This window comes from Tenrec ecaudatus, chromosome 1, assembly GCF_050624435.1.
Source record: "Tenrec ecaudatus isolate mTenEca1 chromosome 1, mTenEca1.hap1, whole genome shotgun sequence".
Classification (NCBI taxonomy): domain Eukaryota; kingdom Metazoa; phylum Chordata; class Mammalia; order Afrosoricida; family Tenrecidae; genus Tenrec; species Tenrec ecaudatus.
The window spans coordinates 89,145,809-89,267,704 of record NC_134530.1 but is presented as its reverse complement, the minus strand read 5'-3'; the positions used below and the strand labels follow the sequence as shown (position 1 = coordinate 89,267,704).

Sequence of the window (121,896 nt, the reverse complement as noted above, 5' to 3'; positions counted from 1 at the left end):
ACAAAGCCAGAGGCCACAGATTCCTAGATGGAGAGCTGGACCTGATCCATGAGCCTATTCCATTTGATTTGACTGCTGTAAGCCCAGGTAAGAAGTGTCCAACTGAAAAATCTGTTGCCGACATATTCACTTAAATATCTGGATTTACGGCTTCTGTTAAAAAGGGTGGGGAGGGAGGTGGAGATTGGAAATATTAACTCCTTGCCCTCGAGGACATAAAAAGGAATTGAGCCAATGCTGTTTCTTTGAGCAGTTTCCCACAGTCCCCAACACTCCCTGCTATTTCCTGATCCTGGGGCCAAGCTCTGTTGCCATTTATTAATGCCCTGGGAACGCTGCTCTGCTTCTAGGAAAGCCCTATTGTTCTTAGCTGCGATCGTGTTGACTCCGGCTCACAGTGACCTTGTTTCTCAGAGAACATTCCCCATGGTTGCAGCTTTCGTGCAGTGCCTTCCATTCTAGGGGGTGCATCTTCCAATATAATTTTAAACAATATTCTGTTGCGAGCCATAGGTTTCTATTGGCTGATTCAATGCATTTGAATTATGGTGCCAGAGAAGAATATTGAAAGTGCCATGGATTGCCAAAAGAACAAAGCAACCCGTCTTGGAAGACCTCCAGAGTGTTCCACAGAGGCAAGGGTAGTGAGACTTAGTCTTATAAACTTTGAACATGTTGGCAGGAGAGACCAGTCCTCGAGGTGGACATCATGCTTGATAGAATGGAGGGGCGGTCAAAAAGAGAAAGGCCCTTGGGAGGATAGATCGACCCTACAACCACGGGCTCAAATCTACGTCAGAACAATTGTAAGGATGGTGAGGCCCTAGGTCGTGTTTCTGTTGTACACAGGGTCACCAGACGGTGGGTCTGGCCCCAGGGGACCTAGCAACAATTTTCAAAAGTAGCTTGCCACGTCTTTCTCCCTGGTCTGTATTAGTCTCAAAGATCTGCTGACATCTGTCAACCACGGCGACTCTGCTGCATTGCTCTCCTCGTCATTGTAATAGGGAGGCCATCACTGTAGGACAAACCTGACAGGTGAACGATGGTGCAGAGGACCCTGGTGGAAATGAAAGCATTCTAACAACCATGATTTTGTCAAGCCTGGGGAAACAGAACCCTGGCATTGTCCTGTGCCTCACCTTTTCTTCCCCCTCAGGGCTACAATGACAAACCTCTTCGCCAACGGGTGGCTGGTCCCAATGGGCATTTGGAGATGCGGTCTTAGCTCCACTCTAGGCCTCCCATGCCTGTTTGTCCTCATCTCTAAAACGGGCAGGGCCAGTTCCTTTCTCATGGGGCTTCTGTGCCCCGCGCCTGGCACCGAGTGAGCTGGCCATTCATGGGTAGTGATTAAAATGCAAATATTTTGAAGCCATAAACAGCCTCTGTGGGTGGTAGAAGTATGGAATGAAAGACTTAGGATTCTTGCGTGTGGGGGGGGGCACAGGAATGAAGGGAAGAATGACAAAGAAAGGAAAAACCAGTAGATTTAGGAGGGATAAATAAATATTCTTACTCCATTTGCCTGACCCCCACCCCCCTTTCTCCTTCCCGGCACTGCAGGAGCCCTGGTGGCCTAGTGGTGAGGAGTTGGGCGGCTAACCACAGGGAAAGAAGTTTGAATCCACCAGAAGCCCTGCGGGAGAAACACGAGGTTCTCTACTCCTGTAAAGAGTGGGTTGAAAAGGGGGAACTGATTACAAGGATCTGCATGTGACCTCCTCCCTGGGGGACGGACAACAGAAAAGGGGGTGAAGGGAGACATCGGACAGGGCAAGATATGACAAAAAAAACGATCTATAAATTATCAAGGGCTCCTGAGGGAGGGGGAGCGGGGAGGGAGGGGAAAAAAGAGGACCTGATGCAAAGAGCTTAAGTGGAGAGCAAATGCTTTGAAAATGATGAGGGCAAAGAAAGTACAGATGTGCTTTATACAATTGATGTATATATGGATTGTGATACGAGTTGTATGAGCCCCTAATAAAATCTTTGAAGGAAAAAAAAAAGAGTTACAGTGTCAGAAACCCACAGGGACAGTTCTACCCTGTCCTGTCAGGTCGCTATGAGTCTGAATCCACTCGATGGCAGTGAGCGTTAGACTCCCCCACAGCCACCCCACCGGCGATTAGGAAACCCCACTGCCAGTGCCCTTCAGAACCCGTGGACAGGCCTTGCTTTGTCTGCCGAGTCTCCCCACCCATAAAACGAAGTGCCCCGTAGATAGAGATGAACTGAGATGCATGGTCGTGAACGCACTTGGGATATCAGACCAGTAACGACATCCTAGAGTTTCTTGGTCTCTGGTTAAAAGTTTTTCTTCCAAACTCAGTCCAAGGGCTTTTTGCGTTGATCAAGGCTAAGACCCTCCCCTCGGTTTCGAAATTCTGCCCCTTCCTACACGCCGCGTCAGGAATCTCGCCGCCCCCCTCCGGCCCCCCCAGGCGAAGGCGGGGACTCGGCGGCCCGGCTGGCAGCGGGAGAGGCCCGGCCCAGCAGCGCCCGTCGCGCCCCGCCAGTCCCGCATCCGCGCGCGCCGCCGAGGGTGTGCCCCGCGCAGCGTGCGCCCCGCGCGCAAACCCAGCCCGCCGGCCCCGGGTGCCGCGAAGGCGCGCGCGCCGGACTGGGACTGGCTCCCGGCCGCTCCTCGCCCCGACCGCGCGCGACCCCCGCAGCTCCCCAAGGTAAGCGGCTGTGCGCCCCTCGCGCGGGCCAGTGCGGTGGCTGAGGCGTCCCAGCACCGTGCTCTGGGCGGCCCGAGTCTCGGAACCGGTGCGCGGCCACTATGCTCTCGCCTGCGCCGCCCGCCTAGCCCCCCTCCCTGGCTGCGCGTCCCCAGTTCCCCTGAAGGCAGAGCTGCCGTGGCGACCGCCCGGGCTGACCTGGCGCCCCTGCTCGGGACCCCCGGGGAGAGCGGCGGCCGATCCTGGATCCTGCGCGGGCTGCCCAAAGGTGGGAGTCGCGCCCCTTTCTGCCCGACTCGGTTCCCTGCGCCTCAATTCTGGGGCGGGCGGAGACCCGCCGGAGCGGGAGGCGCGTTGTCCTTGCGGCTCTGGCGCTGCAGCCCCCGTCCAGCTTTTGCTAGCCGCGCGCTGCGGTCCGGCAAGCAGCTCGCGGTATTGGGGGCATCCAGCCGCTAGACCCAGAAGTGTCTGCCATCACCCTCGCAGTCTCCCTCGCTTCATCACACCCGGCCCTCCATCCCGACCCTGACACCTTTTGGCCTCTGGCTGAACTTTCCCAGGTTCTCCGAGGGCCGCGACCTTGGGTGGAGGCAGTGGAGTCTCGCAGGCTGGGTGCACAGGAAGCGAGGGTGCACAGGAAGCGAGTCCAGCTTGCATGCCACCGGGCAGAACCTTCTCATTCTTCTCCCCTAAGGTCAAACCTTTGACCCCACGTACTTTCTTTCTGCAGAGTGGCCAGTTAATTAGTATGGGAGGTGGAAAGTGGGGTAGCATGTCCCTAGACCTGGTTTGAATCAGCTTTTGCCAGGTTGCCAGGGGCACGTTAAATTCCACAGTGCTCTGGGGTGCAGGGAGCCCTGGCAGAGGAGTGGTTATGTGTTGGGCTGCAGGCTGCAAGGTCAGCAGTTTGAAAGCGCCAGCCAGCTCCACGGAGAAAGACAGGCTTTCTCCTCCCATCAAGGGTTACAGTCTTGGAAACTCACAGGGGCAGTTCTTCCCTGACCTGTCGACTCGGCTGGGAGTCAGAATTGACTGATGACAGTGAGTTTGTTTTTGTTTTGGGAAAGGGTGCAGGCCTGGAGATGGAGGAGGAGGCATTTTCCTGAAGAGAAGAGGTTCAGTCTCTCCTGTGGTAACTTTCTGAGGCCTAGCCAAAGCCTTATTGACGAGTTGTGGGTAGGGGATGGTCACAGGGAGAGCAGTGACCAAGTTGAAGGGAGTCAACATCTTTAATTAAACACAATTCCTAGAGATTTGCCTGAGTAAATGAGGGCATCAACATGGAGACGTAGATCTGCTCCTGAAACGGAGACAGAGGCTGCCCCTCACGTCCAGCCAGCCCTCTGGCCCACGTCTAAAACTCCACTCCTCTGGACCAGAATGTGGGCGAGGGGCAGTGATTTGGGGGGTGGGAGAGGGGACTGGCTCAAGTCAGACCGGCCTTTTCATTCAACCCACAGATACCCAGATGGACAGAAATGAACAAAATTGGCGCTCTCTGGCCTCGTGGAGCTTGTAGTCCAGTAGGACTCAAGACCAACCTGACTCATTCGCTCAGATTAACACAGCATTATGCATAGCGCTAGGTTGTTAGCAAGAAAAGCACAAGGGATCTGAGGCTGTGATAGATCCAATAGGTACTCAGTCTGACGGCTGAATGGAATTAACTAAGAGGATCTCTCTGGTGGCATAGTGGTTACTCGTGGGTCTGCTAACCACAAGGTCATCGGTTTGAAACCAGCAGCTGCTCCATGGGAGAAAGATGGGATTTGCTAATCCTGAAAAGAGTTAGAGCCTTTGAGACTCACAAGGGATCACGGCATCAGAATTGACTAGACGGCAGTGAAGACGGTTTGGTTTTTGGAGGTCAGGGGGGCAGCCTGTGAGAGGACTCTGAGGTAACAGCAGAGCCCATCAGAAGAAGGGAAAATGTTTGTTTGCGGACTGCTGACTAGAGCCCCAACTGGTCAGGGCCCTGGTATACAGGGCCCCTTAGTCCTGGGTCATTAGCGCTCTCTCTGTCACAAGAATGGGCAGCTGGAGTCTCCACGTGATGGTGCAGGGACAGGGAAATACTAATAGACAGCATGCCCTTCTTCTCTGGAGGAGCCCTGGTAGTGGAGTGGGTTATGCATTAGCTTGCTAACCCCAAGGCCAACAGTTTGAACCCACCAGCTGCTCCATGGGAGAAAAATGAGGCTTTCTACTGTAAAGCATTACAGTTGCAGAAACTAGGATCACTATGAGTTGGAAATGGCTGCATGGCAATGAGGTTTTTAATAAAAAACACCTTAGGCCCTGCATCTTGTGCCCACAGCTTGTGCCCATTCACAGTGCCAAGAGGCAGCTGCGCTTGTCCCTCCTGCTGTCCACTGAGCTCACATACTGGGCATGGTGACTCACTGAGACCATTTAACTAAGAAAAAACTCCTTGCCTACTTTGTAATGATATTCCTGCACTCACTCAAACACACAGTCTTCACTTGGCTCCCGACTCAGCAGCCAGCCCTCTAGGACAGGGTAGAACTCTGGGTTTCCAAGGCAGCAATGCTTCCAGGAGTAGAAAGCTCCCCTTTCTCCCTTGGATCGGCTGGTGGTATTAAACTGCTGACCTTGTGATATTCTTTAGGGTGGCATAGAAGGAGTTTTCTTCTTTTTAGTCATTTTATTAGGGGCTCTTATAGCTCTTATTCACAATCCATCCATACAAGCACATTTGTACATATATTACCATCATCATTTTCAAAACATTTTCTTTCTACTTCAACCCTTGGTTTCAGCTCACTTTTATCCCCTCCTTCACCTTCCCTCCCTCATGAAGCCTTAATAATTTATAATTCACCCACTTTTATGTTGTTTGTCCCCCTGAGGGGGGGTTGGTTATATGTCACTCATTGGCTCATTGTAATCAGTTCCTCCTTTCTCCCCTCACTTTCCTCTTACCCTCCTGGTATTGCTACTCTCATTCTTGGTCCTGAGGGATTTATCTGTCCTGGATTTCCTGTGTTTCCAGCTCTTTTCTGTACCAGTGTACATGTTATGGCTTAGCTGGATTTGTAAGGTAGAACTGGGGTCATGATAGTGGGGTGGGGTGAAGCATTAAAGAACTAGAGGAAAGTTGTATGTTTCATCGGTGGTATACTGCACTGACTGGCTCATCTCTTCCTTGTGACCCTTCTGTAAGGGGGTGTCCCATTGTCTGCAGATGGTCTTTGGGTCTCCACGCCACCCTCCCCCTCATTCACTTCGGTATAATTTTTTTATTCTGGGTCTTTGATGCCTTATACCTGATCCCATTGACACCTCCCAATCACTCAGGCTGCTGTGCTTCTATGTGGGCTTTGTTGTTTCTCAGCTAGATGATCGCTTGTTTATATTCATGCCTTTAAGACCCCAGATACTGTATCTTTTGATAGCCCGGGACCATCAGTTTTCTTCACCACATTTACTTATGCGCCCGCTTTGTCTTCAGCGATTGTGTCGGGAAGGTGAGCGTTGTGTTATTAGAACAAAGTGTTGTGTTATTAGAACAAAGTGTTCTTGCGTTGAGGGAATACCTGAGTGGAGGCCCAATATCCATCTGCTCCCTTAATACTTAATATATAAGTTTATGCACCTAGATCTATTTCCCTATCATTATATATAAGTATATTTACATATGTACATGTCTGCATTTAGGCCTCTATAAAGGTCCTTTGCCTCCTAGTTCTTTCCTCTATTTCCTTTCTTGTTTCACTGTCATATTTGACCTTCATTCAGGTTTCAGTAATTCCTCTTGGCTACTTTGCCATTGATCAAGCCCCATCAGACATCCTATGCCCTCAGAAGGGACTTCACTTTTTAAATCATTTTTATTGGGGGCTGGTACTACTCTTATCACATTCCATCCATCCATCCATCCATCCATCCATCCATCCATTGTATCAAGCACATTTGTCCATTTGTTGCCATCATCATTTTCAAAACATTTTCTTTCTACTTGAACCCTTGGTATCAGCTCCTCATTTTTCCTTTCCCCTCCACCCTCCCTCCTCATGAACCCTTGATAATTTATAAATTATTATTTTTTAATGTCTTACACTGATCAGTGTCTCCCTGCACCCACTTTTCTGTTGCCCATCCCCCAGGGAGAGGCTTATATGTAGATCATTTTGATCGGTTCCTCCCTTCCTGGTATTGCTATTATTAATATCGGTCCTGAGGGATTTATCTGTCCTGGAGTCCCTGTGTTTCCAGCTCTTATCTGTACCCATGTACATGCTCTGGTCTAGCCAGATTTATAAGGTAGAGTTGGGGTCATGATAGTGGGGGGGGGATATGGAGAAACATGAAAGAAATAGAGGAAAGTTGTATGTTTCAACAGAAGGTATTTTCTAACCTGAGCCCCGACTTCCTTTGCAGCCTCACATGTGCTACACCTCTGCTACCCTTCCAGCCCCGCCCCCATCCATCCTCTGCAATCCACACATCTTCTTCACACACTCCACTTGCAGCAGTTCTGAGCGTGCACTCCACCAGTGCACATGCTCCTCTAAATACTACTCCTGCTTGTTCACCCAGTGCATGTACACGTAGCCTTCAACTTCAGCGTTGACCATACCGAGTTTCCCCAGAAGGCCTTTCCTAACCAGGCAGTCACACGTGGCCTTGGCTTTGTTTCCTGAACATGCTTCTATAACCCTGAGCCTCTTAAAGTGGGCATTTTCTGCTCATCCTTGTGTCTCATATGCACAACCATACCCATTTCTGTTATGTTGACTCTGAATCATAGCGACCCTGTGGGACATGGAACTACCCCACAGGGTTTCCAAAACACAGGGTTTCCAAGACCATCCCTCTTTCTGGAAGCAGACTGTTACAGCTTTCTCCCATGGAGTGGCTGGGAGGTTCACACTACCGACCTTTCGATTAGCAGGTGAGCCCTTAAGCATGGTGCCCCCAGGACTCCTGTCAAGTCCCGTCAGGACTCCTTGATGGTGTCAGCAAGTGCTTCTTAGAACCACATAGATCAGAACTTCCCAACTTTTTTAAAAATGGGAGTAGGAGTATCATATATTACTTTGAAAGTCTTTTAAAAAAATCATTTTATTAGGGGCTCATACAACTCTTATCACAATCCATACATACATCAGTTGTGTATTTGTACATTCGTTGCTCTCATCATTCTCAAAACATTTGTTCTCCACTTAAGCCTTTGGCATCAGCTCCTCATTTTTTCCCCTCCCTCCCCTCTCGCCCCTCCCTCATGAACCCTTGATAATTTATAAATTAATATTTTGTCATATCTTACACTGCCTGATATCTCCCTTCACCTACTTTCCTCTTGTCCATCTCCACAGAGAGGAGGTTATATGTAGATCCCTGTAATCGGTTCCCCCTTTCTACCCCAGCCTCCCTCCTCATCGCTTTGAAATTCTGTTGACAATGATGGGCAAACTCTTAAATGCCTATAACCGGAAACATCTTGCACGAAATGTCACACAATTCAAACACCCCCCCAGCCCCACCCCATTGGCCCTGTTCTGGAACTTTGGACTTTAATTTTGCAGGAAACTGAGACCAGTGAGGTGAAGTGATCTGCCCAAGTACCCCCAGCTATTTAAGAGCATGGACCCAGGCCTCTGACACCCAGTCCAGGGCTCCGTCTGGACTGCTTCTCTTAGTCCAGTGGCCTCCTTTTGTCCCTGGCACTGGTGAAAGGCCGATGCTCATGACTGGGAGATGTATATCTCGGTTTTGCTTCAGTTCAACAGCAGCCTGAGGTGTGACAGGGAGAAAAATCTGATTATGGGCTGAGTTGACAATTAGGAAGACAGATGGACCATCTCCTTGGCCTGCTCCCCACCCCTTGCCTGCACTGTTGTTACATCTGTTTTCACCAGAGGAGAGTCGCTCATGCTTCACAGTTATCTCCTGTGGGTGGCCTGGGAGATGTTCTGGATGGAATCATTGAGACCCGGGCCCAGCTCTTGGCCTTGTCAATGGCTTCTTCCAAGAGTGGACTGAGAGGAGAATGGAGCCCGTGGCCATGCTTTCTAGCCTCCTGCTTTCTGCAACAAGACACCTACTGCAGGGAATATCATTCCTATCTGCAAGGTAGGTTCTTCGTTCAGTCAGTAATTCGCTTATCTATCATCCAAGTGACACTGGATCTGTGCTCAGTGCCCGGCCTTGTGCTGACTCCCGCTTCTGAGGTACGGTCCCGGCGTGCGCTCTGTAGGAGAAGGGGAAGATCCGTGTTACATTTCACTCAGTCTGTACTTGGGGGTAGCCCAGTAGGGGACGACATTTAGGACTTTTTACTGCTGTGATGGTTGGTGCTCACTTGTAAAACTGCCGCCAATTATGCCCCCTCTGGGGGACTCAGTGCCCTTGCCTGTCACACAGCTGTCTCTTGCTGGTCTCTAGGTTGTTGTGTGGGTACAGGTCTGATCACCGTTGAGATGACCTGTTTGCTAAATTGCATATGGGAAGCAAGAACAGTCCAACCTGGTAGTGCACACGATGATTAAGTGAGCCCAAAGCTGGCCCAGTTCATCCTTGCATTGACCCTAGAGGTATTTCTATCGTAATCCTGAGTTCATAGATGAGGAATTGAGGCTGAGAGAGGTTAAGTGACTTGCCCGAGGTAATGCAGCAATATAACTGGGTTTTGATGGAGCTGCCTCTGGAGACCAAACCGCTAACCGCTCTTTGCTTTTTTGGTATGAAGCGTTTGTCGGAAGAGACACTGGTTTGGAGGCCTGGGATCCTGGGATTGGACACTGGATCTCTTGCTAATGAGCTGAGGGATGTACAGCTGGATCCTAACTTCTCTGCACTTCAGATGTCAACTTTAAACTCCCAGACCCAGAGTTTGGACTAAGAGCCTTTTAATGGGCTGTTCTCTGAACAGCCTCCAGTCTACAGAGATAATATTTCAAAGTAGGATTAAAGGAAAGAGGAGGTGTTATCCTGATAAAAATAGGCCTGCCATCCTTTCCTGGATAAAATGAATGCTGCCCCAAGAATTCAACTAGATGGTTAATGTGATTTGCCGGCAGATACGGCTTGGCGGTGTCTGCGCGAGCGGGCTGAGCTTTCCCTCTCCAAGGGACAGCCGTCTGTTTTGAAAGGGAACAAACGTCTGCCTCTCTTGCCTCGGTCTGTCCTGGATCCTGCCCCTCAAATCACTTTCTGGGAGCCGAAGGCATTGTGCGAGAAAACATAAATCCCAATCCCCAGCCCTCCCCATTATTTCCTCCAAATTAAATAGGACTTATGGGCCGACTATATCCATATATTTCAATGTGGCTCTGCCTTTCCCCTTCTGTGTGGGCAGGAGCCTTTGTGTCTGTGGAGCTCCCTTTGGTGGGCATTTCTAGTTTGTCGCTCTGACATCAAGTGACAAGGAGACAGAAAACATGGGATGGGGGGAGAACGCGTTCCACACGAAGATCAGAGACCCGTCGTCGTTCTGCGCGCACAGGCCCGGCGGCCCAGGACGCTGGCGCTCCAAATCCATCTTGATTTTCATGAGGCACCAGGCTGAGTGTTTCCAGGTGCTGCGCTCACGGGCCACTCCTGATGCCCCTCCCTCTGCTCCCTTGGAAAAGGAAGCTGTCGCCTTCTGGCGGAAGGATTTAAAAGAGGGGAATGTGGGATTGGGTGGTAGCTGAGTATAAATTCAGTGTGGCAGGCTCCAACTTTATTAGGTACAATGTTCAGTGTGTGTGTGTGTGTGTGTGTTTGTTGTGTGTGTGTGTGTGTGTGTTTGTGTGTGTGTGTGTTTGTGTGTTTGTGTGTGTTTGTGTGTGTGTGTGTGTGCATGCACTCATGCTTTGGGTATTCTCTCAGTCGTGTCTGAATATCTGCAGAGATTCTGCTCATGTACTATTTGCTTTGTGTGTCTTTAAATAAAGACACATGCAAGGGCTTCCTTCCTCTGCCCTCCAAAAAGGGGAGGGGGGCTGAACAGGGGCAGGCTGCTGCGGGGAGAGAAAGAAACTGGCTCTCGCTAGCCTGTCAGCCTGAACACAATCCTCACAGCGGTTGACCCTCCATTTCTGCGTGTGTGAAACAGTGCTGAGGACGTGGCTGTGCCAGCGGCTTTCCAGTCACTTCTGATGGAGTAGAACTGTTCTCCAAGGAGCTGCGGTGGTTGTTTTCTCAAGTAAATCCCCACATCTCCCTGATAAGGTGACTCATCGGATCATACGAACTGCTGACCCCAGTCAGGCCTCTCATTGACCCATTGCCATGGCATTCATTGGGCCTCCTCATGATTCAGGGGCCCATCACTCACTGCCATCTAGTCGATGCCGATGCCGGACTCCATGGGACAGAGTGGAACTGGCTCCGCAAGTTTCCGTGACTGTCACTCTTTATGTGCGTAGAAAGAAAGCTTCATCTTCCTCCCAAGGAGGGGCTGGTGGATTCCAACTGCAGACCTCGTGGGTCACAGCCCAACACATAACCACCATGCCACCAGGGCTCCCTGTGAAACTCCACAGGGGTTCCAAAGCGGTCATCTAGACGGAAGCCGACTCACGTCATTCTCTCAAGCAGCGGGCAGTGGATTTGAAACACCAACCTTTCAGTTACCAGCCTTAGAGTTGGCAGCGGAGTGCTTAACCATTGCATCACTACCGCTCCTTCCACTATGGACATAAGAAAAACCAAATCAAGCCCACCTCCTCTGAGTCTATTCTGACACCTGGTCAGATCATCTGGGCCTTCCCGGACTATAAAACCCAAGGGGAGCAGACAGCCTTGTATTTCTCTTTTCTTCTTTTTTCAGTTTTCTTTTGGCACATAATCCACACATCATCCATTTCAATCGTTCACCTATGTCAAAAAGAATTGTACAGTCATTACCACAATTTCAGAACACCCCCTATGATTAAACCACCTTTAAAATGAGTTTTGTAACCACATCAATTCTAGTAATCCCTCCCCGTCCTGCTTTCGTTGTTTCCTCCCCAGATCCCCTCACCTCCCATCCCCCTCACTCCTGAATCCCCTGAAAATCCTGCATCAGTTATTATCCCCATGCGCCCACACCTTCTGTGTGTCATAAACTGGTAAACCCTCAACCCAACAAAACCAATAAAGAACAAAAGCAAAATGAAGTGGTAAGGGCAAAACAGTAATATAAAGATCAAAATGCCAACAATGAGCAAGAAAGAGAAGAACTCAGTCACTACTGAAAAAGCCAGGGAAGGAGTTTGGGTCATGGAACAAGCAAGAGAGCCTTGCACCTGGAACAAATTCGGGTTGGGTCTGGAGGGAGGTCAACTGACCAAAGACCAAGGTCGATCAGTCTGATCAGGATTACAGTGCTCTATGTTTGATAATAAGATAAGGTGTTCTAGACCTTTGCCTGTGGCTAGCGGGGATCCGCCAGTGGCTTAACCCGCCTATGAAGATACTCTGCAGATGGGTTTCGGGCACACACTGTCCTCCACAGCCTTCCACAGATTGGGTGCTCACAGCCTTGTACTTCTTCCCCGAAGCTGCTCATTGGTTTGAACTGCAGCCAGATGCTTGTGCCATGGTGCCCCAGCGCTCTTTCGTACGGCGTAGGGGCCTTCTAAAACAAAACAGAGCAGTAGTGGTCCCGTCGTAGAACCTCCCCTTCCCAAGAAGGAGACTCAGGTTTGATTCCTAGCCAGTGCACCTCATGCGCGGCCGTGTACCTGCCGTGCTCGGTCATCACAATGTCCTTCCTGTTGCTGTGCTGTCGAATAGGTTTCAGTGGAGCTTCCACACTCAGACTAACTGGGAAGAAAGGCCTGGTGACTTACTTCTGAAAATCAGTCAACGAAAAGCCTATCGATCACACTGGCCCCATCTCATGGAGTGCGGGTCACTACGAATTGGGGCCGACTCAATGGCAGCTAAAAACAACGATAGGGAAACCGAGTCCCGTAAGCCAGGACCACTGCCATCTTGGTGAAGTCGGGCATCTGAGAGTGTGGCGGGCAGCCACGGTTCTTCACGACGATGCAGGACTTGTAAGAGCCATCAGCCCAACTCAGCAGCTGCCTCTGCGCCCCTTTATCCTGCTCTGCCTTGAGTGGGTCTCTTAGGTGACTTCCCAGGAAGGAACGCAGTCTGAGCCTGGTTCTCTGGGAGCCGAGGCTTTCTCTCCACGTCCTGCGGTGGCTGGGTTTCTGGTCAGCTGGACGATGGAACGTAAGGCAGGGAGAGGACAATCATGGTACTGTATCTGCAAAATCTTACCCGGGGACGACCGGCCGCGTTCTTGGAGAGCTTGAAAGAGGGACAATTTATTAGCCGGCAACTCAGAGGAACTAGCATTCCGAAAGATCTGGGTCCCGAATGTCCGGTGGGCGTAGCTCTTTATACGTTATCTTCATGAGCAAGTCCTCAGAAGAGAGCGAGGCCACAGCAGCAGAAGAGGCAGGATCTCTAGTGCAGATAAGGCCCTTAGAGGAGGGAGGGGGCTGGGGAATGGGTGTCTTCCAGGAACGAGGAAGTACATAGGGTGAGGCAGTGCTTTGGGTTTCTTTTCCAAAGGTTGAAACTCCCTATTAGGATTTTCCTTGCAGTACCAATTTCGGCCCGTTCGGGCTGTGGATAGACAGCGGGTCTCTCCATCCAAGAAGAGGATCGAGGGGAGCGGGGGCACAGGAATACACCCAGTACCGAGCTTGCTAGTTGCAGGTGAGCTGACCCTGATGAATGGCGACCCCGAGCGTGCTGAGTGGACCTGCTCCAGGGGGGTTTCCACTGTGACCTTTCAGGAACCAGGTCACCAGGCTTTATTGGTGAGGGGCTTCCAGTTGGGTGGGAGCTACTACATTTTCGCCTAGTGCTTAACTGGGTGCAAATACTTACTAGCATTCTAAAGCTCCTGCGGGGGATTCTTAACTTGGGGTCCACAGTCATAGGGATGTATGTATAACATCTGGAGGAACCCGTGACTTTGGATGGGAGAAATTATGGCATCCCTATTCTGCATTTCCCTCGATTATACATGTAGACAGCCAGGCCCAGCATGTTCAGTGCCTGTGACTCGATCAGCAGCAGCAAGCACAGGTAATTTCATATCACATTTCAGCTGTGACAGCTTGAAATCTTATCTCCACCCCTGGAAGTCTTGAAATTCCAGTAATGAGTTTACCTGCTGCTGGAGCTTATGATGTTATGCCTTCATAAGGAAGCATGATACATAGTATCTTACACGTTTGTTTTTCTAGACTTTCATAATTATATTTCCACCTAATAGACTTCCTTTGTCATCAAGCAATGCAGTGTTTTTATGCATTTTAAATATTTTATGCGTTGGTTTTTATACATTGGCTGCCAAAGTTGGCCATTGCATTAAAGTTAAGATCTCTTGATAAGATCACATTCCCCAATTCCGCGCCCTCCCTCCTCCTAACCTTCATTTACCCATCCACCTCTGCCCAACCAGTGGAAGACATTCTGGAGTGGAAGTAAATTCCATTTCATAGTCTGCCAGATTTGCAGCAGCACATCATTTGCGGTTTGGGAAGGAGACTTGGATGCGTATCTGGAGGTTAGTTTACGAATTGCAGGGACTTGTGGGCAGCTTGTTAGATCATTCTTATCCAGCCACAAACCCACTAGCCCTGTGCTGATAGTCTGCCTGGTCCCAGATGAAACATGGACACTTAATGGACACTTCCGGTCTCCAGAGGTGAAGGCATTGATGTGGGGTGATTGATGACCCACTTGATCAAATGCAAAGTAGCATCGTGGGAAAGGAGGGGAACCGCTTTGAAGTGGGTTCTGAATGGAGGCAGCGGCAAGGAGGCGGCCTCCTGAGCTGGGAGTGCAGAGGATGTGGTGGGGCAGGCCAGCCGGTGACTTTGAGAGGAAAGCCCACAGAGAGGAGAGTCGCTGGAGCTGGAGCAGCATTGGATTAGTGGCTGGTCTTCAGCTCGCACTGAATGCTTAACAAGGGCCAAGACACTGTGCCACGCCTCTGAATGATGGTGACCATTGACTCTTTTCCAGCATCCTGTATGCCCTAGGCTGTATCTTTCCCATTTTATTGGTGAGTAAAGTGAGACTGTAAGATGTTAAATATGTGCTGTAGGTCAGAGGTAGCAAGCCGTGGAGCCACGATTTCAGCCCGCCATGGCTGGTTGATTCCAGAGCGTGATGCTCTTAAAGAACATAAAGGCAACCATAAAATTAGAAACTACTGCCATCGAGGCGACTAACTCATAGCGATCGTCTAGGGCACAATAGAGCTTCCTCTTTGGATTTCTGAGGGTGTACATCTTTTGAAGAGGAGAAAGCCGTATCTCTCTCTTGAAGAACAAGCAGCAACTGGTGGATTCGAACTGTTGACTTTGGGATTGGCAGTTTAACTATACCATCAGGGCTCCATGGAACTCACAGAAGGGAATATTTGAAAGAACTCTGGCTGCCATTTTGTTTGGGGTCGGAAGTACTTCCTGTTCTAGCAGGAACCCACAGCCAGGGGAGGGTACGTGTGAAGAGCAGAAGCTAGGAAGGCAGGCAGACGGGCTTTAATGCTGAGATCGTGCTGCGCCTCAGTCTTTTGAGCCGTGAAATGGAGAGACTAATAACTCCTTCCTAAATCTCTCACGAATGCTTCAGCCTCAAATCAGAAACTGTTCTCGTAGCCCGTGTGCCACTATTTTCCCCTTCCTCCTTGTTGTGGGGTTGATCCCAACTCAACGACTCTACGGGACAGAGGAGAAAACGGCCCATAGGGTTTCCAAGGCTGGGAATTCCTTCAAAAGCTGAGCGCCACCGTTTTCTCCTGTGGGGTCGCTGGTGAGTCTGGTTAGCGGCTGGGCTCTTTAAGCACTGTGTTTCCAGGGCCCCTCACTTTCCTCTTCACTGGGTGAAATCCTCCCCATCGTCTGAGATTGCCCCAGAAGGGTTTTCCTGATTCTTGCAAACTTGGCCTCACCTGCGTTAAAACCCATTCTTTTTACCTGTGCTTGGGCATCTCGGCTGGGGACATGGCCATCTCTGCTCTCTCTCCACATCCCCAGTGTCCAGCGTTGCGTCTGGTGTCGCGGTCTCGATAAGTGGCTGTCTAGTGTTCAAGGTGGAGGAGACTCCCCCGTTGTCTTATTGATGAGAACTCTGAGGACCAGAGCGCAGGTGGCAGGCCCTGAGTTGCCCAGGGAGTGAATGAGATGGAATAAGAACTCCAGGCCTGTTGCCCCAGAATACTGCACCACCGTGACCCTAAAGGATGAGAGTGTGTCGTCCACACTGTGAAACCAGAAAACCCCACACTAATGATGGATTCCTATTCCTGGTGGCTCCGGGTGGGTCACAGGAGAACTGCCCTGTGGGGTTTTAAGGCTGTGACTCTCTTGGAAACTGCCCAGCATTATTTCTGAGGCACCTTTTGGTTGGAGTTTAAATTCTGAGTGCTAAGTTTGCTTACGGATAACAGGGAGAGCCCAACATTCATTTGTGAGTCTCTGTGTGGACTAAGCCTCCATTGAATTCCTTCTGGCCATTTACTGGCAAGAGGAACAGCCTTGCCTCCAGGTAGAGTACATTAGAAAATTCATTACTACCACGTTCTTAGCCAGCCACAAAAGGGTGCCTTAGACCTTGGGGACTTGTGTGGGTGTGTCCTTTATGGAACTTTGGGGTTCTGGAGTCATATAGTCCGGAGTCTCATTCTGACTGCCTTGGGCAGAGAGCCTTGGTCCAGCTCTTTGGAGAGCATAACGTACATCTTCCCATCACGGTCCCCTTCCTGATTCTGTAGCCTCACCTGTAACTGTGATGCATTGATGGACTGCCAGTCATGCTCTTGTGACAGCTTCCTGTGCTGGCTCGTGTCTTAGTCAAGCCGCCAGCTCTCTGTAAACCCTGGGCCGCCATTACGACTTTGCGTTGATGGCCCCTACAAATGGATGAGGTGGCTTTGTCTTGTCTTTGTCCCTCTTAAGACCTAATAAATGCTCCCCTTAAGTTACATTTGAGATTTGCAGTCTTGTTTGTCCTCAAAATATCAGTAGCCCAGTGCTTAACCATCGGTGCTACAGTTAAAGAGGGCCGATATTTCAGAGCCAGGGCTCCTGCTCTGAGCACCTGAATCCAGGTGGCTTTCTCTCCCCACTCTGGTCCCTCCTCCCAGGGCTGGCTTCTCAGGACCCTGGCTGATTCCCCCTCACTTGACTCAGCACCGTGCCAGCTGCTGAATGGAGCCCTGGGTTAAGCCTGTGGGTGGCTACCTTCAGGGTGATGATTTGTGGTGCCCAAAGGCTCCTGCCCTGCAGAGCTGTGTACCGGCTAGAGCAGAGCCCTGGGAGATCCCACCTCAGAGACATCCCTTGGGCTCTCTCTGTGCTCTTGTCCACATGCAGATACGTTCCCTGAGGGCCACCTGTTAATCCACTACTGTGACCCTGCAGTGCACTGGGCCCTGGTTAATTCATTCCACCCACTTACCCCTCCATTTCCTGACCTGTAAAATGGGAATATTGAGAAATTGCCAAAGTGTAAAATGAGAAAAGGCGCATGATGCACTTGGACTTAATAAGTAGTTAATAAAGTTAGCTTCCCCCCCTTCTTTTTTCTCAAGTCAATATAGGATTATGTGGGTCACTCCCGGCAGTGGGAGCCCTAGGATTTATGTAAGGAGCCCTGGTGATGTTAATCTCAAGGTCTGTACTTTTAAACTGGCAGCCTCTCCATGGGATCTAGATGAGGTTTTCTGCTCCAGGAAAGAGTCTCAGAAACCCATGGGGACAGTTCTACCTTGTTCCTAGGGTTGCCATGAATTGGAATCAACTTGATGGCAGCGAGTTTTGTTTTCATAAATATATTGTGATCATTTTCATCTGAAGTTTCATCTTCTTTATGTATAATTATAAAATGGTTTGGGACTCCATTGTCTTGCCTTCAGGGTGGGTTAGAAGATCCTCCCCTCCTGGCTCATTGGTGATTTACTGATGCTTACAGATGCCAGGCCTGTCCAAGGAGCTCTCTGAGAGACAGATGCTCTTCAGCGAACCACTGAAGTAGGAATGGAAAGCCTGGGGAACCTGGGAGAAGGGTTCTGGGTGAGACTCAAAAGGAGAAACCAAAAAATGCACCTCACCTCCATCGAGTCCATTCCAACATATAGTGGCCCTGTAGTCCAGGACGGAACTTCCCCTGTGGGTTTCTGTGACTGTCACTCTTAATGAGAGTAGAAAGACTCATCTTTCTCCCATGGAGGAGCTGGTGGTTGTAAACTATTGACCTTGCAGTTAGCAGCTGAACCACCATTCTACCAGAACATGGAGGGAAAAGATGGCAGAGAAAGGGGGAGTGAGGGGGCTCTGCCCTTCCCTGCAGCTGTTTTGACGGGACTGGGCATGAGGAGTCCTGGGCATCCTGGAAGCATGTGGATGGACAGGGTGGACTACAGGCCTTTGGCCAGTATTCTGCATTTGAAGCATGTTCTTTGAGGCCCTGTCTCTTGATCTCCCCTCCCTGGGACAGTGAAGGGCACCGAGTAGCCCTTAATTTTCTGGGTTTGGAAGGCTATTATAATTGCATAACCCTTGGAGGTGCCACCTGGGTTTTTAAGAGCATCACTCAGGTTAGATGCCCTGCGGGTTCACCTGGGCCAGGGAGGAGGTCCAGGAGCAGGAGCACCTTGGCCCAGCAATCAGCAGAGTACCACCCTTCTAGGGTTTTCTGGTAGAGGGTACATCCCTCCCCCGTGTCCTGACTCAGAGAAGGAACGTTTTCTGACCAGACAGCTGCCCTGGGCAATGGGAATTACTGCCAGCCTTCCCTGCCCCCGCTGCCAGCTGTGAGCTTCTGCGGCATGCTTTCCTGCCAGCCCCTAGGGAAGGTTCATGCACACCATCATCCATCATAGCTGAAGTTACCCTTCCAAAGCAAAGCCTGAAATGCAGAAAATCACTTTCCCCTCGGCCTAGACACCCAGGAGCAAAAAGCAGAGGTGGATGTTCCTTGAGGCCCTGCAGCCAAGTGATACTTGCCACCTGCTGCCCTACCAGTGAGGGGGGAGGGGGTGGGGAGGCATCTGGAGCCATTCCCCATTTTCCACTTTCATCCTGGGGCACACAAAGCCAGCATCCCCCAAAAGCAGAAGTAGGGCTTGGAGCCGTGCATTGCATTGCACGTCCTATTTCTTGAGTACTGGTGATTGGTTACTCTCTCTTTTCTTTCCTTCCTGCCTTCTTCCTTCCCTTCCATCTAATAAATACCAACCAACCATCGACTGGGGGCCGTGTACAGTGCTCGACAAGGAATTTACAAACCAACAGGGGAGTCGGATAATCAAAATAGGTCATTATAAGACTGTGCTAGGCGTTTTATAGGGCGCTGTGGGAGCCTGGGCGAGAAAGACTGGGCTTTCAACTCCTATCAATAATTACAGTCTCGGAAACCCACAGGGGGTCTCTGAGTCATCAGTGACTCCATGGCAGTGAGTTTGGTTTCAGTTTGGTGGGAGCAGTCACAATCCCGACCTGTGTGTGTGTGTGTGTGTGTGTGTGTGTGTGTGTTGTCTCAGGTAAACCTACCTTGAAGGTAAAGTAGGAGTTACCAGATGAAGGAAGATTCCAGGTAGAAGGAGCAGAGGGAAGGAAGGCAATGAGTTAGGCAATAATTCCCACGGATCAGAAAGCTCTAGCTCGGCGGTTCTCAACCTGTGGGTCGCGACCCCTTTGTGGGTTGAACGACCCTTTCACAGGGGTCACCTAAGACCATCAGTAAACACATATTTCCAAGACAACACTCCTCTATCCATCTCCAAGCGGGTCCGCTCACATGCAGATACGCCCACATATGAGTACCCAGTGTGAAGACCATGCTACACCATGCTTCATGACAAAATTTCATTTATTGGTCATTAGAAATAAATATTTCACAATCTATAATTACATATTGCTTTGTGATGAATCACTATGCTTTAATTATGTTCAATTTATAACCATCCAGCATATCAGATGTTTACATTACCATTCATAACAGTAGCAAAATTACAGTGATGAAATAGCAACAGAAACAATGTTATGGTTGGGGGTCACCACCACATGAGGAAGTGTATGAAAGGGTCACGGCATGCGGAAGTTGAAAACCGCTGCTCTGGACGATCACTGACTCGCTGAGTTTGGTTTCCTCTCCTGTGCAATGAGGAGGATGGTGCCCAGGTAGTAAGTGGCCTTTCCTTTTTATGATCCACCAGAGATATTTAAATATGCAAAGATAACTACGGTGAGGGGTCAAACAGGAGAGGGCCAGAGAGGCAACTTTTTGAAGAGCAGGGACTTAAAGAAGGGATACCTTCCGCTGAGGTGAACTTAGAGGATTAGGACGAGTTGGAGAAGAGTGCGCTTTCCGTGGGTCCTGGAAAGATGAGACAAGGAAGAGCATCCCACAGGCTCAGAGGTGTGAAGTCTCCCTGTGGGAGTCACCTAAGCTGGTGTCAACGGAAGCATTGAGAGTGTACGGGTGGAGTCTAGACTGTCAATCTGGAGAGAGCCAATGAGACCTCTGTGTGGGCACGGCCTTCTACTGAGAATTCTGGGAAATCTGGTACTTCCTTCTGGGAGGTGGAAGACACATGGACGCAACCAGACTGCGGAAGCTAGAGAAACCAGAGAGACCCCTGCCAGCACTGAGATGCTTACAACGCCATTGGACCCAAAAACTTTCTACCCACTGGCTTCTGATTGTCCTGCATTTGACTTCATTGCATGTGTTTCATGAGTCTGAAGAAGACTTTATAGATTGGTATCGGACCTAAGGGCTAATATCAGATTTATGGCCTTAGACTGGACTGGGTTGGGATGTTTTCTCAGTGCTCAATTCCTCTTGTATCTAAACCTCTTCCTTCTGTACATGTGCGTGTTTGTGAATTTGTGTCTCTCGTCTACCCAGAGGAGGTAGAGGGAAAAGGAAGTTAGAAGGTGGGTGGAGAGAACCTTCAGGGCCGCACATGGTGGCATTGGGGCTTTGACTCGTACAGTGTTCCAAATAAGAAAGCAGCACATCATTCAGTTGTCCACATTTAAAACTGAGATTTGACATGACTCTGCGTTCCTTGCTTCTCTTGACAAAAAAGAAAAGACCAGAAGGTCTGCCAACACCGGGTCTTGATTCAGCCTGCAAATGGCTGACCTTGTCTGGAGGTGAGGCGTAACTCTCCCTGAGCCAAGCACAGCGGCTGTGAGCCGGCTTGAAATCCCCACACCATTTTCCAGTTAACACATTGTGCTCAGAAAGCTCCTAATAAAATGCTAATGCATTACAAGGGAGGAGAAAGAAAATTCTGGACAGTGAGCATTGTAAACCCTGTATCAGAGTAGAGAATTTGTACCCTTCAGGCATGAATTGGAGGAGCTGTTAGCTGGGGAAAATGCTTGGTGGCTTGGAAAAAATGTTCTAGAAAGAGGAGCGTTGGGGCAGAAGAGCTAAAAAGATGGCCATGACAGGGCCCTTTGGCCTGTCGAGCTGAGACGTGGTGTCCATTCCCTCTAAGGGAAGCACACTCAAATACCCTCCTTTCACGAATACTCATGGGGCTGCATCTTCGCTTCTTAGTGCCGCTGTTAGAGGAATGCCACAAGTGGGCGATTTTGAAGGAGAGAAATGTATTTTCTCAGTTTGAAGAGCTGGACGTCTAAACCCAGGATACCCGCTCCAGGGGAAGGCTCTTTCTCTGTTGGCTCTGGGGGTTAATTGTCTCAACTTCCCTAGAAAAATGAACACCCCATACCCCACCCACACATCCCCAAATCTTGGTTCTTTGTTGATCTACACTGGACATCTGTCTTTCCCCATCTATGCTTGCTCCTCTTGGACCAGTCTGCTCTTGATAGCTCAAGTCCTTAGGTTTTGAAGACTTTCCCACGCTGATTTGGCCTTGTTAACACAACAAAGAAAACCTCATTCTTAAATGGGATTACACCCACAGGACCCCAACATGTACTCCGGATAGGGCATAGTTCAATACATAACACAAAATAAATTTTTACTATCTTAGTTTGCTAAGCCTATATGCTTAAAAATCAATTATTGAAGGACAAGGTGGAATTTCTGTGTCTGTGAGTATTTATAAGGAAACTAATGAAAAAGAATTGTTTTTCACTTTTTGAATAATTTTTGTGAGGCATGCTTTATGATTAGAGAAGCCCAAATACAGTCCTAGTAAGAAGAAATTCAATGGAAAACCATTTACAAAGTTATACCAGTAAATTGTAATATAAAAGCATATAAAAAAGAAGATACTAAAGTGTTGCGATGGTGAGGCCTTTGGGGGCAGTATGGAGTGCATTGTTCTAGCCTTGGTTCTATCCCTGCATGTTATATAGGTATATATCTGTGTTGCGCTGGGTTTCCCAGAGAAGCGAGGCAGTGATGCTTATATATGTGTGTGTGTATATATGTGTGTGTATGTGTGTGTGTGTGTGTGTGTATGTATGAAGAGATTTCTGCCTAGAATTGATTGACACTTAGAAATGAGTAAGTCTAGTCTGGTTCAAGTGGTCAGATGGTAAGTGGAGATTTCTCCTGACTCCTGTAGATGCAGAGACTGAAGACCTAGGGAGGAGGGAGACCACAGGCTTGTCCATTCACCATGTCCAGTGAATCCAAGGCTGATGGCCCACTGATAGCTCCAGAGTTGCTTGCCTCATATTAGATCTCATCATGACATTGAATACATTGTGTTAGATCGCGTCATGGAGGGTTACTGCCAAACTGCTGACAGCCCTGGTCCAGCCAAGCTGACACAAAACCTGACTGTCAAAGTATACCCTTATAGTGTTCTAAATATCTTTTGATATGTTCTGGAATAGAAATTGAATATATGGTTTATATTTTTCATGCTGGTTCTGGAATGTTCTTCTCTTAATGCTCTATCTTGAAGGTATCAACCCAAAATCAAAGCCCATTATATTTCACGTGATTCTGACTCATAGTAACCCAGTGGACAGAATGCCCCATAGGATTTCCATACAGTTTATTTCCAAGATTTTTCAGCAGTGTAGACAGAGACCCACCAAACCCCATTCACTGCTCCCCTGAGACCTTAGTAACCAATAATTTCTTTCTGTCTCTGTGTGTGTGCCTATTGAAGATTTTTTATAGAAGTGCGACCAAACAGTATGTGCCTTTGTGGGTCTGGCTTATTGGACTCAGCCTGACATTTTCGTAGCACATATCAGGACTTCATTTCTAAAGAATGTGCTTTGTATCCTGGCTGTGCTCCTCTGGGCTGTAGTTCCTTCCTGTCCCGAATTCGGGCAATAATCCCTTCCTTCGAAGGTTGGAATGAGGATTGGATGAAGCGCACCTCTGTCCACACAGCTGGTTGTGTATCGGACGACCAGTGTTCGCGTTGCTTCCCTAAAACCCACACAGAGACCTTTCTTACATCTTCCATTCTTTGGATTCTTCATTCTCCACCCTTGACTGCGGCTGGGGGTGGAGGAATGGGGAGGATGGTGGTGAATCTGGGATGAATATAACTTCTCCAACTGGAACTCTCAATCGCTCTTCAGTGCCAAGGAACATGACAATCTCAAGCAGATGCATTCGTATTTTGTTTAGGACACTTTCCCTGGGATCGCTCTTATTTATTCAGCTGCCCGAGAAGTCTTGAAGCCAGGTATGTGTTTTCTCTGACAGGAAGCCTCTGGCTTGTGCTGGTTCGTTCAGGGATGGCCACCTGCCAGTGAGGAAAGTCAGTGTAAAGGTGAGCCATGGCCTATCTCTGCAAATCACGTCTTCCTGCTCCCTGCTTTTCCCTTCCCAAGTCTTCCTCCTCTACTTGTCCTTTACTAGAATCTAATATTCCCATTTACTTTGTCTAACACTTTAACGAAACAGTCTTACTTTAGTTATGGTGTTGAATCCTACCCAACTTTGTAGATCGCTGGTGTAATGGGCTACACGTTCGGCTGCTAACCGTAAGGTCAGCGGTTGGAAACCACCGGCCTCTTTGCAGGAGAAAGGTCTACCATACAGGTTCCTGGAAACGCACAGGGGCAATTCTGTGATGCTCTACAAGGTTGCTATGAGTAGAATCTACTTGATGGCAACAGGTTTGCTTGTAGAGTTTTGAGATACTCGTTGCTGTCTAGTTCTGAGTCCTGGGCTATGTGTTTTGGAGTAGCACTGCTTTTTCTTTTTTAACAATCATTTTATTGGGGGGGGGCGGTTCTTAAAGCTCTTATCACAATCCATCCATCAATCTACTGTGTCAAGCACATTTGCACATATGTTGCCATCACCATTTTTGAACATTTTCTACTTAAGCCCTTGGTATCAGCTCCTCATTTTCTTCCCTCCCTCATGAACCCTTGATAATTTATTTTTTAAAAAATCATGTTGTACACAGACCACTGTCTCCCTTCACCCACTTTTCTGTTGTTTGTTCCCCGGGGGTGTGGGTTGTTATACATTGATCATTGTGATTGGTTCCCCTTTTCTACCCCCACCCATCCCCCTCCTTCCTGGTATTGCTCCTCTCATTATTGGTCCTGAGGGGTTTATCTATCTTGGATTCCCTGTGTTGCGACCTCTTATCTGTATCCATGTACATGCTCTGGTCTAGCTGGATTTGTAAGGTAGAATTGGGATCGTGATAGTGGGAGGGGAGGAAGCATTAAAGAACTAGAGGAAAGTTGTATGTTCAATCAGTGCTGTACTGCACCCTGACTGGCTCGTCTTTTCCTTGTGACCCTTCTGTGAGGGGATGTCCAGGTGTGGAGTAGAATAGTTTTTTTTTTTAATTTTAACAATTTATTAGGGGCTCATACAATTCTTATCACAGTTCATACATATACATACATCAATTGTATAAAGCACATCTGTACAGTCTTTGCCCTAATCATTTTTTCTCCTCTTTTCTTTGGAGTAGAATAGTTTCAAAGGTCTTTCAACACTGCGGCCTTTGGGAGTTGGTCAGCAGGCTTGACTTCTGAAACACCACTGGGTGAGTTTGATATGTCACCCTTTTGACCAGCAGTCTTGTGCTTAAAACCATTGATACCACTCAGGCAATCCTCTGCAGACGGGCCGTATTTTTAGGTGACCATTGAAGTAGTGGAGGCCCAGCGCAGTTGTGATGTGCCTTGCCCTCCCCAGCCCAAACCAGACACATCTGAATTAGGATCTGGAGTTCCTGGATCATAATCCAATGCTGGTCTTGGTGTGTTGTGTTGTCTTTCTTTTATTTATTTACTTTAATATTTATTTTACTGTTGTTGAGAAATATACACAACAAAAGATGCCAATTCGATAATTTCTACATGTACAATTTATTGTCATGTATTACATTCTGTGACCTCTCATCCTCTTCTGAGTTGCTCCTTTCCCATTGGCTTAACCTCACTGCCCCAGGATTCCTGTCTAATCTTTGAGTTGCCACTGTCAGTTTGATCCATTTAGCTAGATCCCGAAAGAGCACAATAGCAGACAGTCTTTATTAGCTCAGCTAAACTATTGGGTGGTGTTAAGAAGCCGGGGGTGGGGTGGGGTGGGTATTTTTGGTTTCAAGTTCAAAGATGATTTTAGGGCAATCGGTTCAAAAACTCTGGATTCCACGAACATTTGAAAGCCTGCTCTGCATTTCCCTGCTTTGGATTAGGATTCTTCTGCAGACTGACTGAACTGCTCAGTGACAGTAGTTGAGCACTATCTAGATCTTTGGGTCTTTGGTGAAAAGTGGTCAGTGTTTTGGAAGGCAGTTATCAAAGAGTCCGTATTCTTTTTCTCTCCCGGACCGTCCATCTTCCTCTGTTGATGCAAGTGATTACAGATCAGCCGCTGAGCCTTGAATGATTGCTCACAAGCTTCTAAGACCCGCATGGTGAGGCCTTGCTCAATTGTTGAGAGGCAGCTGTTGAGATGGATGGTCACGTGCAGTTGCATATAGGCGTCATCGGCTCCATGCCGACCAGTTGAGAAAGAGGCTCTTTGGAATACTGTGAGGTTTTCGGCTTAGTGTGCCGGGCACAGATAGGGGGAGAGACCTGAAGGCAGTGGACGTGGCACATAGGAGTAGGGGGTTGGGAAGTAGCCTAGTGCAGAGCTAGGGCACTGCATAGAGGATGGTGGAGTAGGAGTGGCCACAGGGCTAGCCTGGTGGCACCACTGGTGGATTTGCGAGCTTCCTCGGTGCCTAGTCTCATGAGGATGATTGGCCCTTTCCATGTCCCCAGTGATACACTCTAAAGCCTTTCAATACTACATAGATGATACTTTTCCCAGATAATCTCTCTGAACACCCAGCCAATAAATCAAATTTACTGATTCCATATCCCAACCTCTCAGGGAGAAGTTGAGATAAATATTTGGAAACACTCATTTGCTTAATCAATCATACTAGTAGAATACAAGTGGAATTTTTTTTCAAAGCTATGTTTTTAAATTTTTTTTACAAAACAACTTTATCACCTTCAAAGTACTCTTCATGATATTTAATCCATTTATCAAATCTGTGATTTCATTATGGGAAACATTTTTCAAACTATCTGGATAGTTGACAGCACCTCCCCCTTTTTTTGTCTTCACCATTTCTACGTTGTCAAATCTCTGTCCTTTCATGTCCCTCCTTATTTTCAGAAACTAAAAGAAGTCACATGGAGAGAGGCCAGGTGAGGCAAGAGAGGCATGCTGGGTTGTTTTGCCAAAAATTGGCACACTGGGATGGCTGCGTGAGCAGGTGCATTATCGTGGTGGCAAAACCAGTGTCCCGTCTGCCACAAATCAGGCCTTTTTTCGGTCGCACACTGTTATGCAATCCTTTCAGAAGCTCTAAATAGAAAGCTTGATTGACAGTCTGACCCGGTGGAAGTGCACTAGGAGTCGACATTTTCACCCATTGGAGAAACTGATGGACATTCAAAACAAGGTTTGTCATCAATTGACATTTCACCTTTTTTGAAATGAGACAACCACTCGTACACTTACGTTTTTCCCATAGCGTTGTCCTTGTAAGCTGTGTTCAACATCACAGCTGTTTCCGCAGCATTTTTCCGGAGCAGGAAACAAAATTTCACAGCCACATGCTGTTCTCTTAAACCCGCCATTACAAAAAAATGAGGTTCGAGCGAAACTGCTTGTATGAGAAGGATACACTGACCCGAGAGAACCTTCCCAGATGGCACCACTGGGTGCACGAACTCAGAGTGAGTTGCTGGATGCTTGCTTAGCGGGGGGATGTGTACTATGATTTTGCATTTGTTTTTGTTTTGTTGGGGTGAGCTACCCCTTGTATGCTTGTTGCTGTGTGCTGTCTAGTTACTTCCAACTCACAGCGATGCAGAGTGAAACACGGCCTCATCTTGCGTCATCCTGATGACTGTTATGTTTGAGTCACTGTTCGCATCCAGTTCATTTCAGAGAGTCTCTCTTTCTCTCTTGAGGATTTATTTCATCAAGCCTGACATCCTTTTCCAGGGGCTGGTCTCTCCTGTTAACATATTCAAAATATGTGAGATGAAGTCTTGGCCTCCTCAGTTCTATGGAGCAGTCTAGCTATTCTTCCTCCAAGATTGATATGTTCTTCTGGGTGTCCATGATCGTGTCAGTATTCTTCCCCAGCACCATCATCCAAATGTGCCCATTCTCTCTGGTCTTCCTTATTCATTGTCCATCTTTCATACGCTTATGAGGTGAAAACACCTTTGCTTGAGTCAGGCACACCATAGTCCTCAAAGCAACCCTATAGGAGGGAGAACTGGCCCACAGGGTTTCCTAGTTTGTCAGTATGTACACCAGCACATCCGCCGATCTTGTCTTCTGTGGACTGGCTGGTGGATCCAATCCTTCTACCAGTGGTCCAGTGGGCTATGCATTGGGCCACTAACCGCAAGGTTAGCAATGAGAATTCACCAGCCACTCTGCAGGAGAGAGATAGGGCTTTCTACGTGTGCAAAGATTTACAGACTCAGAAACAAACTCATAGGGGCAAGTCTACCCTGCCTGATAGGGTTCCTATGAGTCAGGATGAATTCAATGGCAGTGAGTTTGAGTAATCTTTGTGCCAATTACTGTGCCAATGAAGGGGGTCTCATAATATACTTACTTAGCTTGAATTAATATGTCATAGCTGCCTGATGGACCAGTGCTGGTCAATAGAAGTACAAGGTGAGTCACATTTTAAAGTTTCTATGCATGTGAAAGTTGGACATGGATGAAAGAGACTGAAGAGGAAACAATGCATTTAAACAATGATAGTACATTGAAAAACTATTTTTTGAGAAAAAAGATAAAAACGTTCACTATATAATAATTCGCTTTAATTTAAACCCTAGGACCCAAGTATTACAACTTTAGCATGTAATCAATATGAGAAAAAATTATCAGGTATTTTATGTGTTAAAATACATTAAGTTTTTGAAATCCACCAATCACACGCAGTTAGTGGCTATCACGTTAGTCAGCAAGTTACGGGCCTGCATTGGTAAAATAAGAAGAGTATTCTGGGATGGGTGAGAAGGTGCTTGTAAACACAGTTGTAGTCAGTGGGTCTTTTGAAGCCCTGGTAGCAAGCATTGAACTGCTCATCACAAGGTAGGCAGTTCAAACCCTGACTGCACTTTGCAAGAGAAAGATGAGACCAGCTACTCCTGAAAGACATTATCGCTGGGGTCACTAGCTGTCGGAAGCGACTGCCTTGATGGCAGTGGGTTTGCAGTGGGAGGCTGGTCAGCTGCTCCCAGGACTCCTTGCCTTTTCCTTGTCTTTGTGCCTGCTGGTATGGAAGACATGGTGTTAGAAATCTTCCCTTCCCCACGATGCTGACACCCCACCATTTGTGTCCCCTCCTGTCCCCCCCAAATTCCTATCGCAATTCCTTTTACTTTTGTAAGCCCCGATCCTGGATTGAACTTTACCATCCCATCTCTCTGCTCCTGCCGTGGGGCTGTTGGGTCCATTTTAAATCCATGCCCCTTGACCTCAGCTGCTGCTTGGCAGCCAGCTGTCTCAGGTGCCTCTGAGCCCAGACTATTGACTCACTGATTACTGCAGACTTTGTATGTTCTCCTCAAGTTCTCAGATCCACTCAGCGCACCTCCCTATTAGCACTTGGCCATCTTCCTACTTTACTAAGAAAGTAGAGGCATCTGGCTTGGGCTCCTTCTTCACCTCACTATTTCTCCCATGCTTTTCTCTTCCCAGAGCCCACCCAGTTTCAGAAAATTGCTCCATGAACTTGTCCTATGGGGAAAGAAGGATGGAGCCAACTTTTTTGGCTTCAAATCTCAGCTCCATTCATCTGCTAACTTGAGTAAACTGTTTAACTTCTCTACTGTATTTGAGTTTCCTCATTGTAAAACGCGACTGATAAAAGTTCCTAATCCTTGGCTGTGGTGAAGATTAAGTTAACTAAAGGCGATTCCTGTAATGTTGTAGCGCAGTGGTTCTCAACCTTCCTCAGGCTGCGACCCTTTCATACAGTTCCTCGTGCGGTGGTGACCCCTAACCATAATATTATTTTCGTTGCTAACTTTGTAACTGTAATTTTGCTACTGTTATGAATGGTAATGTAAATATATGATATGCAGGATGTATTTTCATTGTTATAAATTGAGCATAATTAAAGCACAGTGGTTAATCACAAAAGCAATATGTAATTGTAGATTGTGAAATATTTACTTCTAATTACAAATAAATGAAATTTTGTCTTGAAGCATGGTGTAGCATGGGTAATGTGGGTGGACTCACCTGGAGACAGAGGAGCAGTGTCTTGGTTCCTAAGACCATCAGAAATATGTATTTTCTGATCATCTTTGGCGACCCCTGTGAAAGGGTCGTTCAACCCACAAAGGGGTCTGGACCCACAGGTTGAGAACCACTATCAATACCTGGAGTAAATAGCAAATCCTAAGTCACCTTCTCTGTGTCTTTAGACCCTCCCTGACCATTGGCTTCTCTTTCTTTGTCTATAAATGTGCTCTGCTTCCTTATAACTCACCTTGTCTCTCCTGAACTTCATTGGGAAATGCAAGGAGTAGCCTGCCTACAGCTTGTACCATCTTCTTACCCATCGCCTCAGTGGGCTAAGTGTTGGGCTGCTAGCCACGGGGTCAGTGGTTTAAACTTCACAGCTGGCCTGTGGCAGAAAGATGAGACTGTCTGCTCCCGAAAAGATTTGTAGTCCCAACGTTGTGAGAGGATTGCTCTGCTTTGGAAGCAACTCAGTGGCCGTAGGTTTGGGGTGCGCCCTGTTGAGACTGAGTTCTGGCCTGACCATCTTTGGATTCTGCAGCGCCTAAAACCATAGATGATTTCTCACAGGACTTTTTGAATTTCTGCCTCCTCTTCTTCACCTGCTCCCCACGTCTGGGGCTTCCTTTGGAGCTTTCCTCAGAGTTGGTCTGTGCTACTGCTCCTCACCTTCCACCTCCTCCTTTCTGCAGTGATCCCACCGCTGTGGATGACACCTACCTTTCCAGCCTTGGTGCCTCCCTTGTCCCTTATCCCGGGCTGGACTCCTCGCTCTATAGGAACCTTTCTTGTGGATGAACTCCCTAACCTCCTGCTCCCAAGTCTTTCCTCCAGACTTTCCCATCAGTTTTTGTCTTCCCCGATTTGAAATCCTGGCGCTTTTGACACCTCCATTTCGTCCCATATGCTGTGCTTGAACCACAGGAAGAGTCAGGTCTTGGCGACTTGATGATCAAGGCGTCGCATCGCGCCCTGCTGTGTTCTTCTTAATTCCGCCCTATAGCTCACCACCTTCTTTCAGCACCTCTGCAGGCACTGCCGTCTCCGCTCCACAGCTTCGTCCCATACAATCTGCCGCATCTCCTATGAAGGGCAGCTTCTCGTCATGCTTTACATACGTGAACACTGAGCAAGGAGGAGGGGTTGTTAGTGAACTTGCTAAGTGCACAAGTGGGAGAACTGGGCTTCAGAGGGGAACCTGTCTCACTCCAAAGTCCATCATTTTAATCTTTCTGTTCTTCAGCATCCCAGAAGTTCCAGCATCAGGCTGTACCCTTTCCGGAATTTAATACATATTGGATGCTAAATCCCATGTTTGCACAGAGACACATCCTTGTGTGCCTGTATTGTTTGTGCGTCTGTGTTGCGTGTGTCCTGCTGTTCTCCAGGCTCAGCACTGGTTCATTTCAGAGTCTGTGCTTTCACGGTTGGCGTTAGCACTTGAGAGTCTTGACCCAGCGGGCATCCCTGCTGTGCAAATGTAAGAGCATGTTCTATGAGTAGAAATGCACACGCATCTTCAGGCAGGACATCTGCTTCCCTCGCTTTTGGGTCTCCATCTACCCATCTGTAAGATGAGGGCGATGGATCAGCTCGTTACAAACAAGTCTGCCCGGCCCTCGTGCTCCACGACTGTGCTTCATGGGTCCGTTTGTCTGCAGCCTCCCGTCTTCTCAGCACCATGATCGATGCCATTGGGCAACGCACAGAGAGCTCTAGGCACAGGCCCAGCTGTCAATGAGCCGAAAAGGACTCAGGGAGACAAAGCCAGCATTCATGAAGTCACCAACAATATGGGACATTATGTAATTATCCCTGCAGTTTCAGACGATGTACATTTTTTGAGGGTTCAGGAAAGGAGCAGAGAAGCTGCTGTTCCCCCAGGGACAAGAAAGAGAACAGTTGGGAAAAAGCATTCGTCTTCTCACCAGACCCGCTCTTCTCCGAATCCTTCCTTGATTCTGTAGATAGTAATTGATTGTCTCGAATGGGCCAAACCCGAGGGACACAGCCTCCTCCTTGCACCAGAGTGACATCTAAGACTTCATCTTGTTCCTCCCTTGCTGGTGAGCCTCTGATGATTTCTGAGTCTCAACAGGATCACATGTGCGTGACTCCAGTCACTGCCTTCCCCGTCCTCGACCCTGACCCTGACTCGGGGCCTGCCGTGGGTCATTTCTCAGCCCGACCTGCTCCTCCCTTCTCTGGGCTAGAGGCCTGCTTCCCAGTCTGCCTGGGGAATGTTTGCCCAGGCCTCAAAGCTCGAGTCAGATAGCATATTTGTGGTGTTTTTCTTTTGCCTCCGCCACACCTCTGTTGCTCTGTATGGTCTTGTTGAAATCTCTCCCACTCCATGTGGACCAAGAGTTCCTTGGAGAAAAGCACTCTGCCTTATGAATCCGTAAATGTAGAAAACGTCACCCAGTGGCCTGAACAATGGCGAGGGGGTGATTGAAAGTGATCGGGAGAGGCTGCTTTTTGAATGGAAATGTCATTTTCTTCCCTGAAACATCTGGGCCCTGTAACGTCATGGCTCGTGGTCTGTGGAGGCGACTTGGTGGTGGAGCAAGCAGCGCTGCCCCTACCTCCTGCCGGGTCGGGTGACTCACCCAGGATCGCTTGGGTTGGGCGTGGGCGGAGGACGGTCAGAAGTGCGCAGTGGAACCCGCATGCCCGAGAGGGTGCGGTGAAGGGGGCATTTGTGTGGGGCTTGGCAAGCCGGCGGGCTTTGTGCTCCAGAGCACAAGTAGGCAAGTGTGTCGGGCGGGCTCCGGGCTGCACACACACGCCGAGCGAGTGGGCCCACAGTGCCTTCTGACCAGGGAGAAGGGAGGCATTGTGTGTGCTGGCCGTGGTCCAAGGGAAATAGTGCCGTTGTTCTCCTGGTTTGGATTGCTCTCTCTTCGAAAGAGCAAAGCCCAGAAGTGAAGCCTCTCTGTCACTCCCACTCCCACTCTGGAAGGAAGCGACCTGCACAATCGTTCAAATCAGTCACTGCTTTATTTTTTTAAAACATTCTATTAGGGGCTCACACAACTCTTATCACAATCCATACATACATCGATTGGGTAAAGCACATCTGTACATTCTTTGCCCTCATCATTTTCAAAGCATTTGCTCTCCACTTAAGCCGTTGGCATCAGCTCCTCTTTTTTTCCCCTCCCTCCCTGCTCCCCCACCCTCATGAGCCCTTGATAATTTATAGGTTATTATTTTGTCATATCTTGCCCTGTCCGATGTCTCTCTTCACCCCCTTTTCTGTTGTCCATTCCCCAGGGAGGAGGTCACATGTGGATCCTTGTAATCGGTTCCCTCTTTCCAACCCACTCACCCTCTACTCTCCCAGTATCGTCCCTCACACCCCTGGTCCTGAAGGGATCATCCGCCCTGGATTCCCTGTGCCTCCAGCTCCTATCTGCACCAGTGTACAACCTCTGCCCTATCCAGACTTGCAAGGTAGAATTTGGATCATGGTAGTTGGGGGCAGTCACTGCTTTAAAATGCTAACTCACCTAGGAACTAGGAAAGTGATTCATCCAACCACCATACTGTGATTGAGTACTACTGGGGCGGAAGGCTTCAGCTCATGTACTTTGGACAAGACCAGTCCCTGGAGAAGGGGATCAAGCTTAGTCAAGCGGACGGATGGCGAAAACGAGGAAGACCCTCGAAAGATGGATGGACACATGGCTGTGTCAATGGGCTCAAACATAAGCGCAACTGTGAGGATGGCCCAGGACGGGGCAGTGTTTCATTTGGTTGTTCACAGAATCGCTATGAGTCAGAACCGGCTGGATGGCACCTCGCTCCACCACCGCTGTCGGCCAGCCCCCTTCCCGGCACTTAGCAGTTGACCAGTTGCTGTAGAGTTGACTCTGACATGGGGCCCTCCTGGCTGTCAGAGTGGAACTTCACGACCTTGCTGGAGGGTTTTCGGTCTCTGGTTGTTTTTGGAAATAGCCCTCCAGGCTTTTCCTCTGAGGACCCCCTGGCTGGACTCAAACCTCCAGCCTATTAGCGGCTGAGTGCATTAGCCATCTGTACCAACCACCGGGGCTCCGTCCTAGGCACAAGGGAGACAGAAGTGGATAAAACATACCCTGCCACGTCTAGGTTCCATCACCGATTGCCATGGGTCTGAATCCTGTGGAAGGTGGCCTCTTCTTCTCAGCCTTGGTCTCCCCCTGCTGCGAGCCCTCCATCTGCCCTGCCCTTTGCTCCTGTCCACTCCCTGTTCTCATCAACAGAACCACCTGTGACCAGCCCACTTCCTTCCCGAGACTGTCAGACAAGTGTGGCTAAAACCATGGCTGAAAACTTAGGAGATCCTGAATGTCACCCTCACTTTACCTTGTCTTATCCTTGACCTTACCCTCTCTGAGCTTTATTTCCTAATCTGTAACACAGAGGGAATAATAACTGGCATCTGGGGGGAGACGGGGGTGCCTGGCACAGTACCCCACATGCTACCTCTCAATGAATAATAACAAAACAACTAGCGTTTACTGAGCACTTACTGTGCTCCTGGCTCCACGCTGAGTTCTTGCCCATCGTTTCCACCCTCTTACAAATTAGGAACTATGCTTCTCTCCATGTTACAGGTGAGGAAACGCAAACACGGAAGGCTTAATCGTTTGTCAGAAGCATGCAACAAAAACCAAACCAAACTCATAGCCGTTGGGTTGTGGCTGACTCAGCCCACACAACGAAGAAACAGTAGAAGCGGCCTTTAGATCCAGACGACCAGATCCCAGAGCCTGAGCTCCGTGCTGCCCTGTGACTCCCGTGGGCCAGATTCCGCATCCAGAGAGGCTGCTTCCACGGGCACCAGGACGTCTGTGCGGGCTCCCTCGGAGGCGGGCCAGGGGGCATGTGCAGCCTCTGAGGATGGGGCAGGGAGCATGCTGGTTGAGAGCATGGCTCTAGAGTCGAAATGCCTGCTTTAAGGTTTCTGTTCCACACTGCTGCCTGTGTCGTCTCCGTCTCCCCAGCTGGAAACAGCGAGGGCCTAGTACCGCCCTCGTGGGTTCTTAACCAGTTGCTGTTAAGTCGGTGCCTGTAGACTCCTGGTGACCCCATGTGTGTCGGAGAAGAATGGTGCTCCATGGCGTTCTCGATGGCTGGTTTTTCACAAGTAGATCGCCAGGCCTTTCTTCTGAGATGCTTCTGGGTGGGCTCAAACGGCTAACCTTCTGCATGGCCCCTGAGCACCTTAACTGTACCACCCAGGGACTCTTCATGGGTTGTGTTGTGTGTTGTCGGTTTGATCCTGACTCCTAGTGACTCTGCTGGACACAGTAGAAAGGCCCCAGAGGGTTTCCTTGGCACCAGTGTCTACCAGGCCTTTCCCCCACAGAGCTGCTGCTTAACTTGACCTCTGACTAAGCCTTTAGTTAGCAGCCGCGTGCTTAACCATTGAGTCACCATGGGTTATTAGGAAGCTTAAATAATGTATTTGACTCTATCGGTGTTCGGCAAATATTGAGTTCTCAATAAATGTTGTTATTGAATTTTTAATGTATTTACACAGACACTGAAAACCAAAAACCAAACCCACTGCCCTGGAATCAATTCTGACCCGTAGTAACCCTATAGGACAGAATAGAACTTATATACATATTCCTATGTGACAATAGGACCTCTCTCTTGCCCAACTCCCCCCGCCAATCTCAATATCTAATGTGCCCATCACCTAGCAGGTACTCACTAACTCATTGAAGATTTGTTTATTAAAGAAGGAGAGATATTTGAGAAGAATCTGTCAATTTTTGGAAAGGAGTTGTGTTTGCCCAGCATCAACAAAAAATGCATGCATTTATTTTCCCTTTTCGTATTTCTCTGATTTGGCGATAGAGAAGTGAGTGGAACAGACATCCGGTTGATGGCTAATTTCTGTTCAGTGATGTGATGTCCTGTTCAGATTAAGCCCTCAAATTGAAATCTTCCAGCAGGCACACTGGGCATATAAAACAAAAATATAGCCATATATCAACTGTGTCTGTTGACCATATGATTGACTGCGGTTGATCCTACAAATCAGATTGCCATCAAGCTGCCCAAGTGTTTGTAGCTAGCTCATCACCATCGAGTCGATTCTGACTCTCAGTGACACTCTAGGGCAGGGTGGAACTGCCCCTGTGGGTTTCTGAGACTGGGATTCTGTACAGGGACAGAAAGCCGCTTTTTTCTCCCATGGAGCAGCTGATGGTTTTGAATTGTTGGCCTTGTAGTTAGCAGCCCAATGTGAACTACTATGACACCAGGACTCCGTAAGTGTTTATAGTGTGGACAAACCAAAACGGTGGGGCCTCTGGCTATACTCGCTGCCACTGGATAAGAGTAAGTGTGTGTGTGGGGTGGGGGGTGGGGGGCGTATATGCACGCGTGTGTGCACGGTCACGCCCCGTGGGTGATCTGCTCAGGCCCAGGAGTCTCAATTCACAGGCAGAAATGGGGCTTTGGGCGGTTGTTGTTTGGTACTTTCCAATCAATATTGACTGCCGGTGACCCCACACGACTGAGAAGAACTGCCCGTGGTCTCTCTAGGCTGCTGTCTTTTAAGGGGTGGCATGCTAGGTCTTTTCTTCTGCAGAGCATGCGTGAGTTTGAATTGCCAAACTTTTTGGTTAGCAGACAAATGCTTACACCTCCCGGGTTCCTTAGAGTTCCTGGTAACAATCAAGAAATAATCAGGATGCCTTTGTAGGCACTTGCGACCATTACTGAATTCGTGGACTCGGTCACTGGATGGGTGGCCCTTCGGAACAGACTGAACAGAGCTGGCTTCTGTACATGCTTTTCTCAGGTGGGTTGTTCTCGCCTAAGGAAGTTGAGGGGACAGCTGCCCAGGTCCACTCGGCCACAGCTAGGAGTCCTGGCTAGACTATACGAACACTCATCCCTGCTGTACCTTGCCTACAATTGTGAGTGGAGTGATTGTCCTTGAGGAAGGAGAAAATAAATGAGGACTCCAGGCCTTAGCTTGGGCTTGCAAGCACATATTTCGACTTCAGGTAAACATACATTTGGATTCTGTATCTGCCCCTTGCTGGCTACCTGAGTTTGGAAGAGTTATGTAACCTCTCTAAGCATTTATAAATGGTTTTAATAAAAATACAAGCCTCATAAGGATTGTCATGATAATTAAAAGCGTTAATGAATGAGAAGTATGGCCTGTCGGGCCAGAATAGAGTAGGCCCTTGATCAACGGTAACCGTTATCAGCTCGAATAATTGAGTGAAACTTTACAAGCGCGTGTGCAGCCATGGACTGCATAGGATCCGTCCGTGTAATGTCGCACTGCATGTAGGCCTATGGTCCAAGGAGATTTAGTAGAGTTCATAAATGGAGATTGGAGAATGGGATGTAGGGGACACAACTGCTTCCCAGACACAACATGTGTTCCTGTGTCTCTTGTATACAAGTCGATTGTGTGGCCAGTCGCATAATGGCACAGTACACACATAACCTATGTCACACCTGGTCCTGATAACCAGAATAGCTGCCTATGTCACTGACTTATCAATATAGTACTGTGCAGTACTTTCTTTCTATATACTTTCCCATATAACTGTGTAGCATTCATTCTCGTGTACCACATGCCTTGAGATAAACATGCTATCTCTGTGTTTAATATTGTCTGTAGACAATAATGCCATGAAGTACATCCTGGCTCCCAAACACAGCATAAGCTGGCCCAGTGAGAGAGCAGCAGCAGGAGGCAAAGGAGCACTATTGATTTGGAAGTGAAACAAGGGGTTATTAAGTAACAAGGAAGTGGAAAAACAGTGGATGCTATCGCTCATGATTTAGGCTCATCATGCTTAACCATCAAGGTGATCCTCAAGAACGGAGAAAACAATTCCCCAAGCTGCTTAGCAATGGGCTCCCTGAAAACAAGGGTAGTGGGGCCTTTATCAGGCAGACATGGTGAAATTGCTAATGTGGATTGAGGACCACACACAAAAGCAAATCCCTGAAGCTTGCTTGCAGTGCTTGAAGAAAAAGCAGAGCCAAATTACGATACGGTGTTTCACCAACATTCAGATCACATGCCATCCTGAGAAGATAGTGTGGAAGCCGTGTCTGCCTTCCCCTGGTGGCACAATGGAGGCGGATCCATCTCCACTCCAGCACCAGGCGATTGCCATGAGGCGGAGGTCTGATGGGCCCCCACCCTCCCTCGTCTTTACCCTCTTCCCACACTGAGCGCTCCTCCCACAACGCTCTTTTCTGCTGCGTTCAATAATCTTTTGCGATGGCCACACTGAACTCATTGACAAAACTCGCAATTATGGGGCTTTATTAGGGAAGTTACAGGCTAAAGCAAGCCCGGATCAGAAAATATTTAAGGATATTTAAGGTCCATATCAGCACCTCTCCGGAGCCAGCAGCCACGCCTTTTTCTCTGTGGTCTTCAGCCTCTCGGCCTCGTGGTCCCGTGGCCTCTGTCTCTGAGCCAGGCGACCAGCCTGCTGCTCTGCCCATTGTCTTACAGTTTGGGGGCTGCTCTTCTGTTCTGTCTCCGGTCTCCTGGCCTCCATGGCCTCTGCCACTTCAGGCAGGGATTTCGAAGGTGCTGAGCTGGGGTCCTCTGCACCTTATGTGCATGGTCCCACCCAATTACTTGGAGCCCTGGTGACACAGTAGGTTACACACTGGGCTGTTAAACACGAGTCAGCCGTTTGAATCCCCCAGCTGCTCAGAGAGAGAAAGACGAGGTCTTCTACTAGTTACAGCCCGGAACCCATGCAGGCAGTTCTAGGCTTGTTGAGTCAGAATTGACTCAGTGCCTGTGATGTGGTGTTGTTGTTGGTGATGCTGGTGATGACTTTTTTTTTTTTAGTTTCCCCAATCATTGAGAGGTAGTTATAGACAAATGGATAAAAGAGCCATGTTTAAGGAATTTTATTCCACCACACATCCTACTTTCCAGAACGTAACATGGACGTTAAGCAATGCATGGCTGTATTTTAATAATCACAGCAACCTTCGCATCTATTTTGGGTGAAGGAATATATACATTTCTATGTGTACACACTAGGTTTTCTTTAATGCTTGGTGACCACGAAGATTCAAGGGGACTTGAGCAACCCTTTACCACTCTGGAGATTTAAGCCCTAAAGCGTCAAGGCAGGATGCCATTGGCTCACACATTTCTGGTCTGGGGGCAGTGGGGTACAAGGGGCACCCTGGTCAGCATGAAATGTAATTCCGTGGGATTCCTTCCCAGGCCCTTTGCCCAGAAGGATTGATCCAGTCTCCCTTCAAATGACCAACGTAACGGGTGTCTGATTGCCACACCTTTGTTTCATAGCAAGGTAAGGTCCCTAGGTGTGCACACGTCCCTGGTTTCCACGTGTTTAGTGAGTCCCGAGAACACTGGCCAGGGAAGAGACTCTGCTTCTGACCTGCATACCCTAGTTCGTCTGAGAAGCTCTGTTCTGGTGTCATCAGTTGCCACGGAGTGACCCGTGGCTCCTCGTGGATGCAGAGTTGAACTGGCAGTGACCTTTCCGAAGCAGGTCTCCAGGCGTGTCTTCCAAGGCACAAAGAATCTCTTGGCAGGCATGTTAAAAAGCGATGCCTGCAGACAGCCTGATTTTCTGCCTTTGTTTCCTTTAATGCGCGCTTGCTGCCGTCATTCCATGGCTCCTCAGAGAGAGCAGCGGTGAGTGGAATCCACGCAAACTTCTGCCCCAAGTCTCGGCCCAAGACAGGTCCCGGCTTCTGTCTGGCAGAGCCATTGGGAGACACCTGGGCTGAGTATGCTTCTGCTTCTGGGACACTGTCTCACTGGCAGGAGGAACCTCTTCCCCTGAGTTCGGGGAGGCAGGATCCTCACGTAGCTCCACTTCCAGAATCAGCCGCCGCAGCCTGCCTCGTTCCTTCCCCTGTGAAAAACAGAGATGAAAGTAATGGGTAATCTAAAACCCTTATTGCTAGCCTGAAAAAAATATATGTCTTTGTAAATTCTGACAGAGTGCTAATCTGCAAAGAACATTTTCTGTAAAATTGATATCTGCGTAACTCGGCTCCTGCTATCTGGCTAAACTGCAATTAAACACCTCAAGACTCCTTAGACCTTTCAAAGATTATTTGAAAAGTAATTGTGTTTTATTGATTGAATAATGCTCATTTGGAAGTGACTCTCTCTTTTCGCCAATTTTCTCGCCCAGTAAATTTAACTTCTTTGTGGAACGATTGCATTCCCCCAAATGCTTATTTCTGTTTTAATTTTAGCAAAGTTAGCTGATGGAAGTTAGTGCTAAGTACATCCCTTTACTAAATCCTGGTATCTGGCCCCTTCGCTTTCTTTTCAGGCTCACTGGCAACTCACTAGGAGTCCTAGTGGCGTTGTGAGTTGGGAATTAGGCTGCTAACCACAAGGTCAGCGGTTCAAAGATGCTAGCAACTCAGAGGGAGAAAGATGAAGCTATCTGCCCCCATTAAGATTTACATCCTGGGAAACCGGAAGGGGCCGTTCTGCCCTGTCCTGTAGGGTCACTGTGTGCCTGAACGGACTTGACGGCAGTGAATTCAAGGCAGTGGCGCCAGGATCCATAGATGGTTTCAGATAGGAGTCTCAAAGGCAGGGACACTGACTGAGTTTGCATTCTAGAGTCAGACGAACTTCCAGCCCTGCCACCTACTCGCCTTGCACCCCAATACATTTCCGGACCTCGCGTCTGTGAATAAGATATCATAACTCCTACTTAGTATGGTCATTGGGAACTTAATTCACTCTTTACCACATAGAACAGTGCCTGGCTGTCAGTCACACGAGTCATTATGATAGTGATGTAAATATTCACTATGTCTACTGTTCTCAAGCCTCTGCTTTCTAATCTGTGAAATGGGTGCTACAGGGAATAAAACTGTTCACTTATAAGTATGCACAGATTCTTTGCCTCTGGAGCCGTCTGAGGAATTTCCTTCTGAAGGAATTTTTGGCGTACCTTGCCCCTCCGTTATTATGCTGAGAAAGCACTGGAGAAACGGAGCAAATCTTGAGACTCTCCCTGAAGAGGGTAGAGACAGGCTATGTGAGTAGATGGCGGGGGTGGGGCAGGGGCTGTTGGAGACAGCAGAAGAGTTTGCATAAGGGATGCTGGGGAACTTCTGGCCAGGTGGCTCTGCTGGAAATAGATTCTGAGAAGAGCTGTAATAGGGAAGGAAGAACAAATTCAGACTTTTGCTTAGTGTTAAGAATGCACTTCCCCTCTAGTGTTTTCCCTAGAGACTGCAGTGTAGGTTTGGATTGTTTCCAATGCATTTTTTTTTTTCCTACTTAACTGCTGTTTCTTTGAACACAACGCAGAACTCAGACACGGGGCCAGGAGGCAGCCATCTTTTCACTGGGGACACAGGAGGGATGCTGGCACTGCCCCCCCTACCCTCCCCCCTCGCATCCTGCGAGGACTTAGTGCGCAGTCAGTACTTAATTGAAGCTGGCAATCCATTTGATGGTCATGCATCTTACTTTCTCTGTAGCCAGAGGCTGCAGACGAAGGTTACCAATGGGATCTGAGCAGTTCTCTGGCGCTGTGAACTGCAATAAACAAAGCAAAACATTACTTTGCATGGAACCTGGGGGCGCCAGCCGTTCATTTTTAAAGCCTCCGATACCCTCATCACACTGCCGACCAGAGCCGCCGGTGGCGGGGTTATAAAGGAAAACATTGGCTCAGCATCTAGAAAGCAGAGTCTGACTCTGACCCTGCTTTGGGACCTAGATCTGTTGTTGAGCCTCAGTTTCCCCACTGGTAAAGGAGGGTGCCAGCCGAGGTCCTTTACTTTTGTGTTTCTCTGGCCCACAGTGGCGTAGGAATGTCTGCCGCCTGCAAGGGCCTGGCGGGTGCCCAGAGGGCACCCAGGAGAATGATGGAGGGGCTTGAGTGTAAAGAGCCACATCTGCCGCTTGTGTTCCAGAAGCCCTGCCAGCCCAGCGGTTAAGCACCCAGCTGCTAACCAAAAGGAGGGTGATTTGAACCCACCGCTGCTCCTTGGGAGAAACACGTGCCATTTGACTTCCATACAGCCCCACGGCCTCTGAACTCCTGTGGAGCGTTCTGCTTTGCCTGACAGGACTTGCAGTCCACCCAACAGCCATAGGTGTTTGTGCGTGCTACGATCCAAGTGCCCGACCATTCTGTGACTCATCTGAGGACACACATATAAGGTGTGAATTCTGCCAACATTTTTCCTTTATGACTTTACCCACAGGAGAGCAAAACCACGCTCAGGCAGCAATACCATAGGAGTAGAACCTGCATTTGTCTTGCCAGGTGAGGCACAGAGACCTTGTAGTCTTCAGTGAAAAGTTGACAAAGTTCTTATGCCTCCTCTTCCCACCTCCGCCCCAAAGCAACAATGACAAGACCTGAAACACAAAGACTGCCCTTGCTTTTTACTAATGGCGACCCTGCGTGTGTCAGATGGTTTTTAAGGAGTGGGACCTTTTGGAAGGAGATTATTAGGTCTTCCTTCTGAAGTGCCTCTGGGTGGAGCTCAACTGCTAATACGATGGCTTTTAGCCAAGCACTTCCCTGTACATGCCGCCCTACGACTCTGAAGTTCAGGTTGATCTTCCTATACCAGCATCCAGAAGGAGTCCTGGTGGCATAGTAGGGTATATGCTGTGCTGCGGACCAATAGGTCAGCAGTTCAAAACCACCAGTCACTCCAAAGGAGAAAAAGGAGGCTTTTTTACCCCCATAAAAAAGCTACAGTCTTGGAAACCCACAGGAGCAGTTCTGATCTGTTCTGTGGGTTGCTGGAGTTGGAATCAACTTGATGGCAGTGAGAATTAAAACATAAAATTCAATTTAAAATGCCAGCATCTACCTCTCTCACTCTCTCTCCGCTTCATCTCTGGGCTGAGTCCAGCCCTTCCTTCAGCCAGCACCCCACTGGGGCTGAGTGCTCATCATACTTGTTGACCCACATCAAATAAGCCCGCTCCTCTTCAGACTAAGGACCAGGGAGGGCGTTGTGAAACAGTAAGAACAAAAGCCTTTCAACTTGCCTGGGAGATCTGCAAACCTCCCTGGCTCCACCCAGGTGTCTGGGGATCACTTATCAGGTTCATTTTGGTCGAACTGACTTTCCAGAATGTGCAGACTGTGCATATTTGAGCCAAAAAACCCCTCTTGCTCTCTGCCCAGAAGGCAGATGCCACGGCCCACGCAGGGCTAAGCCGCCTGCACCTGCAGCCCATTCTGTGAACTCCACGGATGCTGTGCAGGCTCCTGCTGGATTCCGACCAGGGACAGTGGTTGGGGCGGGAGCAGCCCAAACCCGGTAAGTGCCAGGGTGCCCTGCTGTGGAGGGTGTGTCTGTGCCTCCCCTTGGGGTGCTTCCACTGAGGTGACCCAGAAGGGAGGAGGTAGAGCTGAATTCCTGGGAAAATTCCACAAATGTTTATTCCAAGTTGCAGCTGCCTCTGTTTTGATGGTGGCTGCTTAGGTGGAGGGAGGGGGGTGGTGCTCTGATGAGCACACCCAGGCCCGCTTTGCAGTGGGCAAAGAAATTGGTAATAAGGAAGGATGACCGAGGCAGAGGAACAAAATCAAATAATAGTGCAGCAAATAATCCCAGCTCCCCACCCCCCCCCCAAAAAAGGAAGAGTGGTTCTAAAAATAACTCTCCATGTAATGTAAATTAATAGGACAATAGAAGCAATTAGGAACGAAGATAAAGCTGATGCTGCATTACAGCCGCCAGGCTTCATGGCTTCCAACAGGAACCACACTAGCCAGCTTGTGTTGAAAAGTTCACTAAAGGATGTTGGGTAGCTGGCTGCTCCCCCCCACCCCACTCCCCGCACAGCATCCCTTGCTTGTTACTGGGCTTGCTGCTGTAGCACCTGCAGCCGGCTCATGCAGAGCCCACATCCAGGGGACATCCCTGTGTCTAATTTTGGGTAAGACCATTGGGCTGATAATTTGGAAGTAATTGCTAAGGCCTTTCTGCCTTGTCCATTGTAGTCTGGATGTGCTGGTGAAACCTCAAAGCATCATCCAAAACCAAACTCACTGCCATCGAGTCGATTCTGACTCCTAGTGATCCTATAAGGACAGGATCGAACCATCCCTATGGGTGTGGAGGCTGTAACTCATTATGGGAGTTACAAAGTCTTGTCTTTCTCCCTCGGACCAGCAGGTAGCCTAGAACTGATGCCCTTGTGGTTTGCAGCCCAACGCATACCCACTAGGCCACCAGGGCTTCTTCAGTATCCTGGCAACCTGCAAACCTCCATGGTGCACTAGCCACACTGCTGCCTCCTGCCCTTGCTGCAGCCTTGCCTTTGATACGTCCAGTTTGAGGTCTAGCCTGGGTGGCTGCTGAACCTAGTCCCGTGCCTGAGTCCTGGCTGTGAACAAGGCAAAACAAACCCCGTTACCTTGACTTGATTCCGACTCACAGGACAGAATAGAAAAGCCCCTTTGGGTTTCTAAGATGTTGAACACTTTATGGGCACAGCCAGGCTCATCTTCCCCGCATGGTGGTTTCAATAGCCCACTATGCCACCAGAGCACCTTGGCTGTTGATCACGACCTGCTGACCTTTCGACGAGCGGCCCAAGTCACGACCCATACACCACAAGGGCTCTTGGTGACAGAGGCAAGCACCGCAAATTCCTGCTTCCAGCCAGGGAAGATGGAACAATCCCAGCACAGGAAGGATGCTCACAGAGCGCTGAGTGGCCAAAAGAAGCAGTGCGACTGTCCTCTGCACAAGTGACAAATCACCCTTCCTGAGCATTGGGAGGATTCCAGCTCGTGGTCTGGATGGGGCACAGGGACCCTGCAGAGGTGTGCAGTGACAGATGGAGGTTGCCCTGCTTTGTGGAGCAGCGAGTTACTGTCTGCTGAAAACAGTCTCTTACAGTGAACTGATTCTTGTTTATTGATGCCACGGTTTATCGGTCCTCCACTCATAGTTCCTGATCAATGTTAAATTCCATAGAACGGCCTTATTTGTCTGTAAGAACCAGAGACCACATGTATCTGGGATGAATTTGGTGACACTTTGGGGAGAAGCTTGCCCTTTGCCCCTGGACCAAGTCCTTGACTTGGAGAACTTGAAACCTAAAGAATTGAGACTACCGTCTGTTCTAGAGAACCCCTCGCCCGTGTCATGTGAGAAGCTCAGAATCCTGTTATTCTGTCCTTAACTAGGAGGCTGTCACAACCCCACTTCATACCTCTCCGTTAGTCTCTGACCGCCCACCCATGCGGGACTTCTTTCTCTGGTCCTAGCCATGCCATGTAGGCCAGCCCTCCCAGGTTAAAAGGACTCCATCCTTCCGGCTGTCAAACAGCCAGGTGTCCGCTTCAAGCTCGGGAGTCCACGTGGCACCCTCCTCACATCTCACCTGCTGCATCAGCTCCAAGGGTTTCTTCTACCCCTTCAGATGCCAGTTGCAAGCTAAGAGTCGTCCCCTACCTTCCAACCCGAACCAAGAAAACCTCACAGAAAGGGCTCAGCTTATCATTATAGTGTTAGTATAACAAACACACAAAAATAGGAGCTCTGAAAAAGAAAAACAAAGAAGAAGGAGATCTAGTGGTACAGTGGTGAATCACTGCAGTTACTAACTGAAAGATTGAGGGTTCGAACCCACCAGCTGCTCCTTGGGAGGAAGATGTAGGAGCCTGCTTCTGTAAAGACTTGTAGCTTTGCAAATCCTGGGGAGCAATTGATATGAGGCCTATCGGGTTGACTCTGTCAGCATTGACTCTGTGGAAGTGGGTTTGGCTTGTTTCTTTGATACAGAAAGATGTCTTAGGTGAGGTCTGACAGGGTGCCCAGCTGGAGCGACCATGTTCTAGAGCAGCGGTTCTCAACCTGTGGGTCATGACCCCTTTGGGGGGGGGCATTGAACAACCCTTCCATAGGGGTTACCCGACTATAACAGTAGCAAAATTACAGTTAGGAAATAGCAACAAAAATAATTTTCTGGTTGGAGGGGGTCAGCACGCCATGAGGAACTGCATGAAAGGGTCGGGCATTGCTCTGCAGGATGCCCTTCACTAACCAGCAAGCCTCTGCAACGTCTGCGTTCCCGTCCTTTCCAGGGGCCTCACTACTAGTGTGTGATGGAATGAGCTACGCTTCCCTCCCTCCCCGAGGTCAGCTGATGTCAGGCCCCAGCTCCTCTGTGCAAATTCTCAGGTGCTGTTTAGATAACAAAGAAACCTCCGTGGCTCAGGAAATGCAGTCTTCTCTCAGGAAACCAGGGCAAAGACTGCACATTTTGGGTGATTCTTTATCCCGGGAAACATGTGGCGGCAGCAGCAGCACTTCTAGGACCTTGTTTAGCAACCCCCTGGCATGTGGGGGACTCAGATGAGCAGGCCCCTGCATTCAGGAACTCTCAGGCCAGCTAGAGGCCTCGGGTGATGATAAAGGTAAGTGGCAGGACGCATAGGCAGCAGGAGACAGGTTTGTTAACTTGCCCGAGGTCTCAGGGGATAGCATTGGTACCTATCTCTGCTCTGATTCCAAAGCGGACTTTTGCCACTAACCTCTCCAGCCATCAACTGATCTGTGTGTGTAGAGCCAGTGACCCCAAATATGTCCTGACAAAATGGAAATTTCTGAAGCCTGTTAAAGTAGAGATTGTCGTTCTCAACTGGAAATAGCATCTTCTTGTTAGACATTGGATTTCTAATTGCACATGACCTCTCACAGATTAAATAGTAATTCTCTGAGATGACATTTCAGAGAATGAAGAATTATGCATCAATAGGCTTCTAGGATAGCTCACGAGAGGAGGTGGAGCCTGATGGGCAATGAGGGAGAGGATGATTTGAACAGGAAGTGAAGTGAGGAGCTGGTGGAGCAGTCTGCGTGGGATAGTAAGGACAGACTCACATTAAAAACTGATAGAGAGGCTCAGATTCCAGTTCTCCTTGAGAACGCTTCATACCTCTTATAACTTGAGATATTTTTAGGGCCAACATTTTATGGTTATTGAGAGACTGAAGTCCTGGACTGGGCCCGAGGTGCTATGTGACACTGGATCCACTTTCCTCACCTGAAAACCGAGAGTTAGAATCTGTGAACTGCAAAACCATTGCCAGCTCTGAGGACGCTTGTAAACCTCCTACTTGTAAAAGAAGACAATTACAAAAGACACATTTTGTCTGATTCAATTTATGTGAAATTTCTGGAATATTCAAACAGAGACAGAAAGTAGATTAGGGGTTGCCTAGGGCTGGGGTGGACACACTGGGTACTGACTGAGAATGAACTGCTAATGAACATGACATTGAGTGGATGCTGACTCATATGGACTCTATAGGACATAGTAGAACTGCCTCTCGGGGTTCCTGAGACTGTAACTCTTTATAGGAATGGAAGGCCTCATTTTTCTCCCTCAGAGCAGCTGGTGGTTTTGAATTGCTGACCTTGCAGTTAGCGCAGTGAAGAAACCACTATTCTAAAATTATGTGTACTGATGTTTGCACAACTCTGGTATACTGTGGTAGTTAAGGTTTTGTGCCAACTTGGCCGCACCAAGATTCTCGGTGGTTCGATAGTTTTAAGACCTAGTAATCTCCCGTGATGAGATCTTGAGTGTGTTGCCTGCTTCCAGTATAGGTGGGTACTGTGGGCAAGTTTGATTGCTTTTTTTCTACATCTGGTCTATATCTGGCTTGTTGTCCTCCTGCTCTTTGGATTTGAGCCAGTGGCCTTTGGTGTCACCTGTCAATCCCAGGAGTTGTTAGAAGTCTGCCATGTTACTTGCTGACCTTGGATTCATCATTCATTCACCTCTGCAGTCAGAAGCCTGCTTTCTGACCCCTCAACCTTTGGTATATCCGCACCTGCAGCTATGTAATCAGGGAGAACCTCCAGCCCGATATCTGAGCCATGAGCCCAACTTGCCTGTTGCTACAGTTTTGTGGCCCATTTTCTCAATAGGAACCTATCTATCTATCTATCTATCTATCTATCTATCTATCTATCTATCTACCTACCTACCTACCTACCTACCTACCTACCTACCTACCTACCTACCTATTCACTGATTTGCTTCTCTAGAGAACCCAACCTAAGACACTTAATACTAAGAGTAGTTCTAGTGAAACAGAATTATAAGGATGAGTTTTCTAAATGGGTTTTCAAGCCTGATTAGTTCTTAAGACACTGATAACTCTTACTCCATTAGTACTGATAACTATGCTTCAACTAATAAAGAGAATACTGCTAATCCATGCATGAGGTAGCAATATAAGATGCAAGATACAACAACCGATAGATCAAGCAAAGCTCTAGGTAATCACATTTGATACTTTTCTGCAATTTTGTCAGGATGAGACGTATAGGGAAGCTAGCTGGTTGTTTCCACTTACAATAGGTAAATCGATAAAGGAAAGAGATGAGCTCAAGGCTCCAGAGCCACAACTCTCAAGCACCCCATAAAATACCTCAAGGTTTCCAATTGTACCCTGAAAGACAGCCTGATTTCTTGTAGTAGTAGAACTGATATTGCTGAAACCCAAACCCAGAGTCTTATCATAAAGATAATGAATTTCTCAGGCAACTGAATTTTCAACATTGAATGATGTCTGATATTAAAGTGTGGACATTGATTGGGAAGAAACAGGATCTTGAAACTTGATATGGTAACATATGGGCAGGTAATCAGAGGATGGGGACATTGGGCTCCTACAACCAGTGAATCACATTAGCCCACAATATCAACCCTCCATCTGCTAATCCATTATCAGTAAAAGCATTTTCTCTTCCACCCAAATTTGAGGAGATTAATCCATGTTGATATGGCACTAGGACATTGTCTAGAGTGTCGCCTGAGGCAGGTGCCATACAAGACATTGCTGACTGTTCACAGGAAACAGCCACATCACCTGTTATTGCTTCTATATCTATAACTAGACATTAGTCTTACTGAGCTCCCAAGAGTGAAGTACAAATTATGACCCAGGAAAAGGTAGGTGTGCCACATTCCAAAACAACTGCTTTATTTATTTATTTTGATATGTACAAACAATCCTTGAAAATATGTGTGGGAATGGCTATTCAAGGTGTGGGATAATTATGCAGGAAATATAAAGTTCAATCCATCTGAGTTTATTAATATGAGTCCATTAAGCACAAATTATTTCATTCAGTGTTTCAGCTTGAACTGTTTGGAAAGGATCTTAATAGCTTATTTGGTTGGTTCAGTGGAGCATGGATTGCATGGTGCTGTACAGGAAATCAAACTGAATTACCAGACCTAACTTGGTAACTCTTGGCACTCTAGGAGTAGAGAGAGCCCCATCCTTCTCCGGAGGAACTGCTGGTGATTTCAAAGTGCTGACCTTGCAGTTAGCAACCCAATGCATAAATAGGTAATTCATTGGAAAGACAAAGGAGTAGAATTGAATCAAGGGAAGATAGAATTAGTGAGATTAAAGACAAAACAATGAATAATCTGCTAGAAGAACAGTCGGGGGCAGAGGGGGGGGATGAAGAAAGCCAAATAATTATGGGAAACACCAATAAGCAGAGTAACTCGTGTGTGGTTGGAACTCCAGAACAGAAGAAATAGCAAAAAGCATAGGGAAGATTGTTGAGGATCTGTTGGAAGAAAACTTCCGTAATGTCATGAAATATGAGAATACAGGCATCTAAGAAGTGCACTGAGCTCCAAACAGGATAGAATTCGGGGTGTGTGTGTGTGTGTGTGTGTGTGTGTGTGTGTGTGTGTGTGTGTGTGTTTGGAGATCACCGAGATAGTCCAACTTTCCGAAACCAAAGACAAGGAAGGAATCCTGAAAGAAGTTTGGGACAAAATGAAAAGCTAGAAGAAGTGCAGTTGGGTTGGTTCTGACTCATAGTGAACTATATGTACAACAGAATGAACCACTGCCCACTCCTGTCCTGCCTCACAATTGTTATATTACATTCATTGTTTCAGTCAGTGGGTCAGCAATTCATCTCATCGAGGGTGATAGCCCTCCACTTTATCAAGCATGAAATCCTTTTCCAAGGAGTGGTCTCTCCTGAAGCCTGTCCAAGCATTTAAAACAAAGTCTCACCATTCTAGCTTCCAGGAAGCATTCTGGTGGTTCTTCTAATGCCGATTGTTCTTCTGGCAATCTGCAGTGCTTTGCCAACACCACCGTTCACGATGCAGCTGTTATTCTCTGCCTTCTGTACTCACTGTCCTGCTTTCTCATGTATCTAAATAAGGTGATTGAGAATACTGTTGCTTGGGTAATCTGCACCTTAGTTCTCAAAGTGACCTCCTTGATCTTTAATACTTTAAAGAGGTTTTGTGTAGCATATTTACCCATTGCAATGCATCATTTGATTTCTGCCTCCATGATTGTGGATTGTGGAACCAAATAAGATGGAATCCTTGGCAACTTGGATCCTTTCTCCATTTATCGGGATGTTGTCTACTGGTCCAGTTGTGAGGATTTTTGTTTTCATGAGTTGTAATCCATTCCGAAGGATGTACTCTTTGATCTTTGTGTTAGTCTGAGTTGTCTAGAAAGACAAAAACCAGTGATATGCATGTAAGTATAAGAAAGAACCTTGTATTAAGCAGTAATTTTTATGTCAAAAAGGTATCCCAACCGAATCCCACTCAAATCCATGAGTATGATGCTCTGGGACCTTCTTCAGAGTCATGTAGCCAAGGCTCATGATGCAGAAAGGTGAGGTGGGACACAAGCAGATCACAGGCTGGTGGGTGCAGAGTCACATGGATCCAAGGTCAGTGAAAACATGGCAGGGCATTGACAGCTCCCAAAGTTGAGCCTCCCACCTGGGGCTGCCTCTGGAGCAGACACAGAATCCTAGCAAAGAGTGAAGCAAAGGGCCAGAGAGTAGAGAGAAGTTCTCACTGTCTCTCATAAAAAGGCCACATCCCCAGGGAGGCATCACCAGGCTATGAGTTGATTGATAGATTGGAGTCCACTCCTACATTTTCACACAGCTGCTAGTTGACCTCAAATCTAATTGCTATCGTCTTTATCAGGAAGTACTTCAAGTAGTGGAGCGTACAGGGAGCAAAGTTATGAAAACTTCTTAGACATACGCAAACACTTGAGGAAATGAGTTGCTGATCCTGGGAGCTAGGGCCCATATAGTCTCTGGGGACACCAAGGAAAATTAGCATAACATAGCCCACAATGATTATATTATAAATCCTACTGTGGTCAATAGTGACCGGAGTCTTAAAAGTATATGAGCAGACATCTAAGGGGCAACTGTTGGTCTCTTCGTATTTGAGGAAAGAAAAGTGGTGAAAACTGAAGACATGTGAAAACAATTAGTCCAATATACTAATCAACCATATGAGCATAAGACTCCAGACCCTTGAGACCAGACAAACTAGATGGTGCCCACCTACTGCAACCAACTCCTCTGAAAAGGATCCCATTAGAAGTCCCTGGATAGAGTAGAATAAAAATATAGAACAAAATTCAGCATGATTTTTAAAAGACTAGGCTTGCTAGTCAAATAGAGACTAGTGGAACCTCCAAACTATGAACCTAGGGCACCTTTTGGGATTGAACCTGGGGGAGCTAACCCCCATGACTCAACTTTCAGCCAAACAGCACACGGGCCTATGAGGGGAACAATAACAACCAGTGAGCTACCTAAGCTTCAGAATAATAAACCTTTGATATCAAAGGGAAATTATTTCAAGGAAACTGAAAACTACTTTGGTTTTTTTTATACATTTTATTAGGGGCTCATACAACTCTTACCACAATCCATACATATACCTACATCAATTGTATAAAGCACATCCGTACATTCTTTGCCCTAATCATTTTCAAAGCATTTGCTCTCCACCTAAGCCCTTTGCATCAGGTCCTCTTTTTTTCCCCTCCCTCCCTGCTCCCCCCACGACTTTGGTTTTTGAGGATAAAGTTCGGAAAGGTTAGGAAAGATGGAGTAACGGGGACAGGAAAGGCAGAAAGAGGGCTATGTGATAGGCACCACATTTTGAGGATGGCAGTCAGTGAGGTGAACCGGGATGTGCATGCGTTGGTGAACGGGAAAGGATTCTGCTCTATAAACCTTCACTCGGCTCCCAAGAAAAAGAAGGAGAAAAACTGGCTGAAGCTCAGTAAAAAAGTATTGCTACCACGATTCCAGTTCATCCATGCTGTTGTCAATATCGTCAGTTCTGACTGCTAGTGGTCTATGTACAGCAGGACAAACTGCCTGGGCTCATGCCATGTTGTCATGCTGGGCTCATTGTTGCAGCCACCCTGTCGTGCCATCCTCCTGAGGACCACTCTCTTTTTCGTTGACCCTCTACTCTACACGTGCGGTGTCCCTTTCTGGGGACTGATTTCTCCTGGTGACAGGTCCAAAGTTGATGAGATGAAGTTTTACCATCCTAGCTGCACTCTGGCTATACTTTTTCCAAGAGAGCTGTTTGCTCTTCTGGCATTTCACTGTACTTTCAATATCCTTTGCCAACATCGTCATTCAAACACATCCATTTTCTCCAGTCTATTCCAGCTACTGCCTGCATATGAGGCGCTTGAAAGCATCATGGGTTGGCTTAGACACACCTTAGCCCTCACGGTGACATCTTTTCTCTATAACACTTTTAAGAGGCCCTATGCAGCCATGTGTCATTTGATATTTGACCACTGCTTCCATGAGCATTGACTGTGTAAAACAAAACCCTTGACAACTTCGGTTTTTCTCCATCTCTCTGACGCTTTCTATCGGTCCAGTTGTGAGGATTTCGTCTTCTCCCCCCGCGCTGCATTCCATGCCGAAATGCATGTGTCTTTGAGTCTGTTGGGTCTGGGTCTAGATCTGGCCATTCTGGGTGATTAGGGAGTGAGCCCCTTTAAGTGGCACCCAAGGCATGGTGCCATACCTGCCATATTTCAGACACGCCTCAGACGTGTCTCTACATGGAACCCAATAGATGGCGTGTTGGGAGAGATCCCTCCTGATTGCCCAGTCTAGTTAGAACTGCCCCTGTGGGTTTCTGAGCCTGCTGCAATCTCCTAGGGAGGATGGTGGGGCCTCCCATCGCATCCTTATCAGCAATGAGAATTCTTTCTTTTTTTTTTTTTCTAACTTGCTAAGAGTCTGTATTGTATCATGGTTAAGAGTGGCACTTTAGAATCAGAAAATCGTGGATTCAAATTTTGACATCGATGGCCTTGGTTCCTGGGCAACTGTTCCAAATCTCAACCTGGACCTTGGAAAATAGAATGAAAAATACGACGTCAAGCTTTGCTGTTAGTTGCCACTGAGTTGATCCCCTGGTGGTGACCCAGTGTGTAAGGGAACACGGTTGCGCAGTTCCTTCCGACCAGTGGTGTGTTGGAGTCCATTGTCATTGATGGTTTCCTTCATTTTTGTTGACACTTTGACCAAATATGATGCCGCTTTCTAGAAGTTCACTTTTTCCTGATGAGATGCCCAAAGTAACCAAGACCAAGCGTCACCTCCCTCACTTCTAAGGAACGTCGCCCTTGAGGCTCTTATAAGTCTGGTTTCTTCGGTCAGTCCACAGTGTGTTATTTATAGCCAGCCAGAGCCGCGATTCGAATGCTTCCTTTCCTCACCTGTCCGCCTTTCACATGCCTGCGGTGATTGACACGACTGTGACTTGGATCAGGCACGTGCCAGAGTTGTTTCAAAACAACAATCAAACTCACTGCCATAAAAAGCAGTGCCGACTCCTAGTGGTCCTATAGGACAGAGTAGAGCTGCTCCTGTGGGTTTCTGAGACTGTCAATCTTTATGGGAGCAGAGAGCCTCAACGTTCTTCCCACAGAGCAGCTGGTAGATTCGAACTGCTGACCTTGTGGTTAGCAGCCCAATGTGTTACCAACCCACTGTGCCACCAGGGCTCACATGGTGTTTGCAGTGGACGCAGAGTCCTTAGCACATTTAGGGGAAACTAAAACTGGCATTTCACTGTTTAGCCCACATCCTGGGTGACTGATTTCCAAATATGTACCATTCGTACTTCTCTTAGGAATTGCCCTTCACTCCTTGCCCTCACTTGTTCATTGGGATCTTGATTTTGCAAGGGTTCTGGAAGGGTCTGAATGAGGGGAGAGCTGAGAAGTCTTTTTCCCTGTGGCCTAACCGCCTTTCTTCGTCTCCCAGGAGAATTTCTCACTGGTTGGCACAGCTTCCTTTCTCTCTGGAATTGGTCTTGTTTCTTTCTTCAGAACATTACACTTGCTCTAAAGAGTTAATCTTAGAATAGCCCATTTCTCTCTTGAATTGCTACACCCACAGGTCTCACTCACGTGCATGCTTTAGGGCTAATTCTGGCAAGAGGGACTGAGTGCAGCCAGTGGACCCGGAAACGATCTGTTTCTGTTATGCAAATGCTTCATGGGGGGGATCCCTCCTCGGCTCTGTGTAGCCCCGCAGACTGCACAATCTGCCCTTCTCTGCTAACGTGCACAGGCCTAAGGACCACTTAGAACAGGGGTCCTCACACTTTTGAAACAGGGGCCAGTTCACTGTCCCTCAGACCCGTTGGAGGGCTGGACTATAGTTAAAAAAAAACTATGAACAAATTCCTATGCACACTGCACATAGCTTATTTTGAAGTAAAAAACAAACGGAGAAAAAACACCCGGTAGGCCAGATAAATGTCCTAGGTGGGCCGCATGTGGCCCGTGGGTCACAGTTTGAGGACTCCTGACTTAGAAGGTACATTCTTCGTCTCTTCCCTTGGAGCCTTAGTCCTCTTGCCTGACTGGGTCGGTCATAGAAGTTGGGGGTTTCTGGATTGCGAAAGAAGCTCTGTGAATAGATGTGCTTGGTCTAGGGCAGGAATTGGCAAATGCCGGCTTGAGGGCCATAGGTGGCTCTTTTGGTCCTCACACGTGGTTCTGAAGTAAAATGGGAGGGGGGATTAAGGGTATTATTCAGATCCTGGTGATTTCCTTTGTTTGTAAGAATATATTCATGGCACTAAATTAATTTTTAAATTGTTGTGAGGGACAGAATTGGCTCTTCCATCTCGGAAGCTTGCTGACTCCTGGTTTAGGGGATTCTCTGGGTGCCTTGGAGGTAATGTGAAGTTGGCTTTAAGACCTATGTCTGAGTGAGACATGCAGGTGGAATCAAGTTGGTGCCTCAGACATGGCTATGGTCAGGAGCCAAGGATGGGACCCCAGAAAGAAGCACAGATTCCCCTAGAGAAAGTCCCTAGGATGCCCAGAAAGGTCTTCCCACCGGAGCCTATTTCCTCCCGGGCAGCACCCCGCTCCCTCTACCCAACCCAAAGCGTGCATTCTGGTGTGCGCATGCTCCTTGCTGCATTCACCTGTGTGCCCAGTGCCCAGTTCAGAAGGTGTGGTCTAGAGCTGTGGTTCTCAACCCGTGGGTCCACAACCCCTTTGGGGTCAAACAAACCTTTCACAGGGGTCTCCCAATTCATAACAGTAACTATGGTTGGGGTCACCCACAACATGAGGAACTGTATTAAAGGCTCGTGGCATTAGGAAGGTTGAGAACCACTGGTCTAGAGGAAGACCATTTTTCTGAGAGATAGAAATTCTGGGCTTGGGTTGAGGCTCTGCCTTTTGTAACTTTGTGATCTTGGGAACAAGATTTGCTTCCTTACTTGGGAAATGGAGCTTGAAGGGGCCTGTTGTACTCATCATGGTGTGTAATTGAGGTAGTGACAGGTACGGTTGTCCTGGCTAAGTTATAGAGACACCGAGCAGAACAATTTCATCTACTCTTAGAGACCCAGCCAGTCAGCTTAGTGTGCTCTCCCTGCCCACCCGCTCCCCGCAAGTGGAGGCCAGAGACCTGAAGATGCTACTTCTCCCAGGAGAAGGGCTGAAGATAGCAGAGACTCAATTCTACGTGGCTTCTGAGCCACACTGCCCTTTGCCACTGATGGGAGGTGGTAGGGTGGTGGCAGTATTTTCTTGCTTTGTTCTGCTGTCTTGTTTAATCTGCTGAGAGGAATCTAGTGAAAAGCAACAGTGTGCCCTGTGCATTCGCCAGGGTTCCTGGAGGGGCCACCCGTGTCTAGGTGCTGTGGAAGAATTCTGCTTCACAAACTGCATTGAGCACCAAGCCTTGATGTTAGGTCTTTAGGAGATGCAGATGGTTTGTGCTCGACAACCGAACAACTAAAGACGCGTAATTCAAACCCACACAACTGTGCCGTGGAACAAAGACTTGGTGATCTGCACCCACAGAGAGTACAACCCAGAGAATCCTATTCATGGATTGGAATCAGTGGCAACGGGCTCAGTTTTGGCTTTTTGGCTAGCCTTGATACTGGTTGGGAGACAGAGAGGCGGCACTCAGAACATAGGGGACACGCTACAACTGAGCGTAGACTGGCCACTTCCCTTGGAAGTTGTGTTTGAGGGAAGGCCTGGAGGTCAGGCAAAGAAGTGGGAACGATGACCCCCTGCAAAATGTAGGCGCCTTGCAGAAAAGATAGAGCTCTGGAACTAACAACCTTGCGTCTCTTTGTCTTGGGCAAGGAACCATTTGTGGTGAGAGGGGAGACGAGAACGGTCCTGCATCAATAGTGGGGAAGGGTGTGAGGATGGAAAAACAGAGGATGGAAAAGCAGTCGATCGGCCACCCTGCATTTGAATTGTGGTGCTGGAGAAGACTATTGAAAGTGCCATGCACTTCTAAAAGGACAACCAACCTATCTCGGGAGAAGTCTGGCCAGAGTGAGCCTTGAAGGCAAGGATGGCGAGACTGGGTTGCATACTTTGGGCATGTTGTCTGTCAGGGGAGACCAGTGCCTGGAGAAGGACATCATGCTTGGAAAAGTGGAGGGGCTTCCATGGGATGGATTGACACAGTGGCTCTACCAATGGGCTCGGGTGGGCCAGGACTGGGAGGATGGAGCCGGTCTGTGCCGTGCTTTGTTCTGCTGAGGATAGGAGCCGTCCTGATGGCACCTGACATATCAACCAACCAGTTGCCTTTGAGTGGGGCCTAGAACTGTGCTCCATGGGGTTTTCAGTGGCTAGTTCTTTGGAAGTCAAGCATCAAACCTTTCTTCGGAGGCATCTCGGGTTGGACTCCAACTTTTGGTTAGCAGCCAAGTGTGCGACACCCAGAGACGCCCAGAGGGCTGGTAAGTGGGGCTTCTTCCCCCTGGGTTTCCCGGTGGAATATGATAGGCCTCTCCAGCTATTCCCTTGCCACTTTGTAGGGGCTGTTTATTTAAAATGTATCAGACGATGTTCGTCAGAGTGTATTTTTCATGCAACCTGAAGAGTTCAGGAAATAGTTCTGATTATTCTTTTTTATTCTGATGAGTTGGTCTGTGATGTGGTTTATGTTTGTTCACATCATGCCATCTAGTTTTTGGTAGGAAGCCCTTTGCTGTATCCATGGCCAGGGGGAGATGCTTAGAAGTTTCTAGGAGAATCAGGAGTGTGGCCTCGTGTCATGGGAAGAACATAGACCTCTACCCCAGGCATCTTCATCGTATTAATCCAAATTCACTCTTAGGTGACCCCAGGGAAATCAATCCACATGTCATCTCATGTATTCTTCACCGTACAACGGGGATATAGTCCCAGGTCTGGCTGCCTTCTGTGCTGGTGTGAGGATCAGCAGGACACAATGGTGAATTGCTTCTTAAGCCAGCGGGGCTGGCTGCAGGCAGCATTTCAGGGTGACACTCGAAAGCTGCCCTTGGTTTCCCTGTGGGTGAGACAGACACCTGCCCGAAACCTCGATCTCTGCAAGCACATGCCAATTTTAGTGTCTCAGAAGGTCAGAGCTACTCCGAATTGTCACTTCATTTCCTAGGACGGCTTGGCTAGAGCCCTAGAAGGGCAAGGGGACAAGGTCCCTGTGCTGCTTCTGCTGAGCCTGCACAAAGGAGTCCGGCACTTCCCTGGCCCTCTGGGACCTCCCCTCCCTCTGTCTCCCCTTTTGCTCCAGCATCAGAGCCTGCTCAGGGGAACCGGGAGCCTCGGTCTGCACCTTACCGCCTACCTCCTCCGCTCTGAAGGAGCTCGCGGAGCGTCGCGAGGTGCCTGCCTGGGACACTCTAAAGCCCCTTCTCTCTTCCTGCTCCCTGGGGTCCTTCACTCGCCTCCAGGACTCCCAGATACCTGCCGCTGGTGCCCGGAGCGCAACCCGGAGCCAAGGAGTGGGAGTGCACTGGCTGGTGATTTCAGCAGGTACTTTCTTGCTTTTTCTCTTCCTGCCCGATCTTGGTGTGCTTTGGTGCCCAGGGCAGCAGAATGGCTGAGCAGCCAGTCTTGTCATTGTCTCCTTCTCCTAGATTGACTCGGGCAGTGGGCAGCCTGGGGGCTGTCTCAGAGAGCCTCCCTGGGGAGCGGGCAGAGGAAGTTTCAAAAGCAGGAATTAGAAAAACCGCGGTGAGCTGGGGAGAGATGTCAACTCTGAAGGAAACTGCCTCCTCGTTGGCCACCGTTTCTTTAATGAGCCGCCTCAGCTACCGGGAGCAAGGAGGAAAGCCTAATTCATTATGCTGCCTAATTGATTACTCTCTGGAAGCGCGCGCGCGCGGCGGGTGGTGTCCTTAGCTGTGCCCCCTCCAAAGCCATTGCCGCTGTCCCTGGCCGCTCCAAGCGGTCTTCCTCTTTCTGCAAGTTCCACCTTTTGCCCACGAGTCTCCGATTTCTTTCCGACCCCTCTCACCTATTCCCGAGAGCAGAAAGGAAGTCAGGGTTGGCTTTTCCAGCAAGGTCACAGATCACCTGACCACGTCCTTTCACAGCCGGGAAGCAGCTGCTGCTGTGCCCAAGCTCACTCGCCAGCACCCGGGTTCCAGCCGCCCCGACCCGGCTCCCGGGAGGGACACGCAGCCCACGGCCCGGCGCACCGCGCACCGGCGGGGGCAGGATGCGCAGGGAAGGTAATGGGATCGCACTTCCCCTTCTCCACGGAGCTCCAGATGCAGCTGCTGCAATGCCAGCCCAGAAGGGCGGAGTGCAGAAAGAAATGCAGGGCTGGAGTTAATGCGATTGTGTTAATGTGTCATTGATGGAGCTTGAGTTAGCTCTTCGTTGAACGGGTCAGGGGAAGGGAGCCCGTTGGAGAACTCCGCAGGCAGATTGTTTCCGTGAGTGAATCTCTCCTCCCCCGGCCTCAGGGCTTCAGCCTGCTGGGGGTTGGGGGTGGCCGTCAGCTGTTCCCTGCTCCTGACCCTTGGAGGCTTGGGGTCCCGGAGTCCTCATCTGGGCAGGACGGCAAGCTGTTTTGCGGGGAAAGAGTGCTTTGTCTCGGCCAGAGCAGTGCAAAAACAGACAGGCGTGTGGTCTCCGTTCCTGCCATCGTGTCACATATTTGACTTTGCAGGGTTGAATTCTCCAAGAATTCTCGTGGCAGCGAGGCTGCGCTGTGAGCCAAGCTTTCTTTTCAAGAATATCCAAGGTGCTGTTTATTCTGGCACGCAGCCTGTTCTGGGATGAAACACGGCGTTTTTATTATTGCAGAAGAAAGAGAGGTTTGAAGAACAAAGTAAGACCGGGTTTCCGTTTCAGGACAAGGCAGGGAAGGCTCCTTTAGATTTGAATGTGAGGGTAGAAACCAGATGGGTTGAGAATCAGTGTGCAAGTAGGGGGTGGGGTGGGGAAGTATTGGGGGTATGTTTGTGGAATCTGCTCCTGGGTACCATGGGGAAGGAGTGGACCCCGCTGGAACCATTTCTAGCATAGCCTGGTAGTTACACGTGGACTCGCCTCACTCACAGATTAGGGGCTTGGTGCCTGGATCCCCCCCCAACCCCCTGTGGTCGTGTGGTAGTGAGTACATGGCTCTTCAGTGAGCAAAAGAGGGAGCAAAATGATCCGTCCGCAAGTGGAACTAACTCACGGAAAGGCATGACCAGGCACCAACCCCCTAATTTGTGAGTCAGGTTCTGTGTATCAATTCTCATTTCATACACTCGCTGACAGTCCTGGGAAATAAGTGGCTTCTCCAAGTTACAAATGCAGAAATAAAGGTCTATGTTCACCTGAAGTTACCCGGTTAATCCAGGAAAGGACAGTTTATGTGATTCCCATCCCCCCCTCGTAGTTTCAAAGAGCCTCTGGGCTGTCTGTTCAAATTCCAAGTGTCAGTCAGTGCCTGGCAGGTTGTAAGGCTGAGTTGGGGTTGTAAGACTGAGTTGGGGATCTTTGACACTAGGATGGCGGAGACTAACACAAGGAATTAAGAGGTTTAGAACACCGAGGGGTCCTACAGTGTTTTAAATCCACCAGAAAGTTGTGAGACTTTTGTATTCTGTCCAGTAAAGCTATTTTCACGTTCTTTTGTGTTGTAAACAGAGCAGCTTGTGTTGATGTGGCAGTTGTTCTTGGATGCCACTCAACCAAGTTACATCAAAAAGAGCCCTGGTGGCTAGAGGTTCAGCTTTGAGCTGTTAACTGAAAGATGGGCAGTTCGAACCCATCCATCGCCGGGGAGGAGAAAGACGTGGCAGTCTACCGTCTTGGAAACCCTATGGGGCAGGTCTACCCAGTCCTATCGGTCGCTGTGATTCAGAATCAACTGACTGCAATGGGTTTTGAAGGAAACACCCAGGACTGTGGGGGAGGCTGGGGAGAAAGGAGAAGGGGCCGACTGCAAGGAGTGTGCCCTGGCGTGACAGATCTCGCCTTTCTTTCTGGGGTGTCAGGCCCTTCAGAGCCAAACCTGGGCGCCTTCATCTTCAGAGAGTCACCGTGGAGGCTACCTTTGGTGCCCAGTTTCTAAAAAATGGGGCTGCCTGCTCCCTTAAAAATTTATAGCCCCGGGAACTCCAGGGAGCAGCTTTCCTCTGCCTTCCAGGGTTCCTGTGAGTGGGAATGGCCTTCCTGGCAGTAGGTTTGGTTTGGCTTTGGTAAACTTGGAATGATTAATTTTAGTTAAACTCCAGTCGATGAGAGGTATTTAGACGTAGTGAAGTTTGACTTTGTGAGTGCCAAATAATACTGAGAGGTTTATGATCTGATTTGCAAGAAGTGGACTCCTAATTCTAGCCCAAGGGTATGAGTGTGGTTGGTTCCGAGTGATGGTGAGCGTTTACATAACCAGGACGCCTGTCTAGACCTAGGGGGCTCTTCTCTTGGCGAAGCGGTCTCTCTTATGGCTCAAGCAGTTTTCTTTCTCCTTGCCCAGAGGCTTTGCACGCATGTGAGAAACAGACTCACAGAGCAGGTACAGTTACCATCTCAAGGAGAACCAGGGTCAGTCAGAATTCGTGGACTGGGCTCACTTACAGGGGCACACAGGTATTTACCAACTACTTCCCCTCCCAGCACTGTGGAAGAAACACCCCTGCACCACTTTAAGATGCGAAGCCTTTCCTCCAGGTGCTTGAGTTTAATTGGTGAGACAAAAGAACATGCATGAACGATAATTAGTAATTAAAGGGCACACATAATTATAGGCATTTCCCTGGTTACAAACGTCTGACTTACATCTATCTATGTGTAGTTATGGACCAAGGCCCACTCAAAGCCTACTTAAAAAAATATAAATGTATCAATTTAAAAATTGATGGGCACTACTTTGCAGTGTGCACCAAAACATTATTGCCATTACTCACTGCCATCAAGTTGATTCCAAAACATAGTGACTCTATATAGGTCCATAGGGTTTCTGAGGCTCGTTCTCAACCTGTGGGTTGTGACCCCTTTGGGGGGGGGTCAAACAACTCTTTCACAGGAGTCGCCTGATTCATAACAGTAGCAAAATTACAGTTACGAATTAGCAATGAAAATAATTGTGTGATTGGGGGCGGGGGGTCACCACCGCATGAACTGTATTACAGGACCGCGGAGTGAGGAAGGCTGAGAAACACTGCTGTAAATCATTTACAAGAGCAGATAGCCTCATCTTTCGTCCTTGGAGCAGTTAGTGGATTTGAACCACAGACCTTGCAGATAACTGTTTTGTGTTTATCTGGCAGTACCACATTTCACACAACATGTTAGTTATTGGCAAGTGTTTCTTTAATGTTTGATATGCATAGAAAGGCATCCTGTATCCGCTATATTGAGACAAATATTTGACTAACTTCCGTTAGATGGAACTGTACCTAACTGCTCTGACTTTGTACAAATTTGACTCAAAAGACAGATTTAGGCATGGAATTCATCTGGCGACTTCCTGTAGAAAAGAGTAATTTTTAGAAAAGTAATTTCACTCGGGTTGGAAATGACACTTCTTTTTTCTTAAGCAAAATACCTATGGCCCGGCACCAATTTCTAATGCAATGCAGGACACATGTAACTCACCCTTTGGAGTGGAGCACAGCTCAAAGGAGCCTCCAAAATGACTTTTGATTTTCCAGCAGCCAACAGCTGAATTATCGGGAAAGAAGGAAGAACTGCGCTGGCAGCCGTGTCCCCACCCGCTCTGCGTCTTCTCACCTGGACACTGTAGAAGACCTGTCTCACTGTAGACCTGAGAGCCTCAGCCCAGGCAGCTTCGCTTCACAACACTGCTGTGTTCAAGAGCCGCTCTCCTCTGCTTGTCCTGGGTCTGACCCAATGTGTCTCCACTGACTGCCCCTTGAAGGGTCACATTCAGTCTCCCAAACCATCCATACGCTCACCCTCCTTGTCCCTAACTTCCCCTCTCCGGCATCTCTGGCCCTCCACCAAATGCAAGAATTTGCTCTTTAGAACACAGAACGCTTCTCTCTAGGCCGTTGCACCAGGTCCCTGGTGCGGTGGTGCATGCCGTGTGCAATTCTCCCAGTGGCACCATAGAAGAACAGCCTGCTGATCTGCATCCATGGAGATTACAGCCGAGGACACCCCTCGGAGCAATTCTTTGTAACATACCGCGTCCCCATGAGTTCATCAGCTTGACAGCAACAGGCTTGGTTTTCTGGCTTTGCTAGGTTGAAGCTGTCTAAAGACAAGGGAACGATGTAGGTTGACCTGGCTTCTGCTGATAGAAGCTTTGCCTGCCTGGCCTTTGGAGCTTCATGAGACCTGCTTATAGATGGTTCTGGGGAGGCAAGGCAGGAGGCAGGGCAACAGCTTGGAAGTCAGTCTCTGTACTCACAGCAAGAGGTAATCCTTAAGTTTCTGCTTGGCAGTCTCTCTACATTCTCTCTGATTTTGCATTCCTAATGTTTTCCAGACCTTTTCTTTAGTTAACTAACTGGCTTCCCTTTTATTCATCTTAGTTAGCTGGGGGCTACCCCGCAACCTCCTTTCTCACTCCCTGTTGTCTCCACCCTTTCCTTTTGTCACTTGTCCACTTTTCTGAAGTTTCTTGTCAAGCACATTGGAATTCCTAAAACCACTCTGTTTCCACTGCTGTAATGTTACGGGTAATTCATTATTTAGATGCGTGTGGAGTTACAATCATCAAATGCCAATATCCTCGTGATTTATTGTATTGGGGAAGGAGTTAGGTTGTTTGCCATTGTAAGAAAGACTCTTGGGAATGGATTAAAACTGTGGGGCACATTTATGGTCAAATCTCAAGGTACACTGATTCAGAACAAGGAAGCTTTTCTGCTTAGGTCGTCACTGATGTCTTCTGGCCACCTGAGATGAACTTGCCCTCGTTCTGCCCGTGCTTAGAAATTGCCTCTTGGTATTGGCTCCTCATCAAGCCTGGCAATGATGTCATCTTAGTCTTCCATTTGATTGGAGTGACACCCATCAGTTATCAGAATTCTACCAGCATAGTTTTCCACCGAGATGTGTTTCAGCTCTCAGTGGTATGGAGAGCGCGCAGTGCTGGTTGCCTGCTTTCAGCTCTTTCTTGTTTAATGTGTTGAGAGGCCTGGGGCAAAGCGCTGGACTTCTGAGCCTCAGTGTCCTCAGCTGTCAAACGAAGGAGATGGACCTTCTTGAGTGTCAGCCATGTCTACCATTCCCTGTGGACACACCCACAATTAGGCTCCAGGAGGGTGTGCAGGCTTCTACTCCCCCACTCTGAGGGCCGCCTCTGGCAGAGAGGGAGAGAAGATGACTCCTTTCCTGGGGGCTGTGTTTCTCAGTATTTGTTCAAATTCTGTAAGACTCTCTACTCCTCTCTCCTTCTGTCTTTCAGAATTTCCAGACCAGTTGCACAGACTCCTTGGATGAAGAGTGCCTGAGAGGCGAGCGGTCTGCATTCTTTACGATGGAGAAAACAGATGGTATGTGTTTTATCCCCTGGCTTTAACATGAGCACTCAGAGTGGAAAGGGGTTGTTCCCATAAACCCTGGAAATAGGCTAGGCAAAACCTACATGGAGATATTCCTCAAATAGGTGGTGGTAGGAGGCCCAACCCAAGTATTTCAGATATAAATTTTAAAAGGCGATAGAGAGTGAGAATGTAGCCTTATATTACATTTACTTAAAATGTCGAGTGTTTTCTCCTATCCACACACCCACGTTCCTTGTTTATAGATGAAGAACTCAGGGTCTAGAGAAAAATGCACAATATGGTTTTTTTTTAAAGCCTCTTTTCTTACCTGCGTGGCTCTACAAGGCATCGAGCTTCTGGGAGCTCCTCTCCCCTCTTGTATCAGTTAACTCTGTTGTGTAACAAAGCACCCTCAAGCTTAATAGCTTAAAATAACAGACTTTAAATATTTCTCAAAAGATTCAATATTCCATAAATATTTCTCAAAGGACTCTGTAGGTTGGCCCACACCAGAAGGGATTGGCTGGGCCCTCATCCCAGTTGTGGATCAGGTTGGCTGATCTTTGGTGGACTCACACGCTTGCATCTCTTGGGTGGCTTGGCTGGGGCTGCGTGGTTTGGAAAGACGATGCTTATCTGTGTGGCAGCGGACTTCACCTCACCGGGGCCATTGCTGGCCACTTGGCTAAGTGCCTCTCGTCAAGCAGCAAGCTCAGCCAGAAAAAATATACACTGCCATCAAACCGATTCCAACTCATGGTGACCCTGTAGGGCAGGGTAGAACTGCCCCTATGGGATTCCGAAAGCCTCATCATCTGCATCCAGAATGGCTGGCGGTTTCGAACTGCTGACCTCTCTATAGCAGCTCAAGGCACCACCACTAGGGCTTATTCATGTGGTATCATGAAGGTTCCGTTCGTAGTAGGAATCAACAAACCCCAGTGTACAAACAGTTCTCCACACTTGGTTACCTTGGCTATAACGGCTATGGGCAAAGGAAAACAGAAGGCTAAGCCCAAATCAGTGTGGCTGGGGAGCACCGCAGGGGCGTTAGCTGTGCCTGTTTTGGCCAAAACCCTGGCTCGCCTCACCTCTACACAGGTAGGAAGGCCTGCTTAAGGAGTGGGTAAAGGATTCGTGAGATCATAGGAGTCACGTTGTTGAGTTCTAGTTCTCTGGCAATGAAATGTGTAAGCGGAGCCCTGGTGATGTCACGGGTGAGCACTCTGGTGTCAACCAGAGGCTGGTGATTCGAACCCCCCTCTCCGGAGAAAAGTCCCGGTGGTCTGCTCCCATAAAGATTACAGCCTGGGAAGCCTGGAGGTTGTTTCCACTCGGCCATATGGCCCCATGGGGTGCAGTGGACCCCTGGCGACTAACAGCATCACAACAAGAGCACCATAAACCTGGCAATAAATGTCTCCCCTGCCCCTGCCCCAGGAAGCCCACCCCCACCCCTGTCTCCTGATGTCTGAGGAGATGCTTTTTCCACCTTAGGAAACAGGAGAGCCTGTAACCCCCATGGCCCTGCCGGGGGCACAGGACTGAGGGACCAGACTTTGGCTCCCAGCCCTGCCTCTCCCTTTTCCCCAATGCAGTTACCGTACATTTCAAGAGTCTGCTCTCTCCCAGAGCGCTGCCTTCTTACTGCCTTACAGGAAGTGGTCCCCCAGAACACTGCTAATTTCCTCTTTGCCCCAGGGGCCTGCCAGCCCTGGCTGCCTCCAGTCCCTACTCAGCCCCCCCAGGGGACCGCTCCTTTCCTTGCAAATTAAGGGCAGCACCGGGGAAAGTCTCCGTGGTCTGCCGCCTTGGCGTTTTCAAGAGCCTCATTTCATTCCACTTCCTTCTGCATTTATTTTTTGGCCACTTCTCTCTGGTTTCTGTTTTCCCCGTTTCTTTCAGCAACTGAGTAGTGGATTTTGAACATTTCTTAAGTGCCCCACTTTAAGTGCCTCTAATTGGTTGTCCCATCGGCCACATTCGGTTTGTCTCCTAAGACATTGAGTGGGACACCACCCCGCCTCCCTCATTCCCCAAGTCTCTGTCCTCATGTTTGGGTGCAGCTCTTATTAAACAGGCGCGATCTTTGTGGGTCCTTCCCAGAGGTCGAGTGATCTAGGGAGCATTCAGAGGGAGGCCCTCCAGACCCTCGGGGTCGCATACATCTTGTTTCTTTCTTCCCCTTGACTCTTTTTCGTCAACTCCTGTGTCCACTGGAGTCTGTAGTCCTAACATGGAGTTAAAGATTCTGGGGCCAAAGCATGTCCTCAGGGAATCCTCCCTGACCCCGCCCAGCCCAACTCAGACCCACCGCCCTTAGACCACTTCACTGAGCAGCTACTATGTGCCAGGCTCTTTACCACCCTTAATGCGAGTAACAATCGCGGCTCCTCCACAAATTAGATGCTATTACCTCAACTCTACGCAAGTTATGGGGTTGTTGTTTTCTTTAGTCATTTATTGGGGTCCGTACAACTCTTACCACAATCCATGCATACATCCATTGTGTCAGGCACATGTGTACATCTGCTGCCATCATCATTCTCAAAACATTTGCTTTCCACTACAAGTTCTATTTTCTTAGTTAAGAAAAACCCTCACTGCCATCAAGTTGATGCCAACATATAGTGATTCTGTAGGACAAGGGAGAACTGCCGCTGTGAGTTTCTGAGACGAATTCTTTTTTTTTTTAATCATTTTATTGGGGGCTCGAAAGGATTTTATCACAATCCATCCATCCATCTATTGTGTCAGGCACATTTGTACATCTGTTGCCATCATCATTCTCAAAACATTTTCTTTCAACTTGAGCCCATGGTATCAGCTCCTCATTTTTGCCCCTCCCTCCCTCCCTCCCCCTTGATAATTTATTTTGTCATGTCTTACACTGTCTGGCGGTGAGACTGATTCTTAATGGGAGTTGAAACCCCTGTCTTGCTCCTGCAGCGCACCGGTGGTGTAGATCGGGGCGCTGTGGCTCGCAGCCGTCCCCACTGCCCCACCAGGGCCCCTCGACCGCCAACAGAAGCACAGCGATTCAGCCCTTCCCCAGGGCCACACCGGTAGCAGAGGACAGAACCTGAATCCAAATGGAGCCAGTTGGCCATGTGCTGGTTTGTGGAATCTAAACTTCTTTTGAGCAGAGACAGATCATTTCATAATGTCTGCCCTGGCCCAATGCCTGGAATTCTGAACTACTGCATACCGGTCACCAGGTAGAATTAATGAAACCCAAAAACCAAATGCACTGCCATCGAGTTGACGCCAACTTTTCGAGAGTGTGTATGACGGCGTAGAACTGCCCCTGTGGGTTTCCCAGACTATAACTCTTTACAGCAGTGGTTCCCAGCCTTCCTAACGCTACGACCCTTTAATGCAGTTCCTCGTGTTATGGTGACTCTCCAACCATAACATTATTTTCATTGCTACTTCCTAACTGTAATTTTGCTACTGTTATGAATCGGGTGACCCCTGTGAAAGGGTCAGTCAATCCCCAAATGGGTGGTGACCCCCAGGTTGAGAACTGCTGCTTCATAGGAATATACAGAGCAGCTGATGGTTTTGAACTGCTGACCTCGTGGTTAACACCCCAGTGCATACCCACTGTGCCACCAGGGCTCTTAGTGTGAGTGAAAGTCTCCCGGCATTCAAATCCAGTTATCCTCATGCACTTAGAAGAGGTGCAGAGTGGTGGGTGGCCAGCAGTGCAGCCAGATGGTGTGTGTGTTTGCTGTGTGTGCGTGTGCATGCTTGTCATGCCCCACAGTGCCAGCTTAGTAAAGCCCCTATTAAACCCGTCACTCTCAATAGCTGCTCAGTCTCACCATCTCCTTTGGTTCCCCTCATCTCCCTTGTGAAAGATTTTGCCTTTGAGTTTGCTGTGTTTTATTTGATGCTATTATTGTATTTGTGCTCTGGACTCGCTCCCAGAGGCCGCTGGGTAAATCAGGGCATTTTGACGGAATTGAGGCAATAAGCAGATAAATAATGCAGCCTCTCCTTTAGGAGAACTATTTGCCTTCTAGGTCGTAAATCTTCCCTCTGCTTAACTTAAGACAAATATCTCCTCTCTGATTTGGTCCATCTTTGTATGCTGTGGACATAGGAGGATAGTAGAGGGCAACATGGAAAACCGACATTCAGCTAGCTGCAAAAGAAACGGCTCCCATTTCCTTAGGTGGCCAGTGTAACTCTCAGGGGGAGACCAGGATGAAAAATAATGTGAGCAAATAGGAGTCTTTTGGAGTTTTTTGGGGGTGAGGAGTGTTTATCCCTTGCCCACCTAAGGCCCAGGTATCTGCTCTAAATGCAATGGAACCCTCCAAGTCCGTCCTTTGGATCAGCATGAACACCTCATTCTGTTCCTTACTCTTGTTGGAACCTAAGAGCCCACAGGCCCCATGCTTTACTTAGCCTGATACCTGGTAGGCTCTCTTGGGTCCGTGTTCATAAATTCGGCCCTCATGTGCCTGGTTGGCTTCATTTAGTTCTTTGTTCAGCTCTGCACATCCCTAAGCATGGAGCGGGGGGGGGGGGGGGAGCACCTGACAAGCATGTGATGTCAATCAAAAGAAGAGGAGACCTGGAAGCCCAGTGAGAAGAGCTCCACCCCCATCTGTCACCACCCTGAAGGGAAAATGTGCCCAAGATTGGTCATGCCATCATTTGTACCTTCCCTTTCCCTTGCCTGCAGCGTCCTTCACCTTGAGCGGGACAGCAGTTTCCCAACTAGTCTTGGAGCCTCTCGTTTGTCCTTCCGCTGATCCTCTACTGTTTTTGAAATCATACTTTGACCAAGCCACTGCCTTGCTTCAAACTCTTCAAGACTCCTGTTGCCTAGAAGTGAAACCTAAGCTTGTTAGCGCGACAAACTAGTTAAGTTACTTCTTGCTCTAGCTCTTGATTGCCTTTCCAAGTTTACTTTTTCTTACCACCCCCCTATACGACCACCCTTAAGTTCCAGCCATTATCAGTTACCTTTGGAGAGCCCTGAAATATGATACAGTCTCACACTTCCTTGCCATTGCACATTCTCTGACACCTGTCAGAAATTCCTGTTGTAGTGATTTATTGCTACATTCTAAACCAACCCAAAATCTCACAGCTAAAACAACCACTTTCTAGGGAGTTTTGGGTGTTAACAACGAGCCTTGGTGGCCCAGTGGTGACGTGCTCAGCTTTAAACCGAAAGATCAGTGATGCCAACCCACCAGTGGCTCCACGGAAGAAAGGTGTGATGATCTGCTTTCCACAACAATTGTTGTTGTTGTTATGTACCATCAAGTCAGATCCGACTCATAGCAACCCTTTGTACAACAAGAGGAAACGCAGCCAGATCCACGCCTTCCTTGCAGTTGTGATGTTTGAGCCCGTGGAGGCAGCCGCTGTAGCCAGGCGTCTTGTATCAATTTGTCTGCCTCTTTTTCGATGTCCCTCTGCTTTCTTTACCACACGTGATAGCCTTTCCAAGGGACTGGTCTCTCCCGATAACATGTCCCAAGTAAATGAGGCAAAGTCTTGCCAACCTCGCTTCTAAGGAGCATTCTGCTGTACCTCTTCCAAGACAGATTGGCTTGGTCTCCTGCAGTTCATGGGACTTGCGATATTCTTCACTGACATCTTCATTCTGATGCGCAAATCTTCTGTCTTATGCATTCATCATGCAGTTTTCGCATGCGTGTGAAACAATGGAAAACATCGCGGCGTGGATTGCACATGTACCTGAGTCCTGAAGCGACATCTTTACTCTAGTACTGGAAAGAGGTCTTGCGCAACAGTTACCCGATGCAATACGTTGGGTTGATTTCTTTTTTCTGGTTGATTTATTGGCTGCTACTTCCATGAGTGTTGGTTCAAGTAAAATGATGTCCTTGGGAACTTCAGTGTTATCTCCATTCTTGTGATGGTCCATTGGGAGGGATTGATTAATGGTCTCTGTTCATACGACCACTCAGCATGACCGGCGTGAGCTTCCTCATACCATGGCAATTTGAGGGAAGTGGACGTTTTACATGGAGACTGGAGACCCAGGTGAAAGTTTCCTGGCTTCTTGTGACCTAACCTTGGAAGATCCTCAGCATCCCTGCTGCCATGTTCTTTTGTTCACCGCAGACCCAAGCCAGCCAGGATTCAGAGGCCTGGGGATACAGACTCCACCTCTCAATGTGGGCTTAGCTTGATTGCAGAGTGTGGAGGAATTGATGGTGGCCCTCATGGAGATAAATTGCCACCATGTCTTCCACCCTCTTGTTCCCCTGGCAAATGCCCATTTATTCTTCCAATGCCCAGCTCCTGTGTCACTTATGTGACATCCTCCACTTCTTACCAAAGCAGAAGTAACCTCTCCATCTAAGAAAAGAATTCTAAAGAAACTGGGGGGGGGGGGGAGTACAGGAAAGAAGACTGTACTTTTGTTTCCCATCTGATCCTACAACGTTTTCTTTGTTAGCATCTCTCCTGCTTGGTCATAACTGATCTGAGGACAGTGGATGCCCCCACTGTATCTCTGTGCCCTTAGGATCTAGCTTAGCAACTGACACGCAGTATCAATAAATAGTGGTTGAGTAAGATGAGTGCTTTGCTGTGCTTTTTGTAGTGTTAGCTCCCAGGATTCTGTAAGCCATCGGCCAGTCCCTATTGATTGAGCCCTTCAGTGGAACCAGCACTGAGTCACATGATGGCCGTTTCCATCATGGAACATTTGTTCTCTATGTGCCCAGCTCTCAAGAAAATAATAATTATACTACCTAGCAAGAATCACTGCTGCTGAAGGAAAAAGCCCAAGCTGGACTGAAGGCATTAGCTAAAAATGAGGTGCTAGGAATTGCTGGAACACCAGTTGAAATGTTTCAGCAAGCAGATGAAGCACTGGAAGCACTCACTCGTGTCTGCCAGGACATTTGGAAGACAGCTACTTGGCCAACTGACTGGAAGAGATCCGTCTTTGTACCCACTCCTAAGAAAGGTGACCCTACAGAATGCTCACATTATAGAACAGTATCATGGATAGTACATGCAAGTGAAATTTTGCTGGACATTATCCAACAGCAGTTCTAGCAATACATTGGCTGGGAACTGCCAGAGCCTCAGGCCAGATTCAGAAGAGCATGTGGAACATGGGATACCATTTCCAGTGTCAGGTGTATCTTGGCTGAAAGCAGAGAATACCAGGAAAATGCTTATTTGTGTTTTATTGATTATGCCAAGGCATTTGATTGTGTGGATCATAACAGACTACAGATAGACTTGAGAAGAATCGGAGACATTTCAGAATACTTCATTATGCTTATGTGGAATTTCTAAATGGACCAAAAGGCAATTGTGTGAAGCAAATAAGGAAATACTGCCTGATTTACAATCAGGAAAGTTATGTGCCAGGGTTTTATTCCTTCCCCATACTTATTCAATCTGTATGCTGAGCAAACATCAGAGAAAATGGATTATATGAAAAAAATGTGGTATGATGGGAGGAAAGCTTATTAACAACTTTTGATGTGCAGATGACACAATCTTGGTCACTGACATCAATACGGATTACAACTCAATGTAAAGAAACCCCAAATCCTCACTACTGGTAACATTTTGCTAAATAGAGAAAAGATTGAAGTTGGCAAGGATTTTGTCTCGCTTAGATCCACAACCAATGCTCATGGAAGCAACAGTCAAGAAATCACATGACACATTGCATTGAGTAATTCTGATGCACAAGATCTCTTTAAAGTGTTGACAAGCAAGGATGTTGCTTTGAGGACTGTGTGCCTGCCCCAAGCCATAGTATTTTCAGTTGAACATGTGAACATTGGTCATTGAATAAGGGATACTGAAGAGAATCGAAACATTTGAAGTGTGGTGCTGGAGAAGAATATTGAAAGTACCATGGAAAGCCAGAAGAAAATGTGTCTTGGAAGAAGTGACAGTCAGGCTGTTCCTTAGAAGCACAGATAACGAAACTTTGTCTCAAGGTATTTGGGACATGTTCTCCAGCGAGACTACTAGGATATCCTGCGTGGTAAGGTCAGCGAAGAAGACAAGGGCCTTCGATACGATGGATGGACGCTGTGGCTGCAGAAATGGGCTCAAACCTAACAATAATTTGGAGGCTGGTGCAGGACCACGCAATGTTTTGTTCTCTTGGAGATAGGGTGGATATGAGTCAGGACTGATGCCAGGGCGCCCAACAACTCCCATAAAGGTTCCAGATCTTGGGAACCCAAAGGGGCCGTTCTGTGCCGTCTTTCAGGGCCAATATGAGTTGGAGTCAGCTCGATGGGGGTGCCTTTGGGCTTTGGAGCACACATTGAACGCTCTTCTCGTGCTCGGAATTGTCCTAGGTGCTTAACATTTTAAATGGTAGATTCCTGTGATTATTCCCATTTTACAGATGATGGGAAATGGCAAGGCTAAATAATTTCCCCAAGGTCACAAAGCTGGTGTGTGGCAGAGCTAGAACCAGATTCCAGTCTCCACATCTGTAACCTCTGCTCTCCAGTAATGTTCTCTCCTGCGCATGGCATTTTGAGAGCTTATTTTGCAGCATGTCAGTGGTAATCAGGGTTGTCATAGGAACATTGAAGGAGCGAAGACTATTTAACCCCAAGAAGAAGCTACTCAGAGACAAATCTCTGTGGATTCATGTATTCTCAGGGTCTTAGGATCCCCTATCGGCATCAGTAAATGGGGACTGCAAGGAGATTGTTGGTGCCTGGGTGCAGTGGTGGACTTTCTCATGGAGATGTCCCCAGATAGTCCAGGCTCCCCGGAAAAGTCCTGAACCCCACCATCTCCAGCAGGATACATGCCCCTGTCCCTCTCCACATTGATTGGCCCGCTTCCCTCACCATCTTTTGGACAGTGCACTTCAGCTCTGGACTCAGCTGCTCCCTGGCCTTGATGTCCTCTTTCTGCTGTTGGAGGGCAGCTCTGGCCTGGGCCAACTCCTCACTCCTGCCAGACAGTTCACCCTCAAGGACTGTGACCTGCTGCTTTGGGTTGCAGATCCTACTGAGACCTGCCCTGGCAAGGCCCAGGCTTTCCTCCGTTCCCTGGATGCCGATGCTTCTCACATCAAACCAAGTCTTCGAGAAATACGATTCTCTCCTCCCTTGGCAAGATTTGGTGCAAAAGACCATGGGTTGTGCATGATTCCTTGTTCCAATTTTCTCGGCTATTCATGAACCTGGAGGCTCACTTAAATAATGTAGAAGGCATCGCTCATTCATAGCACCGCTTTAGAGAGATTTATCTGAGCCTATTGATATAATGCAAAGGTTTTCCTTAATGCATAGACAATTGTGTATCTCGAGCCTGTGAAACCTTCCATTTCCATAATTGGCAATTAGTATCCTAATTTGGCAAATTCCTGGGTACTTCACTTCAGCAATTACATGACTCAGACCCAGGAAAACGGCCTGAGATCTATTTTATTTTGCTGGTCTGCGGGCATTCCACAGCAGTAAATGAGATGAGCTACTGTCGATTAGAAGCTGTTTGCTCTCCCTCTTTCCCTGCAGACCTTGGCTAAGGACAGTTGATCTGATATGGTGATTTCTCAGCCCAGCCAAAAAGACTGCGCGCCACTTCTCAGCAGAATGTAGAGGCTGTACCATTTAGGAGAAGGCTTACATAACAGATCATTCCAAAGCAGAGTTGGTCGGCTTCCCTGCGCTCTAGTGCTTATTAACTCTGTGCTTTTTCACGTGTCTCTTGTCTCTCAGCGAAAGACCAGCCCTCGCAGGCAGACGAAGAGAAGGACCCACCCAGGAGTCACCCTTACTCTGTGGAGACCCCTTATGGCTTTCACCTGGACCTGGACTTCCTGAAGTACGTGGATGACATCGAGAAAGGAAACACCATTAAAAGGATTCCTATCCACCGAAGGGCCAAGCAGGCCAAGTTTAGTACTTTGCCTCGAAACTTCAGCCTTCCCGACAGCGGGGCTCGGCCCCATGCTGCTCTTCCCCATTCAAACTGGTCCCAGGCGGCGGCAGTGCCGAGGAAGGTGTCCCTTGGGGTGGAGGAACAAACCCAGTCATTGCCCACCAACGCTTCGTCCCCAGCCCCAGCCCGTGGCAGTGAGGTGAGCTACCCTAGGAAGATTCTGTTGGCCGAGGCTGCCAGGCCATCAGAGGCTGCTCCCCCAGATGATGCCGAGCCCTTCTGTGGAAGTGGCCGGCCCCAGCTTTTGAGAGCATCCAGCATGCCAGCCACGCTTCTGCAGAGCAAGGCCTGTGAGGAGGGTGGCCTCCCTTCAGCTCTGCCCCGCCCTCCTGCGCTCCCGCCGCTGCACAGTGAAGCCAGTGTCTGCGAGGGCGCCTTTGGCCCTGCAGAAGGATCTGCAGGTCTCCATAGCTCCAGCCCTCAAGGACCAGCCCAGGCCAACGTCAGAGAGGTTGGAGACTTGGTGCCACAGATTCCAGAGGTGGTCTGGGAGGGTGCTAAACCCCTGGAGGGTAAGGAGGAGGCTGCAGATCACCTCTCTTTCCAAGGTCCTTCTTTATCCCAGAATGTACTTGTAGAGGATGCAGAAGGCGAACATGAAACCAGAGAAGCGGAGGTGGTGGTCACTCCTGGCTCTCCAACACCAAGCCTCCCGCCTCTCCCATCCCCCATCCCTGAGCATGAGCTCCCCCTAGAAGAGATTGAGCTCAACATCAGCGAGATCCCGCCCCCGCCACCCGTAGAGGTTGACGTGAGAAGCATCGGCATCCGGGTAACGGAGGAAAGCCTGGGCCTTGCCAGGGCAGATCCCAGTACCATCTCCAGCCTACAGCAGCAGGTCACAGTCCTTGAGGGTGAACTGTCTGGCAGGAGTGAGGAGCTGGCCCAGGCCAGAGCTGCCCTCCAACAGCAGAAAGAGGACATCAAGGCCAGGGAGCAGCTGATTCAAGAGCTGGAGTGCACTATAACCCAACTAGAAGCAAAGCTGAACCAAGAGGATGCCAGAGACACTCAGGGTCACATGGACGCCATGGTGAACACTGACCCTCTCCACGAACTCTCGATTAGGGAGTCATGTGACAAGAGCATTGGGGTCAGTCTTCTGGGCCTGACAGAATCTGAAAGCTGGGAGGCCAGAGGAGGGGAAAATGGTCTATTAAGGCAAGGCAGCCTCAACCAGAGGGATGAGAGCCCAGCAGAATGTGTGCTAAGACCCCAGCTGGCACCGCCCCAGGGACCCGAGGTAGTCTTCGCCGCCTCTTCACAAAGCCGGCTCTCCACTGAACTCAGGATCGAAGAAGCAGATTCTGAGCAGGAGGGCGGCCCTCAAGGAGGAGCCCAGGGGCTGGTGGGTGAAGCAGAAGGCTGTGCATGGAGCAGCAAACAGGCTCCTCCAGCTGCGATGGAGGAGGCCAGTGCAGGCCCCCCAGGAAAGGAGTGTCCGGAAAGGCCGCCCAGCTCACCCACCGATGTCACCATTGGGCAATACGTTAAGAAGATCCAGGAGCTCCTGCAAGAGCAGTGGAGCTGCCTGGAGCACGGCTACCCGGAGCTGGCCAACGCCATCAAGCAGCCTGCCTCCAAGCTGAGCAGCATCCAGAGCCAGCTGCTGAGCTCCCTCAACCTGCTGCTGTCGGCCTACTCCGCGCACGCCCCCTCCCCTGCTTCCCCACCAAGGGGTAAATACTAGTGCCCCAAACAGGGAACCATTGCTCCATCCTTCTTAGGCCAAGTCAGAGGAGGGGGGAAATTTTTTTTTTTACAAAGTATGAGTATATTTTTGACAAAGATTCAGGCCCCTACAGGAATCTCGTGGAATTAAAATATATCAAGACAACAGGGGAGGCACAACCCCGCTTTCCTTGCTTTGCTCTCTGATTGGCACCGAACCAGGAGAGCCAGCACACACAGTCCTAGAGATAGCCCAGGGCACACGGAGACTAGACAGGGAGGAGGGCACCTAGGCGCCAAAGCCCAGCCCACCTGCCTCTGACCAAACAGCGCAGCCACTGAGCCACGCCCACCCACAGCATTGGGCCAGGCAGCGTCTGCCCGCCAGCATGGCCTGGGCTCTGTGCACTTTCGTTGGCTTCCTCTCACTGTGTCCTGGGACCCTGCAGGCTGTGGGCTCACACCGCACAGGTTTTCCCCAGCCAGGTTTAGAAGGAATACCTGAGGATTTTCCCTCCGAGAATGTGTGTGCATACATGTGTGTGCATGCGTGCACGCACGTGGAAGTGAAGGATCCCACATGTAGCCCTCTGCCTTTGAGTGATTATCCTTCCCCTTGTAAGATCAGACGCGCTCCACTCACATGTAAGGTGGAACCTGTTTCGCTTTGCTCATCACGCAGGGTGTGAGTCTGCTTCCCGCCTCCGCACACAAGTCCTCACTCTTCTGTGCCAGTTCTAGGTTTGCCCATTGGGAAATGCTCCCTGCCCTCTCTTCAGAGCACAGTGGGAGGAGATCTGTGCTCCACCCCATTTGTCTGCCGTGCCTCCCCCCATCACAATGTCAGCTTGCATGTGAGTGGGGAGGGACCTTGGGCACCCTCCAGTAAAAGCAAGGTGCTGGGCTAGGATCAGGAGACTTACGTTCTACTCCTGCTGCTCTGTACATGTGACCTCGAGCACATAACAGCGGGGGGAGGGGGGGCAACTGTGGTCCCTACCCTACCAAGTGCGTCTGTGCGAGTACACTCTGCCAGCCACACGTCACCAGCCCCAGTGGCGATGCCATGAACTCCGCCTCGTGGCGAGCCTCTGTGTCCGAATAGAACTGCTGCTAAGGTTTACACGAGGAGACAGTGGATCTACATGTCCTTCTAGCCTCCTCCTGCCTGTCCATCCCTGGTGAAGGCCATCATGTCTGGTAACGTGGAGGGGCGCTGAAAAGGAGGAAGGGCCTCAAAGAGATGGACTGACTCAGGGGCTGCAGCAATGGGTTCAAGCACGGGAACAGTTGTGAGGATGGGGCAGGCCTGGCAGTGTGGTGACCAGGGGCTCGAACCAGCTCAGTGGCACCCAACACCACCTCCCCTTAGTTAGCGACCGCACGTGTGAATCATTTGCATTTGCCAGGGACTTCACCTAGCGTAGTATTAGAGTAATATTACTCATAGACAGTTTTGCCCCGCACTGATCCCAAAGCAGGGTCCTCTAAAACCAGAAATCAAAACCAAACCCACTGCCTGCCATCAATTTGATGCCAACTCATAATGGCTCTATATGGAGTCTCTGAGCCTTCGTCAAGCTTATTGGGAGTAGAGAGCCTCGTCTTTCTCCCTTGGAATTGTTGGTGGGTTTGAACCAGCAAGCTCACAGTGGATGTACACCACCTGACTTCCTTTCCCCTCTCTGCCTCCTCACACACCTCCAACCTGTACCCTTTCCAAGCAAGATGTCAGGGTCGTGCTGCGTATTCTGGGCCCCCGCCAGGGCCCTTCTAACCTGTCGTATTGTGTCTGCCTAGAGATCTCCCCGTCGACCAGCCTTAAATCCATAATGAAAAAGAAAGACTATGGCTTCCGTGCAGGAGGTAATGGGACCAAAAAGAACCTTCAATTTGTTGGGGTTAACGGTGGGTAAGCATCGCTCGTGACGCTCAGACTGCCTTCCTTGCTCCCTCTCCCCTGTTGTCCTTTGCCCCTTTCCTAGGGGATGCATCTGGCTTTCATTTCTCCTCAAGGAAGTTAACCTCACTGGCCTCATAAAGCTCCGTCTTGGGTTTGCATGTGTTTGGCTCCCGGCCAGTTCTAGGGGTCTATTGGAACCTATGCTTTTCCTGTGTTTGGGCTTTGGTGTGTCCCCCCACCCCCACCCCCCATCATACTTCCAGGGTCCCGGATTCCAGGTGACTTCAGGGAGTTTGTGGGACCCACATGCCCTTTCAGGAAGGGATTTAACCTGAACCCCGATGTTGGAACTAATATGAACTCTTCATTTGTTGAATTTTTAAAATTATCCTCTCAATGTCTCTCTTTTCTCTAACTAACTGCAAAACACCAAAGTGTTTGGGAAGAAGAGCAAGCCTTCTATATATTCCAGATAAGTGAGCATTGGGATTCAGGATGTTTGTATAAGTCATTCATTCAACAAACATTTATTAAATGTTGGCAATGTGCTGGCATGGTGAGGCTTTAAAAAATAACTTTAAAAATCAAATAAATGATGGTGTCTCTGTCTCTAGCTCACCATCTGAGCACAGGCAGAGATAGCTGAGAAGTGAAGATGGAATGCGAATACCCCGAGATAAATTCTGTCTGGAGCCCCAAGGAGGGGCGCCTCGCCTGGACAGGGGGAGGTTGGTGCCCCTCCTCATTTGGGAAGACACTGGACACAGACAAGTCGTGACGTCACTCTCGTGCAGTCTGTGAAGAGAACGCCATGAGCAATGGTGACAAGTCACAGAAGAGTTGCTTTCCCCAGTGCTGGCCCAGAGAGAAGCCATTTCCCTTTGCCCTTGCACCACCTTACACACCAAACACTACCACCACTACCAAACGTGAGCTCCAACGGGTTGCCATCAACTGCTGGTGAGCCCATGGCTTACAGAGGAGAGCTGTGATCCACCATGTTCTTGGTTGTCTAATACGTACACAAGCAGATCCCTGGGAGTCTCTTCATTGATGCCATTGGGCAGCTTTGAACCAACAAGCTTTCAGTTAGTAGTCTAGTATATACTGCTTACACCCCCCAGGGAGAATCTGCCCAATCTCAACACCTCACACCAACATATCCTCTGCTTAAACCTCTCACTGGGTCCCCAAACTTGAAAGGCCCAGATCGGGGTTCTTGCCAGCCTCATCTCCATCTGGCTCCTGCCTGCCTGCCTTCGGGGCCTCTGCATTTGGATTTGTGGGTTCTTGGCATTCCTCCGCATTCGTCTCTCTAGCGCATTGTTCTCATCCTTAGCTGCACACTGGGGACACCTGAAGAGCTTTGGAAAATGCTAATGTTGGGGCTCCATCCCGAGTTTCGGAGCTAGTTAGTCTGTCATGTGGTCCACGTACCGGGGTTTTAAGCACCCCCACGTGAGGCTAAGGTGCAGCTCAGGTTGAGAACGTCTGCTCTCGTTAAGGCAGCCTTTCCTCCCCCACGATCCCACTGCCCATCTCGTCTCGTTCACTGTCCCTATGACTCTCTTGTCTCTGTTCCTGTCGCTGTCATATGTACCATAATTTGTTTACGTATTTCTTTTCTACCTTCCCTTGCTAGAAAATACATTCTATTAGGGCATGGGTAAGAGCCCCTGGGGCACCATGGGTAGGTGCTCAGATGACTGCTAACCAAAAGGTTGGAGGTTTGAACCCCTCGGTGGGAAAGAGACCCACAGATCTCCCTAGAGACTAAGGCCCGGGGGGGGGGGGGGATGCGTTCTGTCACGTGGGGCGACTGTGCGTCAAACACTGACTCCTAGCCCCGACAGCAGCAGGGCCTCCTGCATAGCACTGAGAATAGTGCTGGTATAGAGCATGTGCTATGTCAATTTCTGTGAATGAATGAACTTCCGGGTGCAGTTGTATTTGACCCACTTCTAAGAGAAACACTACTTGCTAATTATAATGGGCCCTCCACCTTGCGCTTACTCATAAAAGCACAGGGTGTCCACAAACACTAGCAGAAGGCATATCTGGGACTTAAGCAAGATGATACAAGACCGTACATGCAAGGGAGAGACGGGTTTGCAAACCCAGTGGGCATAAGGCCTTACAGTGGGCACCATTCAGAGAAAATCCCGTTGGAGGCTCCGGGGAGGCCGTGGTCATTGGCGCCCATGGCTGTGTTCAGTGGCCCTCCAAACTCCACATCAGACTCACTGCTTTCTAGTTGATGCTGACTCAAAGTGACCCCAGAGGACAGGGTAGAACTGCCCTAGTGGGTTTCCAAGACTATAACTTTATGGAAGTAGAAAGCCTCAGCTTTCTCATGGAACCCATGGTTGTTTCGAACTGCCAACCTTGTGGTTGGCAGTCGCAGAACTGAAATACTCATCTTAGCACATGCACCACCACCCCTCACCCGTTTGCAGGCGTCCGCTCGCCATCAACAGAGATCGATTCGTCATTCAGGATTTTCTTGGTGACTTCTGATTTATCACCCCAGTAGTCACTTATAATTGAATTTGTGGAACAGTGGAGGGAATGGGGACCCACAATTTGATCCATGCTCTTGTTTTATTCCAAATGATAAAGGCAGAGGCTGGTGCTCAGCTCTCTCCACCACTCACTGTGTGAAATGGAATCCCTGCTGCGAGGAGGAGAGGCAGATGGATTCCTCCCTGGTCAGCTGAAAGCTGGGCTCCGGCAGGGGCTGCAGGCAGTCTTTCCAGTCACCTAACGTCAGGCAGTTCAGAGAGCTGCGCAGAAGCCAAAGGGTGTGCCCACTTACCTGTGGCGAGCTGCTTGAGCCAAGCATTAGGACCCCAGAAGCAAATGCTTCCTTGAGAACCTTGGGTTGTCCGACCACTTAGGGACTGGTTTTTGTGTGCTCCCTAGAAAGTTTATTTCACGGTCTTTTCTCTCTAAATAACCTCCAGCATCAGCGCCCTTTACTTCAAGCTTCCTTGACACTGAGGTTCCGGGGGATCCCTCTCCCCAGCCTGCAGATGTGGAGAATGGGGGATGTGATTGGCAGACAAGGGAGTGTTCTCTGTGGTCACCTTGCTCTCGTGAGGGTTGACACAGGCCTTGGGCCTGATGGTCACAGTGAGTGACCGTTGTCTCCTCCCCCAGCTATGAGACCACGTCAAGTGAGGAGACCAGCGGTGAGGACAGCTCCCCTGAAGACCTGTCGGACAGCGAAGCTGAAAAGAAATGCAACGGCCCTGAGCACAGGCGGGGCAAAGACACCCAGCCCAGGTGCCAGGCCAGGCAGGACGTGCCCGAGCACACCTGCAGTGCAGACCAGGACTGTCGGCCTGGGGAAGACACCCCCCATCCCAAGGCAGAGAGGTGAGTCAGCTGGGTGCAGGTGGAGCACACGTTCCTCTGAGAAAGGACAAGGACTTTCATTCACCCTCTCAGTCACTCATTTCTCCACCTGTCCACTCATTTATCCTTCACACGAGTCTCCATGACATGCCAGGCACAGCACACTGATTTACTAATTGTCAGGCAGATGTGCAGGGCTGCTTCCACATGGAGGGACATCTTAAGGACGTGTGGAGTGTGGATCGGGGCCCATGACGTCCCAGTTCTGGCCTCTCTCTGGTGTTGAGACTTCTGCCCTTACACGGGCACAGAAGGAGTGTCTCATGGTGAGCACCAGCTCAGTCGATTCTCATTTTATTGATTCTATTAGCACGTACAGTGAGCGCCCTTCATGGGAGAATAACCTGAATGAATTTCCTAGTGTGCACTGGCTTCTTCGGATTTTTCAAGTCACCCATGCAGAACGCTTTCTAATCCAAAGTCATTATGAAAAGTCCCCTCTCCCAGCGTGTCCTGAATTGCAGCTTAGGCCAGTGTCCCCCAGCCTGGTTTAGTGATCTGCCCCCACCCTCAGGAAACAGCAGGTGGGAGAACAAGGCATTTGACTCATGCTCCAGTGTAGTTCAGGGGCCATGTCTTGTCACGTTACTGTGTCCACCCAGGAGGCCCAAGGAAGGGCCCTGCTCTTGGACAGATGCCCAGTTTGAGTCCTGAAAGAGACCAGTGAAACGCAGCATAGGGAGAGGGGGAGAAAAGAAAAAAAATCTTCTCCTCAACAGGGAGACTGGCGCGTGTTTACATACATACGCTTTTTGTTTTTCTTTAGATATAAACCCTCTGAAGAATTCCTTAAGGCCTGCCAGGCATTGAGCCAACATTTGCCAGAAATTGGGACCACCACCGACAGACTCTTGGTATTCTGCGTTTTCCCTGTCATGTGAGACCTCTGTCGTGTTTAAACAGTTCGCTCCAGCTGGGTGGTGCCAGGTCATTGCTGGAGGCAGGCAGGACGAGGGTGTGGGCAGGAGCCCTCCTCTGGGATGTGTGTGTGTGTGTGTGTGTGTGTGTGTGCACGCGCGCGTGTATGCCTTACAAGCTGCTGCCTGAGGTGATTGATTCTCCTGAACCAGACCAGGTGCAGAGAGACACTTTCTGAGCATTCCTAGGCCTCGCACCCCTGACGGTCCTGTCATAAAAGGCTGTTTGTGGCTGAAGCTCAATGGCCTCATGCCTCAAGACAACTCCGGGTCGAGTGGAAAGCGCAGGCAGCAAAGGAGATGTGGCTTCCAGTCTCACTCCAGCGTCTGGGAGGCAGTGGGCAAGCTGGTTCACCTGTGTGGACATCCGTTTCCCCTCCAGAGCACAGGAAGGGGCGGGCAGGCTGCCTCCCCCACCTGTCCCATTCGGTGCTCCTCACTGGTGGTCTTGTGGTGTGCCTCGGGGCCAAGGGGCTAGGAACAAGGAAATCCAATGGTTGGCTCCTTAGCACCTCCATGCTCAGAGGGAATTGTCCATCATACCATCGGGCTGGACTTTTAACCAAGAAATAGTGGCTCCAACACAGGTTCCCAAGTTGAGACTGGCTGGTGCGGCTCCATGGCTAACAGCCTTTGTTCTCAAAACCCATTTTCTCGGCTTACAGGAGAAACCCAGACGCTACCCCCGGCCCCCGAGTCATTTTATTAGGGTTTATCGTGTGCCCAACCCATTTTCTCTACTTTATCAACATCCTGGCTGAGTTGGAAAATAATTCGATCCCAGATTGTCAAAGAAACATTATGCAACATAGATGTGACTGAAACTCCCGTTACTGGTTCTGAAACGAATTACAGAACTAACCTAGTTCTCAGCTCGTCATCTAAAATCCACCAATATGTTCCCTCATATTAGCATCTTCTTTCCGGAATCTACTGAATTTTTGAAATGTTCATGGTAAAAGTGTTTCAGCCACAAAAGGTCACTTCCCGCCCTCGGAGAAATAGTCAGACTACATGTAGGAGAAGGCTTGTGTCACGCCCTTGTTAAGACCAGAGCACAGGATCCCGGGCACTTCCCTCGGGGATAAAGTGTTTTTGTAGAAGGAGCTTATTCTGCAGAGTTAGAGGAGCAAGGAGGCCTGTTATGGTCTCTGGCCCCATCTAACAGATGGCACAGCAAGGTGCAGAAAACTGACTCGACTTCCAAGGTCACGCAGAAGAGCCAGACTCCAACCCTGGTCCCGTCGATTTTGTGACTCCAAATCCAGTGCTCTCTCCCGTCTAAAAACACGTTTCCTTCCATCCAAATGAGCATGGCATTCTTCCGAGCACACCCCACAGCTGCTTCTAATCCAAACATGCGCCCTTTTAAGCACTTAGGTCATATGACCCACAAGATGATGTCATTGGCTCTGGTATGATCCTAGTTCATGGTTCCCGTAGGAAATGAATGGCAGCGGGAGGGGCGGTGAGAGCACGGATGGGGGTGTCCTATTCCAGTCTGTTAAACCATTTACTCTGATGGTCCTAGCAAACCATAAAAGTGGAAAATAATTGAAATATTCATTGGGTATATAGTGCTTGTCTTAGCTCTGAGCTTGCATTTTCTCCATTGGTTAAATGCTGTGACTTTCCAGCTATGTCTCAAAAATACACGAGTCTGGGGTAAGATAAATATGAGCATGAAAGAGGGGGTCTTCTGCACAGGGGCCATCCTGTGCACACAGGGATGCCCCCTGAACCTGTGGTCGTCTCACACTGACAGTTAGTGGAGTTCTTAATACTCATGTTGTCCCCTTAGTCCTCCTCCGTCTCTTTCTACTTTACCTGGGGGCGGGGTTGATCACATAGCTATGAAGTAAGCTGTTCCATATTCAGTCCCCTCGGCTCGGAACTTGGCAGGAGCACATCACATGGGGAGTTGGAGGGAGCCGAAGAAATAGAGACAGGTGCGTCCCACGGTGACTCTTCCGAATGGAAACCAGCACCCTCGCCAGGGTCTGCCAAGGCAGGTAACCTCTTGAAATTAAAACCTTCCCGTATTTCAGAAGCAAAGCTTGAATACCATCAGCCAAGAGTGGTTCCGCGTCTCCAGCCGGAAGTCATCTAGCCCTGCTATGGTGGCCGCCTACCTTCGCGGGGTCCAGCCCCACTCTCCCCACTTCCTAAAGCTGCTGGTCAACTTGGCTGATGGCAACGGGAACACGGCCCTTCACTACAGCGTGTCCCATTCCAACTTCTCCATCGTGAAGCTGCTGCTGGACACAGGTCAGAATGGTTCCATCTGCTCAGCCTTCCGTGAAGGGCACCCTTCCGTGAAGGGCAATTGTGGTATTATACCTTTTTCCAGCAAGGATGTTCTTCCATGTTCTGAAGTTCTCATGTGTTCCAGGAACTGGCCTAGACCATTGTGCCTTTCTTACGTCATTTATTCTTTACTCTTGTGATACTGGTAATATTGGTATTAATGTTATTAATATTAGGGTGTTCCATGACCATTTTTCTCGAAGTAGATTGCCAGGCCTTTCTTCTGACATGCCTCTGGGTGACTCGAGCTGCCAAGCTACATTGGGCCACCTGGAAATTCTAGACAGCTAGAGCGTATCCCAACAGCACACAGCTGTGGGCATGGCAGGATAAGTAATGGTGTTTTAGGACCGGACAGATGTGGGTCCAGTTGACACCTCACCTTCATCCAGGCAGTTCTTGTCACTTCCCTGGGTGTCGGGTCCCTCAGGTGCAACATGGGAGTAATGCCTTATGTGCTTAGGACACATAGTCATTGAACTTCGTGGCTGTCACTAATTGATGTGGGTTTTCTTTCTTTTTTAATCATTTTATTGGGGGCTCACACACAGTTATCACAATCCATACATCCATCCATTGTGTCAAGCACATTTGTACATTTGTTGCCCTCATCATTCTCAAAACATTTGCTTTCTGCTTGAGCCCTCAGTATCAGCTCCTCTTCTCCCTCCCTCTCTTCCCACTTCCCCTTCCCTTCCCACTTCCCCTCCCCCACGAATCCTTGATAATTTATAAATTATGATTATTTTGTCATGTCTTACACTGTCCGACATCTCCCTTCACCCACTTTTCTGTTGTCCATGCCCCAGGTAGGGGGTTATAAGTAGATCCTTGTAATCGGTTTCACCTTCCTACCCCACCTTTCCTCCATCCTCCTGGTATCTCCACCCTCCTGGTATCGCCACTCTCACCACTGGTCCTGAAGGGATCATCTGTCCTGGATTCCCTGTGCTTCCAATTCCTATCTGTACCCGTGTACATTCTCTGGTCTAGCAGGATTTGTAAGGTAGAATTGGGATCATGATGGGGAGCAGGGCAGAGGAAGCATTAAAGAACTAGAGGAAAGTTAGATGTTTCATCGTTGCTGCACTGCACCCTGACTGGCTCATCTCCTCCCTGCAACCCTTATGTAAGGGGATGTCCAGTTGCCTACAGATGAGCTTTGGGTCCCCACTCCACACTCCCCCTCATTCATAATGATATGATTTTTTGTTCTTTGATGTCTGATACTTGACCCCTTTGACACCCGTGATCACACAGGCTGGTGTGCTTCTTCCATCTGGGCTTCGTTGCTTCTCAGCTGGATGGCCTCTTGTTTATCACTAAGCCTTTAAGACCCCAGAAGCGATATCTTTTTATGGCTGGGTACCATCAGCTTTCTTCACCACATTGGCTTATGCACCCTCTTTGTCTTCTTCAGCAATTGTATCTGGAAGGTGAGCATCATGGAATGGCAGTTTAATAGAACCAACTATCCTTGCATCGAGGGCGTACTTGAGTGGAGGTCCAATGTCCATCTGCTGCCTTAATACTAAACCTATACATATATGCACATAGATCTATTTCCCCACCATCATATATAAATATATTTACATATGTACATGCCTGTAGTTAGACCTCTATAAATGTACTTTGCCTCCTAGTTCTTTTCTCTATTTCCTTTTACTTTCCTCTTGTCCCACTATCATGCTCAGCCTTCATTTGGGTTTCAGTAATTCCTCTCTGTTACATTGCTCTTGATCAAGCCCTACCAGGCCTCTTACACCCTCCTCGTCATGGATTTTGAATCACTTGCTGTTTCCTTGTCCCCGAGTTTGCTAACGCCATATCCTTTGCCCCACCAACCCCTCTCCCATGTCCCCACCCCACCACCCCCTACCCTCGGTTCCTTGTTTCTCCAGATTGTTTATCCAGCCTATCTTATCTAGATAGACCTACAGAGATAATAATATGCACAAAAACAAGACGAGCAAAACAAAGCAACAAAAGAAAACAAAACAACAACAAAAACCCAATGACAAAAAAAAGAAAAGTCTGTAAATACTTCAAAGTGTGTTTGTTGACCTTTCAGGGTGTTTTCCAGTGGAGTCTGATGGGGTGCCACGCCCTCCCTCCAAAGTCTATTTCTTGGCATTCCCTCTGGACTTCCTTGCTTTGCTCCGCTCCCCGCTCTCCTCGCTGTCCTGTTGCACACCCTTAGGGTTTTGCCTTGGTGTGGTGGGTCAGGTCAGGCGGTGGGCTTTCTTTTCTGTTTTGTTTTGTTTTTTCAGAAAAATTGCAAAGAAAGGAAGCCAGTGGTTTTTCTTTTTTCCTTTTTTCCAGAAAGTCTGCCATCATAGTCATTTCAAGTGTATAATCCGGGGCCTGAATTTTATTTACCATGTCACGCTACCATCACCTCTGTACGTTTTCAAAAACGTTACATTGCCTCAAACAAAAACGCAGTACCCGTGTAGCAATAATTCCCATCCACCCCCATCTCCCAACCGCTAGGAACGACTTTCACCTCTAGGCATCTGCCTCCTCTAGGGATTTCCTGTAAGTGGGACCACCTACCATGTAGCCATCCTTTGGTGGCTGACGGATTTCACTCAGCATCATGCCTTCGAGGTGCCCCCATGTGGTGGCATGTCCTGGGACCTCCCTTCTCTTTTTGGCTGGATAACATTCTGTTGGTGGATACGCTGCACTTTATTATGCATCCGCTGCTGTCCCTCTCGGGTTGTTTCCAGCCTTTGCCTCTTGTGATGAATGCTCTGGTCACCACTGGTGTCCCAAAGCCGCTTTTAAGGGCAGCTGGATCATCAAACACTCACGCCACTCCTGTGGGAAGGAGTCCCTCTACTTTGCGAGTGGCCTTTAAACCAGCAGACAGTGCCCTGTTGAACTGGCCTCTGGCCTCGGGCGCCCTTCCTATGGTGCTCTGCTACTCTTGCAGGCCTCTGCGATGTGGACCATCAGAACCAGGCTGGCTATACTGCCGTGATGATCACTCCCTTGGCTGCTGCGGAGACCAGCGAAGACATGGCTGTTGTCTGGAAGCTCTTAAGAGAAGGAAATGTGAACATCCAAGCTTCTCAGGTAGGAGGTGTGACCACCGTCTCCTCTTTAATAAATGCAGGGGCATTTCCTGCTTTAGTGTCCCACTAAGGTGAGGCATTCCATGCGGATGTTTATAACCCAAGAAGGCTGGACGCCCCCAGATGGCATCTGTCAGAAGCATGAACTTTGGTTTTCCTCAAAGGTTACTGAGACCCAGACAGGACGGGGCAGAGGTCAGTCAGCATCTAGTGGTGTCACAGACTCAATGGCAGATTCCTTCTGGACTCGGGCTCTCAGGCAAACATTCCCACCATTAGCATCAGGAGAAGGCAGGGCCGTTTGGCTGTTTTAGGGAGGCCCCTGAAGGTTACCCACCCTGGTCCCTCAGCCCAGGGCACCTAACTGGAAGCTCTTTGGAGATCTGGTCCTTTAAAGAAGACCGTCTGCTCTCTCCCTAAGCCCGTGAACAAAACCATGAGTTCCCAGCTGAGAGAGCGAGAGACATAGAAGCTTCTTCTGGATAGTACCAGAGATTATGAGTCCCCACTTCTTGTAGCTTTAGCCTAGAGCCATTGGTCAGGTCTGTTGATGACGGAGGGGTTTACAAAGGCCTTTTAATAGATAGACCTCCAAATCCTCCTACCTTCTTACCTGCCCACCAGCCAGTGTGACCGACGCTGTTCCAGGCACACGGTGCGGGTGCTATGGGCCAGGCTGAGAAGATTAGTTGGTAGAACCAGCCAGTAGGGCTTTTAACAAAAGTAGCAGCAGGGAGTCAGGACATGGGGCTACCTTGGGTCCAGGGTCTTGATAGGTCATGTAAGTCAACCCCCAGTTCGTTCTCAAAACCCTACCAAATGGGCTTCAGCTTCCATATGGACCTCAAATGACAGGAAGTTTACTTTCTATCAAGACAATCTTTTTTTTTTCTTTCACTCTGGATGGCTTTGATAATTTTTTAACCAGGCCCCAAACCTGTTATTTTGAACCTGGTATAGAGTAAGTAGGAGAAATCATTTTGGGGTTCATTCTGAGACATATCATGCAAACAGGAAAGGCATAAGAGGGACCTCAGAGGGTTAGGATGTCCCTGTTGAACTTCGGGATCCATCTCCTCGCGAACACAGTGAGTAGGGTTGTGGTCTTTGCTTAGTCTGACTGAGTCAGACGAGGCTCCACGTGGAACCAAAGAAACTCCTCCAGTGGGCATCGACTATCTGGCTTCAATACAAGACCCAGTTCTCCTCCTGCTAGCACGATCACTGGTGGTTGCCTCACTTCCCACATCTGCGGAGGAGTCAACATTGACTTTACCTTCAAGCTCATAAGTCAGCCAGGCTGTTGGCAGAGGAGATGTGGAACAGAGGACAGCGGGTGGGTTATTATTCACAGCAATAGCAGCAGCAACAGTCTCTGTGATAGCATTCGGACCAGTTTCCCAGACTCTGGTTCACACAGGGCAGTGTGAAGTGGCCCAGATGAGACCCACACACGGAGTGGATTATGTTCCAGGAGAGGAACACTGAGTCGAAGGAACCTGGATCCTTTATGATGGACAAGAAGCACACCTTCCCTCTGTCCTGGGGGGAAACACCAGCTCCCTCCTCCAAGGCTGTTCCCTGTACAAATGTCCTTGAAAAGACAGACTGGAACCAACGTGCCTCCCTCATGAGACATGGAGAAGGCAAGAGACCCATGGAAGACGTGTTGTTATCCGCGTCACTCCCCACCCCTCATGCCTACCCTAACCCCAAACGATGACAGATGGTGACAGCGTCACTTTTTTTATGCCAGCTAGTAACAACCTACTGGTCGTGAGAACAGACATTTATAGATCACCTACTAGTTATCGGAGTATGGAGTATTCTCACCTATGCACATCCCATATCCGATTGATTTTATTTTAATGTGTTCCTATAAATACGTTCATTTGAAGATGCTCGCTAGTGATGAAAACCAGACCCCTCCTTCCTTTTCCAAAGGAGGAAACTGATATAGTAGAGGGGTAAGGGCCTTGTTTGTTCCAGGTCCCCAAGGGAGAAGTAGAAATATGTAGCTGCTCCCTTCAGCTACCCTCAGGGGCCTGGTACCTATGAGAAGTCAGGGTACCAAGTTCACTGGGGGGAGGGGGGAGGATGGGAACCTGGGAGACTTCCGGGGATTGGGTACTTTGTGCTCTGTCTGTCTCCGTGGCTAGTGAAGGACCAGGCATACGGCAGCACGCTGTCTGTGATCATTGAATTAAACTGTATTGAACTGAGCCAGGAGGGCGGCAAGGAAGGAAGGGGCGTGGAGCCGGCAGAAGGGCAGACACTGAACATCTGGCCTTACTAACACATGCAATGAGGGGCCTGGACGGAAGCCCACTGCTCTGGTTAGTCCAGCAAACAGCCATTCCTTCGGAGCCGGGTGAGAGCAGACCAAAAAGTAACCAAGCTGCCAGGGTCCCAGAGAAATGGGGAGCCAAGGACAGCTAATAACATGAGCACAGTCCCATGTAGGACTGAGCACCGCCGATGAGCCGAACGTCAGTCATGTAGTGTCTCTAATCTTTGTGCTGATCAGCAGACGCACACTAGCCTAGCGCTGGCAAGCTCTTCTGTGTCTATTAATTCATCCAATTCTCACACAAGCCTATGAGATAGGTAATCTCCTCAAGCCTTCCTATATTACCAGGTCAGGAAAAGTCACAGGGAGGTCAGGGAAGTGGTAGAGGCAGGATGGTTCTGATCTCGACACCCTTTCTTTTCTCCATGGCTCAGTATTCTGGGCCAGGAAACACAATCCTTGGTGACTGTCGAGTGGAACTCTAAGCCGTTAACACGTCAGCGAACAGGTCCTCAGTGTTTTGTGTGCCTAGGGCGTTGTGCTCAGAGCCTCGGGGGTCTGAAAGAAGGAAGCCGAGCCCGGGCCTTGTTCTTACAACGACCAAAGCCTCTTGTCCAGGCAGAGACACGCTTGGCTTGCCTGGGACCCAAGAGAAGTCCGGTGACAGCACAACATAATGTCCTGTGAGACGGCTGTGTGCACATATGGAAGCAATCCACGAGAAGCATGCTCCGTTTGTGATCAGAAAAATCACTTCTGGACAGCACAACGTTTGCAGACTTCGTTTGAGTCCTACCAATGCTCTGGAATCCCTGGTGGAATAGCAGTCATGCATTGGGCTGCTCACCTCAAGGTCAACAGTACAAAACCACCAGCCGCTACTTGGAAGAAAGACGAGGCTTTCTAGTCTGTAACAAGTCACAGTCTTGGAAACCCCATGGGCAGTTCTACCCTGTCCTGTAAGGTCCCTCTGAGTCAGAAATGACTCGGTGGCAGTGAGTCCCAAAGCTTTTTGAGGTACACAAGACAGATCATGAGGATTATATGAAACTAATTATAGACTGAAAAAACATCGTCACCATTCAGGGAAGGCACAGCAGAACTTGAACGAGAACTTGGGCCTAGCTTTGTAACTCTAGTCCATGGTTATGCCAATGGCGACAAATTAGAAATGACTGCACGGAAATGCAAACGGCTATCTTGTTGAGACAAGAGGGCATCGGGTATCATTAAACAATCTCCACAGTAAAACGATAAGATGATGAGATGTGAAAATCCCAGCGGCGTTCAGCGCAGGCCCGCCCTGGTGGAGCACAAGAATGTGAGGCCCGTTTTACTGATACGGAAACCTCGGAAGGCAGAGGCTCCATATCTGCCCTGAGGACACAGCTGCTGATTCCCCATGTAGGACTTCAGACTGAGAAAGAGGCTGGCGCCGGGGCCCACAGGCCTCGGCTGTTCCATCCTGCAGTTCTTAGCGGCATGTACTCCAGGCTGGGCTGCTCGGGGCCACAGATGAAACAGACAGCTCCTGCCCATCAAACATTTCACCGTCCACAGAAGGAGAGCCAGCGGCAGGTCTCAGGGCCGAGTGGCAAGCGCTGGGCTGAGGTAGGAGCCCTGTGCCGGGCAGTTAGGGAAGACTTTAGGGGAGGTCGCCGGGACTTGATGGAAGACAAGAAGTCTGTAGGCAGAGAGTGATACACCCTCAGCCAGGCTCACAGGGGACTTCGGATGCTTTGCTGGTGGGAGCAGGGTCCATTTCTGTGGTCTGTCTGCAGGGAGGCCAGACGGCGCTGATGCTGGGCGTGAGCCATGACAGGGAGGACATGGTCCAGGCGCTGCTCAGCTGCCAGGCAGACATCAACCTGCAGGACCAAGAAGGATCCTCGGCCCTCATGCTGGCCTGTCACCACGGCAACGCAGACATGGTGCGGCTGCTCCTGGCACACCCAGCTTGCGACAGCACCCTGATGGACAAGGTGAGACTTAAGAGACAATTACCAAGTAGGTTACTGCACTTTCGGTTACTTGCCAGAATTCAGGGAACCGCATGATGGTAGCAACAGAACCTCCTGAGGTTGTTCGGCGTGTTTCATGAGATAGTACACAGAAAACTCTGGAAACCGTAGAGCTGGAAAGCCCCAGCTCCTAGCCTCTGACACCTTCATCCTGGCCAGAACCCAGAGCCTCATCTGGCCACAGCTTATTGCCATGCGGCTCTGAGGCAACGTCTTGGGCAGGGGGATCTGGGCTGGCTGGTGGGGACTCCTGGAAAACCAGAGAAGGGAACCAGGTGCAAATTCTGTCCCCTTGCCATTGGTGGTCCACTTTACAGAGTGGCCGCTGGCGCATGCAGTACACCTGCTTGCGTTTGCATAACTTCTCTGGGGGCTTCTCCAATAACTGTGCTGGTCAGGTCACAGGGACAGTGACGATTACATGGTGAGTGTGACACAGCTAAGGTGCATCGGATGCTCCCTCTGTATAAGCTGGTGGACTAAGCAGCCCCAGTGGATCATCTCATCCACATCTTTCAACAACCTTATGTGGTGGGTTCCGTTGCAGCTCACTGCAGGCAATGCGTTTCAGACGAGGCTGCGGAGGCACCAAGTGGACAGGTCCCAGCCCTGAGAGCGCACAGCTGTGGAGAGTCGCTGTCTGGAACTAAGTCCGTGCTCTCCCCGGCTCCGTCCTCGTCACGGTTGTCACAGTGAAAGAAAGGGCCACGCCTCTGGCTCCCTGTCAAAGCCCCCATCCCCCCAGAGTGCCTGCCACAGTGAATGAATGAATGAATGAACACGTACATTCCCAGAGAAATTGTCAGTATGTGATCTTGTCACTGACTTGTAGTGACTGCAGTCGAATCTGTCCCCAATTCCGGGGACGCCATGAACAGCAGACCTCGAGGCTGCCTGCTTCTTCACCACTGCTGTCCCCAGGGTGTCCAGGGCTGCGCTTTGGCAGTAGATCTCAGAGCCTCTCTTCTTACAGGAAGCGCCACTGAAACCTGTGCCTAGGGGCGTGCAAGCCTCTACTGACAGAGAGTAGTTGGTGGTGGCTGCCGGGAGGTGCTTTGGTTGGGAGCCAACCTAGTTCTCCTGCACGGCAGGTTCTAAATGCTGCTGAATAGTCACTGACCGCTGAGGAGGGCACCAAAAACCCACTGTTAAGAGTTATGGATTCCAACTCATAACGAGCCCAGAGGACAGATTAGACTGCTCCGAGGGGTTTCTGAGACTGTAAATCTTTTTGGGAGCAGGCAGCCCCATTTCTCTCCCTTGGAGCAGCGAGGGGGTTCAGACCATCCACCTTGCCGTTGGCAGCCCAGTACTTACCTCGTCACACCACCAGGGCTCTGCTCCGATCGTTACCATGGACTCCCTGCACCTTCCCAGTACTCATGACGGCCCCCGTGAGCCTCGTGTTCACAGATAAGGAAAACTAGGACTAGGCTCCCTGTGACATGAGCTGCACTTTCACGGAGCTGGGCTTCACAGCTGCTCTGACTCCAGGGTCCTGACCATGGCGCTGTAAGTCAGTGTTTCCAGCGGACTTCTCGATTCTTTTTTAACATCCATAGTTCGAAGGGGACAGAAGCCTGGAGAGAAGAGAACCCTCAGCTTGCCCAGGGAGAGCCCCTCGTCCAAGCCACATCTGACCTACCCGAGCCTTGTGCAATCAGTGCTCCAAGCTACTGGGTCCTCCACAGCCGGGAAAACAGGCACCCCAGACTGATGTCTTCAGGTCCCAAACCCCCCAGCGCTGCCCCAGAGCCCTTTCTGGGGTAATTAGAGTCCTTGAAATGCATACGGGAATGGTGGTGGGCTGCAGGGAATCAACTTCCTTTTCCCAAACAAAGCCCAGCGAAGAAGGATCTCTTAATGAGCGCCCTGCGGGGAGGGGCAACTTGTCCTCTGGAACAGGCCTGAGCATCAAAGGCGCGGGCCCTCTTGGGAGGAACCACACTGCTGCTTCCACCCTGGAAGGCCTGGCAGGGGCTCAGGGGTAGGCAGGGAGGGGATTCAGCTTGCTGGGGTAATCACAAGAGTCAGAGAGCATCTCCTGGGTGCCTCTTGGAGGCTTATTCTTGGATGTGAGAGAGCTAGGCGGCGTCTTCGAGCCCCTATTTCCCTTTGGACAATGCAAATGTGATTATTGGAAGCATGGACTTTAAAATTAAACACTCTTGAGTTTGAATCTGGGTTTGGTCACTGTGTGCCCTTGGACTGGGCAGCTAACCCCTCTGAGCCTCTATAGGCCCATCTGTACAATGGGCACAGTTAAACACAGGAATGCAGTAGCATCTTCCAAACGGTCTTGCTTGATCTCTAGGAGGTATTTGGTTGATGGTGACTGCTATTTATATGACTAGTTGAACAATGATAGCTATACTCCCCCTCCCACAGCACTGAGATTTTGTTGGTAGTGTCTGGATAGAGTTAATGGAGACACACACTCTGAGACGCCAACTGGCTGGCATACTCAACATAGTCCAGTGGCTCTCGCCAGAGGCAATTCTGTCCCCCTTCCCCCCAGTGGTGGATTGTTGGGTGCTACTCAGTCCATCCCAACTCCTTGTGACTCCATGCAACAGAGTAGAACTGTCCCATAGGGTTTCCTTGGCTACAATCCTTACGGAAGTAGATCACCAGGCCTTTCTTCTGCAGTCTCTGAGTGGATTTGAACCACCAACCTTTTGGTTAGCAGCCAAGTGCTTAATCCTGGTTTCACTACTAAGGCTTCATGGTCCTGGGCCCCAGCTGACTATGTCTGGAGACATTCCTGATGTTGAAATTGTGAGCTTGGGCTATTCAGGAAATGTGGGCAACAGCGTAGGTGGGCCCCAGACTCTACGTGTGGCCCAGTCACATGCTCTCTTCCTGGGCCATGGTTGATTCAGGATTTGCAAGCCACCTGTATCACTGAGGAGGTGACTTGAGTGAGCCCAGTCTCTATCCATGAGGTGAGCTGTTTTAGTGGCCTAGAGGAGAAAACTGGAGTCCTGATGGCAGTGGTTAGCCCTTGCGTTGCTAACCACAAGGTCAATAATTTCAAACCAACAGCTACTCCATGGGAGAAAGATGAGGCTTTGTACTCCTGTAAAGACTTAATCTTGGACACCCGCAGGGGCAGTTCCAACGTGTCCTACAGGAGCCCCGTGGCTCAGAATCCACTCGATGGCAATGACTGTGAGATGTTAAGGGAATTTGGGAATTCCCTCGAAAGACTGAGGATTTAGGTCCTGAAACTTGTTCCTCTTGTCCCAACAGTTAAAGCTTGATAGAGTAGTGGATACAGAAGGCCCAGGACAACCAGCCAAGCCTTTCCCTGAGGTTTAAGAAAGCAATTCAAGGAACTTGGCCACCCAGAACTTTGGGGCTGCCAGAGCGAGTGGGACAGGGAGGTAGTGGCGGGAACGGACTCAGACTGGCGCTTCTCCAACCCAAATAGACTAGCTGTCGTTGAAGCATCCCGACTCCGTGGATGTCAGAATGGAGATGTGCTCTCTAAGGCTTCCAGCGGCGGAGTTTCAGAAGTAGATCACCAGGCCTTTCTTCGGAGGTGCCTCTGAGTAGACTTGAACTGTCAACCTTTTGCTAGGATGCTTTGTGTTTGTTAACTGTACCACATGGGAGCTCCAGCTTTTCCACCTGCAACTGGCCATTTGAAGGCGGGCTGTGCTTTTGCACGATCCATAGTGGGCTCTTGATTAGTTACAGTCTAATTGAAGCACATCCCTCACACACACACACACACACACACACACACACGTCACTGCTCACAAAATGAAGGTCCCTTTACCCAGGCACTGTTTTAGTGAGCGACGTACAGTGCCTGGCTCCCCTGGACCTGCTTGGCGCTCGCTTGTTCCCAGGACTCTGGGAGAGGCACCTGTGCCTACCACCCACCCCACGTGGTCTCTCTGGTCACACTCCCTGAGCTGGGTAGGGTCGCTGGCCGGCTCTTGTGTGCAGCCGAGGAGCACACGGATGCTGGCTCTGTGTCCAGCTGGGCCCTGAGTCCACAGGGCCAGGCCTGTGGCTCCTTCCCGTCCAGAGGGTGACCACACACTGCATGTTGACCTAGTACCCCAGAGCTGACAAAACCCTGCCCTGCCCTGGAACGCAGAGTGGGGGAGCACAGACCGGAAGTGCCGGGCTCCCTCCTACTGGGGCTCTTACTAGATGCCCTGCTTCAAGCCTCCACTTGGTTCCAGGCTGGCCCCCCGCGAAACAAGTCCTCAATAAGACTTAGGGGGCTCAATTTCTTCATCCGATTGAAATGAATACTCTTATCTCTCACTCCTGCCTTCTCTCTCCACGGCGTCCGCAGGCTGGGCACCGGCCCGGACCTGGGGGTTCTCGGGAGTTCAGCTGGAGCTCCTGCCCTCTGGGAGACCCGTCGTCTGCGGACAAGCTCACGAGTACCCAGTTATACATGGTGGTCATAGCGCAGTAGGACGTGGCATGAGGACTTGTCAGAGAAGGGACCGTGGGCGTTCTTCAGGGTGGTATCACATTATCAAACAAGCAGGTCCCCAGGGGCTTGCTTGTGTTTACTTACCCATCCATAGGGAAAAGTTTCACCTTTTTTTCCTCCCACCTCAGCAAAGATTCTGCTTCTAAACATGGCTGGCATCTGTTTCTGCCCCAGTCCTAAAGCACCGCCCTAGAGAAGCCAAGCCTTTTCAACTGTGCCATCTCTGGCAGGGACTGGGAGCCTGGCGAGCCTCTGCTGCCCGTGCTTCCAGGGTACCCAGCCCAGCTTCCGACTCCCTCCTTCCTTCTCGCTCCCGGCCACCACTGAGCAGTGGGCCCTCGCTCCCTGCTCACGTGACTTTTTATCGTGTCCTGTAGTTATAGGAGCCCGGGGGCTCGATGGGTAAGTACTGGACTTGACCCCACCCCGTGACTCCCGCTCCCACAAAGATTACAAGCAGGAAAACCCAGTGGGGCTGTTCTTTGTGTTCACACACAGGGTCCCCGTGAGTTGGACACCTCGGCACCCAGCATCAAGGTGGTTCACAGGATGGGCGTATGGAGGGAACTCCGGGGCAGCTGGGTTCTGTCCTGGTGCACAGAGAACAGGCTGAAGCTGCATGCTAACACTTCCCTCCAACGGATGAGTTACCCATTGGGCTGCTCACCACAAGGCCAGCAGTTCGAAACCACCAGCTGCCCAGTGGGAGAAAGAGGAGGCTTTCTACTCCTGTAACGAGTTACCGACTCGGAAACCCACAGCTGCAGTCTGCCCTGTCCTGTAGGGCCGTGAAGAGTCGTAATCGGCACAATGGCACCGAGGGTTTGTTTTCTGCTTTTAGGTCGCTAATGCTTCCCACTGGCTCATGGGAAAGAACATTTCACATTTTGGCACAGCGATTCCGCTTGTGATCGGTAGAGAGCAATCTAATGGGATCCCGGGTGCCTCCCCAGTCACCCCACTACCACTGCTGCAGCAGAGTCCTCGCTCAAGTTGCATAGCTAGATCCCCTCAGGTTGGATTTTTCCCTCCAGCGAGTTAGCAGAAAAGCCTGGATTTCTGAGCTATTTCGGGGTCAGAACTCTTGACACTTAAGAGCCTGCACTGCCCTCATGGAGGTCAGCGTTCACAGCTGTGCCCTCTTTCTCAGGTGGGCCTGTCCCCCAGCGCTGAACAGAGTGCCTAATGTGGACCGCCCTGTGCAGTGCAGCTTTTTCGGCAGCTGGACGGTGGCCCCTGCATTGCTGCCACGGTCTGAGGGTTTCAGTTATTTCCAGGGAGGCACACACGGCTTATGAATGGGCCGCTAGCCACGGGTCTGCGGTTCAAAATCTCCAGCTGCTGCGCAGGAAGAAGATGAGGTTTTCTACTCCTATGAAAATTGACTTGATGAGTTTGATTTTTTTAGTGGCACCCCGTATCCGGAACAGAGCTTGAAACCGATATAGAGCAAGCAACGATGGAACAAGACTTGAATTTTTGAATTCAGGATACACTGCCCTGGTGGTGTCGTGGCTTACCAGATGGCCTGCTAACCGCAGCGTTTGCATTTCAAAACCACCCGCAGCCCCGCTTTCTACTCCCATAAAAACGTAGCCTCAGCAACCCACAGGGGCAGTTCTCCTGTCCGTCACTCGGAGTCAGAATTAGCTCAATGGCAGTGAGTTGGGAGTAAGAGCTGGAATGAGGAAGATTACAGGTTGCAGCCCCGGAATTCAGTCTCTTCCAAGTTTGCTTTATCAGCCGGAACTCTCCAAGCAGGTTTGACACTCTAGTCGGAAGCAACAATAGGAGTTACCTTCAGATCCCTGTTCTGAGAGTGGGAAATAATTATTTCCTTAGGAAATAATTCAAACTGGGAAAATACTATTGCACCAAAATTATTATGGAAACAATTTATTTGCAAGTCTCTGTCCTCACAACAGATGGGAAGTAGCTTTGTAAATTTGGGGATATTATAGAGTCAATGGGGTCTCTGAATGGTGCAGTTAAGGCACAGATTGGAGGGTTGAGTTCACCTGAGGTGCCTCAGAAGAAAAGCCTGGTGATCTGCAGAAAGAAAAAAACCAGCCTTTGACAAGGCAGTGCAGTGCAGTTCCACTCTGACACACAGAGGCCACCGTGAGTCAGAAGTCACTCAATGGCAACTGACAACTGGTTTATGTGGCCATTGTTTACAAGCCATGTGTTGTATAGACTGTTACGGGGGGGAGGGAGTCTCACAGCATATTATGGTCAGTTAAAAACAAGCGCAGATTCAAAATGATAAATGCTCTCATTCCTCTATTTAAAAACAACAGTAAATTTGCGCAGGAAGAAGACCAGAGAGAAGCCCATCAACATGCTTCCATTTTCAGTTTTATGTAATGGAGGATTTACTTTATTTATCTGTTTTCTAGTTGGTTGGTTTGTTTCTTAAGGGGTTTTAAAAGCAAAATGACACACATTTCCCAGGAGAGGACTGTGGAGGGGCCCCTCATTTCCCATGATCTCCATGCCTTTTGCACCTCCTTGTCTTTTAAGCTCTCTGGGAGTCTGGGAAACACCCCCGCGACCCCTGCATCTTTCTGTCTTCCCACCTACCCCTCCCTTCTCACGAATCCCCCCCACCCAGTAGCCATGCTTGGGTTTCCGAGACGGACGGGGTAAACTTGGTGCCCTGTTCTCTTTTTCTCCGTAGGCTGGCCGCACGGCTTCGTCCATCGTCCTGGAGTCCCCCGCCCATGTGGAAATTGCAGGGCTGCTGCAGGCCCACGCGGAGCAGGGCAGGTCACTCGGGCCCTAGGGGCTCCAGGAAACAAAAGGCCCCTTCATGTGGACTCCTCTGCCCCCCCCCCCTAGAGAGGGCAGGGATCATAGCCAGAGGGCCACCCCTCCAGAGAAGGAACTATGTCAAATATGCACCTACATTCCTGTTGTATAATTCTGCTCATTAGGATGCTTTGTAGTTTTGCTTAGACCAAGCCCTGAAACGACAGGGGCTGCAGAGCTGGGAACAAGGTGCAGGATGCGTTGGTGTCATCTGCAGCGCCCAGACATCTTCAGACTTGAATTCCTCCAGACTGCCCCCTCTGTCGTACCAAGTAGCAAGCTGGACAGGCAAGAGCGTGTCAGAAATACTTTTTACTTGTAATTTTAAAGTGCACCGTCCTCTTTTGTTTGTTTTTTAATCAATTATATACAAATACGAGGCATTGAATATGTATGTCCAGAGAGGATGGGGGAGGGGTATAAGAAATCATTTTCTAGTGGGCCCTGTGAAAAAATCTCATGGTGGTGAAACAGAGCACACCCCCACGGGGGCTTTGTTAGATGGGGTTGCTAGAGAAATCTTGAGTTCAAAAAAGCACACTGGCGTTAGGGCCGACTATGCAGTCTTGACCATTTGGAGAAAGTGCCGCGTGCACGTGTTCCTTCAAGAAATCCAGTCCAGTGAAGCACACCGCAAGGTCTGTATGCAGAGTCCAGTCCTATCTGCTGTTCCCATGTGGCCCACAAACAAAGGAAGCCAGGAGCTTCTTTCTTGGGCTGAGGTACTGTCACCTAGAAGCCACCTCCAGATCCTCATGGCAGTCCCTGGTCGTCACCTGTCACAGCACCCTGGAGCAACCATCTACAAGGTCTGCAGTTTGAAACCACCAGGGGCTCCTCAGGAGAAAGACGGGGCTTTCTACTCGTGTAAAGAGTTACAGTCTCAAACCCACAGGGGGAAGTTAGTTCTGCCCTGTCCTCTTGGGTCTCCATGAGTCAGCATCAACTTGATGGCAGCGTGTTAGGAGCACATAGATCCCATGCAAGGTGTCTTCAGGCTCGGGAATACTGAGCTTTCTGGCCAGCCTGGCTGCAGTGGGAGTCTGGGAATAGACAGGGGAGGGAAGGACTTGCCTTGGGCTTTTATCTGGCTCCATGGGTAAGTCTTCCTTAAAGTTCCATATTCCCTGGGGTCCTGCTGGGCATGGTTCATAATCAGTAGCCCCCGCAGCTATCTGGGAATTTGCTCTTCAACTCGCCTGTGTGAGGCCCCCTTTCTGTAAGCAAGAAAGACTTGGAAGTTTGGAGACAAAAGCTTGAGTCCTCTCCTCGTTTCAGCTGAGGTGCCCACTTGCTCTGGGTCCCTCATGAGTCCCTACACGTCAAAGAACAGAAATCATCCCATGACCTACCTTCTGGGGCTGGTGCCCAAGGAGGAGCTGCTGTAATCGCGAAAGGCCGTCTGTCAGTCCACGGAGATCTTGATGCAGGCTCCAGCACTGATGCGTGCGGGGGCTGCGTGGGGGGTGGGGGTGCAGACCACGAAGCACGCATTGAGCTGGAAGTGCTTTCAACGGCTTCATTTTGGCCCCTAACCCCAAGGAAGAGCAAACAGCTACATTAATACATGCTCTAGCCCAGCGCTTCTCAACTGCTCTGTGTGGTCCTATTAGAAGTCAGCAGTGTTGAGGGGGATCTGGTTTTGCATTCCTCACCAGCACCCAGAGGAGGCTGAGGCTGCTGGGCCAGGACTGCACATTGAGTAGCAAGGCTCCGACTTATCCTTACTGTTCGTCTATTAAAATACTGTCTCTTGATCATGTGCCTCCATATTTTCTTGCATTTTTTTCTGCTCTTGGTCCTAGGGCGTTTGCGGAACAAATCTGATTGGCTGTCAGGTCTCTAGACATCAGGATGGGGTCCATGACTTATGTTGTCAATAAAGGGACTGGTTCTGCATCTCACAAGAGAGTGGGAGCGTTCATTGGGTTGCTTTAATGAAAAAACAAACAAACACCTCTCATTTGAGTCCAGCTATTACAAACAGCTTATTTACCAGAGAAGGCAAACTGGTTTTCCTTGTCCGTTTTCTTTCTACGATGATTAATACCTTTCTTTTAATCTTGGATTTGGGATATGGACACATATATCTCATCCTCTTTGGTCATGCCGTTCCATTGAGATGTGTGAACTCTGACTTGAGATGAACAAGCACATCATTACAATTCCCCACTCTCAGCTCTAAAAGTAATTCAACAGGAATCTATTGAACTCCTGCCAGATGCCCCATCACTCGCCTTTAGAAAACAGCATTGGCCCCTTCTACAAGGACATCTAGAGTTGCCATGATCCGAAATCCCATCTTCTAGGACTTTGAACCAAGACCCCTCTGACTAGCACGTTTGTGGAATGCCTGGCACAGCAGAGCCTCCAAACAATGCCAGGCAGCCTTCCTGGGCTCTAGGACTGAGCTCAGTCCTTACAAAAGACCTCAGATGTTTGACCCCCCTCCCTGCCTCCATGGTGCTTTTGTTCTCATGGCCCGTCACACAGATGAAGTACATGGACCGAGGGCGAAGAATGCATCTAGCCTCCATTGCTCATCCCACCAATATTTATGGGGTCCCCACTGTGTACAATCGCTGGGTCACTGGAGACACTGCCTCTTTCCACCTTGTTGGGAAGGCAGGGAGTGAGAGGTATAACGGGCATCCAAGGGATACGAGCAGATTTTTTAAAAATCATTTTATTGGGGACTTTTACATCTCCTATAACAATGCAGACCTGAATTGTATCAGACTCATTTGTGCAGATGTTGCCATCTACATGAGCAGATCTTAAGTCCGTGGAGACTTCCTGGAAGCAGCAGCAGCAGAACTGAAAGACGAGTGGATATTTGTCAGAGAAAGAAAGGGGTGACAGGTGAGGAGAGGAGGCAGGAATGTGCCAAGCAAAGAGAACAGTCCTGGAAGGCTGGCAGAAGAGCTGGCAGAAGAGCTGGCAGAAGAGCTGGCAGAAGAGGTTGGAACCTTATTCCAGGTGGCTGTGTAGGGTTTGAGCAGGACATTGAGATCAAAGGGTGGCTCTGGAAGATAGAGAACTGAAAAGCCATGGAGGCAAGATCCTATGGTGCCCTGGAAACCATCCTAAGGAATAATGGATTAAATTGTGTCCCACTAAAAGATCAATTGAAGCCATACTGTGTACTTGTAGAGGTGACCTTGGTTAGAATTGGGGTCTTTGAGGTACTATCAGTGCACACTAGGCTGTGCTGGAGTAGGGTGGCTTCTTGTCCTATATGACTGGGGTCCTTATATAAAAGAAAATACACAGAAAGGGGAGGCGCATCCGTGTAAGGATGGAGTCAGATGGAGGCGTGGGGGACAGATCACACCAAGGATTTCTGTGAGGAACCACCAGCAGGCGGGAGAGAGGCATGGGAGCGCTTCTCTCTCAGCCCACAGAAGGAGTTGGCTCGGCTAATCCTTGCTTTCCCCATCTCGCTTCCAGATTGTGAGATGATCCACTTCTGTTCTTAGGAGCCACTCGGTTGGTGTTTTGCTATGGCAGCCCCAGGAAACAGAGACATAAGGAATGTTCATTTTAGTCTAAAAGCGAAGGAAAACTATTGGAAATCAGACTGAGAAATTTACTTATCTAACATTCTTTTAGCACATGTTTAGTAGGAGCTTCTTTACTTCCAAAAGGAGCTCCTACAGTGTAGTGGGGTACGTATTGAGCTGCGAACCTCAATGTCAGTGGTTCAAGCCCACCATCTGCTCACTGGGAGAAAGATGAATCTGTCTATTTGTATAAAATTTTAAAAGTCCCAGAAACCCAAAGGGGCAGGTTTTAACCTGCCCTGTCTGGTCACTTTGAGCAGGAATGCTTGCAGTGAGCGTTTGTTTACTCCCAAGTGTTGTGCTGTGGATTAGGGTCATCCTGATAGGTCAGGTCAGCAGTTGAGCAGAGAAGACTAGCGAGGTGCATGTGGGGAATGGGGCCACACAGAAGCTATGGGGATGCACAGGTGGGGCACAGAGCCTCGGCTTCCTGGAATGATATTTAGGCTATCTGTAGAGTAAACGTAGGAGTTATCCAGGCAATAAGGAGGAGTAAAATCTTCCAGGCAGAGGGAGGAGCATGTGCAAAATCCTCAATTGATGTATGGATTGTTATAAAAGCTGTAAGAGCCCCCCCCCCAAAAATGATTTATGAACAAAAAACCTTCAGGGAAAACAAACAAAAAACCCTCAGACAAGAAACAGCATTAATTTGGGGTATCAAAAGTTCAGCCCCCCTGGAGTAGGAAAGGGGAGTTTTGCAGGAGTATATGCCAGCGAGAAAGTCGCAGTCACATTTGGACTTGGTGGAAGTAGGACTACAGAAAGCTACACTCAGACATACTTTACAAAGAGCACGCCAGTGTTTGTGAGCATCTATTCAACACACATTAGCGGCCGTCTCTTCAGGGTCTGAGTCCCAGAGTACGTGGTTTAGGGGAAGAGAGAGGAAAGGCTGGGACGGTCTGTAATGTGATGACTGACACTGGTCTGAACAGTGCTGTGGAGACTGACTTGACCGGGAAGAATCGGGGACGTCTCACAGAGAAAGTGGCTATTCAGCTAAACCTTCACGATGAAGGACTTTGCCGGAGCATTCCAGATGGGACCAAGCCCATTGCCCCTAAGTTGATTCTGACTCATAGAAGCCCCATCAGCCAGACATCGACTCCACAGAGTTCCTAAGATGAAATTGTAATGGAAGATCTTTTCCCCATGCAGATAGAACAGTAGGCATCACTATGGGTAAATGTGTGGCATGGAATGGAGAGGAATTCAGAATGACTGGTTTGTGCGGGAGAGGAGATTTGAGAGGGAAGCTGGGAGTCATGACCTCCTAAGGAGCGTGGTCTGTCAAGCCTGGGAATTTGGGATTCTATTTAACTTTGAGGTGGGGTCACAGACCCCTTTGAGAATCTGAAGCTCACTTCAGAAAAGTGCAAAATTTACATCTGGTTTTTGTGGGGGCGAATAGAAATCTGTGGTTAAAACCTCTGTGCTGTGGGAGGTAGGGAGCCATTGAGAAATGTTTAACAGTCGATCCAGATTTTGCATTTTAGGATCATCACTGAACCAACTTGCAGGGAACTGGAGAAAGTGAGAGTCAAGGCAAGGGGACGTTCCAACTTGAGGGCTGTGAGAGGAAGGGATGCGTGCGAACTCCAGTTCCTGCCTCTCAAGGGCAGGGGGATGCACTTCTTTCCCACTGCCTGGAACAAGGGGATGGTCCTTTTGAACCATAAAACTAAGGCCAACACCCTTAGGGGAGGAACTTAAAGAAGCCACCATATCTACTGTGGACTGCTTGTTTCCCACCTGCTATGTGAGCAAGAACACATCTTCTAATTGTGAAAGCCAGGGGTCCTCAGACTTTTTAAATTGGGGGCCAGTTCACTGTCCCTCAGACCGTTGGAGGGCCAGACTATAGTTTTTTTTTAAAAAAAATATGAACATATTCCTATGCATACTGGACGAGTCGGCTGCTAAGCAGGATAGGCAACGGCAGCAAAAACACATGGCGGGCCAGATAAATGCCCTCGGCGGGCTGCATGTGGCCCGCGGGCCGTAGTTTGAGGACCCCTGGTGTAAGCCATGTGCATTTGGATCTCTTTCAGCGGGAGTTGGACACATAACATACTCAGCATCCATGACAGTCTCAGGGGAGTGGGTGGATGAGTGGATATCCGTGGAAGACAGGTTTGGTGGGAAAGCCTGGGAGCCACCTTTCAGTCACCCTGCAAACCCCACTGCTGTTGAGTTGATTCTGATTCAGTGTTGCTGAATCTGTACATCTTTAGGGGAACAGACAGTCTCATCTCTTCCCCTTTGATGAGCTGGTGGATTTGAACCACTGACCCTGACATTGCCCACAGCATCACCACGGCTTGGTAAAATGGATTTCTCCTGTTCAGAGCCCACAGCTCTGCAGAAGGTACAGCCGATGCTGCCCTAGCAGATTCCTTGGCATGGGCTTTACACCACAAAGTAGCTCATTCCCAAGCACATCGGTGCCTGTGAAGTGGCCTTCGGTAGAAATCGCGGGATTATTGGAGGCCTTGAAATCAAAAAACAGAGTTTCAGGCAATAACAGTGGGTTATAGAATAAGAAAGAAGCAGCTATAAGGGAGAGAAAAGATGGAAAATAAATAGGAAAATAGGCTTAGGTAGTTGACACCTGTGAGACCATCTTCCCAGTTTGCCTATATTCTGGATTTCTCGTTCTGTCCCCACCGTGTGATTGCAGAAGGAGCGGCCATATTCCTGCAAGCAACCTTGGCCCCTGGTCACTAAAGGACGGGCACTGGCCACCATCCCGGCCAATCGGGCCCTGTCCCAGGGGCTGCCCAGAGCTCTTCGTTCACTCCTGCCTATCACCCTGACTGGCAGGGCAGCATCTGGAGCAGGGACCAGACGCTGCGGAGAGATCAAAGATATTTCAGGGACCCCGCGTTAACTCAGGTGACTGTCAGGTCCTGCTGTCCAGACCCAGGCAAGAGGAGATGGCAGGCAGAATGTTAGGGACCAGACAGCTGAAGGGTTGGGACATCCACATCTCAAAATTCCTGGAGAAGAAAGTTGCCTTCTTTCCAGGGCACAGCTGGTCTGACCCCTACTCTCCGTTTGCCTCCTCAGGAGGAAATCCCCTATAGCTCCAACAATTCCTTCACTTCTTCCTAGTGTGGCAATAAGGGGGCCGGCCACAGGTGCCCAGTCACTGTCTGAAGGGAGTGTCCCTTGTGGCTTCCACTCTGCCCAGGCTCCCACCCCACCCCACCCCTATGCTCTGTAAGCCCTGGGTTTGGTGTTGAACCAAACCGAGCTGGTTCATTGTCTTGGAGGGGCGGGGGGGCTGCATTTCCCAAGTCCTCACGGTACCTTGGAATGAGGGAGTATCCCTCCCAGGAGGGAAAACGACGGGGAGGCAACACTCCTCAGATCCCCCCCCCCCCCACCTCAGGGGTGAGGAGGACAGACTCCGGGCTTCCAGGGGCAAGCAATGAAGCCGGAGGAGCAGGGCCAGCCCTGTGTCTGTTCTACTGACCGCTGAGGGACTCAGCTCGTCTTTGCTTGTCGACTCAGCAACGCAGGCCTGGCCAGTGTAGGTGCTGCCCGTGGCCGAGTAAGCATGATTCTGGGGCCACGGGTCAGGGTTTGGGTTGTATATCTAAGTCAAGCCTTCCTTTCATTCTGTCACCGCTCATAAAGTTGGCTAATAAAGCTGTCTGGTGGCTTGTCTTTCGAAGGGTTCCCAGCCTGTGAGAAGCCAAAAGAGATGTTCTTTATGAGCTCCCTCTCTCTGCCCCCACCCCTGGACCACCCTCAAGCCCCACGTTCCCTGCTGTGCGCACTGCAGTGCTTCTGGATGAGGCCTAGCCTGGTTGAGCTCAGCAGGAAACAAACAAATCCATTGCCAAGTCAGACTCATAAGCCTCCCTTCTGCCACCAAGTCCATCCTGGCTCTTGGTGACCTTGCATCCTGTTCCCAAGGCTGTAAATCAGTAAGGGAGTAGAAAGCCTCCACTTTCTTTCTCAGAGCCAGTGGTGGGTTTGAACTGCCAACTTCATGGTTAAAAGTTTAAAACCATACAACACCCACAGAGTGCCTTATTCTCATAGAGGTCTTTTATGGGTGGCTTAAAAAAGACCCTGGGAACATGGAATAAAAACTAAGGGGGGGGGGCAAGCACTCCCTCAATGCATGACTACTTTCTTCTATTAAATTGGCATTCAGTGATGCTCACCCTCCCGACACAGCTGCTGAAGCCAAAGTAGGTGAACAAATAAATGTGGTGAAGAAAGCTGATGGTGCCCAGCTATCAAATGAGATAGTCTGGGGTCTTAAAGGCTTGCAGGTGAACAAGCAGCCATCTAGCTCAGAAACAACAAAGCCCACATGGAAGAAGCACACCAGCCTGTGCGATCACGAGGTGTCAAAGGGATCAGGTATAAGGCATCATCATAAAAAAAAAAATCTTACCATAGTGAATGAAGAGGGAAGTGCAGAGTAGATACCCAAAGCCCATTTGTCGGCCACTGGAGATCCCCTCACAGAGAGGTCTAGGGGAGGAGATGAGTCAGTCAGGGTGCGATGTAGCCCTGATGAAGAATACAGCTTGCCCCCAGATCCTGGATGCTTCATCCCCCCCAACTACCATGATCCGAATTCTACCTTGCAAGTCTGGATAGAGCAGAGGTTGTACACTGGTGCAGATAGGAGCTGGAGGCACAAGGAATACAGGGTGGATGATACTTTCAGGACCAGGGTTGTGAGGTGCGATACTGGGAGAGTAGAGGGTGAGTGGGTCGGAAAGGGGGAACCGATTACAAGGATCTACATGTGACCTCCTCTCTGGGGGATGGACAACAGAGAAGGGGGTGAAGGGAGACGCCGGATAGAGCAATATATGACAAAATAATCTATAAATTATCAAGGGCTCATGAGGGAAGGGGGAGCGGGGAGGGAGGGGGAAAAAAGAGGACCTGATGCAAAGGGCTTAAGTGGAGAGCAAATGCTTTGAAAATGATTAGGGCAAAGAATGTACAGATGTGCTTTATACAATTGATGTATGTATATGTATGGATTGTGATAAGAGTTGTATGAGCCCCTAATCAAATGTTTTTTAAAAAAGAAGTTACTACATATTAGAGAAAACATATAGAGGGATAAAAGACAGGTTCTTTCCCCTTGAAGGGCTGATAGGCTGGGAAAAGAGGAAAACTTTCAAGATGAAATAGTCTTTAGCTAGGTAAGGCATTTGACCCCAGTTTCCACATGAGTTTATGGAGACCCAGAGAGGTAAAGAGATTCTTGGAAGGTTACATATCAAGTAAATAGTAGGGCACTAGAGCCCAATTCAGAAGAATATTGGAACACAATCAGTGAGAGAGGAATTTATAAATGAGGGGCTTCAAAATGTTCATGAAAAAAAATCCATTATCTTTCAATTCCATTTTCCCATGAACTTTCCGAAAACTCCCAGTGTGAGTGTCCATACAACTACGCTCGTCAACATGGGTATGATGGTAAGCTGGAGCTTCTAGCTGCTGTGACCAAGGGGAGGGAGGGCTGTCACTAAGCTGAACATCAACGGAAGAGGAAGGATTTGGAGCAGGAGTAGCATTCGGTTTCGCCTCTGAAGTGACTGTGAAACTTCAAGCTGGAGAGAGCCAGCAGGCCGCTGGTAATAGCCTCTGTCAAAGGCAAAACTGGAGTCTCGGAATGAAAGCAAAGAGTTTCATTGAAGACATTTTTAATAGTCTGAAATGAAAAGGTACTCGGGACACAGAGTACGACGAAACACTAAGGCAGAGGGAAGCATGGGAGTTCTTTATAGGACAAAACCATGAAGTGTTGGTGTCTGCTGCTCAGTCATCAGTGGATTGTTACTTAAACTGTTCATGTTACAAGGGATACAGGAGCCAGTCAGGGTGCAGTATAGCACCGGTGAAACACACAACTTTCCTCTAGTTCTCTAATGCTTCCTCCCCCCCCCCGCCCCCATCATGATCCCAACTCTACCTTACAAATCGGACTAGACCAGAAAATGTACACTGCTGCAGATCAGAGTCTGAAACACAAGGATGAACAGTAGAGAAGTGGGTGAAGGGTGGCAGAGGGCGATGTAAGATATGAAAATAATAATCTATAATTTATTAAGGGTTTATGAGGGAGGGAGGGGAGAAAGGAGGAGCTGATATCAAGGGCTCAAGTAGAAAGAAAATGCTGATGGCAACATATGTACAAATGTGCTTGATACAATGGATGAATGTATGGATTATGATAAGAGATGAAGAGCCCCCAGTAAAAGTATTTGTTAAAAAATTAAAAACTAGAATGGCAGTGACAATAAATTGACATTTTGGTGAGAAAAAATTTTTTTAAAAATAAAGGGGGGGAAGATAAGGGGAAATTTTCAAGAACTTTTAAAGCCCTTTTTAAAAAATAAATAAACTTTCTTTAATGATTAAGAATAATATGTACTTGAGAGTCAAGTCAATTGCCCCAAGATTTCATAAAAATTAGGAAAAATGCCTACAATGTTAGCTACAACAAACACCATCCCCAACTGCAAGGTCCACAGTTCAAAACCACCAGCTGCTCTGCAGGAGGCAGCATTGAATCAATAGCAGTGGTTTGGGATTGGTTTTGTTTTGTTTTGTTTTTAAATAAGAGAGACAAGAGAGCAGAGATTTCCTTTTTTTTTCTCCCCAAAGACCTTTTTATTGGTATATCATGCCACAGTTCAGTCGCATCAAGCAGTATTGTTCAATGGGCTACCACAATCAGTTTCAAAACATTCATTCTCCTTGATATCAGATTCCCATTACCACCTCTGCACCCCGACCACTGTCTCCCAGGACAACACCACCACCGTGTCCCCCAGGAGCCCTTCTTCTACTTGCTGTCTCTTTGGCTCAGGAATCCTGGGTTTCAGAACACAGATTTCTAATGAGCATCCGCGTAGCCTTAAGGAAAGCCCTCTTGTATTCTTGCCACGTCTCTCCCAGCAGGCAGCTGGTGGGTTCCCGCCGTCAGCTTTGGTTGGGACCTGGGTGCTTTAGCTACGGAATCACCGGGCCCTTTGGTTCCAACTCCAAAAACCAAGCTCACTGCCATCAAGTTGGTTCTGGCCCACAGTCCAAAACTGCCCCTGAGGGTTTCTGAGACGAAATCCCGACGGAGTAGAAGCGTCATCTTTCCCCTGCAGAGCCCTCGGCGGCGGTTTCAGACTGCTGACCTGGCAGTGAGCCGTCCAGGGCATTCTAGTTGATTGCAGGGGGCACTGTCTAGTTGATTGTAGGGGGCACTGTCTAGTTGATTGCAGGGGGCACTGTCTCACAGGGCGTCTGAGGCGGCAATCTTTAGGGAGGCAGACTGCCGCTACTTTCTCCCTGGGTTCTGGGTTCTAACTTCTGAGCTCACCAGGGCTCTTCCAGGTGGGAGAAGACGGTGGAAAAGTCAGAGAAGGAAGCGTGTCTGAGGGGACCACTGGCAGACCTGAAAGGTGTCTGGGCCAGGTGTTGTTGACCGTGACAATATTGGCAAGGCCACGGCCGTGGTACAAGTGAAGGAGGCACCAGCCCACGGTGTTCTCATGAACCGTGTCTTCCGGATGTCTCCTCTGGGGGCTGCTCTTCATGGAAAGCACACCGGTCCTCCCTGCAGTGAACCACGGGTGTCCTGGGGGCTTGTGTGCGTAGGACAGATCCTCGCAGCTGGGGTGTCCAGGCCTTGAGGTGCACAGGTCTGGGAAGGCAGGCAGGTGCATTGTGATGCAGGCAAGGCCTTACCAGGGGCGGGATTTGCCCTCCAGGATTTGATCCAGCAATCCATGAGAGAGAGTCACAGGCCTGGGGCAGGAGCTGGGGACGAAGGAGCAAGTGGAACAACAATTCAAGTCAGAACTATTAGGAAGCACCCAGTCAGATGGGATCTAGGTTTTAAAGGACTCACAGCCCAGCAGGGGGGGGACTCAGGACCCCAGGGGCTCAGCTCAGCCCCTTGAGTCTTAAAGGATGAATAGAAATTCAGCAGGTGATTGAAACTCTGGGGGATTCCACTGTGTGTGAGTATTCATACCTGATTGTATTAAGCCCTGGACATCGATGCTGATTTCGTTGAAGGAACTGAACTGGGCAGGCTAGGCCTACCACTTGAGAATCCCATCCTCCTCCTTGAATTCCTCAAGCCTTCCCCTGGGTAGGCTAGGGAAGGAGGAAAATGAGGCTGACGGTGATGGCACTGCTGGTCTTGCCTCTTTGAAAGGTGATGTCGAGTGGCTCTCTTTTCACTGTGAGCCACAGAGCCCTGGTGGTGTGGCGGGTATGCCTTGGACAGCTTCGGGCAAATTCCAAGGCAATAAGGAGCCCTGGCGGTGCTGTGGCTACGGATTCAGGAGAGGTTGGCATTCAGCCCCACCCAGCAGCTCCACTGAGAACAAGTCCTGATGGTATGCCCCTGTAAAGATTGCTATTGTTGGTGAGTGCCATTGAATAGGTTCCAGCTCACAGCGAGGCACTACAGAATGAGCACTGCCCTGCTTCGCACCAGCTTCACAATTGTTTTGTTTGAGCTCTTTGTTGCAGGTACTGAGTAAATCAATCCTGTTGAAGATCTTCCTTTTTTTTTTTTCCCATTGACCTTCCATTTTACCAAGCAGGATATCCTTCTGGAGGGACTGGTCTCTCCTGATAGTATGTTCCAAGTACATGAGCTGAAGTCTTGCCATCCTCACTTCTAAGGAGCATTCTGGCTGTACTTCTACCAAGACAGATTTGTTTGTTCCTCTGACAATTAACACTACTGTCAACATTCTTTGGCAACAACATAATTCAGAGGCATTGGTTCTTAGGTGATCTTCTTCTTTTTCCAGTGTTCATATGTCTGAGATGATTGACAATGTCATGGGTTGGGTCAGACGTACCTTAGTCCTTAAGGTGACATCCTTGCTCTTCAACTGTGCAGGGAATTTGCCCAATAAAAATGTGATTTGATTTCTTGACTGCTGCTTCCATGAGCACGAATCATGGATCCAAGCGAGATAAAATCCTTGACAGCGCTGGCCGTTTCCCTATTTAACATGACGGTGTCTTTTTGGTCCAATTGTGAGGATGCTTGCTTTCTTTACATTGAGGCGCAGGCCCTACTGAAGGGTGCAGTTGTTTCTTTTCAGTAGCAAGTGCTGCCCCTCCTCTCCAGTTTCCAGAAACTAGGCTAGGTCATCTACATCGCGGGGTACTTAGCCTTCTACAGTCCTGAAGCCACGATCTTCCTCCTGTCATCCAGCTTTTCTGATGATTTCCTCAGCGTACAGATTGAATAATTGTGATGAAAGGGTAGAATCATGACATGCACCTTTCCTGATTTTAAACCATGTAGTATTCCCTTGTTCTGTCTGTACAATTTCCTTTAGTCTATGTCAGGGTCCTCATGAGCACAAGTAAACCCAAGCTCACCTCCTCTTAATGACCCTACAGGACAGAGTAGAACTTCCCCTCTGGGCTTCAGAGACAGACTGTCATCTCTAGAGGAGTAGAAAGCCTCATCATCTGCTTCCCTCAGAGTTGCTGGTGGTTTCGAACCGCTACCCTTATGGCTAACAGTGCAATGCATAACCCAGTACTCTACCTGGTGAGCACAATTAAGTGTTCTGGAACTCCCACTTGTAAAGATTACAGCCTAGAAAGCCTTATGGGGCAGTTCCATTCTGTTACTCAAGGTCACTGTGTGTTAGTCTGGGTACTTTAGAGAAACAAATCCACAGAAACTCATGTAAAAGAGAGAGTTTTATGTAAAGGTTAAGTGCGCATCAAGAAAACATCCCAACCCAGTGCTGTCCAGGCCCACAAGTCCAACATTAACCTATATGTCCAACACCAATCCACAAAGTCCTCCTCCATCTCACAAAACACATGCAATGATGCCGACTGCAGGAGGAAAGCCAAATCAGTGAGTGTGTAAACATCTCAGCACTGGCAGGGGTCTGCACACGGCTGCTCCAGCACCCAGGGCTGCATCAGGGTAGGTCCATGTGGCTTCTCCTCAGGGATGTCTTCCAGGAAGTGAGCGTTGCCAGCTAAAACAGGGAACTGGCTAAGGCAGCTGCACCCTGGCGCGACCATCAGAAAGCAAGAGACCTGAGAACTAGAAAGGCGAGGCTCACTGAGCCATTTATCCCTCCGCCCTTTAATTAACCCCACATGTGTTTATCAGCCAGGTTGGCACAATAAACTAACTACCTCACACTGTGAGTCAAAATTGGCTCAGTGATACTTAACACCACCACCAACCGGAGAAGTCCCACTCCTTATCATGCTGCACAAATGCTAAGGCTCACTACAGTCCTAAAAGGCATAAGACCACCCAGCTAGTAAATGCCTTTTAGCTGGGCTTTTCAGAGCTGAGCTGTACTTCTATGTGGGAATGGTCTCATCTGCTCCATTATCACCATCCTTTACCACTTCAGGCTAATTTTGTTTTGAACATCTCCAGTTGGCTGACTCACACCCGGGAAACTCAAACTTAGCATATGCCAAACTAAAGTCAATAATTCAGTGTGTGTGGTGGTGCTGGATGCTATGTCCCTGGTATTTCAAACACCATCAGGATCACCCAAAGTGAGCTGCTTTCAGCAGAGCTTTCAGACCAAGAGTAGACTGCAAAGAAGGAATAGGTTATCCACTTCAGAGGAATGGGCCAATGAAAACCTTATGGATAGCAGTGAAATATTGTCAGTTACTGGAAACCTAATGAACAGAAGCAAAATATTGTCACAGATGGTGGCAGACGATGAGCGCCTTAGGTTGGAAGACACACAAAGTATGATTACAGAAGGGCTGCCTTCCCACAATAGAGCTGCCATAGCAACAGGGACGACCTTCGTTTTCTGAAGGGCACGACTCAAAATAAAAAGAACCAGCTGCAAACATCTACCGATAATTTGGAACTTGGGATTCACAAAATAGGAATCTATGAAAATTACAAGTTGTCAAACATGAAATGGAGTCCATAAAGATCAACATCGTAGGCATTAGTGAGCTACAGAGGGCTTGTCTTGGTCATTTTGAATCAGACAGTTACATGGTTTACTATGGTAAGAATGACAAATTCAAGAGGAATGGCATCACATTGTCAGAAAGGACACTTCAAGATCGAGCTGGAAGTACAATGCTGTCTGCGATAGATAATATCTATCTGTTCTCTGCATACAAGAAAATCCAATCAATAGAACTATGAACCAATTACTAAAACTAATAATGAATATGTTGAAGAATTCAATGAGTATCTTCAGTCTGAAATTCATCAAATATGCTATCAGGATACATTGATAATTACTGGCAATTGGAAGGTAAAAACTGGAAACAAAGAAGAAGCAACAGAAAATGTGGTCTTGGTGATTGAAATGAAGCTATAGATCATATGGTAGAATTTTGCAAGACAATTTCTTCATCACAAATACCTTTTATTCAAGAACACAAATGGTGATTCTATAAGTGGACTTCTCTAGCCAGAATACACAGAAATAAAATTGACGACATCTGTGGGAAGAGATGCTCAGGACGTTCACTATCAACAGCTAAAACGAGGCCAGGGGCTGAGTGTGGAACAGACTATCAATTATTGCTCATATATAAGTTCAGGTTGAAGCAGAAGAAAATTCAAACAAGTTTGAGAGAGCCAAAATATGACCTTCAGAATATCCCACCTGAATTATGAGAACAACTCAAGAATAGGTTTGATTCGTTGGACACTAAGAACAGAAGACCCAATGAGCTGTGGGAAGAAATCAAGAACATCTGCTTTCTGTCTGTGGAGGCCGTGGTGATCCCACCCCCCACCCCCGACTGCCGTCACGTCTATCTAAGTCTCCAGAAGAGCCCGAACAGCTTCGGAAACTCTTCATCTGAGGATTGCGTTTTGAAACAACAGAAGAGAGTCTGAGAAATGCAGAATGACTGAATAAAATCTTTTATGTTAGTGCCACAGGTGTCCCTAATGCTAAGATCTACCAGCTAGCTGACTGTCTGTAAAACCGTGTTAACAGGCTTCTCAGTGCTTACCAAGCACGTAGATTGCCAAGGGAGCTTGTGACGTGAGTGAGTGGGTCTGGAGTGGTGGCTGCAATTCTGCGTTTTCCAACAAGTTCCCAGGAGTGTGGATACTTGCTGAGAAGCCACGTGCAGACACAGCTAGAAAAGGTGGTTGTGTCTGAGGAAGTGGGGCGGAAGGATGAGAGGAGATTTTTTTTTAAAAATATCATTTTATTGGGGGCTCGTACAATTCTCTTTTTTAAAATCATTTTATTAGGGGCTCATACAACTCATCACAATCCATACATATATCAACTGTGTAAAGCACGTCTGTGCATTCATTGCTCTCATCATTCTCAAAACATTTCCTCTCCACTTAAGTCCTTGGCATCAGGCCCTCATTTTTTCCCTCCCTCCCTGATCCCCCCTTCCTCATGAGCCCTTGATCATTTATAAATTATTATTTTGTCATATCTTGCCCTGTCTGACATCTCCCTTCACCCACTTTTGTGTTGACCATCCCCCAGGGAGGAGGTCACATGTAGATCCTTGTAATCAGTTCCCTCTTTCCAACCCACTCTCCCTCTACCCTCCCAGTATTGTCACTCACACCACTGTCCTGAAGGGATCATCTGCCCTGAATTCCCTATGTTTCCAGTTCCTATCTGTGCCAGTGTACATCCTCTGGTCTAATCAGATTTTCAAGGTAGAATTCAGACCATGATAGTGGGGAGGGGGGTAGGAAGCATTTAGGAACTAGAAGAAAGTTGTATTTTTCATTGGTGCTACATCGCACCTTGACTGACTGGCTCATCTCCTCCCCTAGACCCCTCTGTGAGGGGATCTCCAGTGACCGACAAATGGGCTCTGGGTCTCCACTCCGCACTACCCCCCTCATTCACTATGGTAAGAAATTTTTTGTTCTGATGATGCCTGATACTTGATCCCTTTGACACCTTGTGATCGCACAGGCTGGTGTGCTTCTTCCATGTGGGCTTTGTTGCTTCTCAGCTAGATGGCCTCTTGTTTACCTTCAAGCCTTTAAGACCCCAGATGCTTTATTTTTTGATAGCCGGGCACCATCAGCTTTCTTCTCCACATTTGCTTATGCACCCATTTGTCCTCAGCGATTGTATCATGGAGGTGTGCACACAATGATATGATTTTTTGTTCTTTGATGCCTGATAATTGATCCCTTTGGCACCTCGTGATAGCACAGGTTGGTGTGTGCTTCCATATGGGCTTTGCTGCTTCTGAGCTAGATGGCCACTTGTTTACCCTCAAGCTTTTAAGACTCCAGACACTATATCTTTTGATAGCTGGGCACCAGCAGCTTTCTTCATCACATTTGCTTATTCACCCGCTTTGTCTTCAGCGGTTGTGTTGGGAAGGTGAGCGTCATAGAATGCCAATTTAATAGAAGAAAGTATTCTTGCATTGAGGGAGTACTTGAGTGGAGGCCCAATGTCCTTCTGCTACCTTGATACTAAACCTATAAATAAAGGCACATAGATCTATTTCCCCATCCAGGCTCGTGCAATTCTTATCACAATCCATATATACATCCATTGTGTCATTCACATTTGTTGCCATCATCATTCTCAAACATTTCCTTTCTACTTGAACCCTTAATATCAGCTCCTCATTTCCCCCCTTCCACCCCTTCTGCCCCCTCCCTCATGAACCCTTGATAATTTATAAATTATTATTATTTTGTCATATGTTACACCGACGTCTCCCTTCACCTACTTTTCTGTTGTCCACCCCCCAGGGAGAAGGTTATATGTAGATCCTTGTAATCGGTTCCCCCTTTCCACCCACTCTCCCTCCACCCTCCTGCATCACCACTCTCACCACTGGTCCTGAAGGGATCATCTGTCCTGGATTCCCTGTGTTTCCAGTTGCTATCTGTACCAATGTATATCCTCTGGTCTAGCCAGATTTGTAAGGTAGAATTGGGATCATGAGAGTGGGAGGAAGAAGCATTTAAGAAGTAGAGGAAAGTTGTATGTTTCATTGTTGCTATCCTACAACCTGACTGGCTCGTCTCCTCCCCGTGACCCTTCAGTAAGGGGATGTTCAGTTGCCTACAGATGGGCTTTGAGTCTCCACTCTGCACTCACCCTCATTTACAACGATATGATTTTTTGTTCTTTGGTGCCTGATACCTGATTCCTTGGCACCTCGTGGTCACACAGGCTGGTGTGCTTCTTCCATGTGGGCTTTGTTGCTTCTGAGCTAGATGGCCACTTGTTTATCTTCAAGCCTTTAAGACCCCAGATGCTATATCTTTTGAGAGCCAGGCACCATCAGCTTTCTTCATCATATTTGTTTATGCACACATTTGTCTTCAGCAATCGTGTCAGGAAGGTGTGCATCATGAAATGCCAATTTAATAGAACAAAATGTTCTTGCATTGAGTAAATTCTTGAGTGGAAGTCCAATAGAGAGGAGATTTTTTTCTCCCAAACTATTTTATTGGCACTTGATTGGCACATAATAATTCAATCATTCATTCATATCAAGGGGAATTGTACAATCACCACCACATAAATCTTAAAGCATTTACACACACATGCACATACACACAAGCATGGTTAAATTGCTTTTAAAAAGAATTGTGCAATCACAATCAGTTCTAGTGCTCCCTCTCCCCTCCCGCCTTCATTATTTACTCCCAAGATCCCCTTTCCCTCCCTATCACCCCCCATTGTTTTCCCTATCTCCCCTTATATCAATTATTATTATGCATCCACACCTCCTGTGCTTCACAGGAGATCCAACAGAAAACAGTAATAACAAAATTGCACTAAGGTGGTAAGGGCAATAATACAACAGTAAACAGACAAAAATACAAACACTGTGTAAGAAGGAAAAGATTCCCAATAAAATCCAAAAGGCAGGGACAACACTATACTTGGCTGCAGCAGACGGCGTGTGGTTCATTGGCGCTGGCCCACCTCTACCAGGCTTTCTGGTCTCCCGCCACAAGACTGGCTGGCCGGCAACCTTGAGATATGCGCGTTCTGCTGTGGCTTCCTGCCGCAGTGAACACCGACAGTGTTTGTTCTTTTGCGCCTGACTAACTTCCCTTAGCATGTCTTCCAGATCGCTCCACGGGTTGAGTTGTTTCGTGGTTTCCTCGCTGTTTTTTAGGGATGCGTAGTATTCCATTGTATGTATGTACCATAGGTTTTTTATCCACTCATCTATTGATGGGAATTTAGGCTGTTTTCAACTTTTTGCTATCATGAACGGTGCTGTGATGACCACGTGGGAGCAAACAAACACCTGCTCGTGATCTGTTTCTTACTTCGTTGGGTTATATGTTCAGTAATGGTATTGCTGGGTCATATTAGTTAAATTTCCATCTGTTTTAGGCATCATATCGTCTTGCACAGTGGCTGTTCATATTTACAAATCCACCTGCAGTGGATAAGAGTTTCTATCTCACCACACTCACTGCAACATTTGCTGTTCTGTTTTTTCAATTGGGCTACAGTAATGGGCCTTAGGTGGTGTCTCATGGTTGTTGTGACTTGCATTTCCCGGATGACTAACGACCTGGAGCATTTCCTCCTGGGTTTACTAGCCTCCCAGTGTCTTCCTTTGTGAATTGCCTGTTCAGGTCTTTTGCTCACCGTTTCAGAGGGGGCAATATTTCTTTTCTTGTAGGCTTGTAAAATTCTGTACATCTTAGTAATTAATTCTTTGTCTGTTATGTTGTTGCTAAATATCTTTTCCCAATCTTTGGACTCTCTTTTCACTCTTTTAATAAAGTCTTTCGATGTGCATCAGTGTTTTATTTATTTATTATTAATCATTTTGTTGGGAGTTCTTACCAATATTATAACAGTCCATAATTTTGTTAGATCAAACATAATTTTACAATTGCTACCACCACCAGTTTCAAAAAATTTTCTTTCTTCTTGAACCTTTTGATATCAGCTCCCCTTTGTCCCCTCCCTCTCACCCCAAAACTCTTAATATTATATTATACATTATTATTATTTGTCATATCTTACACCATTCATTGTATCTGTTCACCTGCAAACCTGTTATGCAATCCCCTCAAGTGGGGTTATACAGTCATCATTGCTATCACTTTCCCCTTTCCCCTGACCCCCCTTTTCCTGTATCCTCAGGGAGTCATTACTCCTATTACTATTTCTGAAGAGTTTATCTATCTTGGATTTCATGCAATGAATGCTTTTAATTATACAAATGAACATACTTAGGTGTAACAAGATTAATGAGGTAAAGCTAAGGCCGTGATAGTAAGGGGAGGAAATGTCAAAGAACTAGAGGATAACTATTCTATACTGCGCCCTGGATATATCATGCCTTCCATGTGGCCATTCTGTGAGGGACTGTCCAATTATCTTATAGGGGGGTTTGGGTGTCCACTTTGTCCATGCTCCTTCACGTCAATTTGATTGCCTTTTAAAAATTATTATTAATCATTTCATTGGGGGCTCTTACAGCTCTTATCACAATACATCCATATATCCATTATGTCAAGTGCATTTAGACATATGTTGCCACCATCATTTTAAAACATTTTCTTTCTACTTGAGCCCTTGGCATCAGCTCATTTGCCCCCTCTTCCCACTCTCTTTCCCTCATGAACCATTAATAATTTATTTTAAAAGTTTTTCATGTGTTACACCAACTGCTGTCTCCCTTCACCCACTTTTCTATTGTTCGTATCCCTGGGAAGGGGTTATATGTAGATCATTGTGATTGGTACTCCATTTCTCCCCAAACCTGCTCCTCCCCCTCCTCGTATCACTACTCTCAATATTGGTCCAGAGGGGTTTATCTGTCCTGGATTCCCTGTGTTGGGAGCTCTTATCTGTACTTGTACATGCTTTGGTCTAGCCAGATTTGTAAGGTAGAATTGGAGTCATGATCGTGGAAATGGGGGTGGGGAGGCATTAAAGACCTAGAGGAAAGTTGTATGTTTTATCAGTGCTATACTGCCCCCTGACTGGCTCATCTCTTCCTAGCGACCATTCTGTGAGGGGATGTCCAATTGTCTACAGATGGGTTTTGGGTCTCCACTGTCCCCTCCCCCTCATTAACATCAATACGATTGCTTTTTTTTTTTTTTACTTCTGATACCTATCCCAGCTGACACCTCACGATCATACAGGCTGGTGTGCTTTTTCGATGGGGGCTTTGTTGCTTCCCTGCTATATGGCTGCTTGTTTCACTTCAAGTATTTTTAGTAGGTCCCATTCATCTATTTTATCTTCCACAGTGTGTGTTTCCCTTGCTCATTATGCTAGCCCATGTATTCCTTGCACTCGGGCTCCTAGCTTTGTCCCAATTTTCTCATTGATGGTCCTGATAGCTTTGGGTTTTACATCTAGGTCTTTAATCCATCTTGTGCTTGTTTTTATACATGGAGTGAGATATGGGTCTTATTTCATTCTTCTGCACGGGATATCCAGCTTTTCCAACACAGTTTATTAAAGAGGGCATCTGCTTCCCATTTAATGTTTTTTGGGCCTTCTTCAAAAATAAATCGTCTGTATCCAGATGTTTTTATTTCTGCGTTTTCTGTACAGATCCATTGGTCTGATTATCTATCATTATACCAGTACCAGGCTGTTTTGACAACTGTGGCTTGAATAGTAGGTTTTGAGGTCAGGTAGTGCAAGACCACCTACTTTGTGTTTTTTGCCTATCCTGGGTTTCTTCCCTTTCCATATGAAGTTGGTAATCATTTTTCCTATTTCTTTTAAGAATGATGCTGGAAATTGGATTAGGATTTCATTGAATTTGTAGATTGCTTTAGGTAGTATTGGCATTTTCACAATATTGAGTCTTCTGATGCATGAACACAGACTATTCTTCTATTTGTGTAAATCCCTTTCAGTCTCTCGTAATGTTTTGTAGTTTTCAAGGATATTTTTAAAAATCATTTTATTTGGGGCTCTTACAACTCTTATCACAATCCGTAGACCCATGCATTCTGTCGAAAACATTTATACACTTGTTTCCATCTTTATTTTCAAAATACTTTCTTTCTACTTGAGCCCTTGGTATCAGTTCATTTTCCCTGTCCCCCATCCTCCTTCATGAACCCTTGATAATTTATATATTTGTTTCAAGTCTTACACTGACCAATGTTTCCCTTTACCCACTTTTCTATTGTCTGTCCCCCTGGGAGATTTTTATTGTGTTTCATTCCTCGTGAGTTTTTTTTTCTTCTTCTTCTGTGGATATATGTTATTTATCCCAGAAAAGTAATGTTTTAAAGTTATTGAATTCTAGGATCAAGTTTAAGCTTCTAACCATACCACTGTCTAATTCAGGTTTCTCTAGAGAAATAAAACAAGTAATACTGTGTATATATATATATATATATATATATATATATATATATATATATATATATATATATATATATATATAACCTGGTGTGTTAGTCTAGGTAGACTAGAGAACAAATCCATGGACACATATATGTGTATAAGAAACAGATTTATATACGGGAGCAATTGAACATTGAGAAAACATCTCAGCCCAGTCCAAATCAATCCTATAAGTCCGATATTAGCCCATATGTCCAATACCAATCTATGAAGTCCTCTTCAGACTCACTAAACACATGCAATGACACCGAATGTAGAAGATCACAGGCCAGTGGGTAGAAAGTCTTTGGATCCAGTGGTGTTGTAGCATCTCAGTGCTGGCAGGGTCTCTCCATGGCTTCTCCGGCTTCAGAGGTCTGGTTAGATCAAGGTAGGTCCATGTGGCTTCTCCAGCTCAGGGCACTAATGTAGTTCCATGTGTCTTCTCAGCTGCAATGTCTCCCAGGGAGCGGCAGAGAGAGAAGTGTCTCCAGCCTCCAAGGAGGAAGTACTGGATTTCCCAGAATTCTCAGGAGAAGGCCACACCTACACAGAGGCCTCATTGGCTATGATCTGATTGACAAGCTAGACTCCACCCCTACACTCTTAATCCTCATATTGACAAACAATTTTATATCTACCACATCTGGAAAGAGCAATTCCACTCTGTCTTATAGAGTTGCTATAATGTTTACACACATACACACATACCACACACATGCACACACACACAATGTTACTGTTTATATGTTACTATTTAATGTTACTAAACCTGCTATCAGGTTTAGTCCAACTCATAGTGTCCCTAAGTTGTGCTTCTGAGGCTGTAAATCCTCACAGGGGCCTCTAGCTTCTTCTTTCTCACTCATAGCAGCTGGTAGGTTTGAACGAGGTAAGTCAGCAGTCCAACTCTTAGCCACTGTGACACTAGGCCTCAGCTCCTTTCACTGTTTATAGATAGATATACACACATAAATACGTACCAACAACCAAACCTCGCTGCCATTGTGTCTCCTAGCAACCCTAGAGAGCAGGGGAAACTGCCCCAGAGAGTTTTCAAGACTCTAGCTCTTTATGGGAGTAGAAAGCTCCATCTTTTCCCCAGGATCAGCTGATGGCTTCGAATTGCTGACGTTGCAGCGAGCAGCCTAACTCATAACCGCTACATCACTATTGCTCCCTATAGATTAATAATAGACTAAGAAATAGAAATCTATTTTGACAAATCAACTCATGTGCTATGGAGACTGGAATGTTCCAGATTTGCAGGTCAGTGACAAACAGGAACACAGTAGATCAGGTGGTAGAGGAGAGAGTGGTATTCTGGTAGAATGTCTATTTATAGTCTGGAAATCTTTATCCTCCCCCAGGAAACCTGTTTATTAAATTTACATCCTCCCCGAGGAGACATGTTTTGTTGTGTTTATATTATTATATTTATATCCTCCCCAGGAAACCTGGGTTTTTAAAAAAGTATTATTATATTTTTATCCTCCCCAGGAAGTCTGTGGGTTTCCACCCCCCTCTGGGCCTTCACTTGACTGATGAAGCCTGTCCACATTCTGGAGGGTAATCTGCTTTGTTCTTATTCGCTGGTGTTCAGTTGGCCCCTGACTCAAGGCAGCACCATATGTTACAAGAGAACTGCTCCCCGGGGCTTTCTTGGCTGTAATCTTTACAGAATCAGCTCACCAGACCTTTCTTCAAAAAAGCCAATGGGTCGGTGAGAGAGG

At 48.6% G+C, this 121,896-nt stretch overlaps 1 protein-coding gene across 1 annotated transcript; it reads left to right on the top strand.

The window, feature by feature from the left end:
* The first annotated feature begins 2,551 nt into the window (after positions 1-2,551).
* On the top strand, positions 2,552-100,028 carry KANK4 (KN motif and ankyrin repeat domains 4). The gene is made up of 10 exons (XM_075539960.1): positions 2,552-2,684; positions 63,372-63,459; positions 73,167-75,068; positions 76,861-76,972; positions 80,123-80,341; positions 81,147-81,234; positions 83,346-83,565; positions 86,543-86,685; positions 90,756-90,956; positions 98,138-100,028. The coding sequence occupies exons 2-10, from the start codon at positions 63,444-63,446 to the stop codon at positions 98,240-98,242; spliced, it is 3,006 nt and encodes a 1,001-aa protein (XP_075396075.1). The 5' UTR covers positions 2,552-2,684; positions 63,372-63,443; the 3' UTR covers positions 98,243-100,028.
* The last annotated feature ends 21,868 nt before the right edge of the window (positions 100,029-121,896 follow it).

Bases quoted from the DNA above. Each gene is read 5' to 3' on its own strand.
- KANK4 (XM_075539960.1), top strand. The intron at 83,566-86,542 runs GTCAGAATGGTT...CTACTCTTGCAG, and splicing joins GAAGCTGCTGCTGGACACAG to GCCTCTGCGATGTGGACCAT. The intron at 90,957-98,137 runs GTGAGACTTAAG...TTTTCTCCGTAG, and splicing joins ACAGCACCCTGATGGACAAG to GCTGGCCGCACGGCTTCGTC.